General features: G+C 46.5%; 1 protein-coding gene across 1 annotated transcript; it reads left to right on the top strand.

Moving 5' to 3' along the window:
* The first annotated feature begins 40,205 nt into the window (after positions 1-40,205).
* On the top strand, positions 40,206-132,233 carry LOC135907868 (probable 4-coumarate--CoA ligase 1). The gene is made up of 11 exons (XM_065439629.1): positions 40,206-40,570; positions 85,935-86,142; positions 94,475-94,581; positions 95,170-95,363; positions 105,273-105,444; positions 108,422-108,593; positions 111,020-111,120; positions 114,172-114,316; positions 122,442-122,699; positions 124,174-124,333; positions 131,933-132,233. The coding sequence occupies exons 1-10, from the start codon at positions 40,448-40,450 to the stop codon at positions 124,305-124,307; spliced, it is 1,614 nt and encodes a 537-aa protein (XP_065295701.1). The 5' UTR covers positions 40,206-40,447; the 3' UTR covers positions 124,308-124,333; positions 131,933-132,233.
* Positions 132,234-144,179: the final 11,946 nt, after the last annotated feature.

Genomic DNA, 144,179 nt, shown 5'->3' with positions numbered 1-144,179 from the left:
AAGACATCGCATGTCACGACCTCAACGGCGGCAGAACTAACGGCCCTGCGTCGAGCACTGGAATTCATTGATTCTGAAAGACCTAGAAAATGGGCTGTGTTCTGCGATTCAAAACCGGCATTACAGTGCACGCAGTCAGTTCTCCGACACGGGTGTCATGACCAATTGACATACGAAGTCGTGAAACTTTACCATGATCTCCAACAAAAAGGTCACGAGGTCGTTTTTCAATGGGTATCTGGTCACTGTGGCATCAATGACAATGATTCTGCCGATAACGCTGTTCGCACAGCACATAAAGAAGAGCACAGCGCTCCAATTCCGCTTTCGAGGACTGACGCTGCAAGGCAGCTTAGACACCTGGCACGCAGTCTCACAGTGACCGAGTGGAACTCGCCAAACTTACGACTTACGCGACTGCATCGACTAAACCCCTCCCTGCAACTCCGACCTCCACTCGGACTTCCTCGACGTGAAGCTGCGCTTCTCTGCCGCCTTAGGTTAGGAGTGGCCTTCACAAAGACATACTCTACATTCATTGGAATGACTGACAGCGCAGCATGCGAGGTCTGTGGCACCGAAGAAAACATCGACCACCTACTGTGCCACTGTCCAAGATATGCCCCACAGAGACAAGAACTTGTCAAAGCTTTCCAAAAACTGGACAATCGGCCACTTTCTGTGCAGGTGCTGCTGGAACACCGCCCCCATCGCCCGTCGGCCCATAAAGCGATGAAGGCGCTTTTGTGTTTCTTAAGGACGACGGGTTTGTGCGACCATCTGTGACTTCTAATGCAATTTCTGTAAGACCACACGCGTCAGCGAACTCGCCGCAATTTCCTACTTTCCTTCCCTCCTCTCTTTCCCTGTTATCTTTGTTTTCCCCTTTCCCATTGCCCCGGTGCAGGGGAGCCAACCGGACGTTATTCTGGTTAACCTCCCTGCCTTCTACTTTTCTCTTCCCTCCCTCCTCCTATCTATTTCTCTCTCAAGGTGCCATGCCTGCGGCAACTTTCGTCTGTAGGTATTAGGCAAAAAATAATGTGCCTAACAACGACCATTCTAACTTTTTTTTGGCTGTACCGAATTAGGTCAACCGTCTCGAAAGGCAATTTGAAGTACTAATCTGAAAATCATCTGTACCCATCGGCAGCTTTTAAACAGCCCGTCAATTTTCGGCTGCCAGTTGAAGGGGCTGCCGGTTACATATAGCCTATGAATTGGCTGCCTTGTACGGCCGGGAGCCTACACGCCAGGAATTTCTTCACTGCCCTCTTCCGCATTATGAAACGTGCTAGTAAAAAAATAATCACGTACTATCTTGCTTCACGTCACCGTTATTGATGCTAAAGAGCAGTTCGCCGTTTGCAGTGAACGTTGTTTGCTACGCGTCTGTCGAAATCGCTGGCGCACTCTGCATAAAGAGGGGCGGCGAAAAAGGAAGCGGAATTCCTGGCACGTGCCATGGGTCGTTTGTATTTCTGTCCTTTCTAGCACGATTATCCGAGAGGGTTAGGTCATCGCAGTGGCGAATGGAGAATTGTTACGTCGTCCCGTGCAGAGTCGGTTACCGCTGCAGAGTCAAAACACAAAAGGGTTGAAACCATAAGGAAAAGCACGCTTTGGCGGGCAATTCTATCAGACTCGAACGAAGCAGAGGGAGCAGTGAAACCACAACACAGGAAGTGTAAAAGAAAGCATACCGAAAGCAAACGAAAATACAAAGGGCGAGGGAGGTAGCCGTCAGCGTGACTTCGTTAGATGCAGCCATTGACCTAGTTGGTAAACAACGGAGCGGAGAGACAACGCCCTGCGAAAGGCAGGACAGCCTTCCACCCGGAGACAGGACGGGAAAAACAGCAAGCGCAAACGATCTCGGCAACAAAGCGCGAGCCACACCAAGAGGAAGGCGATTACAGAATGCCAATAGCAAAAGAATATATAACTGCAACAACAACACAACAACTACAAAAAAAACTGAAAATAACACTATAGTGTGTGGCTGAGACGCTCTGCGAACGAGAATGGCGCCGCTGTTCTTGCACGCGCCCGGCCGAAGATGACAGGGGCGCATGGAACGAGTAAGAGCGGGCCACGCCAGCAAGCAGCCGCGCTGTGACTACGCGCATGATCGTATAACGCGTATTGTTCGAAGAGTGGTAAGAGTTTCACGAGGATTTCAGAGCGTCCGCCGCTACCGCTGCAACGTTGCAGTCCTGGCGGACAGGGCTGCCTTTTCTTTATTGGGTTTATGTTTCGCTGTCAGTCACGGCTTTGTGCAGAGCCGTCCTTTCTTGGCGTCTCCAAACACACACCCAAGGAAGACGAGTGCGAGATTAGGCTTATAGAGAGCGGACGCGGAAGTCATCTCGGCCGTCGCCTGCTTTACGGGACGGACGTGTTTATGACGCCGGATAAATATAAGTCGCGCCGCCGCCGCCGCCGCTATGCTGGCGTTTTCATTTTCTCCCGCCTATGGCAGTGGCCTATGGTTAAGGGTAAAGGCCTAATTTTAGGACCAACGCGCGAACGAGGGCGGCGTGCGCGGAAAGTGCGCCTCGTCCACCTTCCGCCGACTATGGCCGTGTCGGCCTTTGACGGAACATCAGGCGGGCTGGGTGGGCAGCCGAACAGCTCATGTCTCCATTGCACCGCTTTGGAAGGCCGCTCTAGCGCACTTCTTGATGACTCACAACTCGCGAAGGAACAAGTCGTCTCTGTCAATAAGAAATGTTTCCCCTGGCTTTCGTTCATTCTATTACAAACGTCAATTGCATTCAGCGTGTATGGTTTTTAAAGGAAACGAAACGGACAAGGAGGTACAGCCGCTAGAAGACCAAACCTATTTTGTGCTTTTCGAAGGCTTGCAATTTTCGTTGGTGACACATGGCTGCGGTTCATGCGCTATGATTGAGTTTTTTTTTTACTTTTAGAACATATAGGGGCCGACCATTTTACATCATCTGTCTTTCGCCATCATGTAGTATTGGGCGTCCTGCATTGCCGTGTCTGCGAACTACGCACACAGTGGTACATTTAGTATACGCTTATCTCATGTGTGGCGACCCAGAACGGAGACAAGAAAAGCGTTGTGGCAGATCAAAGACGTCTCTCATAATTTCTTGAAATAAATGATGTACTAGTAAAGCTTCCAACCCAAGCTTTACTTTGTAGGACGAATGTGTGAATACCAGCCACGCTGTGGGTGGACAAACTTCTCTTTGCACATCTGGCTGACAGAGCGACAGCAGTAACTCACACTTCCCTTATCGCCAAAATGGGTCACTCAGTCAATGGGGACATTAGTTCTTATCTGAGCATTGTCACGAGAAAACCATCGTCATTTTTCGCGAAAGTCTCTCTCTTGGTGCGGATTGCAAGTACGGCACACGCACCACCACATTAACAATTTTGACCGTATCTGCGTCTACCGTCCGCGTTAAATGCGGATTAGAACATTGGTGTGTACTAATTCCAATAATGCCGCGGGATGGAGCTAGCGTGTTAAGCCATAACCTACAGCCAAACGTGACCCTAACTTTACCTCTTACTCTCGCTGAACCAGAAGTACAAAGACTGAATTGAATTCTGGGGTTTTACGTTCCAAAACTGCAATCTGATCGTGAGGCACACTGTAGTGGAGGAGCTCTGGATTAACTTTGACCACCTGGAATTCCATAAAGTGCAACCAATGCACTTTGTACAAACGTTTTCGCATTTCGCCCCAATCGGAATGCGGCTTCCGCGACCGCTATCGAACCCGTGACCTCGAGCTCACGCGCGCAGTGCCATAACCAGTGAGTTCCAACTGCGGGTGCCAGAAGTGAACCCGAACCAAAGTTTGTGTTGTAATTTTGGAGTTGAACCTAAAGCGAAACGAAAGCATGCAACTGCCCCAAACCGGATCGGGCATCGTACCATGTGATGGACAAGAGGCCAGCGGTTATTGGTAGGTTTGTTGGGGGGAGGAATGCTGTCATATGAAAATGTAATAATTTAAAGTAAGGATGTGAAAAAAGTCGCAGTTTCTCCCAAAAGGCGAGGCATCGATTGCGTGAGCAAATTAGTAGACAGTTATGCGAAATAAGGATAGTAAGCTTTAAGTACGGATAGAAGTAAGGATAGTAAGTAGTAAGTAAGGATAGAAGTGGCTCTTGTGTGGAACCCCGTTTTCTACTGCCCTCATTTTGCGAGTATTTTTGCGTGTTTTCCGGAGGCGCCGCTTCCGAGACCTTCGGCGATGGAAGCGGAGTCAGCTAGACGTCCGGAGGAGACCGACGTCACAGCGTCGAGCGCTCCGAGGAAGCGTAATCACCTGATGAGTGACACAGGCAGCGAGGACACCTTGCTGTACTACTCTGCTTCAGAAGAAGATCTGTCAGATGACGGCGACTACTTGACAGTTGTGCGGCAAAAAGGAAAGAGGAGAATCTTCACTGCTTCCTCATCTTCAACAAGGACGACGGTGGCAGCAAAGGCCAATGACACGGCTCATACCATCCTCTTCTTGCCCGTGACGCCGACCGACAACCTGAATCGGCTAAACATGCAAGCCATATCTGTAACACTAGAGGCTCGTGTTCCAAATGAGATCACGGATATGAGAATTAACACCCGTAAGAACATTCTCGCGGTTGATGTCAAGAACAGAGTAATATTGGATATCTTGAGTACAGTGAAAATGCTGGGCAAGATAAATGTTCGCGCCATAATACCACTGGAGAGCAATACTATATCAGCTGTGATTTATGATGTCGATGAGTCAATCGACGTCAACGATCTGCCTATTTTGGTCGAACCCGCCACAGCAGATGTAAGTATTATTGAAATCCGTCGCCTAGGAGATTCACGCTGTGTCAGGATAACCTTCAAGGGAGGTAGCTTGCCGTCCCGCGTGAAAGTTTGATTTTTTCTTAATCTAGTGCGAACGTTCGTTCCAAGACCACTTCAGTGCCGTAATCGTTTGAAGGTCGGGCATGTCAGTGGCATATGCAAAAATTCGGCCGTGTGCGCAAGATGTTCTGATGCGGCACAGCACTGATGCTTGCCGTGCGACTCACTTATAGTGTGACAATTGCTCCGGTCCCCATGAAGCATCGTCGAAAGACTACCCGAGACACTAGACAAAGCGGAAAGTCCTAAAACAAATGATGAGAGACAACTCAACTCGCAGAGAGGCCGCCGCCACAGTGCGACGGCGTAGTGTCCGCCGTCACTGTAGACGATCCTCGTCTACTAGAAATACTGATACCGTCGCTAGACAGACGCTACTTCCTGAGGCTGGTGCTCCCAAGGCGCTCACCCATGCTAACAACACGGTGTCTGATGACGCAGTAAAAACCTCTACTGCAAATGACTGGCCTGCACTTCCGACATTAAGTCCTTCAGCCCAACAAAGGTCGACGGTGGACTACCGACGAACCAATGAGGGCACAGATCACGTGCGATGTCTCAGGACAAGCAAGTAATCGCCATAATAAAATCTCTAATGAAAGTCATTCGCGTGTTGATAAATGACATGCAAACGCCATCTGCTCGAGGTGCACTACAAGTGCTGGACGACCTGGATCCGGTTCTTGCGAGCCTCGAGTAGCAAGCACAATGGCTCTACCGCGTCAGCCGTTCTTCAGACAAGTCAATGAAGCATCTATTATGCAATGGAATGCCCGTGACCTGAAATCCCGCAGTGATTTTAGCCATTACGTTTTCACCAATCGATTCCCCATTGTTGTCGTCTGTGAACCGAAGCTACAGAAACCCGTCCGGGTCTCAGTCTATAAACCTCATGTGTCATTGACTTGTACTGACATTAGCAAAGTGATCATCTACATACGGTGTGAACTGACTTCCGTTTTTCATCCAGTGCGGCCACATGACACTAATCAGTGTGTGTGTTCGACCGTGAAAAAACAAAAACTTGCGTTTACTTTAGTGGGCGCTTACCTTTCTCCACCAAGTCGTTTCGATAGGTAGAGACTGAGTGACATAATAGATGCGACACCTGGTCCATGGATTGTAGTTGGGGACTTCAACGCGCATCATTCACTTTGGGGAAGCAACAATATAAATTCCTAAGGAAGAAACCTCGTGCCCTTTGCTTGCGACCATGAACTGTTTTGTTAAATGATGGCAGTTCCACGTTTCTGCACGGCCGGACGTACAGTAGTTGTTTAGACTGCGCATTTGTTTCACGATGCCTCACTCGCTGCGTCCATTGGTTCGCAGATATACAAACCCACGGAAGCGACCACATTCCTACCTACCTGAAGATAAATGGCCTCACCAAATCCGTTCCATCAAATTTTAAACAAACAATAGATTGGCCCGTGTTTAAATCACTTATGGAAGACGCATGCCACGAAGGCACTTCGTCCACACTAGAATTTGTGATCGCCAAGGCTATGCAGGATGCTATGCGCTCATTTCGGCCATTAGAGAAATACACAGATTTTAATTCGGAAATACAGAGCCTCCTCCGGCTAGCGGAGCGACGGTACAGACGGACTAAATTATTCTACGACCTTAGAGAAGCCAGACGCATTCAAAAGAAAGTTCAGCGTCGCTTTGCTGTACTGCAAAATCAACGCTGGAAATCGTTTTGTGAGTCTCTCGACCCGCGTAAACCTCTGTCGGCTGTCTGGAGAACAGTCCGTGGACTTCGAACAGCTCCTCAACAGCGTCGTCCATTTAAGTCTCTAGCCCTACATCAAGGACGCCGAGAAGTCGATATAGCCGAAGATTACTGCACAAGGATCGCAGGTCCGGCGCTCACGTATTCACCTTGCGCACCTATTCCCATTGTGCCCCCTTGCTCCCGAGATCCTCGTATGTGCGCTGCTTTCTCCATCGAAAAACTGGAGGCCGCACTTGCTGTGTGCAGGTGATATTCGTCCCCAGGACACGATGGCATCACTTACAACCTTGGTCAAGAGACCAGAGATGCCTTTCTTGGCCTATACAACGCATCATGGCGTGACGGCCTGGTCCCTACAACGTGGAAATCCAGTCGGCTTGTTCCACTCCTCAAGTCTGGCAAATCCCCGTTGGAATTGTCATCTTACCATCCAATAGCACTGGCCAGCTGTGTCGGCAAGGTAATGGAGAGAATGATCCTTACATGGTTAGGATGGTACTTGGAACCTTACAACGTCTGGTTTTTGACGCGGCCGCTCGTCAATAGATAGCGTTATCGACCTGGTAACGTACGTACAACACCAGAAACATCTGAAACGAATCACTGCGACCCTATTCCTTGATGTTAAAGGTGCGTGCGACAATGTAGATCATCATGCAATTCTGGACGCCTTAGAAGCTGTAGAGGTTGGTGGACGCGCCTTTCGCTGGATACGCAACTATTTGAATGGAAGAGCTTTCTTTATTTTGACTGAAGACGGACCAACGCCATCTAGCTGTACCAGTCATGGTGTACGACAAGGCGGAGTACTCAGCAATACCCCTTTTCAACCTGGTGCTCGTTGGTCTCGCTGATTCGTTACCGCAAACCGTTCAGCTCTCCATATATGCAGACGACATTTGCATATGAGCTTCAGGCGTGACACGTGTACAAGTCCGCGCATGACTTCAGAAAGCCTCAACGGCTGTGTCAACATGCCTAAGAAGAGAAGGCCTGGAGCTTTCCGCTGAGAAATGTGCCCTCGTTGCTTTTACTCGCAAAGCGATGGCCCAGTATGCTTTGCGGATTAATGACCAAATTATACGACATAGACGAACGCACCGATTTCTTGGCGTTATCATTGATAGAGACTTGTCTTGGAGCCCTCACATCTCGTACATGACCAAGCGTTTGGCGGCCATTGTGGACCTTCTTCCGTTTCTCGGCGGGAAGTCCTGGGGCGCAACAGTACCGTCAATGTTGCAACTATATAAAGCATTGTTTTGGGGCTTCCTGCGGTACAGCTTACCTGTACTAGGAAATACTTGCACTACGACTATTCGCAAACTCCAGAGCGTGCAAGCCCAAGCACTCAGAACTTGTCTCGGTCTTCCAAAAACTACGTCATCGATTGCGACAGTGGCCATAGCCAGAGACTCTCCTTTGACAGTCTACATTGATACAGATGACCTGAGAGCACACATCCGACATCTGGCTAGGATTCCCTCATCTTGCTTGCTTGCCAGCAAAAAGGCCACTTTCAACTTTTCCTAAAACTATTGTAAGACATCAGTCCTACTTGCCATCAGAATTTACGCCCGCTACACGATTGTCGGATCCATTTTGGTGTCTGCACGCAAGTGCAACTGAGAATTCCAGCAATCAGAAAGAAAGCTGGAGCGCCATTGCAAGCTTTGAAACAAGCAACTTTGGAGCCCATTCACAACGTGCACAGATTCCGGCAATATGTATACACAGATGCTTCAGTAAAACTCAACAGCTTTGCTGCTGCACTCATCATCCCGGCACAATCTGAGGAAATCAAATTAAGAACTACATGTGTGACCACACCGACGGGTGCAGAACTCGCGGCCCTCCATGCTGCACTTCATTTCATTAAGCGGAAGCCACCGCAACAATGGACAGTCTTTAGTGACTCCAAGGTAGACCTTCAGTGCATACGAAGCCCAATGCGCCACGGACCCAATGAAGAACTGGCCTCTGAAATTCGGCACATATATCATCAAAGCTATGACAAGGGACACAACCTAATCTTGCACTGGCTTACAGGACATTGTAACATCAGCGGGCATGACCACGCCGACGAAGCCGCCCGATCTGCACATGAAAGTGGTCAACGAGTCTTCATTCCGCTTTCGCGAACAGACGCTGCGGCTGAGCTGCGATTGATGTCCCGTGAGTGTACTTTGCCCCTGTGGGACTCAAATGTTTTCACCATGTGTCGGTTGCGTTCGTTGTCTCCGGACATACGGATGCACCTCCCACCTGGGTTACCCCGATGTGAACAGACCATGCTCTACCGTATGTGGCTAGGCGTTGCCTTGACAAACTCATATGCTCTCCTCATAGGAACGGCCAACAGCCCCCGTGCGACACATGTAACATCGATGAGACGCTTGCACATATCATCTGTGTCTGCCCGCGATACAGTGCTTAGAGACCAGTGATGTGCAGAGTACTGGACCAGTTGGACAATCCTCCACTTTCAGAACTAAAAGCTTTAGGCCAATGCTCCGAAAGAACATCCGCGTTGAAGGCCTTACTCCCGCTATTAAGGTTCTTGCAGTCTACGGGGCTTCACGACAGACTCTAATAATGCCGCCCCCTACGGCTCTGTAGTGTACGCGCTTTGTTCGTGCTTGTCTCCCTTTCTTTCTATCTCCCCCTTGCACTATGTTTCTCTTTTTATCCCCCTGCCCAGGGTAGCCAACCGGAACTACCTCTGGTTAACCTCCCTGCCTTTCTCTGCATTAGTTTCTCTCTCTCTCTATCTAAACCTGTAAACATCCGCTTACTAACTAAATTAAGCATGGTGTCACGAACGTACAAGCAGGTATGAACATCTCTCACTCAATGACCGCTGAAACTCGCTGTCAAGACGCTGGAGAGAGGAACCGTGGCAGCAGCAGCGAGTGAATCAATATTCGTGCGGCCTCTCTTTTCAACGCGAACTATGCGGCGAAAACACAGCGCACACTAACTATCAGCACTCGGCGCACTCTTTCAAGATCGCTTTCAAGATAGGGCCCACGCGGCCGCGCAATACGCAGCAGCCGCCGGAGTAGAATGCCCCCGGAACCTTGCGCATGACGGAAGACCGCGTTCTTCCTCCCCGCTTTCCCTCCTTGCGCGCGAGAGATTAAGCCGCCATGTTCGGCTCACCCTCTCAAGGTTTCACTAACACATACAGCATACGAAGTGCGGCGACGATGTTATCGCCTTTGAACTTTATACGGGACATCACGGCGACGGTGATGGCAACGACATAAATGCGGCTGTGGTTTCCATATAATTGCTATCGCAATAGAAGTTTACATTATGTTTATTATTTAACGCATAAATATAAATCCTGCGATATTACATAAGAAAAGTTGTGACTTTATCTTCCTTGTGCTGTGGGCTATTTGCTCTCTTTATGGCATAGCAGGCTACACATAGCATAGCATAGCAGCAGGCTTTTCATGTTGTGGAGTTCGAAATGCGTACATGAACACAGAGGGATGGATATTCAGATTTCTCATGTTTAAGGCAAAATTTTGTTATTTGGAACTCGTTAGTTAATTGCAGCTGTTTAGCCGAAGGCTTATGGTAATATTTTTTTCGGAAACAGGGCACAAGGTTATTTTCAATGGATTCCTGCTCACTGTGGTATCGTCGGCAAGAACTTTGCTGACAGGGCTGCCAGGTCTGCCCACGAAGACACCCAGACACGTCCAATACCTTTGGCGAGGTCGGATGCTTCCAGGGAACTTCGCCTGCTTGCACGCAAAAAGTCGCAAGATTTCTGGAGTTCAAGTGCCTTCATTTGCCGATTATATAAACTGCACCCCATGCTACGGCTATAACTGCCATCTAGCCTTTCCCGCGGCGAAACAACTTTGCTATGCCGCTTATGGCTGTGAGTGGCGCTCACGAACGCCTACTCCTATCGTATCGGAATGGCCGAGAGCACGATGTGCGGCTATTGTAGGTGCGAGGAAACCATCGAGCATCTATTGTGTACCTGCCCTCGCTACGACATACAACGCCTCTCTCTGAGGACAACTTTAAACAGATTTTACTCCAGACCGTTCTGCGAGTGGAAGATACTCGAACCATGGGCACACCCGTCACTGGCACGAAAAGCGATTCGTGCACTAATACACTACTTGAAGTGCACCGGCTTCAGAGACCGTTTATAGTGTCTCTGTGTATCGCCCCACACGCACTCAGTGCTCCGTCTCTCCTTCCTTTCCTCTTTCCATTCCCCTTCCCCCCTTGTATGGTAGCAAACCGGGTGCTCGCCTGGTTGACCTTCCTGCCTTCCCTGTCCTTGCTCTCTCTCTCTCTCTCTCTCTCTCTCTCTCTCTCTCTTTGTTCAAAGCGGTTCAGCATTTTACTGTTTCAATATATTTGATTGAGGCAGTTTTGTTACATCATGTTTCTGCTGGTTATTTTGAGTGTTATTATGGTGAAGTTGCGTTGTGGTCAGCGTAATGAGTTTCGCGAAGTTCTCTAAACACATCTTTTCTGTTCTATCATGCAGGAGGACAACGTCCAAGCGTCTAACAGCCCAACGTGTCTACAGTGTGACATCTGTGGAGACCTCTAAATTTGAAATTACACCATTCTTGAAATTCAGTATTTCTGTAAATGTATCTTTAACGCGAAAGTCATGATGCAGTTTCTGTATTAAAGGCTTCTTGTTTTCGAGTCTCGATGAGACATATTAAAGGCTCCGACTGGAGATTATTCAAGACTGAGGCCAAACCTTCCTGGACAGTGACATTCAGGGCGAAATGACGCAGTGGTGCCTACGAGATTTCAGCGTAGGTATATTTCTTTTTTTGGTACATTTGCCGTGCCGCTATATCGGGCGCTTGATGGTTGTCAATCCTGCGAGCTATGGGACGTAATCGCTGCGACATTGCTGTTGGCAGTAACGTCGTCTAGAGCTTCTTTTGTTGTTTTATACCCATCACCTGGTTCTGTGTTCATGCTCTATTCTGAGTATGTGCCATGTATATGCCATCGTCATCATTGCCACATACGCCTCTTTGTACCGTCTAGGCTGTATTCACAAGCATGAGAACGAAGAATTATACGCCATGAAACCACCATCTTGACAAGAACAATTTCTATGCGATACACAGATTGTCCTCCTCGTTCGGTACGGTACAGTATATATATTGTTTGTTTTGGCCTCCGAAACACGTGCACAGGCGCTACCGGTTTCAGTTTGTGTGGAACAGAAAACCTTACAGCAACTGCGCTGTTGCACGATAGCTCAGTGAATGGCGCACGCAGCTCCCTAATACACACTGCCGAAGTGACATGGGCTCGAAACCCAGTGGTTGGTGGGCAAAGAATTATATTTTCTCACTCTATGACGATAGCGAAGCTGGGGCTCACGAGGCTGCCTGATGTGCGACAGAAACGTCGTCAGGTATCGTCGAATACGACGACCATCGGCGTCAGCGTAGCGGGACGGACGGACAAGCGAAACCCAATTTCGAGCAATTAACTGGTGTTGAGCTAAAAATTTAAGAGACGTAAAATACCAAAAGGCTTACTCTGCCAAGCATACTACTATTCGTGAACGTGAGTTCAAGAACATTCCTCTAAAAACAACCTACAACCTTCTCGGAAGTTTGCGGAATATTTCTACAATATTGTTCTAAGCATGAGAAATTCAATAACCATGTTTTGCACTCGAATGTGAAGCTTACGTGCTAAAGAGCATCGTCGTTGTGGTTTTCAAATATTATGTAGCAAATATTAACAGGACCAAAGTTTCAATATGTGTTTTGTGTATTATCTAAAATTTTTATTCTGCCTAGTAGCTATTTTTTTAACTGCTTTCGTTATAGCTAATGTCTACGTTTATTTAATGGGACGGTGACACATATATCTAAAAGAATACGCTGACTGGGCCTGCGTCGGCCTGCATCGCACTATAATTGTGCTATCTGCCGCAGATGATCTTTAAAAATTACTGCAAGTCTTCGCAGAAACACCCGCTTTATTCGAGCCATTCCTGCCAGCGCCGGATGACGTCTGCGAAACACGACCGCTTTTCAGCTCTTTTGCGGCTAACTTTTAGTTCACCACAGAATGCGTGCTAAAGCTCAGGTACTTGTATTACACTTGACGTCATCTGTTGCACATACAGTCGGCGCCACACTTGTGTAGAGCGCGGGAACGAGGGCCTCCAGGGTGCTCTGGAGGCTGCCAGCGGCGTCTAACGCTAACTGCTGGGTCTATCGTCCAACGGTAGCAGCTGGGCAAGTTCGGGCCCAAAAACTACCGTTAGACGTCATTGGCTGTCGCCAGAGCGCCCTGGCAGCCGCCGTTCCCGCGCTCTACACAAGGATGACGTCGACTGTACATCTTCGAGATTAGTTCAATCGCATGATTGATCCTCGTGGAAAAGCTAAGCTGCTCATATGGTATCAAGGCGTCTGCATTTTGCTTCTGTCTATGTTTTCTACTTCCTGAAATAGCCAATGATGTCCTTTCCTTTATTGAGCTGGAAACCTTACGCCGGTCTGGGTACGTATGTAATCTTTACGATCGACACCGTAGCATCCAAAAGTAATATAATGCTGAAGGAGTCGTAGAGGACTTCCTGGGCTAGTGATTATGTATAAACAATCATGTATGTATAAACATGTATAACAATCGATTTAGCGGCAATTAATGACGTCAAGGAGAAAGTGGACATTGCAGTTTTACGGCAGATTTTTCCTTGCAGTAGAGTGTACTAGAATACGGTAGGGCAGAACGAGCGGCTGGGGCGGCGGAGGCGTGCGACGACGAAAAATACTGTGGCGGCGCTGCGATCGAACTGTATTGGCCCGTACCAAGGTCGCGCCGTTGGAAACTGCTGGCGATTCTGCTCGGCGGGGTCATTCGCACTGCTTCGCGCGCTACTTTGGGTGATCAGACCGCCCAAATGGTCTTTATAATTGGATATGACATGTATTTATGCCTTAGGAATAGATGCCTTTATTTCTCTTCTTTATTTCATTTTATTTATTTTGAATGCCGCTCGGTGACTGCGCGTGCATTGTGGCCGCAGTGTCGGCTTTCATTCTGCGATATTATTGTACAGTTCCCTTTGGAGAACAAATAGTTTTACCCGCCGGGGTTGCTAAGTGGCTATGGTGTCAGGATGCTGAGCACGAGGTCGCGGGGTCGAATCCCGGCCACGGCGGCCGCATTTCGATGGGGGCGAAATGCGAGAACACCCGTGTACATAGATTTAGGTGCACGTTAAAGAACCCCAGGTGGTCAAAATTTCCGTAGTCCTCCACTACGGCGTGCCTCATAATCAGAAAGTGGTTTTGGCACGTAAAACCCCATAATTTAATTTTTTTTAACATATAGTTTTCTTGTTCTTCAAGCAGTGTGTATCCCTGGTGTGTATTTTTGAGCATATAGTTTTTCATCAGTAGGCCTTGCGAAGTGCAGACAGAAAAAACATGTAAACGTTCTGCTGGCCACTTCAAACAAATAAAACATATCGACCCCATACGGCACCCTGTACTCAGATTTACGGGAAGTACTCCGATAGAAAAAAAAAAGCTGTAGTGTAATATGACATTCATGTTTCCGTCTTCCTCGCCTAACAGAACGCGGAATAACTGGCACTGGTTTTTTTTATAGCGGACGGCACTCGGGCGCCGAAAACAGTTTTAGGAAGCGATTATATATGCTAATCTTTGGCCCGTAAGCCGTGTGAAATTTGTTGTCCAGTCCATGCTTAACAACAACAACAAACTCAGTGCCCTTCCACTCTGTGAAGAAGGATGACCAGCGAAGCTGTGTATGTGGGCCCCTTAATGGCGAACTGCCCCTCTGCCGCGGGTCGGCCCACGTATGGGGAGTGCCTAACGCCTGCGTCACCTCCGCCACGGGTCGGCCTGACATTGCACTATCTTCGGGATTTTTGCTGCATGCGTACGCGATAGTCTGGAAAGTAGCCCTTAACACCTTCGCTGATAAGTGGATATAGCGTTGCGCTGCTAAACTCGAGCTCACGGGTCCAAACCAGGTCGCGGAATTCGATGGGAACGAAATAGAAAAACACTTGTGCAATTCTGCTTAGGTGCACGTTAAAGAACCTCAGGTAGTGAGAACTGAACAGGGTGCCTCATAAGCACATCAACAGATGTAAAACGCTAGAATTTGTTCAATTAAAAAAAAAGAGAAGGTAGCTGCGTTTCTTGGCTTTTTTCTAGGGCTGTACACGAAAGAAATTATTCCCGAGTCTGATTTCTGAGAAAAACCATGTTACGCTTATCTTATATTTCATGCCTTCAATGTGATGCCGTTCCCGACTGTACGTTGGCTCAACTAAGCAGCTTCTACAATAGAAACGGCTGTTTTCAGTTATCGGTGGCACTATCATAAGAACAATAAGAAAGCACTTAAAGAAACCGCATGCCTCACATACACGTAGAAATATTTGTAGATATGCCGTATTAGTTGAAGAAGATAAGTCTGGTACTACATTGGGCACCTAGTTTTAATGGGTTACAGTCTTACGGACATAGTGAGACTGTAAAAAAAAATGCTTTCCTTGCCTGAATCAAGTTAGCAGATATACAGGCTGCTCCAAAACGGTGCGTTTATATTGAATGACAGCTGCGAAATTGTTCAGCAGAACCGATAAGCACGCGTGCGTTAATTCTCTCAGGAACTGGTGTGCCTCTGCGCAACAGCCACGACTCTCCAGCAGCGCAATCATTCGGAATAAGAGTCCTCACTTGCACCGGCCCCTCAACTTCGAGGCTTCACAACTGCTGTTAGTCCTTACATTCGAACGCAAACGGCTATTCCATAATTTTTAATTGTGATTTCTGAAGTGGAATACGACCTGAATAGCAAATACCATTCGATTAGATGACATGTTTCTACTTCATTTCACCTGCTAGCACGTTGAAGGAGATCGCCAGACAAGCCACTGAGATTACTTTGGTAAAGACTTCCCGGTCTCCCCGATTGAGCCTGAGTACATAGACAATACGTTTTCCCTAACGCTGTTGTTCAAATTGTGTCCAATAATTGCCGTGATTCCTTTTCTCAGAAAGTCTACTGCTTCACCTGGGGCTGTTGCAGCTTTCATTAGAAACGTACACGTCTATTCCGGACGGGACTTCTCACTTTTTCAATCAGTGCATTCAGAATGTTTTATAATTTTTCTCTTGCATATATGTCGTGGAGATATACGTCTATGTGCCCTTAGATTTACCTAGAAGTAATTGGTCATCTGCCTTTCCTCGCGTCACGCAGTTAATGAATCTGGTTTATTTAACTATAATATTGTTTCCTTTGATCCCTGTCCCTGATCAATATTCCACCAACAAGAAACGTGCGTCAAATGACACAATATCATTTTCTTACGTAGCTTCATCTTTCAAATAGGCGACCCCCATGGCAAAATTTTCGTGTTACACTTAGAAAACAATGTTGAAAACAGCAGTTCACCTGGCCAAAACAACAGCTGGTACCGACCGACAAGAGTCGCGCGCGCGCCAATGCAAGTAAAACCATAAAAAAAATTTACTGTGCAGACTTTTTGCAAGAAAAGCTGGGCATCCGCCAGCGTCCGCGCAACGAACGCGCGCTCGCTAGCAGACGACGACAGCAAAATTGAAGACGTTGTGTTGCATAACACATGCCTGCAATATATTAACGTAGCAAAAACGTGTTAATAAAAATTTCCAGTGAAAACAAAGCACTATTATAATTAGAACTGAGGTGAAACAGCGCGAAAAAGACGAGGACACAAGGAAACAAATACCACAGACAAGCGCTGATCTCACTATTATAAGACCGTACGCGCGCCATCTGTCTCAGGGCCCCGCAGCGAAGTTACGATTAATATGCCGCGAAGCGCGACTCCACCCCAGTCCAGTTCGCTGGCAGCGCCCTCGCAAAATCTTTCCACACGCGGCGCCTCAGTGAGAGAGCGCCCTTCGGCCCACTCGACCATAGTCTGGTACAGTCTACATTGCAGCCTCCTTTCTTTGGGCCAGATGCAGCGATGAATTCTCACGTGATTCTACAGATACCGTCACCCCGACGGCAGCGCCACCACCTCTAGTGGAGCGAGCTCGAGTTCCATAACGCTTTACAAAACCCAGTAGCATTGAAGAACGACTTTCTTGAGTCACATTTATTGCACACGGTAACTGAAATGATGATTGATCAAATTTCGTCACGGAGGTGGAAAGCTGTAACTTTCTGTGAAATTTTTACGCTCGTCATTGTCTGAACAAGTATAATATGTACGCTCGGTGTGTTTGAGACAGGCAGCTAAAGATATGTTAGAAGTAAAAAGAGGTATAAGCTTTGCGCGAAGCTACTGTGAAATATAATCTGGGACAAAATGTTCTGATTTTTGCCGCATCTAACATTTATTTAGCACACTTTAACATAACAGCATTTACTGAACCATTATGAACCAAATGAACGACTTTACATCGTTTGAACGGTGTTCTTTTTCGTTCCGCATAGCTGAAACGAATCAAACCAAATTCTCTGAACCGCAAGCCAAAGAGAGTTCCGGTTCAGAACCGTGGATGGAGCGTTCACTACAGCTAGGCACGTCGACTAGCCTCCGAGAAGCGTCGTGGGAAAACAATCGCTATTATTTGCACAGGTTGGTGATCAACGAGGTTACTCTTCTTCGTCGTCTTTTCTTCTTTTTCTCCTTTTCTTCCATGTGGGAGCGTCAAAACACTTCCCTTGATATTTTCTTCCGTCTGCGTCTGTGATTATGCTCCACAAGGTCGCGCAGCCTTATTTCGGGTCTACTACGTAACATTTAGTGTAAGCTATACCTGACGGCGAGAAGGAAATGCCAGAGGCCTACAGGGACGACCAGACGTGGCAAAATTTGACCTATAGCATGCCAGAGATTCTGCATGCGTAATAATTTCATCCGAGAATAAAATTTCATTCTCGGATATGCAGTGCTTAGAAAAGACACTAGCAGGCTTGGAAGACTAAAACTTGACGGAACAACATCATGATGTTTTAAATAGGATGAGAACGGGAACGTAAAGTCACAAAATACTAAGGTTGTCCACAAGCTTTTGTAGAACACACTGGTCGTGAAGATCTGCTCTACAAGAAGACTGCATGGGATAGTGCAGGGTGTGTTCCGATGAGCTCGGCCGGGCATGTGCGGTGACCATTTTTAATTTTGAGAAAAGTTACATATTTCTTGTATTTTGCTTGAGCGTCAAGAACAACATCAATGTTCATTTGCTGAGAAAGAAATTTCCTCACGAAAACAATATGTAAACGCCCGGTCCGTCAGAAGCGCTTTCAGCGAATTTAGCCAAATCCGAATTTTGGTTAGCCCTCCACACCCCCCCCCCGGAAAAATGAAAGTATTGTGGCTACGGCTTTAAAAATATTTATTGGTTGACTGCAGGGCAATAACATTGATTCTAACATATTGTCATGGAGTATCACTGCTATAATGCGGAGAGAGAAAAAAGGGAAAACGGCATATTGCACAATATTACACAACGTCCAGATTGTTTTTCTCGGCATCTGCGAAGAGCACAAATTTCAAGCTGTGGTTAGGAATGTCGCTGAAATTTGAGGCACATATCTTTACTCTAGTCGGCACTAAATATTCACGAGAAGTGCTCAACTTTAGGCCCCCTTCATGTTAGTAAATTAGCAGTACTTAAAAACGTTTTCTTTTTTAAAGAACGAAAACCATTCGCGGTTTCCTTTAAAACTTCCCGAATTAGGACTTGGGACTCAAAGTCATTGCCAAAACATGTTACATCATTTCTTTTGTTTTGGAAATACAAAGCGAGAAATGTGACCAAATAAAAGGTATCGCCGCTGCGACATACGGTGTCCACCCGTGCTCGTGCTTGCATGCTCCTTTCTTTTACGACACCAAAACGCTGCACAATGGTTCGGAAAACGAGTACTGACGAAACACAGAAAGGCGACAACATTCGGCGCGTTCTCGGGCAGTAATTGAGAAATCTATACATGGTTGTAGCAGCGACCGAATGGTGGGGCATTGCCACGTGCTTCGGGGCGCTTGCTCTTGATATAGAGTCTTTGAGTGCATGTCCTGCGTGCAGTTAATTAGAAACAGAGTATAGAGGATGAAGGAACAGTTTTGTCAGCCGAACGCAGATTAGTAACTTGATCAATGAGGGAGCGCACTGCAGAACTTGCGCACCGCATTGAAGCGCGCATCGCGAGAGACCACTGGGAAGGGAGTCTCTATCTACTGTGTTGACGCAATCAAATTTGTAACATGCTGGTGCCTATTAACGCGATAGCGTTAAGGAGCTCGTGTCGCAGAAAAGCCGGTGTCGTCTACGTTGGTGTCGGTGTCGGCGTCCGCGGCGTTGGCCGTGAGCGATAAATCACGGCAGGTACTTCATAAATAAAAAGCAACTTCCAAGATGGGCTGGGTGGGAATCGAACCCGGGTCTCCGGAGTGTGAGACGCAGACGTTACCACTCAGCCACGAGTTCGATGCTTGAAAGTGGTACAAAAGCGCCTCTAGTGAATGCGGTGTTGTCTTAGAAACGAGCCGTAGAAAGTTGTACTGCGGTCTATATCGGTAATTATGAGCATGTAACTTACAGGAGTCGCAGTTACACGAGTAGCGAAGTACGTTTCCGCTACATTTCTTCTGCGCTTACCGCACACGCAGAGCCATCTTGCGGCAAACACAGAAGACCCCCTCCTCTCAATGTACGGCGCTGCCCCGACAGCAGGCGTGCCACGCGCGCATTGGGACCGGTGCCAGGCGCGTCGTGGCTCCGACTCCCTCTCCCCTGACGACGCTTCGCCGTGCTCCCACACAGGTTGCAGAATCAACCGCTGTTCCTTTCTTTAGATTACTATCTATATATCTCTCTGCCCGTGCGGATCACGACGTTTGGCTGGCGTAGATCATTTCCCCGTCCGAGACAGCGAGTTCTTTGGTTCGTTCCGTTTGCTCAGGCGCACGTTTCGTTGCCGCGCCGAACGCTGCGTTGCTCGACGCTCACCGCGTGATAGGTGGGCGCAAAGTCCGATGCGGGGCACCTCGTAAGTGATCGCTGCGCCGGAGCGCATAGCCTTATACCCCTGGGCGGGTCTACGGGAATGCTGTCGCGTTCCACTCTTGAAGGCGAAGCTTAAGCGTCCTCCAATTTTTATTATAGGCTCTGTCGTTCTCCACTCCAGAAGTTTTCCTCGCAGTGAGTACATTGTCAGAAATGCCAAGATTGTGCCCTGTAAAAAATGCGCTGTTGCCTTTGCTGGACTTTTGCCGGCAGCATCAGCTGTCAACGACGTATTTCCCGTAAAATGTACAGGCGTCCGTAATTTCATTCCACAGCACTGTAATAACGCGCCGTCATATTTAGACCAATTTTTCGTGTTAAAACTACGGACGTATGTATTGCATTCCACGATGTCGAAAGATCACCACGTCAGATTTACAGGAATTTCCCGTCAAAAATACAGACGTCTGTAGTTTCATTCCATGGCAACCCTATAAAAGGCCGTCATATTTATAGCAATTGTCCATAAAAAAAATACTGGCTTCTCTTTCATTGCATGGTACCACAATGACATGCCATCATATGAACAACAATTTTAACACTTCTTCTGTAAATTATAGAACTGTGCTTTAAAAAAACGAATCTGCTACATTTATTATTCATCATCATTAGAATATCCCATTTACTGTAAAAGTGCCCTTTATTACCCTAGCTGAACACTCTTCCTGCGTTACCAAGCACAAGTTACATAGTTGCTATAGATATACATCGCCTATAAGAAGTCAAATTCAAAATAAGACACTCTTAAAGAGGTGACTCGCAATTAAACTAAAGCAACAGCAGATGCCAGCATAAAAGTATGTTAGCTCTTATTTGAAGTACATTAGTAGTCCCGGTACTCAAGAAAGAAGATGAAGAGCAGTCTAAGCAAATAAAGAAGGCAAATTGATAGAAAAAGGTTAACGAACGAGTGTAATTGTCTGGTGTTAGGTCAAGTGCACTAACATACAGGGTGATCATTCTTAAGTTTCACGGAATCTTTAAAAATCGCGTGTTGCCGATAACATAAATCTAGTCCTTGAGCTGGATTATTCATACAGGCGAACATTAGGTGCTCGTGAAATCGAAACACATACCCAAATAATTAACAACAATTCGCTAATTATCTTACGAATTATTTACTTTATGGCACATATGGGAACTTACGAATTGTAGCCAGTAAGCTTACAAGGCCTACCTTCTTAGAATAAATTTACAGAAGGACACCAGTTTAGAGATAGGCGACATCAAAGTCTCCGTAAATATTCACCGTTGTTGCACTTACTTTTCTTAAGAAAACGCTCGTTTATGCATTTAACATCAAAAGTAACTTGAAGGCCCATGTATTTCGCCCCACTTTGGAAAATAATATCTAAAGACTGGTGTCATTCTCGAAATTCATTTCAATTGAATACGTCTTGCGAGCTCTGCGGATACATTCGTAAGTTATAATAGGTGCCGTAAAGTAATACTTAAGGAGTTAATTAGTGATTTAGCGTCAATTAGTTGAAGATGTCTTTCGATTTCTCGTGCTAGTAATTCCCACCTCTTCGAATAATTGCAGTTCAAGGACAAGAATTATGTTACCTGCAACAGGCGATTTTAAAAAAATTCTGGACAACTTAAATAATCCCTCTGTATACCATTATATCTGATTGGCAAACGATGTTCTGGTATGCATTTGGAACAATGTGTAATGTGTGTAGCAATAAACCCAAACCATGTACTACCAAAATGTCTTAGCTCATTGCTGTTTCTCGGTAGTAATGTTACATTTTTGGGAGTGTTACATATACGCAAGAGGAAAAGTGCACCGCAAGCGTTTTGTCTATACACCCTGCATACTAGCTGCAATGAAAGCATAAACAAGCGCCTTATTCTGAGATACTCACGAGGGACGTTTGCAGCAATAGAAATGCGGTTAACTTACATTAATGCGTTAAATAATTGAGAAGCTAAAACGTAACCTCTTTATTGCACGAAACATATTTGCTGGCCATAGTGAAAAAAGAAAAAGGCATTTAGGACCACAGGTTCAATACTGAATTCCACGCTTTAGAATGGCAGGATGCTTGAGCCGGTGGGGCAGACAATGAACTCAGTGTATAAGTTATGCGGCACGAAAATTTTTGCCCAGTGCACAGTCATTACGCCTCAATTCATTTTGATTCCTACACGTGAAGAAAGGTGCTCGCGGTAGCAAGAAACATATACCAAAATGGCCAGTCGGCTTCTATGATCGGATGCTCAAGGCTTAGCACCTTTTTGTGACCCAGTGGTTTTGCCGATATTTTGTGCTACGGCCTAGACTGATAAAAAAGAGTGTTCTGTAAGGAGGCGAAACAAATGGAACACAAACTTTAAGTCCAAGTTATTTAAATTTGGGGAGTAGGCTGCGGTACGGTAAAATTTCAGCTATTGCTAGAGTGGTGCTCAGGATTGTGAAGGCAGGCGGCCGAAAAACTGCCACTGTACGAGTCCTCATGCGCGTTGTACGAGTCTTCACAAGTGTTGCCACAGGCATTGCATGCTCTCCACTCTTGTGCTCGTCTTTTCTCTCTCCATCTTGCGACAGCGTGCATGCGTGTGGCTTGATAACGGGAATGTCGCCGTTTTCTCTCAGCACTGGCATAAGGCTGGAACTTTGATGCGAAAGCATCAAATGGGCCATTGAGCGAAAAATCCGGCGTCTGTAGCAGGGAAACGGCGCCTAAATTCCCATTTGCTGCGAAGCCACGTCCCGTGCGCGCCTTCACGGAGCAGAGTGGGAGAGTGGGGACAGTGCGGCTGGCGCGCCGGGGGTTTCGTGAGGGGAGAGGGCATCGCCGGGACCGCACGTCCCAAAACGAAAAAAAAAACTTGCTGGTAGTGGGCTTCCAGCTGAAAGAGGTGACTGAAAGACTCAACGAGTGTGCGCATAGGAGCTACTAAACAAGCCACTCGTGAACTTTTCCTACGCCGTGACGTGTGAACTGATCGTGGCTCGTGTCATCACCGAGGATGGCGCAACTGCACGTTTCTTTTGAAGTTGTGACTACCCACTTGTAATGATAATGGCATCTTAAAGGCATTCTTTATTAGCAAGTCACCCTCAATTTTCAGTAATGGGTATATTGGCTTGTAGCCTTTTTTTGTGTGTACGTGGGAGCCGATCCCGGAGGCAGTGAAATCTAAAAGTGTGGGGTTGATCACGAAGGCTGTGTAGTCCAAAAATCTGTACCGATCCCGAAGATAGCGAAGTAAAAAAATCTTGTGCAGTCTGACGCTCCTTCTACTTCCCTCACACGAATGGTAATGCGATAGAGTGCTGTGCGCAGTGACTACGCCCCATACTCGTCCCCAGCCTCTCAGGAAAAAAATTATCGTTTATTGACTTCAACTAGAGGTTGCATCGCCTTCCAACTTTTTTTTCTTTTTGTGCCAGTGATATTTCTCGTGGCAGGACAAAAGTGCACCTTTCCGTGAAATGGAAGTAGAGCACGACGCTACCTTTCTGCAGTAGTTACTTTCCCTCTTTTATTGCTTTGCACTGAGCTCACCTAATTTAATCGCATGCACCCCTCGTGCGGCACTCATAATCTCACAGCTAGCCGGCACTGGGAGGTTGCAAATTTGATTGCATTGTCAACAGCGCATAGACTATCCCTTCCTAGTTGTCGTTCGTTTCGCGATATACTGAGGCAAAGAATTTGAGACCGATATCACCAAGCCGACTGGCAGTAGGCCAGTGCCATCAGCGCCTTCATAGAGGGAGGGGCAGTATGGGAACGCCGGCATGATGAGCGGCATCGGAGCCAACTGCGGAAGAAGACGACGACAAATGCGCGAGCAATACCGCAAGCGCGTTCGCGCGGTTACGTCGAGGGATGCCGACGCTCAATCCCGGAACGGGCGCCTAAAAGCTGCGCTCTGAAGAGATCATTCTGCTTTTCCCTTGCAACTTCAGATACGTGCCGGCCTCATAAAGTTCGCCAGTCTTGACTTGGGAAATGTCCTAGTGCACGCTTTTCTGAATATGAAAGGACGTTAGCCTTTACTGCGAGATGCAATGAAACGTAGGGGTTCACGCTCTTGGAGTATCGCGTTCAATTAATTGGGTGCAGCGCACTGCTATTCAACATTTATGGTTCGTCGCGTCCCACACAGAGTACGGTTGCACTAACTAGACAGACATCGAATAAAGGCGACCTACAGGCCGTACCCTTCGTAAGCATGAGCCGTCAATGATGCAGCAGCGAGTGATGGAAAAGCATTACAAGCGATAGGATGGAGGAGAATTACGATGACGCGAACTCACCTGGCCTTGCAAGGACATGCCGGAAATAGCTTTGTCCGGGCGTCTTAAAGTGCGGGGATAAACTAACTAAGAGATAGAATGGTGTAATATTGGGCTACTGGAAGTTTTGGAAGAGCAGCTCGAAAAGCGTTTGCTTGCTATAGAGGGACAGCGCTCCGCGACTGAAACGCAATACTGCGACCGCGTGGTGAGCGCCTTTTTGCGCCACCGGCGATCACTAGGTGATCGCTAAGGGACAGAATGTGGTCACAATACCTCACAAAGGCTCTCGCTTTCATGTGATACATGAAATGCGTCAGCTCGGTGACCCCAGCTACCACCGGTGGCGAAAAAAGTGCCGGAAGCCACGCGCTCCTAGTAAAGCGTTTCAGTCGCTGAGCACTGCACATCACTAGTGATAATCCCTGAACATATCAATTGAATGCAACGAGAAGCATCGCAATAATGATGCTTCTGACATCGTTAGATATTGCTGTCAAAAAACAAACTGTAATGATAAGGCAGCACAAGAGAGTGAACCTGCGCGTGCCATATATTTCTTTTTTCTTTGCCCAGGTAATGGACATAAACTGCACACTTTTTAACGGCTTTTTATAGAGACAGAAGAATTTTGAGGAAACCGATAAGGGGAGAAGAGTGAGAGAACACACGTGTGGAAAGGCAGCAAAGGTAATAATAATAATAATAATATATGGGGTTTTACGTGCCAAAACCACTTTCTGATTATGAGGCACGCCGTAGTGGGGGACTCCGGAAATTTTGACCACCTGGGGTTTTTTAACGTGCACCTAAATCTATGTACACGGGTGTTTTCGCATTTCGCCCCCATCGAAATAGGCAGCAAAGGTAACGTTTAAGATATGCCCTGTGCAGGGGGAAGAAACTTAAGGACTGAAACCTTTCTTGCAACCTGGCATCCTTCCGCGGCCTCAGGGTGAGAAATTATCAATGAAGTTTTTAGCTGCGAGGCTTCTTCCATTGTGCTTTCACCTACGATAGGCCCCAATGATCCAAACGAGTTTTTGAAAGATACGGTCGTGAAACAAGGAAAACTACTGGCAGCTTGCATCGCCATGTTACGTCAGGTCGCCCCATGCCTGCAAGGCGAGCGCGCTCGCATCAGTGGCGGCTACGGGACTCGCCGAAGAAAAGCAGAGGGCGGGTAATTGTTCCGCCTGGCTTTCTGGAAGGGCCCCATCGGCGATTTCGTTTATGCGGCGTTACGGGGCACAGACCCGCCCGACCGATGCTGGCTTCCTCGTGGTGCCTTGCGTCCGCCCCGGTTCGCCTCCCGCGACACGTAGATGTGGGACGAGCGTGCATACATGCGGTGCGCGAATGAAACAGCAGGCTCATTGCATCCACTTAGTCTCGAAAGGACCCGCACAGCGTCGGCCCACTCAGTTCCGGGCGACACATTAACACGTAAACATGCTGGCCTCAGCCCTGCACGTTCATGCGCGAAGATGGGCGGTCGCGGTCATGAATGCCGCTGCTTGTTGTTAGTGTCGTCCTGTTTGCTTTACTCCTCGTTCTTGTTCTTGCTCCAAATTTCTGATCTCTAGCTCCATAAAGAGATGTGCGAGTGCGTGAAAGAATGTGAATGTAGCCTTTGCAACGAAACGAATGACAAAGAAAAGCAACCTGCCGCTGTTAGCGGAAAGTGTTTATCGCTTCTGCTTTCAACACGCCAAGTAACAGTGTGTCACCGGAGTACCTCGCTTCCGTGCAGGCAGTTTCGAGTCAGATAGTGCATATGGGATGCTTGCGTAACCTCCCGCAAAGATCACCCGAGGTCGCAGATTGCTCAAGCGCTTCCCATGGCAGGGCCCTCTAATCATGCACTACTGCTCGACCCAGCACGCGTACACGCTCACCCACCAGTGTGACGCAGTGAATACATCCCGTTATGCAGCTTAACACAGATTCAAGGGTTTCGTATCCAGCCGTGGTGGTCGCATTCCGATGAAACCGGAATGTAGTACCGCCTGTATGTCGGGCTTTGAGTTCACGTTAAAGAAACTCCAGCTGGTAAAAACTAATTTTGAACTTTACACTACACGGGGTCTTACTTTCGGACCTTAAACCCTATCACCCTCTTTCGAAGACACAACGTATGCTGCAACTGCAATCGGCCAACGCAACGCACCGATTTTGATGAAGTTACATATTGACCTGAATGGCGCATGTCGTGAGTCGGCAATTCTCAGTCCAAATGAGAAATAAGTCAGCGAACATGAGTTGAGGGAGTTTAAGCTCTGAAATTTGATGGAGTCTGATCGTCTGATTCCGTGAATCTGCGTGAATCTGCGATTATATGAGGGACATTGAATCTGAGCACATGATTCTGTGAGTCTGAGTGAGTCGGTCATTCTGTGAATCTGAGTGAGCCCACGTGACCCTGAGTTCGAGTTTGATGAGCGGGCTCTGATTTCTCGTGAACGTGAGGCCAAGTGAACCAGAATGAGTCTTACCTTGGCCAGTCTGATCCCCAGTGAACAATGATAAGTCTGATTTAGGCGAGTCGTAGTCTAAGTGAGGCCTAGGATAAATATATTGCATGCCCACTAAACATGGATCACTATTTTAAATGAAATCTCAAGCCTTCTTTGCGGATGAAACCAACTGAAGTTTGTTAGCAACCTCCTGAAGAAGCCTCCAGAATTTTTTCATTCCTAATATTAGGTCATTTGTACGGATGAATTAATTATTTAATTTTCACTTCATATCCACAAAGTTTATCAAGCAAACTTGAAACCATCATTTTCAGTTGACTGTAACGCACTACTTTTGCGTAGCTATGTGGTGTGGTTGTTGTTGTTGTTTTAGTTTTAAAAGAAAACCAAGGAACATTGAGAACCGACATGGTCTGCCACGCATTACTTAACAAGAACCCAAACTATACTAGAAGGTTGCTAAAATATAGGTGCTTTCGTCTGAAAAGAAAACTTCGCTTTCTTTTTAACTTGATCTGTGTCAGCAGGGAGACTTTGTACATTTTATGAATAAACATAAGCGACTTCTGTTTATTTTGCCCAAACAATAATCGCAACACCGCACAGACGTTACAGTCTGTATATAATGCCATACGTATAGCAGCCGCTCCTCTAGTATACCTTTCAATCTGCAGAGAGTTTTCAGAAACTTCGTTGCACAATGCTGAGGCGGGTGTTTCCGTCATACCAAAAGCAAATTGCTAGTGCAATATGATATAGCTCACAACGTCGCAAATACTACCCAGCTCTAGAGCTCAGATACCGTTCCATAACAAGCACACGAACACGTAGGACAAACTGTTACACTCATTTGTAAGTCAACTAATGGTGGACGAGGACATGAATTGAGTAGACTGGGTGTTTCAGCGAAAATATTCAAAAAATTTTTAAAGTTGCCTGTGGCAGATATCACAATTTTAGTTTATAAGCTGGTCTACTCGAAGCGGCGGACAATGCATGCACAAAAAACTCAGATGCAAAATCAACTAAATAATAAAAATTCACTAATTAAGTTTATAACTAATTACAGTATGGCCCATATTGCAATATACAAATTATAGCCGTGGAGTTCGCAAGGCGGATCCACTTGGAACGAATTTTCAAGATGACACCTGTTTCGAGATATAAAGTCCCGAACTTTGCAGAGAAATGCATTGGCGTTGCAGTTAATCTCCTAACAAAGCATCGTTTCATGCACTGAAACACACAAGTAACTGGAACGCCAATGCGTTTTTCCGCAAAGTTCGAGAGTTTTTATCTCGAAACTGGCGTCCTGAGAATTCGTTTCAAGTGGATCCGTCTGCGAAGTCCACTGCTAGAATTTGTAAATTAAATATGGGTCATAAGATAATTATCTAAAGGTTATTTAGTGAATTCTTGTTAATTAGTCGATTGTGCATTTCAATTTTTTGTGCTAGTAGTGTCCGCCGCTTCGAGTAGACTGGCTCATAAACTAGAACTGAGCTATCTGCCACAGGAAACCTTTAAAAAGTTTGGAAAGTGTTCGCTGAAACACCCTGTATACACGTAATATTGAAGCTGGCTGAGGCATTTGAAGAAGACAAGGCAGAAACCGCAGTAAGGGGTCTGGGAGCAACAACAGAATAAAGAAGATGATACAAATGACAACAATGGCCGCATAAAGAGCACTCTGTTTCTTTATTTTGCGCTGGCTTGCTACATAATTTGGCACCGCCCATGACATGAGACCAGATTTGCATGAGCAGCAACCTCTGTAAAAGAGGAAAAAAATTCGCATAATGAAGAAAGATCACATTCTTATAATATATATTGAATTATACTGCCGTGCAGGTTATCCTGCAGATACTATGAACTTTGAAGTTCTTCTTAAACTACATGATACAGCTGCAGTACGGAAGAAACCTTACAGCCGCACCAGAGAAAAGAAAGCCTGGCTGAAAGAAGAGTTTGCAAAGATATTGGATGCAGGTATTATCTGTCCATGCATATCACCATGCCCATTGCCAATAACCATAGCGGGCAAGGAAGATGAAATCATCCGTCTCTGCACGTGCTACAAATCAAATAACAACCAGACACAGCTAATTCCATTTTCTATGCCTAGAATACACGGAATTATTGACGGCACAGGCGAATGTACTTGGTTTTCTAGGATAGACCTTTGTAAAGACTTTTGGCAAGTGCCACTTCAAGAGGATACAAAGCAGTAGACTGCTTTTGTAGCTCTATTTGATATATACGAATATAACGTATATTCTTCGGATTGAAGAACTGACCCACCTGGTTTCAGAAAATAATTACTATGATTCTGGATGCTTCCATTGTCTGCTACAGCAATGTCTACGTAGAGAATATTATAGTATATTCCAAAAGGGGAGAGTCTCCATGAACAACACCTGACACATATCCTCGCGGCTTTGTTAGAATTTAATGTAAAGGTCAATTTTAAGAAGAGTCAACTCTTCAAGAACAGCGTAACTTTCTTTAACAGGCTACTGGATGCCACTACGACGAACATAAAAAAAAATCGATGGCACGCATTGCAAAATTCGTGAAACCTTTTGACGTCCACTTACTAGGTGTGTTGTTGGTGTTAGCAGGCCATTTTAGATAATTTATACAAGACTATGCTCTCAAAATTAGGTGTTTACCTAGACTAATACAGAAAGACGTACTATTATGTTGGACGGATCACTGCGATGTGGCCTACGAAGAACTGGTACGAGGCATCTCGTCTGATACAGTCCTCAGACTTCGGGACCTCGCTGCACCATTTGAGCTGAATACTGGTGCCTCACACCACAGAGCGGGAGCGAACGTCTCGCTGATATTTATACCAGCGATGCGCAAGCAAGTCAAATAATCGCCAACTCAACGTAATTCGATACCATAGCTACACGTTTAACAAAGAGGAGGTGAGCTGCACGACGACAGAGAAGAAAGCTCTAGCTGTTCTAAAGGCTATTACGTACTTTCATTCCTACCAGGACGATACCAAATTCAAGTTCTACATCGAGTTTTACATCAACTTGTACACGGTGGGCCAGCGAGCTTCAACAGTTCGACTTTGAGTGACTCACGACTCAGGAGGTTCTATGAGAGATGCCAACGCAAATTATAGATTGAGGGTCATACTTGTTTTGAAACACAAAACAATAGGTACCCCCGAACTTCGGGAAGGAACTGAACCTATATAACAGACACAGACAGGTAAGATTTCAGTGCCTCCTACACTGGTTCTAAAAATTTTGCACCTTTACGAGAAAAGTCTTCACTCAGGGGGTCACGATGGTTCTTGATGGACCTACAAGAAACGGACGAAACGCTTCGCATAGTCGCTCATGAAAGATACAAAAATTAAAAACAATTAAATTAATGAGTTTCACGTGCCAAAATCACAATCTGATTATAACGCACGCCGTAGTGGACTCCGGAAATTCGGACCACCTGTGCTTCTTTAACGTGCATCTACATCTAAGTACCACGGGTGTTTCCGCATTTCGCCCCCATCGATATGCGGACGCTGTGACCGGAATTCGATCCCGCGATCTCATGCTTAGCAGCCTAACACCATAACCACTGAGCAACCACGGTAGGTAAAATACGTAAATATATGTGAAGTTATGCACAAATGTCAGGTCAATAAATAAATAGGCGATGGCAGCGCATCATAACCGCTACTGTACAGCATCCCTGGGATCTCCTAGCGACAGATTTAACTTTTAAAAAACAGCTCTGTTATGCACCTTGCTCTTTACTGCTACTGGTAATCCAACCTATTTACTAGCCGACACGGTTTTAGCAGTTAAAGCAATGATCCACCTGGCAGAAGAGAAAAGAAACGAAGAGGGTGAAGATAAGTAACGTGAGAGGATGAAAAGGGATTCGATAAAAAAAGACAGCGATTCAATAGAGGCTGGAGGCTTGGTGCTAGTGAGAAAAGGATTTTTGAACTCAGGGTCACATTACAGAGGGTCATTCCCTGTTGTGAAAACAGCCTACCAGCAGGCACACTTAAACACTGTCTGGTATGTAGGCACCGTCAAATCAGCCTCTTTAGCATTGTATATACCATTCGAGGAGTGATGGAAGTAAGGTCGGGGGGAAGTTGAAGAAGAAGACAAGACAGAATCCGCAGTAAGAGGGCTGAGGGGAAGAGGAGAATAAAGAAGTTAGCAATGGCCACATATCTATTATGTGGGGGCTTGTGACAAAAAAGTATTCTATACACACCAGTCCTGCTATTGCAGAACTGCAGTTAATGTTCAAAAGCCAAATAAAACGCCATAGGACTGTTTGCATAAAGCACTTTACCCAAGGAATAAAGTTACGTGCACGTTAGAGAACTGCAGATGGTCCAAGTTAACCCGAAGCCTTTATATATATCGGCATACCTCATGAGCCAATGTGCTGTTTCCAGACGTTAAATCACACGTTTGAATTAAAGTTAGCCCAGGACGCGAAATTCACGCTAAAGGCAGTAGATTATCACCCAATAGGTTGTGACAAAGGTTAAAAAGGGGCGTGCAAACACCACGCCTGTGTCACTCGATAGTGAATAGCGCGGCAAACTTGTGTCGCTTTCGCGCAGTCTTTTGCCGATTTACACATTTACCAAATATTTGCACATTATTGGACGGACAGACTCCCCGGACTGTTCAGTGTGTGGCGCTGTAGAGACTATAGAACACGTGCTCGTGGTGCGCCCCAAGTATGTGCGCGAAAGACTGACAATGGCAGATGCATTGAGACATTTACACAATGGAACACTGTCGGAGGACCTCTTGGTAGGCGCATGGCCACAGAGTTGGCAGACGACGGAGACAATGCGTGCACTTTCACGTTTCCTAGGTGACACGGGCCTGGACTCACGCCTGTGATACCAGTTATGTAATGTGTCCTTCACCTCGTTCCTCCCATTATCATCCCCCATTGCGACCCTTTTCCTTCCCCTCTTCCCCTTCCCTTACGTAGAGTAGCAGGCCAGATGCTCCATTATCCGGCCGACCTCTCTACATTTTCCAATCATTAAAATACTTCTTCTTCACATTTACCCAAAGGGAAAACGCTTGATGCAATCTCCCCTCGCATCTTCTCGCGTTAACTTACGCGTGCTTGTGATAATACGCGTGCTCGCGTGCTTCTGATATCAAGGAAATGTTTATTCACTTATTCGTTATTTTTATTAGCTGTCTATGCTTGCCAAATCGCCAACTTCCTCAGGCGCCAATTACTGACATCGGTATAATGACCTTCGCATAATGCTCAAGAGAATGACTTCCATGTGAGGCTCGAACAATTCCAATGTCACACGACACGACAAATGATTAATGACAGGATGCGCACGCAGCGTCCGTGACGTGTAAGGAACTGCTTCGCGGCAACGTGGCATGGTAATGAATGCGCCAGCCAGCGAATTATTCCCTCGTCGTCAAAGCAACGCAGTCTTAACCGTGACGGAGCAAAAGGTGGCTTCACGTTGTCGCCACGTGCTCTAAGAATTCGTTCGCGCATGCGCTGTTCCACGCAGAATACATTTTGCCACCCTGCTGGATAACGTGGAAATAGTAAACTCGTGCCACTTGCTTATTGTTTCAAGTTCATTTACATTTGTTAGGCAACCTGCTAACCTTGCGAAAAAAACACGCAACTGTCGAGACTCCTAAAGCATCGCCGGCTGTGTACTCGACGTGCCACAACACGGCCATGTAACCGTTATGAGTGTGGAAGAAATTGCGCAGTAATTCCAAATCATCAAACTCATCTTGAATGTGGCACTAAGCTGATAACACCGAAAAAAACAAAGACATTCTCTTCATCGACAAGTTTCCACAATAGGTTTGCTTGAGAAACTCTGGAAGGTGCCTCTTCTGCATACCTGTTGTCATCGAAGGTTTAGCACGCACAACGCAGTGGTTATCTCTACCGAATAATTTTCTGCATCACTTCTACTAGCGGAACCTGAAAACTGTGCGATATTTACTAATAAACTTTCTAAATAATTCGACTTTACTCTCTAACATAGTAATCAAATATCTCAAGGTACATGTTGCAATTTCCGGAAAGAGGCCTGACAGTATCCTAAGGTGCGTCGACTTATAAATAATACCGAGGCTATACAGTTCAGAGACACTCTTCGCCTAAAACTCCTGTAAGACACATAGTCATTCCACATGGCTTCGTCGCGCAGAGTGCAAAGGAAATTTTCTGACAAAATAATAAAATTGAAGGCATTCGTTTTGGACGCTTCTTTGAACGTGTAAGAAATGGTAAGTCTCCGGATTTCTGCTATAGTGTTACCCTGAGCCTTCCCCGGCTGCACTTGCCTAACCACAACTTCTTGCCTCTTGTAATGACATTTATTGGCCATTTTCAGTCAATTAAAGACATAATCAGAGTAACTTCTTCGGTGAGTTGGTGTTTGCTTAGCATGATCTTTGTAGCGCATATATATATATATATATACATATATTGTAGTATGTACGCATATACTGTAAAGGAGAGAGAACAGACACAACATCCGTTCACTGGGGACCGGCTGTTCTATTGCAAGCGCCCGATACCAAGTTGACTTCGCCTTCACACTCGGCCGCGCTGCAAGTTTCCGGCGAGGCAAAACTGAGCCAACTCAGCGCTTGCTACCTTCCTGTCGAGAATGCTGTGTTAAACTGATAAAGCGCAAGCCGTTCGTGATTAGGATGTACCGGACTCGCAGCGTTAAAGAAAGGAAATGCGGGCAAGACAGATGACGATTAACGTTTGGGGACAAAATACAACCCAGAAGAGTTTAAACTTCTTTAGAGTGTGCACTCTACAACAGTTGCACCCTTGGGGGTGTATATTTGCCACACAATTATAGTCGTCATCAGTCTTGCCCGCATTTCTTTACTTTAACGCTGCGAGGCCGGTACTGCCAAGTCACGAACGGCATGCGCGTTATCAGCATGACAGGGCATTCTTGACAGGAAAGTAACTAGCGCAGCGTTTTCAAGAAACGAAATGCGGGCAAGACAGATGACGATTATTGTTGTGTGACAAATGTACACCCCAAACAGTATAAACATTTCTTACACTCATACACTCTTAAAACGGTTGCACCCTTTGGGGTGTGTATTTGTCCCACAACAATTATCGTCATCTTCCTTGCTGGCATTTCCTTTCTTGAAAACTCGGCTCTGGCTACTTTCCTGTCCAGAATGCTGCGTCACACTGATAACGCGCATGCTGTTCGTGACTGGGAAGTACCGGGATCGCAGCGTTAAAGAAAGGAAACGCGGGCAAGACATATGACGATTATTGTTGTGGGACAAGATACGCCCCAAAGGGTGTAAATTTTTCGAAGAGTGCACTCTTAGAAAAATTGCCTACACTTAGAAAATTTGCCTACACTCTTAGGCAAAGTTACACCCTTTGGAGGGCCCCTTCTACCACACAACAATAATCGTCATCTGCCTTGATGCATTTCCTTTCTTGAAAACGCCGCGCCCGCTACTTTCCTGTCGGGAACGCTATCAGCTGATAACGCGCATGCCGTTCGTTACTGGAAAGTACCGGGCTCGCAGTGATAAAGAAAGGAAATACATCAAGGCCGATGACGATTATCGTTGCGTGGCAGAAGGGGGCACTCCAAAGGGTGTAACTTTGCTTAAGAGTGTATTTCATAGCTCGCGTATCTCGCGGGCTTTCTTTTTTTTTTCGAAAGAACAACCATGCACACTTCAGCACGAAATAAATGCTTGATTCAGAAGTTATTTAAGGTGCCCTAAAACTTTGTTATTGCTATATTTGTGATTCATGCAATGATTAAAAAAACTTCGCTTATTAAAATAAAATTAATTCATCATTCGCAATGAAAAGAATACAGGCTGTAAGTACACAGGACTGCCGCTACTATGCAATCGGTTTGAGTTTTCTAGCGGGGCTTTTTCAAAATGTTGGTCCGACTGGGACACCCGGTACATCTGATACAGCACCATTTGGTCGGCAACGACCATGAACATATCTCTTTTATTATTCCTTTTGCCATACAATTCCATATTTGGAAACCCAGAGTCTCACTAGTTGCTTCTTTGGTTAGAAGGACTGTAAAACCCATTTATCTACAAGCGCAACACATGGGGGCGCATGGTCGTCTGAGCACGCACTGAGGTAACGGTCAATTCAGTAGTTAAGTCTGTTTGTGTATTGATGGCAGAAAGTCGGGTATTAGGCCGTCTTTACGGATCGAACCGAGATGACTAGTGATCAAAAATGAATTCAGCAATTTAACTGTCCTTGATTTACACCTTATAGGGTTTACTTATTTTCATTCATTTATTTCCCCTTTTCTATACTTTTTTTTAACAATACGTGGTGCTGGCATCGTAAGTGAGAAAGTAACCCATCTAACAGGTTATTCCTCCCCGGCATCATCGAAGCCTATAACAAGCTCCCGGAACAAACTATTGTTCAAGATGATGCTAGAAAATGGGGATAATCGTAACAGCATGCTTTTTACTAACTATAGCTAACATTCGTTCTTTGTTTCGCTTTAGGATGTTCTTTTTTACTCTATTTTTTTATTGTATTGCGGCGTAAGACAGCCGTCGAATAACTGATGTGCATTATTATTCCCTTCTTTATTGCACTACGTTTTGCGTTTCGTTACCGAGCTCGACATGACGCGGTCGACTACGACCACGACAGCTTCCTTTCGATGGAGGCGAAATGCAAAAGCGCTGTTGTCGTTAGATTTAGATGGACGGATCCGCAATCCCCCACTACGGTGCCTCATAATCAGATCGCGGTTTTGGCACGCAATACCACAGAACTTTTTCAATTGCACGACTTTATTAGCATTTTTATTATTTCCTTTTGTCAGATATTTCGCTTTTCCTTCCTCTGCATCATCATCATCATCATCATCATCATCATAATTGGCCTATTTTTTTATCTGCACTTCGGGAAGAATGCTTCCCCCATGGGAGATCCTTGACCGGCGAACAAGGGATACTAAGGCACTAATTGGACTTGATGTGGAAAAAGCTTTCGATAAAATCCGACATTCTTTCATTCTATGGGTGCTATCGGACTTGAACTTGGGGCAGCGGCTTTTCAATTTTGTCAAGGCTTTCCTTACGGATAGAAAGACATGTCTCAGGTTTGGGGAGATAAAATCGGAAGTCGTTAAATTGGGTTGCTGTGGTACTCCGCAGGGATCCGTACTCTCGCCTATGTTATTCAATCTGGCGATGTCGAAGTTGGCTAATAGACTGGACACTGTCCAGGATATTGGCTATTCTATCTACGCGGATGACATTACTATATGGAGTGTCGGTGGTAGTGATGGAGAGCTTGAGGCTAGGCTGCAGCAGGTGGTAACGCTTACGGAGGAGTATCTGGGTCTCATGGGGCTCAAGTGCTCCTCTAAAAAGTCGGAGTTGTTGATCTTCAAATCTAAGAAGCTAGGTCGTAGGCCGAGGGGTTGGGTACCGGAAGTTGAGCCTTGCATTACAATTCATACTAGGGAAGGGTCGGTGATACCCAAAGTTGAAGCAATCAGGGTCCTGGGTTTTGTACTTGAAGCGAACGGATCGAACATTAGAACCATTCAGCGTATTACCAAGAAAACGGAGGAGGCCATAAGACTTATAAGAAGGATCTCTAATAGGCATAGGGGTTTAGGAGAAGAAGGTGCGATGCGCTTAGTTCACGCATTTATTATGTGTCATTTCTCGTATGTGGCAGCTATGCTAAATTGGAATAGGGGGAGAAAAATAAATTGGAAGCATTAATCAGAAAAGCCATCAAGGCTGCGCTTGGTCTGCCTATGACTACGTCAAACGATATGTTGTTACGACTGGGTTTGCATAACACTTTAGATGAAATTGCTGAGGCTCAACGTACCGCACAGAGGGAGCGGTTGCTAGGTACACCACCGGGTAGGTATATATTAGAGTCAATTGAAGAATCGGTGGCTGTGTCGCACGATAGGGCGCCCCTACACGAGTTGGACGTGAACCTTAGGGCAAATATCATGGTTCGTCCATTTCCGCGGAATGTTCACCCCGTGCACAATGTAGGGAGGCGGGTCGCGAGAGCTAGGGCTTTGTTGCGAGAGGCAAAGGATCAGGAGGAGGAGTCTGCGTTTGTTGACGCCGCGTGGATTAATGGTGAAAATGCTTATTCGGTGGTGGTAGTAGATGGCAAAGGGAGCGTTAGAAATGCTGCTTCCATTTATACCAAAGATCCGGGGGTTGCTGAACAGGTGGATATTGCTCTAGCACTAATTGATTCTAGAAGAGTTTTGGTGTTCGCGATCGCGATCTCGATCTGCGATTACAGCCTTCTCGAGTGGACTTGTTGCGGAACCGGCTAACATACTGCTGCAGGGTAGGGATATCACTTCGCATACCGTTACTTGGTTCCCGGCGCACATGGGGACAGTGGAGGGAGCCCCGCGTAACCTCAACGAGGTGGCGCACAGGGAGGCACGAGGATTAGTGTGCCGTGTACTCCCTGAAGGGGCTGGATCTCCCGCTCCTGAGTACAGGGACCAACTGTTAACCTACAACGAAATCACCAAGCACTATTACTTAGGGCGCAGGGCATTCCCGTTGCCACATCCTAAATTAAATAGGCCGCAGGCGGTTACATTAAGGCTTCTGCAGACACGGACGTACCCTAACCCTGTCATCATGAATAAAATTAATCCGGACTGCGGGGTTTCAGTCTATTGTAGTAAGTGTGGGGGTTTGCTCGATTTACAACACATGCTGTGGCGCTGCTTGGCGTTGGCCGGTGATGGTTCTCGAGGTGAACAGTGGTGGCAGCGAATGCTGCACAGTGAAGTGCTGGCGGACCAACTCAGGGCTGTCCAGAGGGCCCGTGTGATAGCAGAGGGGCTCGGCCTCTCTGTACCGACATGGGAGTGGCCCGCATCAGTCCCAGACTGATCCCTCAGGACCTAAATAAAGTTCTTCATACCATACCATACCATCACGCCACCTAGTTTTCTGCCGTCCTCGACTGCGCATCCCTTCCCTTGGCACCCATCCTGTAACTCCAATGGCCCGCCCGTTATCTGCCCTACGCATTGAATGGCATAATCATGAATTCTTGTTCCCTTTCCAGGATATGGAACATTACCTTTGTCTTCTGCATATTAATCTTCAACCCTGCTCTTACATTTTCTTGGTTAAGGTCCTCAATCACTTGTTCTAATTCAACCCCAGTGTTGCTGAACCAGACGTTGACATCTGCAGGTCGAAGCATTAGAAGCAGTGATGAGCAGGATACAGAAGCTCATTCTATAACTATCGGTTATGTTAGAACGACAATGCATGTGCTGGAGAAAATCAGCAGGAGGAGATGGTATAACAGTCCATTTAGTCAGAGATGGAGGAAATATCACGCTTGAAAAGCTTGCAGCCCTTTTCCTTTATACGCAATGCTTCACGACCTCAAGTCTACCAGACAGCTAGAAGATTGCCAACATTATCTTAATACATAAGAAGGGAGACGTTAAAGAATTGAAGAATTATAGGTTCATTAGCTTGCTTTCAGTATTGTATAAAATATTCATTTGATTAGTCCCCCTTTAATTGTTACCGCAGTTGGAGCTCTTAAAGGCGAATTTATTTGTTGTTTGTAGTTCGCTGCAGAATTAGACGTAATTTCAGTGTCCCTCACCCATGCTCCCTCGGGCACTATTCCATCGGTCCCGATTTTATTCAACGACTGTACCGCCATTTGCCGGTGCCTTATCTGTACATCATTTCCACACGTCATCGCACAAGAAAATAGCGCGACCTAAACTCACTTGTAGAAATCGCCTGAATCACGCCAGATCACGAGGACACACAGAGCAATTTAAGGGAAAGCCCGCATGCTCGCACGAGTGCGGCTCCAAGTAGCCCGAATCTCCCGGATCTAACCGGACTACCACCATGACCAAACCTTAACTCGAGCCACTGCGACATTTCTGCTCTGCAACCACACGTCGCACGCCACGGAGTTACTATCATCCGTTGTGGTCATAATTATCATCATTGCCACCATCCTAAACGCATCAAAACGAAATACTGCTTCAGTCCCACCCTTATTTCTTTATAAGCACTTTGTTGGGGATTTAGCTTCTCGAATCTGTTGCACTGGCTGCTTTGTATACACGCGATAAATGGCGAAGGTGACCCCCTTCGTCGAAAGTGTGTTTCAGCTTCCTACATCAAAACAATGTAATCAGCGTCTCTTATTCGCTGCAACTTGGGTATAACGGATCATTGGGTGTAACACCACGCAGTGCCTAACTACAGCAGCGACAACCGCGATTACCCGCCGTGGTTGCTCAGTGGCTATGGTGTTGGGCTGCTGAGCGCGAGGTCGCGGTATCGAATCCCGGCCACGGTGGCCGCATTTCGATGGGGGCGAGAACATCTCATGTACTTAGATTTAGGTGTACGTTAAAGAACCCCAGCTGGTCGAACTTTCCGGAGTCCTCCACTGCGCCTTGCCTCATAATCAGAAAGTGGCTTTGGCACGTAAAACCCCATAATTAAATTTAATTTTTTTAACAACCGCGGTTGACCTTCTAAGGCCACCCTATGCATGCCATTATGCAGTCCCTATCAGCGAACAAGCACACCTATTTGCTTGAAGAATAGTTCGGTGACAATAGGTGCAGTGATGCCGTTCGCGATTTTGCAGGTATGGCGCCAATCACGAAACATACGAAGTCAATTGAAGACACGTTTGACGACCGCTTACAGCAGCATAATTGTGGTCCGCAGCTCTCCATACAGAACAGAATGCGATATGTCTTTCATCACATGATAACATATTAATTCTGTCATTTCTGCTCTCATCCTTATTTTCGCGAGGAAATAGCTCTCCCTCCGTATTAAAAAAAAATTAAACAAAAGCCTCAATTTGCCACTAGAGATAAGGCTAATGAAGAACGGTCTTTGTCTCTGCTTATGCGAAGATAAGGGGAGCTAGCACAGCATTATTGCGACCGTACTAAGTACGTGGGAACAAATCCGTCCGCTTGAGGATAATGACTAGGAAAAAAAATTACATGTACGTGTTCTCTTTTTTTTTGTTCTTTTTTTCGCTGCGTTGTTGCTTTTCCCAGTCGCAATACTATAATCGCTAGATTAGGACACAAGACTATTGCACAAAAGAGAATCCACAGAAACTTGTTTCAGCTAGTGAAACTTTGCTGCGATGGGTGGAATGAGCGCTTGCAAGGGACAGCGCAGTGCTTGCGTCTCCTTTGTATATTCGTGTATGCAGCATGTAGGCGCCTCCACATTTTCGTAATGACGCAAAAAAAGAGGAAACATACCACAACCGGAGACGCTTCGAGGGTCGAAGCAATCAATCTGTACGCATATAGTCCTGGGCGCCATACAGGGATAGAAATTGCGAGATTCACTAAGCGTGGATTATTATATGCACCGCACAATGAATTCGAAATAGATGACACGAAGTTTTGACAAGTATCTCAACGCCCCCCCCCCCCCCCCCCCAACACACACATGCCCTTCAATTTTTCTTTTGCTTTGGTTGCTTTTATTAGCCGACGTCCTCGCTTAAACGCAATAAAGTCGTCAGGAAAGCTGTAAGTAATAAAGATAATAATATATCTATGATATCAGAGTCCTGCGTTCTTATAGTTGTGACGTCTGCTTTATTTTATTTTTTCTTTGCTTTCGCGCCGCAAGATATGGTCAGTCCTTGACTGCTCGCATGCGCACTCCTGTATTTGTGTTCTGCCGCCTGCTTACACAATGGTTCTTGCGTGACGGAACTCACTTAGCCGCCGACCGTGGCTGCTTAATCGAGGCGCTGTGGCCGCTGCTTCCGCCCTAATCCAGGTTTCCTCAATGATGATTCTGCGTCACTCGTAGGAACGAAAGCCCGAGACGTGCCTGTCCCACGCGGAGACGCAAGTCAGGTCCTCCGAGCAGAAGGTGCTACCACCACTGCGAACACAATGGCAGCAGTCATCGAAGACGGCGTTGTCAGGTCGTCCGTTCAGGACATGCACATTCCAGACGTAGACCTCGGCACTTTCTTCAGAGGATGCTGCAGGAAGTACAAGGATCGCATTGCCATGGTATGTGAAAATCGAACGTAAGTAATGCGTGCTTAAGTGTGATACCCGAATGCACATGTGCATTAGAGCACCATAAGAGTGCGCGTTCTCAGAACTATATGGCGTAGCACAGAGCCGGAGGAATGGGCAAGACGCGTCCAGAGTAATTCTCCAACCCTGTGTAACGTCTGTTCTGCGCTGAGTTTACACACCGCACGCCAATCAACTCGCCTGACTCACCATATTGCTCTAGAACATGGGGCTGCTTCGAGCTTTGTCACTCGTGAAGGGCACCACTGTGGTCTGAAGCATGACCGTTCGCGAGCTAAATGTACTTTCTTGGGGTTTTATAGGGGCCTACTGCCTCGCCGAAATGAAACATCAACCTATTCCGCGTACCTGCCTCGAAATTCCATATCTGATCACAGCACAAGCCGACTCTAAATGCAGCTATTTTCTAGAATTCAAGCTCCGGTGGATGAACCGAACCGGTGTCACAGCAAGTGACGAATGCGGGAAGACCATTATTTGGTAGATTTTTTTTCTTGCTTTTTGTTCCGCCTGGATATTTCATAGAACTTTTCGGAGCACATGCCCAGCGAAAATGCTGATATTACTTACGGTCTGCTAATGAAGCCCAGAATTAGGATGCTGCAGCGAGCGTCATTGCTTCAGCCAAGTTCTGCCTGTTTGTGCGCGGCGTGGAGTAACTAAGCTTTAGCAGCAGCCAGCACCTGCCAGCGCTGGCAGCATAGTAAGCGTCAACACTATGTTAAATAATTCTTGCCCAGCGCACACTTTGATTTCTAGCTGCCACACTCACAGCGCGAGTAACCGAGAACTGCCCAAGTACCGCCGTCTGCCATTCAGCATGGTGTCATGACGTGCAGGATTTCTCTTAATCAATTCCTGCGTCACAGTAGAGCGCGTGTTTCGATATAAGTGCTCCTTCCTTCGCATTGCATTCTTTTCTCTTGCTGCCGTGACAAGTTCATTAATTGAATATATTTGTATTCTTACTCGCGGGCGCACGTTAAATTTCACTCGCACGAACCAGCTGCTTCAATGGAAGCCAAAAATGGCTCTAACGAAAGGCGCGTTTCGAAGGTTCCATACGTGTGCAAGTATATACACAACTAAATTCCAGAAGGCAAACCTGCGCGACTTACTTTTTATTTTATGTATTTCATCAGGCTGAGAAGTGGCGCCGCCGCGATTCGTTTTCTTGTTGCGGAAGTGCGATCGTCTTCCTCGTTGCGCGCTCCAGCAAGCAGTGCTGCTTCGTCTGCGAGCGCTCGTGTAATGAAGTCGCCCTTACACAACACACAACGCGAAAGGTGCGCCAGGCCGGAAGCAAAACGCTCTCTTCCACGCTGCGCCACGATTCTTCGCAAGCTGGGCTCGGCCCGCGCATTTATCACCGTTTCGCGGGGTGCATGGCGCGCCGGGGGGAAATTGCTAATGCGCGCGCGGCACAATCGGGCGGCCCGACAGGCTGCGATCGACCCGCAAATGTGTCCGCCATTCAATTTCTAAGGTTTCACGCACGTGCGCTGAATCTAAGCGGGGCGGTGGGACCCTATTCTCGTCTCGTGTGTGTACTGGATTCTTGGGCAAACCTGGCCTTGTTAACTAAGCAACTGATCCAGATGCCGGCAGATCCAATTAACTGCATGAAAAAAACAAGACGAGAAGGAAAACTCGCTTTGTCTCTTCCGCCGTCCACGCTGCTTGTCTGCCGAGGGTCGGTGGCGGTGTATCGAAGGGCCGGCATCAAGGGTTGCGAGCGCGCTATTCGGAGGCATTTGGTTCACCTATAGCGTCTGACAGTGGCACATTTCTGTCATACGTAGCTTATAGAACACGTGTCCTTCGGTGCGTTGCGATCACTTGCAGAAGGTCCTTGTCGCCCCTGGTGCATTCTAACGCACGCTCATGAGTCCATTTTGCACGGCGGTGTGTGTGGTGACCTTTTCTGGAAAGACTTACGGGAAGCTATTGTACCATATTTCGTGGTAGAGTTCAGTTTCGTGGTATTGTACCATATTTCGTTCAGTCGCGCTTATACAGCGCGACTGAACGAGGACGTAGAAAAAAAACAGATACAGGCACAGAGATTAATTTTCAACTATAGAATTCATTTTCGCACGCATCGATAAATATATGCCGTGCGAGTGGAAACAAAGGTGACAGCGGAAAAAGAACATTGAGCGGTGCATTTCGATGAACCGTACACGTGTGCAAGGCATGGTGAAAACATGTACTGCAATGGTGTCACAAAGATAAACCGAGGAATCCTATCTCCTTTTCGGATAGCGACACCGCAGGCTTGCTTACGCACTTTCTCTAATTTTGCAATCTCACAGGCCTCCACAATCTCCCTCGTCACCCTGATATGAGCCCTGCACAGAATGGAAGTGCTTTCTTCTAGTGAAAGTACTTCCATTCTGTACAGGGTTCATAGCAGGATGACGAGAGAGATTGTTGAGGCCTATGAGATTACAAAATTAGAGGAAAAGTGCGTAAGCAAGCCTTCGATGTAGCTACCTGAAAATGATATGATTCCTGGATTTCTTTGTGACCCTTGCAGCACGTGTTTTCACCGTGCCTCGCACACGTGTACGGTTCATCGAAATGCACCGCTCAATGTTTCTGCTTCGCTGTGACGTTGGTTTGCACTCGTACGGTATATATTTATCGATGCGTGCGAAAATAAATTCTATAGTTGAAAGTGAAGCGCTGTGTCTGTGTATCAGTTTCTTTCTACGTCCCCGTTCAATCGCGCTTATACACTCTACCATGGATTCTAACCAACAAGCCCACCAACGTGTTTTAACCGTATTTCGATTATTTGTCAATCTTTGCGGCCTGTATTTCAAAGAACTTTTGCAAATGCAACGTTCGCGTTCGCAGCTGTCAAAACTTGCCGGACGCGATCAGCCCCGTTTGTGGCATGGTATAACTCCCTCAACATTTTTTTTTTCTTCATGTCGAAGGTCACCATATTTAGAATCAAGAAATACTATTGTATGTGTTATACCCATATCAAGCGGGCAAGTTAAGTGCACTTACGGAGAGTGCACTCGGTTTTAAGTGCCCATTCCCAAATCGAAACGTCGCAAGCAGAGTGTACTCGCAGAAGTGTGCACTCCGGTTGGAGTGCGTTCACGGAACGCACTTTGCTGCCCGAGTGCGTGGCCTCGCTGACAGCGGTTTCAATGGTACAAAATGTAATGCATAAAACAAGGACACAGAAGTTCATTTTGGTTGTTGAACAGCTTTTAACAAAGTAATCCGCACAGAACTCGCTCATATTCTGTTCTAGCAGGATCGAATGCCGCCTCGTCGCACGCCGCCATGTTTATTTTTGCATTGGCTGGGCATTCTTCTTGGCCGGCATCGACTTGCAACACTCTCAAAATGCAAAATCTTTTCGTTTTTTGTTGACAAAAATAGATTAGGTTTCTTTTCATTTATGATACAGATTAAAACAATCCTTTTATAGATAATTTTAGTCTACATCGTCAAAAAACGCGCTCTAAGTCTGTCAGCATTTTTTTAACTACGAGCGCACTCTGTTTTCCAATTTATCACCGCGTAGCCTGAAGTGCCATTCAAAGTCCCGAAGTGTGCTACCCGTAAATGCATTTAACTTCCCGCTTGCCAGCGGTATTATTCCATTTTTATGGTTAGCCCACTTACGTGCGGTGCAAATAAAACGGAAGGAATTTATCAGCTTCATGAACCATATTGTTCAGGAGAAGGTGGGTACCTTGGGGTGCTTATGCATACCGCATATGTATAACCGAAAGTAGTCGGCCAGAACGTAACCACCTGTCAGTTTGACGGCGAATCAAGGTGTTCACCGTGTTTTGCCCGTAGCTGTCATATAGCACGCGCGGTTTCGCTCTAACAATCGCAGAGGGGGCCAGCATTCTGTTTCCGCCAATCCTGTTCGGCATCGGCGTAGCTTATGCACACTTCTTTCTTTTATTCTTCAAGAAGTAGACAAAGAAGTATTCAACTATTCATAAGAAGTGTTCACAAGAATCTAGATCTCCTAGTTAGTTTGCTTACGGGACAATAAAAATTATTTTAATGTAGTGACCGTTACAAAGACTTGGTTAAGAAACAATCAAACAGTTCCTATTCAAGAATTTCGCTTTACAAGGGTAGATAGAGGCTTGTGCTTGGAATGTTGAAGTCGGCACCGTGTGTGTCTTTTTATCTGGTCCCCGTCTCATGCGCTTCGCTTGTATTGCGATTTACAGCAGTGAATAAAAATGACCATCCTACTCTGTGAAGATGGAATGGCAGGGAAAGCTGACGACAGCCAAAGCTCTCAAGCGAAAAGCAAAGTGCTTTCGCTGCCATTCTATCTTCACAGAGTGGAATGGTTGACATTTTTTTATCCAGAAAGTCTCTTCGGGACTTGGCATGCACACCTTTGAAGTCGTTCGCTCGGTCCATGCGGTACCTCTGGCACCGCATTGCGTTGCGAGTCTGGCGTCGTTGCTCGTTCGGAGGTGCCCGGGCTTGCGATTGTCGTTTTGTCGTTTTGCTTCAGCATCGCGGGAACGTTCTTCGTCGGTGGTCGTTTCGTGCCGGCGCCGTTTGCATCCTCGTTGCTGTTACTTCCGGCGCTCCTTGTACGCATGTTGTTTTTCGGGTGTACGAGCTATACGTGTCCACCTCATCGATAAAGCAGCTGTTTTTAGCGCCGATACCTCTCCTGCTTATATACTGCTATAACCTTGCCATCACGCTATTTTTCCCGGCGAGCGTTCTAATCTGTTCTGCATTTTGACATCTGCGCCGCCGCACTGCACCCATATGGAAACACACATAAAGCAAACAATGAAACCCATTGTGTATAAGTTTGTTAGAAATCGCCAACTCCATTTCTGTTGCCGGACGCCGAAAAAACTACGGAAGGTTAGTCATATACAGCTTTCGCTGCAAAAGATAAGATTTTTTATTTGGGTACTATGTGCTCAACTGTTCATAATGTTGGATCTGCGTTATGCCAGACCGCCAGCCTAAGGCAATAGTTTCTTGAACACGCACTGCCGTCGTACTTCCTTCGCACCGCATAGCCCACCAACTGTGTACATAATTAGCGTATTTCAAGAATGTATCGCAAGAAAACCGTAATATCAACCAGTAATGAAAATACGTGCAGCTCATGAGAGAAATTTTATTGATGGGTCGGAAGCTTAGTTGAGCAGAAGGCTTGGCATGCTACTACAGGTTTATTATATAAAAAGCGATCAAAGGAGAAACAAGAAAGAGAGCAGACCCATATACTGGCACAAACACTCGGAGACGGGGAGTAGTCAGCACACGGAAATAAAGTCGAGCTCTATATCACCGTCAATAACCAAAACGTTCTCCGTCTCTCTCTTTTTGGCTGCACCACAGAGATTGATAACATTTTGTTTATTGACGATGCCATAAATTCCACGTTGCTCATTTCATAATAATAATAATATTTGGGGTTTTACGTGCCAAAACCACTTTCTGATTATGAGGCACGCCGTAGTGGAGGACTCCGGAAATTTTGACCACCTGGGGTTCTTTAACGTGCACCTAAATCTAAGTACACGGGTGTTTTCGCATTTCGCCCCCATCGAAATGCGGCCGCCGTGGCCGGGATTCGATCCCGCGACCTCGTGCTCAGCAGCCCAACACCATAGCCACTGAGCAACCACGGCGGGTATTGCTCATTTCATGGTGCTCACTGCTGCCCGCCTCCGATTTTTTCCGCGAGTAGCTGAGTCTGTGTTCTTTCTGTCGTCCTTTGATCTATTGTTAAATATTAAACCTGTAGTAGCATGTCAATTTAAACCTTTTGCTCGGCTGAGCTGTCCAACAATCATTAAAATTTATCTCACCAGCGCACACGTACTTTCTGTATTTGCTGATATTACGGTTTCCTTATGATACAGTTATAGAATACGCAAATTATGCACGTGGTGGGTGGGCTATGCGCCACGAATAAAGTAATATGTGAGTGCGTGTTCAAGAATCTATTGTCCTAGGTTAGGGGTCTGGCATAGCACAGCGCTAACCTTCTGAGCATTTGAGTTCGCAGGACCTAATTGCAGAATATCATCTTTTTGTTCACTACTGCAACTTGGGTTCGCGGCCATGGCAATCATCCACGCGAGATGGTGGCGTTGGTCATTTCGGGGAAAAAATGGCATCAAATTTCAGATTTTGTTGCAGGCATGCTTATGTGATCATGTAGAAATGCGAAAACACCCGTGTACTTAGATTTAGGTGCACGTTAAAGAACCCCAGTGGTCGAAATTTCCGGAGTCCTCCACTACGGCGTGCCTCATAATCAGAAAGTGGTTTTGGCACGTTAAATCCCATAATTTAATGTGATTATGTAGTGGAAGCTCTTTTTGTGAAAATTAAAGAGACCAACTGTGGGGGGCGTGCACCTCCTGCCTAACTCAATGACGTATATCATATTATCTTTAAAAAATTTCAACTGATGCTGATGAACATACAACATGCGCACCGCGGAAGCATGGCACTTGGTGACTTTAATATAGATTTGAAAGGTAATATACCATAAAGTGATTACCACGCAGGGATGTATGTGTAAGTACGCGTTTGGTGTGTAGCGACACCACGGAACCCAGCACATGGGGGCTGGACCCTTCCGCTTGTAGCTGCGCGTGGCGTAGCCGTGTCCGGGGAAAAGGGAATCCTGGGATTTGAGCCACTGCTGAGTGTTTGAACTGTTATGGCCCCTCGGCGAAGGCACCACATCCCTTTGGCGTCGCCTTCGCGTAGACGGCACCCCCGCCCTGACCCACCCGGGGAAAACGTGTAGTTGCCTTTTTCTATAATCTGCAATCTTCATCTTTCTCTCTCGCTTCAAATGTTTCCTGTATTCTCCTCTCTTCCTTTTATTTCTGATTTTCCAATCAGAGAGGGCTAATCTTGTGTGGATAGCCAACCTTGGGCATACCATATTTGTTTATAGCAGTAACGTACAGCTGGCGTTTGCAGGACCTGTTTACAAATTCTACGGCGTCCCCTTGTTGGTCTCCATCTTGAGGGGGGGGGGGGGGGCGTTGCTGCCGAAAACTGTAGATCCCTGATGGATAGTTCTTTTCGGAAACTCCCTGATCATCCTCAGAAATGGGGCGTAGCAAGGCATTTTAGTTTGTTTTTTTTTTTTACCACCAACGAGAAAGCTTTCCAAGGTGTCATGGGATACATCCTGAAAAACCTCCCTTGTTGCGAAATGTCTAGGTGATGCTAGAGGCCCAGGTTAGAAAGCTACGAAGCTAGCTAATGGTGACCTTCTCTTGGAACTGCATGATAAGCAGTATGAAAAGCTACAGAAACTTGTCTTTTTGGGGGAATATTCATTTACCCTAACCCCACAAAGTACTATGAATACCATCCGCGGTGTTATTTCCGATAGCGATCAGATGGAGTTTACCGAGGCCGAACGTTTGGAAGGTTGGAAACAGCAAAATGTAATCAATATGAAATGAATTAAGATGACGCGCGATGGGAAATAAATCCAGACAAAGCACCTTATTCTCACCTTCGGCTCAAGTGTGCTGCCCGAGACAATAGAGGCCGGGTATGCCAAGATCCAGGTCGCACCATACGTCCCAAATGTTCTGCGATGTTTTAAGTGCCAGCGATTCGGCCAGTTCACAGAACTGCCGAGGCCGCCAAACTTGTACAAAATGCTGTGCTGACGAACATTCCTCTGAAAGTTGTGATAACGCTCTCCGCTGTGTGAACCGTGATGGGGAGCATGACGCATACTCGCGTTCGTGCACATCATGGAAAATTTTTTTTAAAAATGTAACAATCAAAGTGAATGAAAAAAGAGATCGGCAGAGAGAAATAGAAGAGAGGAAAGGCCGGGAGGTTAACCAGACGCACGTCCGGTTTGCTACCCTGCACTGGGGGAAGGGGCTATGGGGATGAAGAGAGAAAGGAGAGCCTACAAACGTTCACGTTCTTGTTGTCGCTCTCTGCTCATTCGTTTTTATTTGTGTGCTTGAACGATGTTTCATAATGCTATTCACAACCAACTAAACCAGCCCAGCTGTCCATGCTTAGCGCCAATACCTGTCGACTTGAGGTACTGCAATAACGCTTTCGTGGCTTTCTGTGCCATCGTTGCGTACGGCCATTGTGCAAGGATCCTCTTCTGAAATTGGTTTAGTATCCAGCCGGTTCAATCCAGTCTGGAGAGCTTCACGCTCGACGTTGTACTGGGGACAGAGACATAAGATGTCTTCAACCGTTTCTGTAGTTCCACAAGAGTCGCAGCTGGGCGTATCTTCCATTCAAAGGTGGAACGAGTAGACCTTTGTAAATGCCACCACGGGCCAAAGGCTGCACAATAATGTTGCCTCAGAGAGGGAAACTTTTCTTTATTTACTGACACAGTACCTGTATCGCCATAAAGGCATTACGTAGGGGGGAGCAAAACATAATCAGTAAAACAGAAAAGCTTTTCCACAGATATACTCGCAAAGAGAAGCACTACAATAGCATTTAGAGAAAGACATACAAGTAAGGTGAAACAAACAGGTTTTCAGACGTTATAACACATAGTTGTTTTACAAGAGCGTCGTCAAAGCTTAAAATAGATTAGTTCGTTATTTGACACATTTACTCTATCATTTGGTAAACTGTTCCATTGTCTAATTGATTTGGGGGAAAAGAGTAGTAAAAATTGCTTGTTCTGCAGTTACAGGCTGAGATCTTTGTTATCACAGCGAGTCCATATGTAATTTGGTTCCAGAAGATAGTGATAGCGATCGACACCTGTCTGACTGTTATATATTTGGTGCAATAGTTTGAGCCTTAGCTTCTGCCTGCATATATGTCACCGATCCCATCCTATAGTGACCTTCATTTCTCAAAAGCTATAGTACGGGCTGTAATTATTACAAACACACCTTACTGCTTATTTGTGTAATTTTCCAGTCTATTATTGAGGTAATCTTGATAGGGATCCCATATTACACAGGCATAATCAAGTATTGTTCTGACATGTAAGAAGTTTAAAGTCTCTTGAACTTCGCTTGTTGCCGCTTTGAAATTTCTGCGAATAAAATGTAGCATGCTACTAGCTTTCGCTATGACAGTGTAAATATGTTTATGCCAAGTGAGTGATTCGGTGAAATAGACTCCTAGATACTTGTATTCCGACTATATGTCGATAAGCGTGCCATTGATGTTATATCGATGCTGAGATTTGGATAATCTTCTGAAAAAACTTACGCTGCTACACTTTTGAATATATTAAATTCCATATTTTACACCAATTCGCTACCTTATATAAATATCTTTGCAAAGTATCTATGTCATATTCATTAGTAATTTCTCTCTAAATCACACAGTCATCAACAAATAGTTTCATGGGGGATGCAATTAGTTCGACAATGTCGTTTATGTAGATTAAAGAGAGGGAGATATTTATTTACAGAAAGGCAGAGAGGCCGGCCTGAGCTATAACTTGATCTGGCCTGCTACTCTACACTGGGGAAAGGGGGCGGGGAGAGAAAGGGCTGATTGATGATGATGGTATTAGGAAGAGGTGCGTATATACAAATTCAGAGTTGTAGCCTCTCTAAAGCCGTGCGTCCAGCCCAGTGGCTTGGAGAAAAGCTATAGTGGCACTTGTTTGTTATCAGGGCTGCGCTATTTGCATTAGGCCAAGGACCTAAAAGAAACTCGTCTGATAGCGGCCTCTTATGGATCTTTGCAATGGAAGAGATTAGTTGCTGTCGTTATTGCGCGTACGCGGGACACACACAAAATATTGTTCAAATGTTTCTGGCACCTCACCGCATTCAGTTTAGGCTAGTGTCACTGCCACCTATCATATGTATATAACGATTGGTGAATACGACACCAAGGCGAATCCGGTGCACCATGCTTGCTTGGCTTCTTTTTAGCTTGTGAGGCATATGAAATTTGATTTCTTGGTCCCATTTGGCACTCGCTGGTGTCGTCGATCAGGTTGGGTCCAGTGTTCCAACGTACGGTTGCGTATTACGCGATGAAGTAGGGCATTTGTGTCTATTCGTGAGAACGGGATGCGTACTTTAGAAGCATTATCTAAAGCCATTTTCACTTCAGCGTCTGCCTGTTCGTTTCCTATCATGCCACAGTGTAAAGGTATCCACTGAAAGGTGACATTGTAGCCATTTGTAGTTGCGTGGTCGAGATGTTCTGTAATTTTTATAGTCATGGAATAATATGGGCTCCGCCTGAGGACACAGTCAATCGTTTGAAGAGCTGGCTTGCAGTCGCAGAATATCGCCCATGCATGACGAGGCTCCTCGGAGAGAAGTCGAAGTGCCTCCCGGATAGCAACAAGTTCTGCGGCAGTTGATGTTGATCCATGATCCAGTTTAAACCGCCGAGCGATGAACATATGTGGAATGACGACGGCTGCAGTGGAAGCATCTGGTGTGACAGAGCCATAGGTATACACATGTACAGTATCTCCGTAGTCTGAAGAAATGTGCAACAGGCCAATAGATGTAACGGATGACCTTTTAGTAATTCCAGGGATCTGCAGTGTAACGAAATGTTTAGGCAGAACCCGCGGGGGTATTCTCGGAATACAGGATGGAGAAAATCTTGACGGTAGAAAACTCTGATGACGCGATATAGTCCTTGAAAAGCTGGAACCTGGGTGAGTAGCAGGGAGCGATGACAGAGAATGGTGCCTGTGTCGGGTCAACACGCGAAGGTACATTCGAAGAGGATCGCAGAGCAAATATACCCCAATAGGACAAGCACGAGCTTCTGCTATTGTTCCATTGGTTGACGTGCATTGTGGGAGTCCCAAACATGTGCGCAATGCTTGAGCTTGAATGCTCTCCAGCACACGCACACAGCTAAGATCCATTCTTGAACACCGGCATGATGTACCTTATATACCCTACAAATTGCGCTTGGTACAATTGGAGTAATGACGACTCCGAGGGGCGCCATCTTGTTCCTGCAACGACGCGAAGGACGTGAAAAAAACTCTTCAGCTTTGACTTTAGTGCGGCGACGTGTCTTGACCAAGATAATCCCCGGTCTATGACTAAGCCAAGGAATCTGTGGTGTGTAACCATAGGTATCGCTACTCCGTTAACGATCATCGGATGCCTGGTCATTCGTTTTCGCGTGAATGCAATCACAGAACATTTTTCTGCTGAGAGCTGGAGGCCTTGACACCGCAGATACTTAGCTGTGATTGTCACTGCACGTTGAAGCCTAGCACGCACTGGGGGATGGGTGGCGCCAGATGCCCATGTGCATATGTCGTCCGCATATGTGCTAATCTTCACCGTGTTAGGAAGTTCAGATGCAAGGCCAATCAATGCAACATTGAAAAGAGCTGGACTGAGAACTTTCCCTTGTGGAACACCTCGATAAATATTGTACTGTCCGGTGTCGCCATCACTTGTCGACATGTAGATTAAAAATAACAAGGGGCCCAGTACACTTCCCTGAGGAATGCCCGAAAAAACAGTTATTGGTGAAGCTGCGGCGTTGTTTAGGACAGCTGACTGTGTTCTTCCGTTTAGGTAGGCTCGTATCCAATTTTGACCGTTTTCGTTTACATTTCATGCAGCAAACTTTACATCTAAGAGCTTATGGGACGCAGTATCAAACGCTTTTTTTGAAGATCAATAAAAACCACGACTACCTGACTATTGTTATCGATGGCTTTGGATAAAAATGGTGAAATTCTATTGTGTGTTGTTGGAATAACCTTTTCGGAATCCGTGCTGGTAAGGTGTAAAGAAAGCGTTTGAGTCAAGGAATGCAGATACGTTACTACGTTACCGAACTGTTACCCAACTTGTATCTTTAGGGATGGATGAAGTCTATGAATATAACACTTTAGGAGGTTGGGTGAAGACCACTATTTGTGTCATAGCTTTAGCCACGAAATGGAGCTTTCTTACAGCGTCGGTTCTGGATAACGGCATTAGAACTAGTCGGGCTTCTACATGGGCAAACCGGCCAGCTTCATCGGCGAGGTCATTGCAGCCGTGCTGGTATGTCCAGGTAGCCACTGAAATTTCATGCCCTTTAGCGACAGCTTGATGGTGGTCCTTTCTTATCTCATATACCAGACTCTTATGAGTCCTGTTATAAAGCAAAACGCACTCATTTGCATGCATAAATGCAGAAGTCCTGCCTTAGAGTTGCAAAAGATGACCCATTTGCGGGGTGTCTTGCAGGAGGTATTTTACAGCAGCATGCAGGGCAGCAAGTTCTGCTGTCATTGATATTGTCATGAGGGACAGTTTGAATTTGATTGTAGTTTTCATAGCCGGAATGAAAACAGCACCTGAAGAGCTGGTAGATGAGACCGAACCATCCGTATAGATGCGTATACGGTTCCAGTACACCTCATTCATTAATACCAGTGTCATCGGTTGCAGTGCTATATTATGGTGGTTGGCCTTCTTCCTTACACCTGGAATATTTAGGCACACCTGAAGCTGTCGGAGACGACACTAGGGAAATGAAGGCCTTGTTGCTGGTGTCTATCCTGATGGAAGACACTTTTGACGAGGGGTGATAGTTTCAGAAAACGTGGCAAGAAATCTCTGCGAGGAGAAGAACGCCAAGTGGTGATCGGGGACGTGGGTAAGATTATGAATGTGTGCCCTGAAACAATCCAGAGCAACATTTGTTTGGCTGGGAAGGTCTTTGGCAAGCACTATTGTTGCAGCTGTTGACGCGCAGCGAGGAATCACTGGCTTACTGGGCCAGTGATGCCTACAGTGAGGCTTACTGGGCCAAGCTTTGCTTGCCCCAGTAAGGTCTCAAATGACCGAACATGTGGCTTGCCCGTACTGGACAACACTGGAAGGCTGTAGCGTAGCGTAGAAATCCTTGAATTAGAGCTCTGTACAGTTGAATGGTGGAGCGTATAGATGTGCCCCTTCTTTTTCCGCACATGAATCTCAGTACATGGACAATCGATGAGTTTTTTCTTCAGGTATGCGCAATGAGTGCTCCAGGAAATATTTAGTTCGATTATTACACCAAAAAATTGATGGGTCTTTCCATAAGTGATAGTAGGTCCATTAATGGAGACTGGGTATGGCGCCATAGGGTTTACGTGCAAATTATTAAGAACGGCCAGCTGCAGTGCAAGTTTTGCCGGCCAGTTGCGACAGTGGCCGCAACTTTCCTGGAGCGCCACCGCCAACCTCTAGCCACGGCGTGACTAGGTCGACTTTGTGTCGGGAACAATACGCGCGTCCTCCACTCTCCGTCGCTTCAGCTAGAATGCGTTTGACGAAGCAGGCTTTATGCTGAAACCGCCACCGTTACGCTCTAGCCTCGTCGCCGTTGTGACTGAATAAGTTCGGCGGGCCAACTATTGTTACCGAACCCACCACTCCGCGTCGAGTTCTACAAAATTCGTGTGATGTCGGTTTCGGACCGAGAGAGAGAGAGAGAGTGCGTGTGCTTGTGCGTGTGCCTGTGCGCGTGCACGTGTCCCGCGGAGAGGCGGCGTGTTTGTTGACTGGACGGATGTTTCCGCCACCTTGGAATCGGGGGAGGACCGCGTTTTAAAAACGGCTGTTGTGCAGATGCTCGAGACACTTTCTCTCGCAGTCGTGTTAGACTGATGAACTGCATGTAAATACTGTAAATAAACCCATATTCCTCGTTCTCGATAAGAAGCAGTCCTTCCCTTCATCAACGTCCTCAGCGTGGATAAGTTGGACGACGGCACGGCCCAGCTACCTTCTAATTCATGCCCGACTCCAATCTTGACAACGGATCACGAGCGATGGGATTGAGCCCCTAATCCTAACAGAATGCAATCAATGCTAATTTCTCGGTCGATACAGTCTATCCTTGTGTTTGAAGGTATGCTGATGTCAAGGTTCTGCCCGCTGAAATATCGCGCGACCTAAATGCGAGTAACCACAGAAGTCCAAAGGCAAATGTGGCCTGCGTATATCGAGAGGTAGAGTGTTTTAGGTGAATCTTCAGGTAGTCCAACGAGTGTCGCAATGAAGCATGCAGCCGCCGATTCCAATAGTCTCCAGGGAGGCAATGTTGTCGTCAAGTGCAACGTTGTTATACGCGTCTTTCACGTCGAGAAAGGGCATAACTGATATGGGCTCACGTCTTTCCTCCTTTTGCACAAACGTTGTCAGGTCAATGACGCTATTAATGAGGAACGGCCCCGACGAAAGACTGCCGTTGCGTCACTGTTGGTGTGGACAGGCTCGTCAGTGACTCTCGCTCAGAATTCCTCCACCACATCAAGCTCAGTTCGGCCAAGATGGAGGGCCAAAGCTGCAAATTACTGTCGCTGTTGGGATGACCGAAGACCACGCACTGACTTCCAGATAAGTAACAGCGGCTTTCAGGGGTCCAGCGATTCACAGAATGTCTCCCATCGCTCACGCTCTAGTTTGTCTATGCAGCGCTGAACTTCCTTCTCAATGCGTCGTGCGTCTCTGAGATCATAAATTGACTTAGTGCGTCTGTGTCGTCTTTCTGCGCCCCGTCGAATCGTACGAAGTCTCATGTTCAGTGTCGAAATCTATTCGGCAATAATGAACACTTGGTAGTTTTCATTGCTTTTGCGAAAGTATCTTCTGCGTTGCCGGCAAAATCTCCCCGACATGCGTCTTCCATAATCGACGTAAACACGCCCCAGTCAATTCCCTTCAAGAAACCGCGAGAGAGATCGCTCAAGGAGGCGCGCAGGTGGTTATTATACCTTGCCAAATAACAGCTTTTCCGAAGTGGCGCGTCAGGGTGCAGCGCCACAACGGCCCATAGCGGCTGCCCGGCCCACACACAGTGAGCCGGTAGTGACGCCATCCGCCCCCTTGGCGGATGCAGCCAGCGCTTCTCCGCCATCCCAGAAGGGATCATCGACTCCCGGGCTGGTGGCCTCAAGGGTCTCGTCGTCCGAGACGAGGCCTTCTCGTCAAACACACTGCGCGCAATAGCGCGTGTCCAGCGCCACGCAAGAGGCGATGGACATTACACCCAGTCAGATGCCGCAGCCCGCGCCTAAGGAGTGGCGTGATTCTGTCGAATGCTGCAAAAATGCCAAAGTTCATGTCATAGCACCTGGAAAGGGTCCCGTAAGCTAATTTTCATTTCTTCAACACACAGTATTAACACTTCTTACTATGCTAACACAAATACCACAATGGAATGTTGGGGGACTCTCCATAACCTAGACGATATAAGAGAACTCCTCCATAAATACAATCGAAAGGTGCTGTGTGTTCAAGAGACGCATTTGAAGCCTACACATACAAACTTTCTCCGACAATACAAAATCTTTCGAAAAGCTTGTGATGATGCTAATGCCTCGTCTGGTGGTGTAGCCCTCATAGTTATCAAGTGTATCGCATATCACTCTTTTGAACTTCACACACCTCTTGAAGTAGTCGCAGTACAAGCAATCTTATTCAACCAGTTAGTTACCATCAGCCCATTGTATTTACCACCTAATCAACAGCTTAAAAAAACTATTTATATTGCCTGGTGGGTCAGCCTCCTGAACCTTACTTGATCGTACGTGACTTCAATGCCCACAAGTCTCTGGGGAGATGCTCGGTGTGACACTTGAGGGCAACTAGTTCACACTTTCATTTTAAGCTCCGGTGCATGCGTTTTTCATAAAAAGAACTTACATATGTTAACTTCACGCATAACTCGTACTTATAAATTGATCTAGCCGTTGGCTATGCCCCACTAATTCGTGACCTGGGATGGGATTAATCAAAAATCCACTAAGAACTGATGATTTCCGCATAATACTTAAACTAGAAGAGCAACAGGACTGTTCACGACATATGCCTCGATGGAAGCTAGGAATGGCTTACTGGAAGCAGTTTAACGAATCAACTTATTTAACATGAGATTTTGCCTATGATTTTAGTATAGAAGACGCAGTATGGTATTTTACAGCTATTATTATCGACGCAGCAGAAAAGTGCATTCCTCAAATAAGTGGTCGTTCATGTAAACGACGCGTTCCATGGTAAAATGAAGAGTGCAGACAAGCACGAAAGAAGCAAAATAAAGCATGGACATACTGCCTTGATCGCCAACTGCAGAAAATCGCCTAGAACATAAACATACCAAATCACAGGGAAGGCGGACGAGACGACAGGCAAGGAGAATGAGGTGGGAGAGATTTCTCTCGAACATAAATTCCTAAACGCAGGAGGCGAAAGTTTGAAACGGCCTTAGAAGAATTATCGGGCAGCAAACCCAGCCATTACCTCTGGTCAGTGCGCAAGAAAATACCTTGAAAAAACAGGCGGACGTCCTTGGGGACAACTTTGAGCCGCGTCTCTAGCTCAATTTATTATTCTAAGTCGTTCCTTAAATATAAAGAAATAGCAGAACGTAATACACTGGATCGGAAATGCAGATCGGATGAACCTTATAGCCATCCTTTCTTTGCGGTGCCGAGCTGAGAGATTCATTAAACGCCTGCCAGAGGTCTGCACCCAAAGCTGACAGGATCGCATATACATGATCAGGAGCATGCACAAGGACACACAAATAACACCACTTGCACTTTTTAACACCGTTTGGGCTTCCGGATACCTGCCCTCAATATGGAGAGAGGCTATTGTAGTTCCAATATTCAAACAAGGTAAAGATCTATCTTCAGTTAATAGTGACCGTCCGATAGTGCTTACATGTTGTCTTTGGAAGCTATGCGAGAATATGATAAATTATCGCGTATTACATTTCCTCAAATCTAACAAAATGCTTGACCCTTATCAGTGTGGCTTCAAGAAGGATGTTCTGCAACCGACCATCTCTTATGCATAGTCATACATTCGTGACGCTTTCATTCACAAGCAGTACTTCACCGTACCACGCGATGTTGCGCTACGGGGTATTACGAGATTTGTTGAAGATGGGTATTCGGGAAAACATGCTTAACGTTATTGAAAGCTAATTGCCAAACTGCATATTCCGAGTCAGAATGATAAATTCTCTGCACGCCAGTTCTACAGAAAAGTGTAGTGCACAGGGTGGCGTACTAATTTCTAGTTTTGTTGTAAAAATGAATTCTTTACGCTCATCAATTCCCCGCATCATATTTTGTTCAGTTACGTTGACGATGTGAAAATAAGCTTCAAATCGTCATATCTCGCAATTTGCGAGCGACAGGTTCAGCTTGGCCTGAAAGAAGGGTCAAAATGGGCAAATGAAAATGGGTTTAAGATAAATCCCCAGAAAAGCGCCTGCATCCTTTCTACAAGGAGAGGCCTGGTCCCAGATGCTGATATTAAAATCGATGGACAACCCATAACTCTGCACACAGAGCACAAATTTTTGGGTCCCATATTTGACCCCATACTATCCTTCACACCCCACATCAAATTAAGAATGAATGCTTAAATACAATGACTATTCTTAAAGTTCTGTCGCACACAATATCGGGTAGTGATAGGAAGTGTCTAATAACCATGTATAAGGGCCTCATTCCATCCCGTTTGGATGATGGCACCGTGGTCTATCACTCTGCCACACCGAGCGCGTTAACGATTCTGGATGCTATTCATCATTTAGGCGTCCGCCTGCCCACAGGCGCCTTCAGGACAAGTCCTGTACAAAGTCTCTACGTGGAATCGAATTAGTGGTCCCTTAACCTGCAAAGGTCATACTCTAGTTTTACGTATTCCCTGAAAGTGCATTCGAACCCTGAACATCCATGTTACGCAACTGGAAATGACATGACGTGTGCTACACTCTTTAATAATCGCCCAACATTTAGAGAAACCTTTTCGCTGTGTGTGAGGCGGCTAAATGAAGAAATGGGTGTCTGGCTTCTATAACACTGTCTAAAGAACCAACCAAGGCCGTTACCGCCATGGCACTGGGAGATCGTAGAATGTGGCTCGTCCTTTGTAGAAGACACGAAGCACGCACTACAAGCACGCATTCTAATCCACTTTTTAGAACTGCAAGTGAAATACTTGTGCAGGGAATTTCGCACGCGCGCATTAAATCCGCATGCTGGCGTGCCCTATGCTTGCGTGTCCTAGGCCGCCGTTGGATCATCGTTTTCGAAATCCAAAGTTCTGCACCCACTAACAAGCATCTTTACGGCTGAGGCCGTAAAGGCATTATTGTCCGCTGTAAAACATATTATGCAAATAAATTTAGAGAAGGCAATTATATTGACAGACTCAATAAGCGTAATTAAGGCTTCAATGTTGTTAGAAAAGCATAAAAATCTTGTAATTATTGAACTATATTTGATTCTGCGCATACTTATGCAGCTGAACAGCGTATACTAATATACCGGATTACTGCCCACAGAGGCATCGAGGGTAATATGCTTGCCGATGATGTCGCCACGCCCATAGAAACGAACACTCGCAACACTCCCATGGCTGTCACAGATGTAGACTTGAAACCTTTCCTACAAAGAAAACTAAAATCTATTGACAACGCCTTTGCGATGCTGAACCGTTTAATAAGCTTCACCTTATTAAGCCGCATTTAGGCATTTGGCCGTCAACAATGAAATCATGGGAAGCCGATGGCCTCTTAACTCTGTTGAGAATAGGACACACGTACGGCATACGCTACTTGTTGACTGGTGATAACCCTCCGATCTGTGGAAATGTAGTGAGAGGTTGACCGTCATTCACGTCTTACTGGAGCGCCCAGAAGCAGGCGCTGAAAGGAAAAAAAAACTTTCCTCTAGCTTGCAAACATTTAATTCCCTCTTCATGCAGCACTGTTTCTCGTTAAGGAACTGTTATTCAACACGAAATCAGATTTAAATATTTTTAAATTAAATTCGCCTACTACGTGTTCTCAGCCTCAAGAATTCATTGCGCGACCTCTATTGAGAAGCTGCTGTTGCGATGGTAGCATTTTGTTTAGCACAAGCCTCCAGGCCCTTACTCTCGAAGGACCCTGATGAAGCCCTAGTGCTACTGACAGTGACACATTGTAATATATCAACCTCTTCGTAGCACATATTTAATTTCCGTCCAACCTATCACTGTACACTCTATATATGACTGTCGGAATTTTTACGCACTTTGCAGCCAATGCTTAGGCCACTATACAACCACGTCATATATATATATATATATATATATATATATATATATATATATACCCTTTGACATCGACTGCACCATCCACTAAATAATACCATTTTTGGCACTCTTTGGCCTTTCCTGGCTTTTGCGCAATAAAACCTCCACTAATCGTCATATGAAATCATTATGCATTTCTTCTGAAATAGTTTGGCATTCGCAACACGATAAATCAGCGCAAGCGAATCGCTCACTCGCCGAGTGTCATGATGGACCACGCATAAACGTTAATGTTTGTGCTGGTGTATATTCCGATGCGGTAGGGAACCACTCGCCTCTTCTTATCTTTATTCCACATGTAACTATTGCTACTAATCTTACCCAAAGCGGGGCAATTACGCGGATAAATTATGTTCCACTACGTAGGGGCATAAGAGAAACATCGGTACGTACGATGATGCCGTTAACGGAGAGTATAACAAATTTACACACCAGCTTAAAGACATTGTGAATATAAGCTCCGAAGCAAAAAAATTTAGTAAATATCATAGGCCAACCGTCTTAGATATTGTGAAAGAGCAATATAGCTGGCATCAGAAGTGGATGCATAAGAAAAACAATGAGTACTATCTCAGTCAATTCGAGTGCTTAAAGAACAAATCTGATGCTTTGATGAGGAAAAACAAAAAGGAATATTATGATTTAGTCATCCAACAAGCTGAAGGAAATACTAAAGAAATATGGGGTATTGGTAAAACGGCTCTCGGAGGGAAGGGGGGATCTTAATCCGGATGATCTTATGTTGTCCAACGCAACAGATGTAAATAGGGTACATACTTCTAATAACCGCTTCAAAGGCATAGGGAATCTGCTGATGGCGCAGATCTCTCAAGCACATCAATCCTGATACACACTGAAACCCCCTTCAAACAGTTTCGCATTGTTTGAAATTCAAATTACAGAAGTTATGCAAAAGGTTAAAAACTTGAAAACTTTAAAAGTAGCTGGTTTGGATATATGTGCAGTGAAAATAATTAACGATAATATAAATATCCTAGTTCCTCATGTTATGCACTTATTTAATCACTGATTGAAAGGTGGCGACTGGTCTGAAGCGTCAAGTTACAGACAGTTGTCAGTTCTGAGCGTTATGAAAATAATTTTTTTAAAGATAGCCAGCGTTAAAGTAGTTTTGGAACCAAGTAAAACATTATTTGTGAAAATCAACTTGGCATCCGTGCCTCCAGACTGACAGTTGTCAGTTCTGAGCGTTATGAAAAGACTTTCTTTAAAGATAGCTAGCGTTAAAGTAGTTTTTGAACCAAGTAAAACATTATTTGGGAAAATCAACATGGCATCCGTGCCTCCAGAGTTTTTTTTTTTTTTTCAGCCACCTTAAACTCCTGTGTCGATGAACGGGAAGGGCTTCAATTTTCAACAACAACGCGTTTGGTTAGAATTGGGGTAGTCGAATTTTTTCTTTTTTTTTAACATAGCTCCAGGGAACGACTTTCAGACGATTTCTTAACGCTTTCGTCATCGTTTAAAGCGAATGAGCGCAATGTTTTGAAATGATGCAACTGCTTTCGCAGCACGTCTGCTAGCCGCCAAAGCTATTTTGAGGAAGCTTCGCCTCTCCTCGCCAAAAGTATGGCGCCGAGCTCTGCACGCTCCTGAGCACAAACCAGTTTTCATGATTGAGGAAGTTGCGCGTTTCTGGCAAATGTAAGTAAAATGTCGGAAGACATTGCCCAGCTCGGGTGGCTCTGAGCTTCAGTTTTCTTCGCTGTAGAAAAAAAAGTGTGTTTAAATGTATTACATCCGGCTAAACCTCCTATGAAGTACGTATACAAATAGAGCGTGTTATTTTTTATATTGCGCAGAACAAGCATCAGAATTTGCTTTAAAATATAAATGCAAATCTACATGGTCGCAGTGCAAAAACTCCAAATGCCAGCAAACAAGTGTTGAAGAGTAAATGGTAGTGACTTTTTTAATATTCATCGAGGATGTATCTGGAAAATAGTATGAAAAAAGAACATTAACCAGCAAGCTCGTGCTAATGTAAAATTATTTTTGACATACTGTGTTGCCTACGTTAAGCTACAGGCAAATTTTTTTACGCGAAGCTTTTTTCGCCTCTTCGTGTGGTTTCGGGCTGTCTAGTTAATCTCTATCGACTGCGCAGGTGCCCATTGACGTCAAAGCTCCGTGCTCCCGGGACTAATGGAAATCGTGGCACAATATGTGCACTCGTAATATTATCTTTGTCATTTATTTTTATATAATTTGCATGCCCGATGGTTGCTTTCAAACCAGAACAGAAGCTCGATGCTCTAGCTATTAGGCTACAGACGTATGCCCAAAAATCAATAATAAAACATCCTTGCGAATGTCCCTCATCAGTGGCGTAGCCAGAAATTTGCCAAGGTATCAAATACATGAATAACAACTACATTGTCATTGCCAAAGATGCTGCAAATTCCTAAATGCTATGCACTGTAAAGACAAGCAAAATTTATATTTTTTTCATACAATAATATACTCGTATATCCACAAAATTCTGCCCGAAATAACTGATATCAATGCTGCCATGTTTTTGTCTATTTAATAAGTAAAGAAAATATCACACGAACGTTACAACTATATCAGTTAGAAACCACCAAAGCAGTGCATGCCGCTTATAATTAAAAATGCAAAAGGCCATGAAGTTAACAAGTTGAGGGCAAATATTTTCATGAAACTGTCATTCAAGAACCTTGTTTACATTTTTGTACGTGTGCAATGGCCAGGGAAAAATGTCAATGACGCTGTCCTTTGTTCCAATATGTTGCCCAAGAGCAGCTGTCACCGCTCGTGTATTGTGAGCAATCGCACCAAAATTATAGTCGCCACAGAGATCACATATAAAAAGTAGGAGTTCTCCAAAATGTACGAGTGCGAGACAAATGAAAGTGAGCAAATGCGAATACAGGGCAAACGGAGTATTTTATTTAAAAGTAGTCTCCATGCGCATTTAGAAATTTGTCCCACTGACGTTTAACGAGTCGCGCGATTCTCGTTTCATAGAAATCCTTGGGTTGCTGCTTCAAAGAGGCTGTAACTGACTCTTTCATTCAGCGTCCGACACGAATCTGGATCCCTTGAGCTGTTCTTTCAGTTGCCCCAAAATGTGGAAGTCGCAAGGTGACAGCTTGTAGATGCATGACGGGTGTTGCAGCGTTTCCCACTTGAACTTTGCCAGTTTTCTGTTAACCACATCAGCGACGTGGGCACGGGCATTGTCATGGAGCAAGATGACCCCATTCGTCAATTTCCCATGACGCTTGTTATTCGTCCGGCGTTTCACAGTATCGGAAATGATTGATAGTCTCTCGAAGTTCAGTAAATTCGATCAGTAATGGCCCTTGACGAAAGAAAAAAAAAGTCAACAACACCTTTCCGGCGGGAATGACGGCCTTTGCTTTCTTTGGGGGTGATGAATTCGAACGTTTCCACGGCAAGCCTTGCCATCGTGTTTCAGGCTCGTAGTAGTGGCACCATGATTTGTCGCCGGTCACAATTGCAGACGAAGTTGTCACCCTCATTGTGATACCGGATCAGATGAGTAAAGGCAGCGCCGAACTTCTCCGTCTTCTCGTGATGGCCCAAAATCTTGGGCATCTATTGCGGACACAAGAGCCAATGGCCAACCGACCGTGTTTGCTCAGTGGCTATGACGTTGGACTGCTGAGCACGAGATGGTGGGATTGAATCCCGGCCACGTCGGCCCCATTTCGATGAGGGCAAAATGAGAAAACACCCGTGTACTTAGATTTATGTGCACGTTACAGAACCCCAGGTGGTCAAAATTTCCGGAGTCCTCCACTACGGCGTGCCTCATAATCAGAAAGTGGTCTTGCACGTAATACCCCATAATCTAATTTTTTTAAGTGCCCGTAGCCAAGATATTGATGAATTATGATGTGAACCAAACCGTGACTGATCACACGCTATGCCAGTTCATCGATGCTTATCCCACATTCTTGTCTAATCAGCTCATCAGCCTTTGTAATTCTGTTGGAGGTGATTGCACGACGGCTTTGTCCCGGTCTTGGATTGTCCTTGCAACGTTGATGTCCTTCATTGACCAGTTTGCTCGAACTATTCACAGTGGCCAATGAAATGCCATGTTCAACGTGCCCGGCAGCCATACGGCGACTAATTTCTTTTTGGGAAATACCTTCAGCTGTGAGAAAACTCATGACACTACGCTGTTCCACTTTTGGAGCGTCTATTATGTCACGCAACCATAAGAGCATTTGTCCTCACACCTGCGTGCTACTTTTCTAAATGAGAGGTGCCTGCGTGCTACGCGTATGCCTAGCACATAACCGAACAATTATTGCACGGGATGGGATGGCTCACCTTCATTTTACTCGCTCTCGTGCATTAGAAATGCGAAGATACAATGAAATATATAAATGCGAAGGTACAGCTTGATGAAGGGCAAAAAAGTGGTGGTGGTAACAACTTTATTGACAATCCGGCAAATTCGTGGCCTGGGCCTAGGCCGCCCCCGAGGAGCTCCGTAGAACCTGTCTCCTAGCCGCCTCACGGGCTTGCTGGATGGCCCATAGTTGATTTTGGAGGTTTGAGCTGCGTAACGCGGCCGTCCATAGCACCGCAGATTCATCTGGGGAAACTGCATTTTCTCTGCATATAACCTCAAATTCCCAGAGAATTTGTCTAAGAGATACATGAGCCCTGCCACATAGCTTGCAGTTATCGTCTGAATAGATGTTTGGGTATATCCTCTCGAGATGGACGGGGTTGGGGAAGGTCTTGGTTTGTAACTGCCTCCAGTCTACCGCTTGGGCGCAGTCGAGTTTGGGGTTAGGGGGCAATAAATACGCCATGAGTTTTGATAAAATTTTGTAATATCATAGTACCTGGTAATTCTGTCCCTGTCTGTCCATGCCACCATTGGATTTCCAACCCCAAAGAGAGGATCCTCCTACGAGGGCACGGAATGTGAGACTTCGCGCGACGCGGTGGACCACCTCGCTGAGGTTGGGTACGGGGGACGTGTGAGCCGGGAACCATATAATGTGTCATTCCTCCGTCTCCATGGAGGGGACATAGTTCGCATTGGCTTTAAGTGTAGCCTCAGCCTTCGGGAAATTCTCCCTTGTACATAGCTTCTGATCACCGTCTGCGAGTCATTGAGTACGTATCTGCCACTGGGGTTAACGATGGCTAGAACTGTCGCCACCCCTTCCGCTACCTCGGGGTTTTCGCCACGTACACTACAAGAACTGACCAATTGTTTATCGGTATTGAGGACTGCCACTGCGAAAGCACGTCGATCCTCGTATCATGCGGCGTCTGCGAACAGCGCTTCCTTGTCCCTGCCGAAGGCTTCTAGTAAAGCCTTGGCTGTAATCTCTCTTTGACCCTGATTGAATTCGTGGTTCATGTTCTCGGGTGGATTAGCCACCTGCAGCTTTTCCCTGATCGCGCTTCGAATGGATGTCTTGTCGCCGTACTGCTTGTGATAACTTATCCTGAGTTTGTCCAGGATGCTCCTGCCCGTTCATGCCTTGGCTAGTCTCTCGAGTTGCGAGATTTGGTGTACCTCAATTAACTCTTCTAGCGTGTTGTGGCCACCCAGCTGTAGCAGAAGTTCCGTGCTTGTGCTGTCTGGAAGGCCCAGTTCCATCCTGTATGTTCTTCTAATGATGGTGTTCAGTCTGGCATATTCAGCCGCGTAACGGTTGTGGTAGGTGGCCACATAGGTAATGTGGCTAATAACGAAGGAGTGTGTGAGTCTGACGACGCTGGCCTCCCTCATACCCTGGTGTCTGTTGGTGATTCTTCTGATGAGCCTCATTGTGTTCGTGATCTTAGCCTCCAAATGCCTGACCGTTTCTCCTTTGGAGCCGTTCGATTCTATTGAGTCCGAGGGCCCTAATCTGCTTTACCCTGGGCATTTCTTGTCCGTCTTTGGTGCGTATGCAAATTTCTTCGTACGCAGCATGCTGGATGTAAGCCTTGAGGGTCTTCCCCTAAGCGTCGGGTGGTAGAGGAGGTGTTTCGATTTTTCTGCCGAGCAGACGAGACTGGTTCCGACGAGGTACTCTTCCGCCACCTCGACCGCGGTCTGTTACCGCTGTTCGATTTCTCCATCGCTTCCCTCACAAACCCAGATCGTAATGTCATCTGCGTATATTGTGTGATGCACTTCCTCGATGGCGTTGAGGCGCTAGGTGAGGCCGGTCATAATGAGATTACAGAGCATCGGCGAGGTGACCGATCCTTGCGGGGTTCCGACACTGCCCATGTTCTTGTCTTCGGATGCGAGTTTGCCCAGCGTAAGAGAGACTTTCCTGTTTGTGAAGAAATCCTGAACATAGTTGTACGCTCGGTTTCCTAGATTGAGTGTGGCAATGCTGCGTAGTATGGCTGCGTGAGCTGCGTTGTCGAAGGCTTTCTTGAGGTCTAATCCTAGAATGGCCCTGGTACCTCTTGTCTTGTTGACGAGTACCCGGTGTTTAATTTGCAACATTGCACCCTGCGTGGAGAGATCAGCTCCAAACCCGAGCATGGTCTCCGGATAGGCTTCGACGTCGTCCAAATGTGTGTTGATCCGGGTGAGGAAGGCGCGCTCCATCAACTTGCCGACGAACGACGTAAGAGATATTGGTCGAAGATTGGCGAGATCTGGGGGTTTTCCTGGTTTGGGGATGAGCACCATTTTTGCACTTTTCCACTGGTCGGGGATGCATCTTCGGGTCCAGCAATCGTTAATGCACTTGGTCAGTTCGGAGATTCGCTCGTTGTCCAAGTTACGAAGGGTCTTATTAGTTACGCCATCCGGTCCCGGGGCCGACAGGCAGTTGAGCTTTTGCAAAGCGGCCCAGATTTCTGCCTCGCCAAAGTCTGTCCAGAGACAAGTTGGGTCTTCCCGTGTATTCCCTGTGTTTAATATCCGGTTCTGCGGGGCTTATCTGTCGCAGACTTCGGAAAGGATTTCTTCCTCGTCCTTGACGTGTGTGTGTATTAGCTTCAGCATGGTTTCCCTATGTGTTGCCTTGCTCTTGGTCGGGTCTAGCAGGTGTCGGAGCAGGCGCCATGTCTGACAGTGCCAATCCGTCGGTCCGTCGCGTTGCAGATCTCATCCCATTGCTCTTTACTAAGAGTTCTGCAGTGTTCTTCTATTTGTTTGTTGAGTAACGCTATGCGTTTTTTCAATTTCCTATTGTGCCTTTGTTTCTGCCACCTGGCTTGAAGCGATCGTTTGGCCTCCCACATGTGCATCACGCGGCCCTTTATTGATGTCAGCCATCACGTTTTCGGCTCATTGTTGAATGTCTGTGATAGGCGCGTGCGTCATTCCGACTCCATTCTTGCGGGACTGGTCCCACTCCGTCCATCTGAAGATTTTGTTGGGTTCGATCTTTAAAGTCTCCGATAATTTCGTTTCGATAATTCTGTGGTCACTAGCAAGGTCTTCCAACGTGTTATTCCAACTGGCTCCTCTCGTGTTCTTCACTAATGTTAGATCGGGTGTGGTGTCTCTTGTGAGCCCGGTTCCCATTCTGGTGGGAGTGCTGGGGTCGGTGATGATGGTCAGGCCTGTCTCCATTATGTCCTGCCATAAAGCCTTGCTCTTGGCTCTCGTATAGGCGCAGCCCCACGCTCCGTGGGTTGCGTTAAAATCTCCCCCGATTAGTAGGGAATAGGTACCCGCAAGTCGGTGGCCCTCCTAAACAGGGTTAGGAAGCGCTGTCGTATGTGCACAGTGTTGCTGTATAGATTGAGGAAAAACGTGCTGGACTGGCTCTTGCTTTTGGGTATCATTTCTACGAATCCTTGTTCAATCTGCGCTACCTTAATGTCGTGACGAACGACCAGTAAGCCTTTCCTGACGAAAGAAGTTACCATGCGGTTCTCCCCGGATGAGGGACGGATGGCTTGGTAAGCAAGTAGTTTTGTTAATTTTTGCTATTTCGTGTGTCTCTTGTAGCATTACTACATCGGGTTTCTATTTGCCGTTAAGGTGTTGCAGAACCACTTCTTTTTTTTTTTTTTTTGCGGCGTAACTCCTGCAATTCCACTGTCATATCGTCAGCGCGCCTCTTTTACCGTGTTTGCCTATTTTGGTCTGGTCGTGGGGTGGCGGTCTGAACTATCCCAGATGTTGCTGCGGTGTTTGCAGCGACGTCGTCGAATTGATTAGATGCGAACCCTGTTATGGCGGCCACCAACAAGGTGAGCTGGCCAGACGCGGTCAAAGGCTGCTCGCGCCACGGTGCATCTGAGACTGCGGCTGCTTGGGAAATAGCAGAAGTGAGACGGGAAAATGCACAATTGAGAGAATGAATCTCACACCTCACGAGAGAAATGCAGAATCTTAATATTAGTCGAAGGGTGGAGATATGCCCCCCCCCCCCCCGCCGTCTGAGTACTTGTAGTGCCGGCGCAGCTGCGGTAACCCCTGATAATTGCATGGAGGGGACAGCCCTCCGCCACCTAAGAGAAATGCTCCGGCCTTAAGCAGCCCAACCCGATCACAACTGGTAGACCTAGGGCAGAAATTAACGGAGATGCAAAATCTACTCAAAGAACAAGCAGAAGCCATCGGCAACCTCACGCTGGCGGTCTCGACTACAATGTCGACACTTGACAAATTCTACAACAACGTGGCCAACCTAAATCTTAGGGTAGCCAAACTGCAGTCGGAACAATGTCTTTTTTTGTGTGTGTGGGGCGGGGGCACCGAAAGGAAAGAAAAAGGCAAAGGAAAGCATGTTGGCCAAAATCGAACGCATACTTTGCGCACCTATAATGTGGCTACCGAAGGAATATCGAAGGAAACGTGAGACGCTTGGTCCACAGAGAACCATGCGCATACTGCTCGGTATCCTATACACCGGCGAGACAAGACTTTCCGGAGAGGTTGCGCTCAAGCGAACGCGTTGCAGTACGTCGAGTCCCCACAGTGATACCGGCGAACGATCATTGTTTCTTTTTCTCGTCTGCTAGCCGGGAGGCGTCCAAAACTGTGCCAGGCGAAAATCCACTCGGCCAAAGAAAAACGAATGCGCACCGAAGCGCGCCGCGTGGTGGTCGGGGCAACACGAGAAAAACGCGTGCGCTCTGGCTGGTTCCGGTAGCCCGCGGGTAGCGAGAATAAGAAAATTGAAGAGGCTCAATGTGTCCTCGCGAATAAAAGTCAAAGTAGAGAAATAAATAAGAACGTAGTTACCTTTGCTGGCTTTAGTGTCTTGACATGGATGCTTTGGTGCAGGTAAAAAACATTTTGATATTCTTTTCTGTGACATGACTGCACAAATAAGCCACCACAACGCTTCGTCTCCTCAGACCTCGTTGTGTGCTTTGTCAACTCTTCTGATAGTGTGTTGATTTGGCTTTTCTCGTTGTATTGTCGGGTACACGACTTTAGAGAAGTCAATGCAACTTTAACGTCCAATGTTTATAACAACATTAAACCCATGAAGTTCCGGAATTGAAAATCTAAAGCACGACATTGGAAATGGCACTGCACCTTACGCATCAAAAGTTTGAGAACGTTATACCCACAAAGTTTCGGAATTTAAATCCAAGCGCTCCGTAGATTCTGTGGCCTCCACGAGATACCACGACATGCACGCTTGCCATCAAAACACCCTTGAAACTTTGTGCTCGCATGGGGCTCCTTGCGTCATGCGACTCCCGGTGTATGGGCGTTGCCGCGAAATCCGGCCCGAGTTCGCAATATTCGCTCTGAAATGTCTTTTCGAGCGTGAAGTAGACATTCTAGGCAAACTCCAAAACGATTTCCGGCGCCGGGTGTTGTTTTAGTCGGCAGTACATGACAGCCCGAAAACATTTCGCGGGTGGGGGAGGTTAGGGGGGCAGATGCCCTATCATCTCCGTTCCCCCCTGGCTGTCCCTCGCGCCTGTCCCTCGTGAAAATCAGCGCTTTGAAATGCATGACGCGTTAGCCGCATGCAAAGCAACAATTTTACTTATAAAAAGGGAACGCGCGCATCTTCTAGCTGAACATGTTGGAAGTACAATCGTGTCCGACGAACACTGAGACAATTGCTTTAGATTGTCAGTTGTCAGTTTATTTCGGTTTCTGCAGCTCAAGTATACGCCCAGTTTATAGGCCTAGGAAAAAGTAGTAACGAAGGATTCTTTGGAGGGACTATTGTGTACACGGAATCCCCGCACAAAATCAGAGTGCGAAACTCTCTCCTCGGCGACATTTCATATTTCGCGCGAAGCTTAAAATCATGGTAGGACCCTAATTCATCTCTGTTGGGTTCCGAACCACGTGGATCTCCCGGGAAAAGAAAAATCGGGTAATTCTGTATCAATGGCGGCCCGTAAAAGTCTAGGAGTAAGGCTTCACTCAAGGACTGTGTATGCTGGTGGCTCGCACTGCGATCACCTCAATGTAGCAAAAGCAAACTGGAACTCTATAGCGAATAACAAACTTCAAATCGTCAAACCTATACTCACGGAATGGAAGACATCTCATCGCCAGGAATGTTGTAGGGAAGTTGTTTTCTGTCGCGTTCACGTTGGGCACACACACACCTTACTCACAATTTCTTTATTGATAAATGTGTGCAATCGATGCCTGAAACCTCTTACCGTGAACCGCATTTTAATAACATATCCGGCATTGGAGGAGAAAAGACAAATAGTGTCATGAGCTTTAGAAGGGACTAACGCCGGTTTAGCCCTGCGCGATCTTATCAGAAAACGCATTTGGATTTCCTGACAATGTCTTTTTTGTTTGTTTGTTTTTAAAAGCAACAGGTTTTTTAATAGACTGTGAAGCAAAGCTTTTTTATTGCTTCAAACTCTTCATGCTACTACGTCGCCCTGTGGCTAGCGCATCACAGCCTAAGTCGCTTTTGCGCCATAAAGCTCGATATAATTTGCTATCTTCTAGCTGAGGATGAAGATAAAGGTACGTGACACCTTCGTCGTTAAAATTCGCTGCGCATCTCTCAACGTCCTGTGGCGCTATGGCCCATTTCTGCAAGGTCCAGCGCGTTGTCTTGTGAATCAGCACGTTTTAATGGTGAATAAATTTCCGTTTGCTCTGCCAGATCCACCATGGCGGCCGAGGGAATTCGCTGCGCGCCTCTCATCGTAATGTGAGGTCACAGTGTGTTTCTGTAAATCAAGAGACTTTCACATTGTGCATACCATGTGTGGCGTTTCAATTCAGCGTTCTCCAAAACTATGCAAGGGAACTTACGTCGACATACATCAGATACGTGTTCTGCATAAGGTTTCTCTTCTATTTCCTTCTCTTTTTTTTCTCGTGCCTCCACTCGGTTCAGAAATGTCAACTAATCGTCGTAAATTTTATCATCGGTAATGCCGCAAGGCCTGTTGTTACATACGCATGCAATAAACGTGACAGAGAGAGAGAGAGAGAGATACAGGGTGTACCAGCTAATTTTAGCCACAGTTTAAAAATATTCGAATGCCACGCAGCTGGACAGAACCAAGGTAATGTTGTTTCCCGTTGCTTGTAAACACTCAGATATTTTTTTTCATGTTACCTAATTAAATCATTAATCCGAATTTATTATTTGACTTCTCAAATATTATAATTTAAAAGTATCTATGAGAAAATTATAGAGCAACAACAAACTCCCGATACAGCTCTCTGTTCATCAATAAGTGCTACATAAGTGTTTTTCTGAGCATGAAAGAAATATGCGAATACACGCAAAGTGCGTCGAGTGGCCAGTCGCGCGGGTATTTTGCGTACGTTTTCGGGCTCCTTTCACGCTCGGGAAAACACTTTTATGTAGCACGTATTGAGCAACAGAAAGCTGTATTGGGAGTTTTTCTTGTGCCTTTGCAATTCTCATTGACACTTTTCATCGAACTATAATATTTGAGCTGATTAATTAAAACTATCTAATTAGGTGGAGTGAAAAAAAATGTATCTCCGAGCGACGGCAAGGAACATCACCTTGGTTCTGTCCAGCTACGTGGCATTCGCACATTTTTAAACTCTGGCTAAAGTTAGCTGGGACACCCTGTATGTATATCTATGTATAAACGGGGCAGTAATTAAGGCAGGGAGGTTAACCGGAGAACATTCTGGTTTGCTACCCTGCACTGGGGGAAGGGTAAGGGGAAATGAAAGCCGGGAAGATTATGGCGGAGAGAAAAAGCAAAGTCACGAGAAGTAAAGAGGGCGGGCTTGGGAATGTCCGTGAGAACTAGTCTCTCTAATAGGCCACTCGAACGCAAAATATTCAAGAGCGCCTTGACTGACTTGTGGTGTGACGACTGTAATGGTCTAATAAACGTGTTAGTTTATTGCGTTCATAACAACAAACGTGATAATGCTATGAACGCCATGAACTTTCATTTGCACTGGTTGAGTCAGTCTTTTCATGCTACAAGCACCGCAAGGCATAACAGACATATGATTAACTCATTACGACTATCAACGGTGTTTATCAGATAGCGCGGCTCACTAATGTATTCCGTGAAACGTTTATTTAGATACCCTTTGGTAAAGCAAATACGTTTTGGTGTTATTCCATTCAACCACGTGGAACATCCTTTTGGTCGCTTATATTTGTACATGTGGCGAATAAGAAGCTCTGAATTTTGTCCTTAAGATGTATCGAGCCCGAGCGCGGACAAACGAAGCAAAATACCCCTTAACCGGGTCGCGTTGCCCTTGGTAGTTCTTCTCGTAGAAAGGGCCACGTGGCTCGCGCTGCCCAATGCGCAGCCCGTCTATAGGGGGTTTGGCCGGCGGAAAAAGAATGCGGTGCTCAGGAAAATTTTCCCGGTGATTCTAATTGCACCAAAGAAGTTGATATCGCTGGCAATTGGTTTGAGACCACAATTCGGCATAACTTTGGCAGTCTGCCTGAATGGACCTTGCTTGTACACCATCAGGCGGGAAAGCAAGGCGCCTCTACAGCGTTTTTCACCTCTTCGATGCCAGCGACAGTGACATGCAACAGCAGTCGTATCCAAATCTCGGCAAGCTTGGCCAGATGTGCAAACAACTTGTATGTCGCAAAAATAGCCACATAAGATTCAAACTTGTAATGGCTCATCGAGAAATCGCCCATCCAATTCATGTCAACAGCCACCGTCTTCACCTCTTCTTCGGTTCACTAAAAAACCAACATCGCAAAGCACGAACCGTGACCGCAGCAGACCTACTATACGGAGCACTGCGAGTTCTTTCTTTAATGCGAAAGCATTATGTGCCCATTACTCGAAAATCCGTTAGCGTGACCGAAAGATTGTACCAAAAATGGCCGACGCCGCAAAGAGTAAAAAGTCGTCGCAAAAATTTGGAGGACACTTAAGCTTCGCCTTTAAGAGTGGAACACGATAGCATTCAAAGATCCCCGATTGCTTCTTATGCTTCCTGGCAAGTGTAGCCTATGTAACCGTAATGTTTACTGGGAAACGCTGGCGGTGAACGCTATGCATGAAGGCGAGCTTTCTGGTAGAAACACGTCATCTTGTGTGGGTTACGGCTGCGTGGAGGCGAGCTCCATCTGGATGGTATTGCAAGGAACCGGGTGCGCGGCTCCATGAATGGTACAAATGCTCGAAAAGGGGTTTGAGTTTGAGTTTCCGCGTAGCAAAATTATGTTTTCTCGTATATTCAAATTACAATCCGACGTTATTATGTCTTTAGGTTGTGTGTAAGTTCTACTTCACGATTTTTCTTACGCATTTTACTTTGAGAAATTCAATTAGTTCCGTAACGTCTTTGTGCTACATGGAGGGCCTGCGTGGTTGCAAATAATTTTTCGCTCACAATACGGTCGACGCGGGACGCCGACGCCCAAATTTGTGCGACACGGCGCCGTTAACGCTTTCGCGTTGAAATGCTCGGATTAGCGTCCCATTTCTCAGAGAGGTTCCTGTGAACAAAGTTAATATCTTTGAAAAGAAAATTTCGATCTGGGTAGAAATTCAACTCGGACCTCCGCGGTGAGAGACGAGCACGCTTCCCCTACGCCGCGGCAGCTCCACAGTTGTGGTTGGCTAAAGGCGTGCCTAGAGTGTGCGCCATTGCATACATCACGTACGTTGCACGAGGGCAAGCGAGCACGTTGAGACGCGATTTGCTCTTACCGAGGCGTAGACGGAACGCAAGCGAGAGCTGTCGCGGACAGGGAACACTCGAAAACAAACGATTCACCAAAGGGACTATAATGATTTCCCATTCCCACACGTAAGCAACCTTAAGTGTGTCTGACAAATTTTGTTTTCCTCGTTTTAATTACCGTTCTTTCTTCATCATAGCCATAACACCGAAACTTTCCCGTTTTATTGTTCCGACTGGGCGTAGGTGACGTGTGCTTGTTACTTATGGCATTTCTAATTAATTGCTTTCCTACTTTACCAAAATATCAGCCGCGACTACCAAGCCTCCGACTCACTTGTGAAACATCCGTCGTGAATATCTGGCAGAATTGACGTTGTAGATCTGAATAATTTCGAGGCACTCGCCGTGGTTCCTTATGGCTATGGTCGCGGCATAGAATCCTGGCCATGGCGGCCGCACTTCGATGGGGGCGAAATGCGAAAACGCCTGGGTGCTTGCATTCAGATGCACCCCAACTAGTCCAAATTTCCGGAGTCCCCACTATGGCGTGCCTCATAATCTTATCGTAGTTTTGGCACGTAGAACCCCGTAAAAAATTAAAAATAATAATTTGGAGGCGCGAGTCGCGATGGAAGATTTGTCATGACAGAGGCGCGCGTTATTGTGATATCACGATGACTTCATTATGACATTATCAGGAATTTTTATTGAAAGGCTGCGAAGTCCGATGGCGGGGAGACAGTTTGACAATGGTGGATAATGACACTTGTACTCGTTGTTCTGGCAAGCAAGCACGATGGTTCAATTGCATCCGTGAAATACGAGGATTATGAGCCCTGAACAGGGTTGATATTTTAGCTCGGTTTAATTACTTTCTTACCTGTTTAGCGACACCTTTTTCTATTTAGCGAGCAGCGACTTTTTAGCTAATTTTAAGTTTGAAAAGCACTTCGAAAAGTTCCTTCCAGAACGTACCTTATCATTCGAGAGCTATAAATAAATGACTGAATTTGGCTGCACGGCGCATGGTTCTCTGACGATGATGAAGAAATAATTGCCATCACGTGGGTGGTCTTCACAAGGTTCTGCTCAAAATGCATGTTTCTTTGATGATTGAAAACTATTTGAATTGGTCCTAGCGCTGCCGGTCATGCAGCTTCCCTAATTACATTGAATTACGTTCGAAGTCTAGCAATACAAGGAATTGAATGAGGTTACCAAATCTCATCGGAACCAATTTCGCGGTAAAATTTAGAACGCAGGAGCTGAATGATAGGTCAGACCAACTGAAGAAAGGCGTACACATACCGGAGCGACTTGGCTCGTTCATGCGAATTCGAACGCACCGCTTCTCTTTCTCGCTGCTTTCGGATAAATCAATACTGCAGGGAGCTTTCGGGTAGATCAAAGGGCTGAGGGGTACTATTTCCCCTGTATAAATATCATGTAGTGTCGCTGCCGTATTACCATGTGACTGAGCGCGTGCCGCAAAATTTTGTTCGCCTTTCGCCGAGAACTCCAAAATTTGCAAAGATAACGTTGATGGAGTACTTTTTCGCTCTATGATATGTTTTTTCTCGTATTTTTGGAATTGTACTAGTTTTGCAAGATTGCAATCTGAACATAATCGCAAAACTTGAGTTGCGTCAATCGTTCTTTTGTAAATATATTAAAAAAGCAAAAGCCCTCTACACCCTGCTTTAAATTTAACGTTTATTGCTCATGCACCTGCACGGAACAAGGGTGAAACGTTTCGGTAAATGATTCACGCCATCTTAGCTCCTGTTATAACGTTCCAATACACCTAGGTTATTTAAAATTCATTCGATGGTTTAGCGACAATTTTAGCAACTTTGAAACAAGGTTTAGCCGAAATTTAGCGAGTTTTTTTTTAGTTCATGAGCGACATACTTCGGAAAAGATGGGAACACTGGCCTCTTAGCGGATGGGCAATAAAATACATTGCGAACGTTGTAATACGTTCGTCGTCAGCTTCGCGGGGTCTACGACAGCCTGAAGTGCTTCTCCCCGTCCCGGATAAGCGAAAGAAGGCTGGCATGCCTACCTTTGCCTTGAATTAGGCAACTCTCAATTCTTTACATGGTTTCTACTGTGACCGAGTCCACATATACACTAATGGTTCTTCCACTGAGACCAACTCCACCAGCGCAGTGTCAATCAGCATCAAATACAGGATTACCCCGTCATGGCATCGATGTCTTCGGAGCTTTCATCCCTCCAAAGCGCCGTTGATTATATTCACCAACAACCGGCCAATCAGTGGGACTCAAAGGCAGCCCTACAGTGTGGCTCGCCGTGGCTCATCGGAACAACTTGAAATGGAAGTGCAAGAAAGGCACTATCACGTGATCACAAAAGAACACATCGTGTTTCAGTGATTGGTGGGTCATCGCGGTACCTCAGGTAACGACCTTGCCGGCGAAGCTGTTCTAAAAGGTAGAAAAGGAATAAATTTTGTTTTCTGTGCCTTTATGCAGAACTGACACAGCCGAGCCCCTAAGCAAGTTACCATATTATTTGAGGCTACAGAAGTTGCGCACCTCACTTAACTCCCCATCGATTGCATTCACTCGACCATTTCGTGCAACTGCACCTGTTGCGTGTTTTTTTTTTTTCCGAAGTGACGAAATAGTACTTTTTCGCTTAGATATCAGCATTGTATTCACCAATGTATACTCATTCTTGATCGGAATTATTAATATCGCCGAATGCATTACTTGTGGTCGCGAAGAGACATGCGGTACAGCTTCAGGGATATTGCCCATCCTTTCAAAATAAAAGGGTTGCCCTCTGCACCGCGCTAAACCAGCTAGACAAAAGACTTTCTCTTTGGGCAAGATCTTGGAACCATGGTCGCACATATCACAGCCTCAGAAAGCCACAAAAGCGCTACTGCAATTGTTGAAATCCACCGGACCGAATGACAGCCTGTGATAAAGTGCTCAGAATTTTCACTGCGTCTGTGACATCAAAACTTGGTTTCCTCTCCTTCTCTTAATCTTTTTCCTTACCCTAGTGCAGGGTAGGCAAGCGGGCTCAGTTTTTGTTAACCTCCCTGCCTTTTATTAATGTACTCTGTCTCTCTCTCTCTCTCTCTCTCTCTCTCTCTCTCTCTCTCTCTCTCTTTCTCTATCTTAACTGAAGCTTAATTTGGCCATTCAGAGTGAGAATCTGAGGACGACATGTTGGGTACACGTACTATCGAAATGGTCCGGCCATTGCCTCTACTTTCACATGAGTCGCCCAGTTCAGAGATAAAAAGGCACGAATTCAAGTGATCCGGGGTGGAAAGCACGCGACAATAAATTTATTGCCTCATTTCTTTCCTTCTTTCTTTCTTTCTTTCTTTACTGGCGACAACGAAGTAATAATACCAGCAGGCAACAAATCGAAAGCTCTTAGAATCGGTTGCGTGTTCCTTCCGCTAATGTGCGCGGCATCTTTTTAGTCGACGGTCGATATTGATTGTGCAACTTCGGCAAGCTCGTATGCAAATGAAAAGCGAAAGTGCTCGTTTCGGAATGCTTTCTCAAGGAAATTATATATGCTCTAGGGAGAAAACGGAAAAGAGGATAAAATGCTCTATGGTGGAAATGAGCTTCCGAAATGAGCTGCCTCGGCGTAGCTGAGCATTTTCTCTCGCTTTTTATTCTTCAACTTAGTGCGACATTTCTCAATCCAGGCCAATAAGAACGTCGAACAAGCTGTCTACGTTCACGTTACAACATTTGCTCTTATTGCTACAACACAATAACATATGGTTCTTTCAGCAGTTATTTGCAATTTTCAGTTTTAAACTTTACAGCACAATAATAGAAGACCACAACGCCTGACTTTCGATACGTGCCATGTAGCCCTTATGGCAGGCACCGTTCTGGCCTTAAGACAGCGGTGCGTTGCTGTTGGTTGCTTTACAGCGGGAGCCGCATTTTGTAAGGATCTTTTTTTTTCACTCTTTTTAGCCATTACTCATTAGCTCGCGAGAAGCCGCAGCTCCGCTATCGCTAGGATGCTCCACGCGGTCGGAAGGGACACAACATGATAGTTAAAGAAAGGGCGGGTGCCTACATGGCAAAATAGTCTCTGCAGTGATTATTTAACAGCAAAAGAGACGGGAAAATAGGCTTATGTGACTCCATAAACGACGAGCAAATGTTTCGCTATTGTTATGTCCGTATATAGTCAGTTATCTTGAGAACCTCACGCGGCATTGAGCATCTGCTGTATCGTTCATACACCCTTAAGTTCTGGTTATCTTTCCCATGTGCCGATATGATTCAACACGATTGATGCGGCAGTACCCGCTCCTGATCAAGGGCGATGTTCCAAAACGTCATCGCTATTAAATGCTGTTTGCCATTGACCTCGCCCAGCCGCCTTCGCTAATAAAATGTGCAACAAGAATTATGCGGTTTTACGTGCTGAAACCAATATCTGATTATGAGGCACACCGTAGTGGGGGACTCCGGAAATTTGGACTACTTGGGGTTCTTTAACCTGCACCTGAATCTAAGTACACGGGTGTTTTCACAATTCGCCCCGATCGAAATGCGGCCGCCGTGGCCGGGATTCGATTCCGCGACCTAATGTTTAGCAGCCCAACACCATAGCCACTAAGCAACCATGGCGGATTACAACATGACGATTTACTGCAATCTGCTCTTAGGAACAGTTCCAGCGTAAAAACCGTGTGCGCCCCTATGTGTGCGTGTTGGTGTGTGGGGGGGGAAGGGGGGTGCCACGCACGCACACACACACACGCACACAATTTCTTGCACTAGAGAAACACGCAGGTTCAACTGGTAGCGCTCTGAATAGCCAGCTTTCTGCAAAGTGCTTCGCGGAACGTAGATTCTAGGACTGTATGGAATCTGCATAATTTTTTTCTTTAAATGCGATGGCATTGTAGTCACTAGAATAGCGCGTGACCCCGTACGTTTTTCTTCAGCGCATCTTTCTTTGCTGCCGTGCTTTCTTCGTTGGTGAGTCTTTCCGATGAGGTTGCGTACATAGCACGGAATAGTTACTGGCAAAGTGGTTGGCGTCAGTGAGTCCGCTTCTGTTCTACCTAATAAAGCATCAAATCATGACATAAAACTTGTGCGCATAATGCCGGCTAACTGGTACTTCTAAAGCACCCAGACCTCTTAATGGAATAGCGGCAGATATTTAACGGCTCCTTTGGTTTTTCCTAAATTTCTCATATTTCGGCTACCGCATATCAATTGGATATGTGCCACTGTTGCTGCAGCTTACATCGCATGGAATTTTGACCGACAAAACAGTGCCGCTGAGTTCAGCTACGTTCTGCGTAATCAAGCACTAAATTAGGAATAAGACCTGCATACGTAATGTCGAGTCATAGGTAATTTGTCCCCGCAGGGGCGTCTGTGTCAGGATGCGTTTGGTGTGTGGCGACACCACGTAACCGAGCACATGAGGGTCGGAACCTCCCGCGTGTAGCCGTGCGTGGCTTAGCCGTGTCTGGGGAAAGGGGATCCTGGGGGTTGAGCCGATGCCGGGTGTTCGGACCTTGCGGAGGCAACACACCTCTTTCGCCTCCGCTTCACATAGACTGCACCTCCAGACTGACCCACCTGCTGCAAATCGGCAGTCACCTTTTCCTGTCCTCCTAGCCGATCTTCATCTTCTTATCTTTCCTATCTTTTCACTTCTCTTCACTTTCGAATTTCGCGGCGGCAAGGGTTAACCTTGTGTGGCTAGCCAGCCTTGGTTATGCTGTATTTGGTTATAGCAGTGATGTACGGCTGGCGTTGGCAGGGTTTTTCTTGCAGGAACTTCTGTCAGATCCCTTGTTCGGCTCCATGGTAGGTGGTCGGCATTGCGGGCGAAAACCACATGTATACTTATGGAGAACGCTTTTCCTAAACTCCCTGATAATCCTCAGAAATGACAGCGCACCGAAGATCTCTTTAAGCTTTCTGGACGCCAAGTCCACAACTTCCCTCGTTTTCATGTAATTCACTCAGACAAACCAGTGCGAACCATTTCACCATTCCTTGTTTCAGTCTTTGACTGAATTTTTTGGTCCAGGATATAAGGCTTCGAGGATGCCAAGCGGTGAGCTCCTCTTGGAGCTCCGCGATCACAAACAATATGACAAACTGCCGAAACTAGTATCATTTGGGGAGACCCAAGTAATAGTAACCCGCACCGTACGATGAATACACCCCGCATCGTTGTCTCGGACAATGACTTACTGGAGCTCACTGAGGCTGAACTCTTGGAGGGCTTCAGGCAACAGAATGTTATCAATGTCAAAAAATTAAGATGTGGCGGGATGGCAAACCAAGCATCTAATAATCGCCTTCGGTTCAAGTGAAGGGCCGGGGTGGAATCCCGAATATGTTTCTCCTTCGGTATGCCTAATGGACGTCACGCTACCTTACTCTTATCTTGAATAAACCGGTAAATTCCGGGATAGCACCTTCATCATTGAAGATGGCTAAGGTGCTTCCGTTACATAAGTCAGGTAGTAAGCAACTACTCCCTAACTATCGGCCAATATCTTTAACACCATATTCATGCAAAATACTAGAGCCTATAATATAGACACACATTATGGGATTTCTTGAATTTAGCCCAATAACACAACTTGTCGAGTTCACGCATAACATAGCTTCTAACCTGGATAAGGGATTTGAAATTGACGCCATGTTCACATTTTTCCAAAACTTTCGATACCGTACTTCACTTAAAACTACTGTCCAAACTAAATGACATTCTTAACAACCCTCAGTTAGTGAACTGGATAGAGAGTTTTTTTGTCTCACCGCTCTCTAATCGTAAGCTTTAACTCGATCAATTTCTCGGTGACCCGCGTGGTTGCTCAGTGGCTATGGTGTTGGGCTGCTGAGCACGAGGTCGCGGGATCGAATCCCGGCCACGGCGGCTGCATTTCGATGGGGGCGAAATGCGAAAACACCCGTGTACTTAGATTTAGGTGCACGTTAAAGAACCCCAGGTGGTCGAAATTTCCGGAGTCCTCCACTACGGCGTGCCTCATAATCAGAAAGTGGTTTTGGCACGTAAAACCCCACAATTTAATTTAATTTTTAATTTCTCGGTGGTGGATGTGTCATCAGGCGTCCCTCAAGGATCGGTCCTCGGTCCTCTTCTTTTCTTACTATATATTATTGATTTACCACGTGATATATCATCTAAAATCCGAATGTATGCAGACGACTGCGTGTTATGACATTTCATCATCATTTACTGAATCATTCGTCAGATTTTCCAAATGGTGTGAAACATGGCAAATGAATATTAACTTCCGCATGACTATCGTTATGTCCTTCTCTAATAAAGCTAGCCCGTTCTTTCTTAGCTACGAATTTAATGATAATTTAATTGAACGCGTTTCTGAATATAAATATCTTGGTCTCACTTTCACCGCTAACCTGTCTATGGTCAAACCACATTTATTCCATTACGACTGAAACTCTACAAAGACTCGATTATTTACGTCGCCCGCTGTCTAATTCTTTGCGCGGCACTAAATCACTGTTATATAAAACTATTGTTTGCCCTATACTTGAGTATGGTAGTGTCGTTAGGAATACCTACAAGCAGTACGAAATAGACAGAGTTGAGGCCTTCCAAAGGAAAGCCATTAGATTTATCTACCGACATTATGACCACCAGTTCTCACCATCGTCGGTCATGCCCTCACTCAACCTAACATCTCTCGCCGAACAGCGAAACGTTAATTCTTTAACATTTTTTCGGGGCATTATTCATTCGTCTTGTCGCCTCGCCAGTAATGAATATATCACCTTTGCAAAAATATCTTCTAGTAGACGACATCACGCGCTTAACATTACACCGTTTTTTGCGCGCACTAGTACATTTAAGTATAGCTTTTTCCCTCACACAATTTAAACTTGGAATTCGCTACCAGAAACCAACCGTTCTTTCCCAGTAAACGAATTCTTGTCTGTGCTCCCTCAACATTGCGCTTAGCTTTCCTTATTTGTTGCCTGTTGTATTTCTTTTTTGTATTGTATTATCCACTCCTGCTATGGCCCCACCAGGGGCTGCAGTATGTGAAAATAAATTATTATTATTATTATTATTATTATTATTATTATTATTATTATTATTATTATTATTATTATTATTATTATTATTATTATTATTATTATTATTATTATTATTATTTGTACGCACCCCATTTAACTGTATAACATTCAATTCACACTTCACAAAATTTTCAACATGTGCGTTGGATGTGAATATTTTTTTCATCTTGTTCTCCCTCAAGTTTTCGGTATGCTTCACAATCTTCAAGAGCGTCATTTAATACGCGGTCATATGATGTGACTTAGTCTATTGATCTTTCGTAATTTGTTGATCAACCGTAAGCATGTAACCAATGTGGCTCTTCTGAAAACACTACGTTCGTTTATTTCATTTATCGCTTTGCCATCGCTATATTTAAACATATACAAGCTGTGCGCGTTCCCGTTTAACCAAACACACAGCTGTATTGTGGTGCTTGCACAACTGCAAAGAAAAATGTCAAGTCGATATTGTGTTTATGACGAAGTTGCGACCCTCAAGTAAAAATAAGTGGCAATAAATCGTCATACACGGTTTAGTCATCGATATCGTTTTATTTCCACATCGATAACCATCCCCTTTCAGAGCAGAGCCCTTTACGTAATCGCTCTGCCCGAACTAAGTCGCCGGCGAAGGCTTAAAGGAGCCTTATGCGCGCGCAAGAGTTTCGCTATTTGCTATATGCCATATATACAGTGACTCTATGCGCGCGCAGTCGATAACGCTATCTTTAACAATCTGAGAAAACGTTGAACGTGGGTTATGTGGCGCCATCTGTGCGGAGGGGAGAAACCTTCAGCGCTGTTGCAGTTTGTTCGAGATGGCTAGAGGTGTCGCATAGGTCCGCTTTACGTTCCAGCTCTGCAGTGTAGCCGCACCTCGCGCGCGGAGGAGGCAAATGCCGCATGGTGTTCCATTTGCTTTTTTGTCGGCTGGTCGCGAGCTACATGCGGCAATTGTTCGCAAGCGCTGAACAAGATTACTCTTTTTAATGCAGGCTACACTCGAACCATTGGCGTAGCCGTCGGGGGGTATGGTACCACCCGAAATAATTACTCGGTAATTATATATATATATATATATATATATATATATATATATATATATATATATATATATATATATGTATGTATGTATGTATGTATGTATGTATGTATGTATGTATATATACGAACAAACACACTCACGAACGTGCGTATAGGGGGTAGGACCTCCCTCGATCCCCCGAAATGAAATCCTGTCTACGCCCATGGTTTGAACAGCTCAAAAGTTCGCGAGCAAACGCGCATTACCTTGCAACAAAAAGCGGTGCAATTTTTTCCAGCCTGCACATGAAGTTTTCTCACCGAGGCCGGAAGGCATGAAATGTTTTAAAGGGTATTTAAAGAAAGCTTCACACACGTAAGGTGGATAATTATGTGAGCGCATTTTGGCTGCCGAAACATGCCGATTAATGATCGTGGCCAAGCGAACTACCATGCGTGCAGTTATGTCACTGACGGTTAACCGTGACCGTCATTCATCACTTACCGTCGTTCACAGCAGCGGCACGTTTTCGATATATGCGGTGCAGACGCGTAGATTTAAACGCATTTCAAATGTTCACATGCGCACATTTTATGCAAAGCTTATTTTTACGATTCAGTCATACCGCAAACTGAACAGCTGCTTCGTAGCACTAAATCTGCAAGTGGAAAAAGATTCAAGATGCACGAACTTCAAATCAAATTTATTTCGTACAAGGGAATAGATCCGCAATGGCTGGTGATAGCAGGGAAGAGTGCTGGTTCTTGCAGCCTAGGGGCGCCACTGGAAAGGCAACAAGCTATTAAGAGTAACAGATTATTTTTATGGTACTAATCACGTAGGATGGCAAACTTGCAAAGTAATTATTCACACATTGCAGACTGTAGTATGACAACACATTTTCTTTATCTCTTCATACTACTCAGTTTAATTTACTATAACACAGCGCTTATTAAACCTACAAAAATAATTTTACAATACTCGCGTCCACTAAGGCCGATCGAACAAGCAAGTTATTGGCGGCGGTAAATGCTGAAGCCATGACACCTGTCTCATAAGCGGGAGCGCACGGTGTTTTCGCTTACTGCAAAACAAAGAACACTAGCACATCAATCAACCTTACATAAAAAATCGGAACGCCGACAAGAAATTAAAAAAGAAACAAAGGAGAGAAAAACCCGGGTGCAGCCGGCGAATTGCATCTGCTATAGTATTTGCTCTGCTTTGAGCACACTGTTGTAGACCCGCATAGTCAGAACAATCGAATTGGGTGAGTTGGTAAGTCAACATTCTTGGCGTATATGTGCTGCGCGACAAAGACGTGTCGTTCATTCTTTGTCCCGCGTCTGTGTCGTGCTGCACATATACACCAAAAATCGTACAAGTGAACAACCTTTCATGCCAGGCGCACGCATGACATCATTAACAGGGGTGTTACTCGAGATAAATGCTGCTTTACCTCCGTATTCAGAAATGTATCTTAACTTGACGCCCGTGCTTGACTTGATCTAACTGACGCCTCGCGTGAACGTGCCCAAGACGCTCATTGCGTTTGCTTTCGGGCGTTCACGACAGGCGTCATTTAAATCAAGTCAAGCGTGGGTTTCAAGTTAAGATGCATTTCTGAATACGGGGGTTAGTGTGAACAAGCCGAACTCACTTCTGTAAACAAGGCAAATGCACCGCGCATTTATTTATTTATTTATTTATTTATTTATTTATTTATTTATTTATTTATTTATTTATTTATTTACAAATACTGCCATCTTGCATAAGCAAGACATAGCAGAAGTGGGTACATAATTGTTGAAAACAAAGAAAGATTAACATACATAATTGGGACGTTGAATAACAAGTCGATCAAGAGGCAATTCACGCAAGGACGCTTCAAGGTTATTCCAAGATGCAATGGCGTGGAGGATGAAGGAAAACCATAAACAATCCAGTTTCAAGGGGTGGGTCCGCTTGGTACGGGTTGCTGTACAACTTGTGAAAACAGTGGGGGATATAATGTGATCCTGGTCGCTTTCGGAGCCGGCCGGTCTGGGCCCACATGCAGTAGCCATCGTCTCCGGCGCACGTCTCTCCGTCCGCACGCCACCGCGTAAGAACCTTTGACACCTTCCGTGCGGTTTGTGCAGTTTGGTGCGCTGCACCCGCGTCATACTGCAATACAAGTGTCAGTATCATGTGTTTCGTATAACTTCACCAAATTCCTTCAGTTAATGTCGTCGAATATCGTACCTGCAACACGGAGCCGATTAACGGTCCGCTGATTGCAGGGTTGACGGAAACGAGTCAGCGTCGCGCCCGTAAAGTTCCCTTTGCAGTGGCGCAGTCGAACATTTGACGTCATTTTGCACAATGTGGTAGCGCTCGGCCAATAGCGGTGCGAGTGGCGCCGGGAAAGCTATGCGCAACTCTGCTCCCTGCGGGAGCATATACAGGAACACTAGTGTTCGCTAGTGTTCCTGTATATAGCATTTGCTACGCGCACAGGCCTACGCGCGAAATAATAAAATCTCCCGCGAAGATATGTCGTTCTTAAACCTGTTGCTCGACATAAGGACATGACATAAGGACATGACATAAGGACATGACATAAGGACATGGCATATTGACATGACATAACGAATGCGGTGCGAAGTGAATCGAGTGCGCAAACTGCGCTCGCAAGAGAGGTGTTGGACGTTTTGTTACGGGCAACAGTCGCGAGGCTGTCGGACCTTGGAGAATCACGTCTGCTGCGAGGTCTTACCAAGGTTGCACAATTTTCCCATACATAGGACCTCTTTCGTGCTTTAGGATTTTTCTGTTCGAGCTTTTATTGCGTCATTATCTGACGTGTGCTCTCGCAAAACAATGAGAAGGGGCAGCTAATACGCAGGATTTTACCAAGTGGCAAAATTAATATGACGGATTGATTGATTTCAGTAAAAGCACACTAATGAGGGCGAAAGGAGGGCGGGCATCATAGCCACCTTGCAGCGCCGAGGGGAGGACGTCGTTGTTCGACCGGAACAGCTCCATGGTCCAGCCTTCTAAACATGCGCAGGTGGACGACGCCACGGGAGAGACGTACTCGTACCGGCAGCTGGAGGACATGTGTCGGCGCGTTGCGGCTGGTCTGCGAAAGCTGGGCTTCCAGGCGGGAGAATTGGCGGGCATCCACAGTGGCGTCAACGTCGACCTGGTCGCCGCCTTTTACGGCACTGTTCTCGCCGGTGGCCGCGTGGTCTTCGCCAAGGGCAACTTGACAAAGCGTCAGTGCGGCCTTCTCTATCTTTTATTTTTTTCACCTGTGTGCCAACGATATAACTAAGGCATTATCCGCCTTTGTCACGCAGCCAGAACTGTATTCCTGCGATAAGAAGGGGTGGGGAACTGAGCTTTTACAGCGTACTCTTAACCCTTTTTATTTGCTCAAATTATCTTATCACTCTGATCATCAGACATTCCACGTGGGGCTTGGACAATAAAGAAGGAATATTTGTATTTCTTTTTCTTATCTAATTCATACCTTTTTTTACGTATAGTTTGGCTTAACTAGAACATCTTCACGCCAAATTAGAGCTTCTCTATGTTGTTGAGTATTTGAATAGAAAAATCAGTTTCCTTCTAGCTATAATGTTCGTTCAAGTTCAGAGCGTACTTGTCAGTGTAGTTTCCGTTTCCCATATACTCGCCCTTTATTGCAGTAGCATATAGAATGCAGCAATCATTCCCCTCACTGGCAGTGATATCCAGGAATGTAACCAATGAAAACGCTAGCCTGAAAATCTGTCTAGACAGGTACGCCACTGTTGTGCAAATGACACTTTCTCCACTTTTTTCCAGAGGTGACAGCAAACAAGACTGAACTCCGTAAAAATGAATGTTTGGTTTTCGACTCAAGCAATTAAAGGCTGGTAAATAATGGGTTCAATGATCATAATCGACGCCCGTGCCTAACTTCGTGTGTCTTGACCATACAGAGTTGACTAAATAAATATGGCGTGGTTATTATTCAGGCACCTTGGGAATAACGAATACAGATGCGTGGATTTTCCTATGCTTTGGTAATACATTGTTCAGAACGTATCGACCGTCTTGGTTTGTTAGGACCCGAGCAGTTAAATGTTGTCGTTCACAACAGTTAGCACATAATGTTCGGCGCATGAATAAATTATGGTACTTTGGATCGAGTGTATCGATAATTCTAAATGTACTTTTGTCAACGGAAACCTACTCCGAGTGCAAACACGCGAAATTCTAACGTATTTTTCTGTACGTTTCGAAAAAGATTAAACGTTGCTGCAATAGATATACCATTGCTATATAACGAACAGGTCATGACAAAGTTCCATTCCATTACGTTATTATAGAGTCCATATATCCCACGCTCGCTGAATGGTCGTGCTCACGGCGAACGCTTGTACTAGGCGACAGATTTCCTGCAGTAATCTTAGTATGTAACTCAGTGGACTTCAGGAGTGCTTTATATTCAACAAAACACACTGGCTGAGAGTAGCAGACGTAGATCATTTATTGTATATGACCTTCAACAGAATCGCAACTGACGACTGTGTAGTGCAGTGTAATCTTTCCAGAGCGCCAAATATAATTGTACTCGTTAAACACGCGCTGTCGAAATGAGTAATCTATATTCCTTGCCTATTAATACCTTATATACTCTGTATCTTGGACGCTGCGGTGCCGAGACGGGTAGCGTGCGTGTTGCAGTACAGAAGGCCTAAGTCCCTTCATCTCATGTTTCACATCGGGTGAATTCAGCTGCCAGATCCCTTGAATTGGCAAGGACGTGCGCCGAGCTCTTCGTACCCTACTTGTAGATACTGCAGTAAAATGCTTCACCACTTGCTTTTACAATGATCGTTTTTCACCGCTCGCCGCTCTGTGTTGACGCGCACGTTCCAACAGCTTTAAAGGGCCCCTCACCAGGTCTGGCCATATTGAGCTGACACGCGCAGAGCCTACGTTGCACGATAACGATCGTGTCTGCAAAATATTACATCGCTACAAGCCCCGGAAAGACCTGAAATTTAAAACCTAACGCCGTTTTCCCTTCTCCTCACGGCCGCCACGCTCCAAGCCGGAGGATGACATAGACGTGCTAGCCACCTACGTACACGTGTTTGCACTTTGACTTCACTCGTGGTGACGCAATATTTCGAGAATTATTCAAGGCAACATCTGTTATTTGTGTAATATGTTGCTTGAATAGACAAATTAAAGCTTAGAGAAATAATAAAACACACAAAGCGAATGTCTGCATATTTTTGTTTTACCTCGCACCACAGCAAGAGAGAAGTACTTCCGTTTCGTCTGCTTGTTCCCATGTCGTGCAGTCGCGCGCGCAGACACCAAAACTGTCATTTTCTACCGTGTTCCTGCGCGGGATCATGCTCTGGGATCCACTTGTGTCTGCCTCAGTATTCCCGTAGCACTGATTTATACAGCTAGTCCGGTGTCCCCGTGCACTGCGCGCAAGATCGTGCGCTGCGTGAAAGGAGACAGTCACAACAGCTCGCCCGTGACGCCGTCAGCGAAAGAGCGCCGAGCCGCCATTCCACTCTGTGAAGATGGAATGGCAGGGAAAGCTGACGACAGTCAAAGCTCTCAAAGGAAAAGCAAAGTGCCTTCGCTGCCATTCCATCTTCACAGAGTGGAATGGTTTCCCGTGCTCGCGATTGTAGTTTTCGTTCAGCATCGCGGGCACGTTCTTCGTCGGTGGTCGTTTCGCGCCGGCGTCGTTTACACTCTCTTTGTTGTTCCCTCCGGTGCTCCTCGTACCCATTTTCTTCTTCGGGTGTGCGAACTATACGTGTCCGTCCCATCAATAATGCAGCTGTTTTTAGCGCCGATACCTCTCCTGCTTATATACTTTGTTAACCTTGACGTCACTCTATTTTTCACGGCGAGCGTTCTAATGTGTTCCGCTTTTGGACATCTGCGCAGCCGCACTGCACCCGTGTGTAATCACACACAAAGCAAGCAATGAAACCCATTGTGTATGGGTTTGCTAGAAATCGCTAAGTCCGTTTTTGTTGCCGGACGCCGAAAAAACTACGGAAGGTTAGTCATATACATTTTTCGCTGTAAAAAAAAAAAATGAAGGCGGGACCTGTGCCGTATGCGTCACGCGACTCTCGAGGTCCAGTATGGGAGAACGCAGGGAAGGAATTTAGCTTGCGGGGCCTAGACGTGGCAAGTGGAGAGAGTGTCGCTTGACTGTGGAGCTCGCCTCTGGAAATCATGGGTTCACGGCACTGAAACATTTCTATCTCGGCTATCATTGAGCCGATTTGAAAAATTTTTGCGGCAGAGCGCTCCCTAGAAAACCCGTAACAACTTCCAGCGTATAAACAAACTTTGCTATAGGGCCTGGTGAGGGGGGCTTTAAGCTGGAACTGCATGGCGCGTTTTTCGCTCGCGAGAACGCGATGCTCGGCGAACGCCCGCGCCACCGCTGACGCGTCGGCACGCGCATGAGCACGGCGGGAGCATGCCGACTGCGCCGCGTTTGCCGGGTGTTCGGCTGAGCTGCTCCGCCAAGGATGGATGGACAATAACAATAATAATACTTTATTGATGACTTGACTATAATACAATGCAAGAATCGGGTCTGCCAAAGGCGCAGTGGGCTTGAATGGCAGTGCCCGGCAGACAGCGACAGAGCCATCAGTAACAAGGGTGGTTGCTTGGGCTAGTTGGTAATTCATGATCAAAAATAACGTACAGCGCGAAGGACAAGGACAGCGATAGACGACATACACAGCGCTGATTGACAATCAGCGCTGTCTATGTCGTCTATCGCTGTCCTTGTCCTTCGCGCTGTACGTTATTTTTGATGATCAGTAACACATTAGTTTGTAGAGAGCAGTGAAAAAAAACAAAGAAAAAAAAACACACACACACACATTACAGGCTTCCGGTCGCGCATCAATGTGTCTAAAAGCCTCTCTGAGACCATATTTCGTCTTCACGTCTTGTATCCATGGTGTTTGGCTCGACCCGCAGTGCACCTCACCGTACCAGGAATCTGGAAAAAATCTGAGCTGTCATCACCTGCTCTTAAACAACTAACTCTGCTCCTTTTGCACGAGAGGTACGCCGAACACGTACATATTTATACTGATGGATCGGCAACTCTCCAGTGTTCCGCTGGAGCCGTGGTCTTCCCAGCGAAAGCCACCACCATCAGTTTCAAGACATGTCACCCAACGACACCGATGGCCACGGAACTTGCAGCCCTTCGCGCTGCACTTCATCTCGTCAGCCAAGAACAACCTCGAAGATGGTCAATATTCAGTGACTCGAAGGCTGCACTGCAATCTTTGCTATCGGCCCTGCGGCGCGGACCACACGAACAACTGGTATTTGAGATTAGAGAACTCATTCATACCTTAACTGAGAAAGGACACCACGGGACATTTCAGTGGCTTCCAAGTCACTGCTGAGTCATAGGGAACGAACACGCTGATAACGCTGCTCGGTCTGCTCTTCAAGGGACGAAGAGGAGCCGATACCGTTATCAAGGACAGATGCCGCTAGAAAACTTCGAATGATCAGCCGTGACATCACGTTCTCCTTGTGGAACGCTGGAAGTTTTCACGACTACCGACTCCACAATCTTGACTCCGCTCTACGCCTTTGTATTCCAGCTGGACTCTGCCGTCGCGAAGCTACCCTGCTTTGTCGACTATGGCTAGGGGTGGCTTTCACCAAGTCTTTCGCTTACCGAATTGGAAGGGCCGACGACGCCTCGTGTGAGGACTGTGGTAACGAGGAGACTTTTCAACACCTTCTTTGTGACTGTCCTCGATATAATTTACAGAGACAATCACTCGCAACCGCGATAGCGCGCTTTGACCAAAGACCTCTCACAGAGGAACTTATTTTAAAGTACCGCCATCATAAGCCATCGCAGCAGAGGGCGACGAGGGCACTGTTGCGGTTTTTGAGGGTGACAGAATTGGACAGGCGGCTGTAGCCTAAACAGATGTTGATAGTGCGGCAAGTGTGACTGTGCTGTGCGATGACAGTATTCGGTGACAATGACCGATTGTGATTGTGTGTCTACGCTCCTTCCTTTCCTTATCTCTACTTTGCTACCACTTTACGTCCCCCTCCCCTCTCTCCCCAGCGTAGGGTAGCCAACCGGATCTTTTTCTCTGCTTAACCTCCCTGCCTTTCCCTTTCCTCTCTCTCTCTCTCTCTCTCTCTCTCTCTCTCTCTCTCTCGTCTTGTATGCTTTGGGGAAGTAAATTAAGAATTGCGGGGACATAATAGTTACGGAGTCTTCGACCGTATCTCGTCTTACAGCGGGGTGTAACGTAAAGATTCTTTGGTCTTGGGGGATGCCAATTGAACCTTGGGGGACGCCAGCTTTAATTTCGGTCAGGTTGCTACGAAATTTTCCAATAGACATAAGTTTGTGCCCGTGAGATAAGTTTTTCAGAAGCCGCAAAAACGCACCCCGAAAGCCTAGCAAAGAAAGTTTGGTTAGTAGTATACTATGACAGACGCTGTCAAATGCCTTGTGGACGTCGAGAAACAGTGCACAAGCAATCTGATCGTGTTCAAACGCAGAGTTTAGTGTATCGGAAAAATCTTCAAGCAGCAACTGCGTGTCCCGATTCGGCACAAAGCCATACTGGCTGGGAGATAACACACCATGATTATTTAAAAAGCTGATCATTGTCTTGAGGAGATGTTTTTCCAATATCTGCCCATTGCATGAAAGGATTGAAATTAGCCGATAGTTTTCGATATTGTTGCGTGTGCCACTTTTAAAAAGAGAAATGACCAGCGCATTTTTCAGATTACCGGGAAGGTTACCAGTGGTAATAATATTGTTTAAAATAAATGGTAGCACATACATCTTTTATTGCTTCGAAAGTTCTGTACAGCTCTAATATTGAGATATCATCAATTCATAGGGACTTATTTGGTTTTAGACTGAAAAGGATTGACTTAAATAATAATAAATTGACCCATAAATAGCCGCGCGCTCATGCTTACATCTTCGTTGTGATCAAGGGACCCGTACGGGGCCCGAAACGTCAGTTCTTTATTTTTATTTTTATTTTATTCTTTGCGAGTGCACGTTTTTTGGCACCATTATGTTTCCCCGCCAGACGAATTTTCGTCGAACACTTGACTACCTTTCCTTTCTTCTGCCGCCCTGCATGTTTATGCAGCCTATTGCATGGCGAGCTCTTTGTTGTTTTCCTCCTTTTTCCGCTATTGACGGCGATGCTATTCTGGGGTTCTTTTAAGGGACCTTCTTCATTCCTACCTACATTGGCCTCCTGACCGCCCGTGGGCCTCCCACAAAAGTGACCGCGTGACCAGCAAGTCACCAGCCCACTTCTTCTCCAAGACTGCGATTGAAGTGGATGCCGTCTCGTTGAAAACCACCACACCTTCTCACTTCCCTGTTTACTTCTACAACTTCGAAATTTTATTTTCTGTACAGGCACCCCCAGCACCGAGCACGCAATGATCTGCACCTGAGGGGACAGCTCGCACAAGTCGCCTACCCCTTTCGCCAAGCGGTGGGCTAATCCTATCTGTTTTCTGCTTAGGACGTCATTTAGCCCACCTGCTACTACGACAAGGTTGCGTCCGTGGGCATTTTCCGCGAGCTTTGCTTTTGCTCTCTACATGACAGCGCCCAATGTCCACCCTGAAAATGTCACTACTGCCAGTCTTTTGTCAATTTTCACCCTCCCCACAATTGCTTCTGAGCACATACACCGGTTTGAGTCGCGCACCGATAATCACCCTTTCACTTTCTCCTACTGCGAGGCCTCTCCCTGCTTCCCTTTGTCATCTTTTTCCGCGTTATTCGAACATGACAAGGGGCATTGACCCTTGCGTTCCTGCTTTTCCTTCGTGGCCGCCTCAAGGTAGGCGCTGCTCTTTCCAGCTACCCCCTTCCCACGTTGCACGCATTCCACATGCTTTACTGACACTCCCGGCCTTGTCATGTCGGGAGCCTGCGTTCCATTGTCACGACCATACTCGTTCACGATGTCGGCCCTGTTCAGCTTTTCCTCGGTTGCTTGAAGTCTTTTTTACTCCGTAATCCATGCATCACACTCCATATTTAGGTCATCCTTTAGCTCTTCGAATTGTTTCACAAGCTCATCCTGGAAATCCTCCATTTTTTTAGCCTAGCATCGGCATCAGTCTCTGCCGATTGACTCAATTTCCTCTCCATTCTCATCCGTCTCCTCGTCAACCTTGAGGGACCCCCCGTACACTGCACGCTTTATCGTCTTTCTTGCCATGTGTTGCCCTTAGTTTTCTTTAAGGCAAACACCGAAGCTTGCAGAGCCCGTGCCTTCTAGGAAAGGCCGATACGCACAGAATCTAAATCCTTAAAATCCCGCAAAATAATCATCACCAGTGTTTTAGAAGAAATAAATGTCGCACATACTTGAAATGTGATACGTGTTCGTAGGTGTTCAAACACGCAGCCACGCTCTCATGGTCCTACCAAAACAAGATTCCATACCAATGCAAACGCGCACGCGCACGCACACGCTAAAACCACTAATATCTAATAGTCTTGACACTTCCAAACTTCTAGTTAAAGGCTATAAAGACTAAACGTTTGACACTGTTGCACGTGTTCAAGCACGTGGCGCGAAAGGACGCTCTGACTATCCTGCAAAACCAAATATACCCGCGCACACGAAAAAAGGAAAAAAAGAAAAGGAAACGAAAACTAGCCAATTACCATTTAGAGGCTGAAAAATCAGCAAATAAACAGAATCAAGCTCAAAAGAGGAAGAAAAAAACGTATGTTTTCGTCGCCGCAACCGAGCCCTGGCAAAACACGTCCGTGCGCCACAAACATCACAACATGCGAGGAGGGCAGTTACTCATAGCAGGTTTATTTTCTGTTCGCACCACCCATGAGATTGTCTCCACCTTTCTGACTTTGCAATTGACGTTCTTTGTTGCCATGTTACTTACTATACTAGTCACGTGCTTTCTGTTAAGCTTCCTGGTTCTTCTCCTCCGCTGTGAATCAATGTTTTTCCTGTACAAATACCCGAATATTCTGCCAGCCCATTGTCATGGAGTCACCATCAAATATCAGCGTTCTGGAGGCGCGGCCAATGTATACTAAATAATTACACGTTGTGTACACTTAGTGTACGTGTGCAGATTCTCACTTTCCTCGAAACCTGGCAAAGGCGTCTCTGTGACCTGCACTGACTGCTCGATTTCTGTGTGAACGAGTGCTTCCGGATTATGGGTACTCCAACCAGTCTAAGACCGAAGCATTCGCTTTTGTAGTTGGACATTCTGTTTCGTTAGACATTCAGTCGTGATTGGACATTTCGTATCGCCGGTCACGTGACACGATGGACATCCCATTCTTCTTGGACATTCAGCATTCTAATATTTGGGGTTCCTTTCAGGAGAAACATGCTATCCTGCTTTTCTTTCTCTTTTATGTGACCGTCTACATGTTTCCTTGTAGTAGTATTGATACTATTTCAATACGTCAGCACGGTACTGTGCGGCACAGTTTTGCCATTACCTTTTTTCGTATTTTTTTTCTTCTCTATACAGGCGAAGTGCAGTACCAGTTCGCGGACTCGGGCCCCACACTCGTCTTTTGTGATGACGCAAATGCGGAAAAGACAAAGGCTGCTTGTGAAGATGTGCCAACAGTCAAGGTTTTTCTTTTTTTCTTCCTTTTCTTAATATGAAAGGCTGTTTAGTCTATACTTTCTGTAATCTGCTAGCCGCAGTATATTCGTTGGTTTTACTTCAGCGCTGCACAGCTTTGTGAGCTGAACAAGCGACGTAAGAAACTGTAAATAGATCGAAACCATTTTACAGTTTAAAGGGAACGCCCTTTAAAACATAACGTTTCATTCCGAAATTTTAAAAAAAGAAAGCTCTTGGTGTCAATTTTGTGGATGTGAAGCCCAACTGACCATGAAAATTTTTTTTACCAATTTCCCTCTGTATTCTACTATAGTCAATCATTGAAAATTTGAAGGGGTGGATGTCTTACTGAAGTTCTCAGTTTAAAACAAAGTAGCTGTCAGGAACGGGAAAGGTTCTTTGCAAAAAAGTTGTAGTCACTTGTCAACGTACATTTTTTGGCGCCAGAATCAACCATACGCAGATTTATCAACTAATTTGGCTAATTAAGCTTCATGGTCTTGCGTGCTTGCTCTTACAGAAATTGGCCGGCGAGCACACTTCCCTTCAACAATTTCCCAACACTTTGCCGTCGTGTCTTAACCATTGTGCAGACGCTGGTAACATTAGGTCAGTACGAAGGCATGATCCGCTTCTCGGAGCTCAAGGGATCACCTAGCGGCTATTCGGCTGCTGGCATTGACCCCCGAGGTGTGCTGGCGATCATGTATTCGAGCGGCACGACGGGACTGCCAAAAGGTGTCATGGTGTCGCACCGAAATTTCATCGCTCAGCTCCTTGCGTCTGGGTAAGCGTGCCTTTTCGCTTGCGGATGTGATGCGGCTTGCTTATTTTTGGTTGCAACCTGTGCCTGGGAAAGAAAGATAATTAAATCTTTTCGTGACGGTGACGGGAAGAACACTGTATTCAATGTGCGGCCGCAGAGTGGGGAAGAAACCAAACAGAATAAATGCCCGCGTTAGAAAATTTGCTTATCGCGTATTCTAATCATAGGAGAGCTATCGATAGTACAGCATACCACAAAGTAAAAACTGAAAAAATGGAAGGCATTAATCTGGCTGCGGCGCCCTTGTGTAAGAGTGCAGACAAGGGCGCTGCACGGCTCTAAATACGAAAAAAATGCGAAGACGAGTGAAAGTTCATTGCCGCAGAGCAGGTTTAAATTGAAGAGGATGGTCAAACCTATCAGCAATGCGAAAACACCCGTGTACTTAAATTTAGGTGCACGTTAAAGAACCCCAGGTGGTCCAAATTTCCGGAGTCCTCCACTACTGCGTGCCTCATAATCAGAAAGTGGTTTTGGCACGTAAAACCCCATAATTTAATTTTTTTAAACCTGTCAGCAGGGCACTTTAATAATTTTTGATATTTAGATAGAATAGCGTGGTCTGAAATTTTTGAGCTCATTTTTCTCAGTTTGCAGTTTTTGGACGAATGAAAGCTGCTTTCAAAGTAGTTTCTGTGCTAAAATTTTGTCAGGAACAAGAGTAGGTACTTCTTATATTTATATAAATTTATATTTATATTATATATATATATATATATATATATATATATATATATATATATATATTTCTAACTTTTATTAACATCAAAAATTATTACATATCTGACATATATTGGCTACGAAATAAAATTTAGCTTAGCCTCAATATGATGATATTGTTACGGAAAGGTAACAAAAAAACACGCGACTGGCCTTATCCTGAACTAGAACCCAGTTGTTTTTGTGTCTTCATTAGTTCTGAAATGAGCTTTGCTAAGGTGACATGCCTAATTGGTCCTTATGAAAGCCATTAATTATATTCTATTTGATCTGTATTGATGGAATTTAGAATGTTTACTTAAGATACATAAACCTATAAATATTTATACATATATCCGTGCAATGGTTCGAAAGTAAATTTTCAGACCCGCAACCCCCTTAAGAAGCCTTGTCAGAGTGAAATGATGCATTTGAAATCCATAGTTTCTTCTCGATAATGATACATTCCACCGCCCGGAGATGGCAGACACATCTTCTTTAAAGTAAGCTATGCCCTCGTGTGCAGTTACAAGTCTGTTTATTCTCTAAGCAGAATTAACAGAAAAGTCTGGTTTTGTATTTCTCATTTAATTTAGGAATATTTAACTTAACAAATAAGCGTTCCGTGTGTAAGTTGTACTGGAGACTAGCAATAGCACGTAGCATTATTTTCTGCGTTAATAACAATTTGCTTAGGACGGACTCATTTTTTGTACCCAGTGCTAAATAGGAGTAATTTACGTGAGACAGCTATATTTAAGTAAACTCCCGGTTGTGTGGAGAATGTATATTTCTGTCTAAAAAAAATCACCGATGATTACGATACTCCCTAATGGGACATTTGAGCCCAGCTCTATACGTGTTTTCATCTCGCTTTATATTGCTTTGCGCTGACAATCTGTCTCGTGCGGTACGTTGCAAACGGAGCGATGTGTGACGTGACTGCCTCGCTAATCAGGAGATCGCGGAAGGCAGCGCGCGGGTGACACGTGGTGCGATTCACAGCAGCCGCCGCGCCCAGACCTCCCAGACGACTCGCGCTACTCTGGCCCGATCTCGTAGCCATCGTCGCCGCGCTACGCTTTTCTTCTCACGCTTTCGCCACACCCTGGTCCTCTACTTCCGCCTCATAGTTCTGCTGCACCCTCCTCCTCCGATTTCCTCCTCACGTCTTTCATCCGCCGCGGCGCTCTGCGTTTGCTCTTCCTTCCTTCGCTGCTGCTCATTCGCTCGGTTACGCCGACGCCCAGCGCAGGAACGGGCGCCTAAGAACTGCGCTCTAAAACGGCGCATGTTAACCTGGCTCCAGAGAAACTAAGGTATGCCACAAAAGCCGAATTGAACTATCGCTAACACATGGTCACAAGTTTACCAGCCGCAGTGGTCTGTAGAGTTCAAGACAGTGTGCTGTTGATCGTACGGTTGTGGCACTGGACCCAGCCGTAGCGTTCGCATACCAATTGGGCTGAAAAAAACTCTATTTTTATTTTACTGTAAGTTTTAAAGAAACATCAGGGTTAAAGTTTACGTAGATCCATTCACTATACGGCATCCTTCATGGCCCAGGTGTAGGAGGATCAGTTCGGGAGTCAAGTGGAAAACTATCATTAAATACTTGCTTCCTGCTGCTGCACTGCATGTCTAAATGCACTGAGGCGCTATTTACTGATTGAAATTGTGTGGTAAAAAAGAATGTAGGCCTATTAAAGGACAGATAAAAAAGATTAAACAAGTAGTGGATGACTCTTAAAAAAGTATTTAACATGAGGCCAATATAATAAAAAGGCACAACCAACTTCAAACTCGTGCATGGTGTCAGTAAATTGAAGCTAGGTCGCTTGTAAAAAAATTCTTCACAACATATATTACCATTTTTCAAACGTCTGGATAAGGTCGCGATTTGTGAATACAGTCAAACAGCTTTATAACGAAGTGCGCTATACAGGTCACGTCGTCGTAAGAAGGCCCCACCTTCGCGTGCTGTACTGCTCAAAATAAAGCAGTCTATAGACGCCTTCAACAGCAGAAAACCTTTATTTAAGATGAATTCAGTAAAGGCTAAGTGAGGCAAGCCGCAGTTTTTTTTTATCGCACTTTTGACAGAATGTGCGACTCCAGCTAACCTTATGGCACCGAGGTTCACAGTATGATACTCCATGGTGATACTCAGGAGCTACGCAAACTAAAAAGCTGAAATCATCGATTGTCGCTATCACCTCCCTTGCCATAAACATTCTTTGGTTGTGTACAGGATCTTCTCCACTGTAACCATCATTGACATTCACGTCCTTTGCACCCTAGATGACTTTCAAGACGTCGTTGGTCGTCAGTTGCGATTACATCATGCCGTCATTAACAGTGAGGTATTCGTCAGGCATCGCATCCATTAATGCGTTAGAATAGGCATTGTACGAATTGAGTGATTTCCGGAACAGTGTGGAGGACAGTTGCGGCATCGCTACCCGGTGTTCATTGCTAATAATAATTCGACCGGGACCTAAGTAATTCTTCGTTACACAGGTCATCTTGCTGTAGAGGCGTTCGACTGTAGTCCCTAATGGAGTACTTCCGCAGCGTTTCAAATGAGTGCTGACGTGACATTTTCGACTGTTGATCTTTTTCGCGTTAAAGGAAAGTCCTCGACCTCAAAACCCTTGCAGCGAAGAAGAGGAACGCTATTGTGGGTCATGCTCTCCAGCGCCTTTCTAGTGGGTCAATCTCTCCAGCGCTGCTCGCGCTGAGAAACCGTGCCCTGCTATGACGGCCCGCCCAAACGCTGCTCACTAATAAGCACCTTTACAAGTGGTGGAGAGTGCTTCGGCCCACAACGTCAATCCTGGAAATTTGATCCCGTACCCTGCGCCCAACCATGCCTGAAGACGCATCCCAGCAGACGCCTCCTACTCTATCCCGCTGAAGTCGTTGCGCCGCTCCAACAGATCCCTGCGGTTGCACCACTCAGCTACACTGAACTCGTCGCGAGGACCTGACCACTCTCTCCAAGTATGCCTCTCCATTATGCCGACGTCGTGGCTAGGCCCCGATTGCAGCCCGCCATGCAGTCATATCAGCAGCAGCTCATGTGACATGGGTGGCACCTGCCCTAGCAAACCGGTGGCGTACCCCCGACAACCGGCCAAAATACACCTGCTTCACATGTTACAACTGCTTTACATGTGGCTACGCCGGTCGCGTCGCAAGTTGTTTGAATCGTGTGCCGCCGCCTAGCGCCGCACCACCCTTGACAAGCCAGTGCAGCCGTCCATATTACGACCCCCCTTCGGCTATGTCATCGATATTGCGCCTGGCGCCAGCTACCCGCCGTTCATGGTCTCCACGCCGTCGCTCGCTGTAGCCGATGCGACCTCGCCCCGTACCTAGAGAGGAAGAAAACTAATCGTCGCAGCCCAAGAGGCAAGGGCTGCGACTCCATCGAAATGTGAAAGTCCTGAACGCACTCCCTCGAACGTAATCGAAGTGTTTGTTGACGGTGCTCACGCATAAGCACTCGTGGATAGAGGAGCCGCCGTATGTGTTATGGACGCTAAGTTTGGCACTTACTTCGGAAAGTCACGACGCCCCTTTCTGCGCTGTCTCTCCGCACAGCCAGTGCTCAGCATATTCAACCCTTAGCGGCTTGCACGGCTTGCGTTGTAATTGACGACGTTCTGTACACCATAGAATTCATCATCCTTTCCTCGTGCTCTCGTGACGTTATCCTCAGCTGGGATTTTCTCTCGCGCCATAACGCCGTTATCAATTACGCTCAGGCCGAAATACAAATCTCGCCGATGTTAGATTTGCCGCTCACTGACGATTTTTCACTTTCGAGGAAACTACTTGTCCAAGCCGACACCCACTTCCTCCGAACGCGTGAACGGCTGTGCCCATCTACTGCAGCTGAATCTCTGACGCTGTTGGACTAGTGTCTCCATCTGACTGCTTTCTCACTTGGAAAAGTCTGCTGCTACCTTTTGCGACAGTGGACATCACACAGGGCTCCCGCACCATTTTCGTTTGCAACCCGTTCCCATACGCTGTGATGCTTATCCGAGGGGAATGTCCTGAACATGTAGAAGCGATCAAAGACGTGCAAGTTATGTACGTTGTTGTTTTTGCTTCTGATTTCACCACGCATCTTCAACGGCTCCGGTGTGTTTTGACGTCTTTAACAACCGCTGGACCACAACTAAACCTAAAGAACCGTCGATTTGCAGCTCGGCAGCTGACAATTCCAGGTTACGTCGTACCCAAGGATGGAATTCTCCTCGATCGAGCGAAACTTCGGGCCGTCACCGAATTCCTTAAGCCAACGTCCTTCAAAGTGCGCACTTCCATAGGTCTGTGATCCTACTTCATGTGCTTCATTCGCAATTTCGCTGCCATCATATCGCCCCTGATGATGCTATTTAGGAGCAACGGGCCCTCACTTCGTGGTCGTCCGAGTGTGATGAGGCCTTCACAAAACTACGTCATTTGCTAACGTGTCCGCCAATTTTGCGGCATTACAACCCGACAGCCGCTACCGAAGTGTGCAGAGATGCCGGTGGTGCTGGCATCGGCATCTCTGTTCTGGCATCGGCATCTCGACTGTTCTTGCCCAGCGCAAACAAGGGTTTCCTGAATACGTCATGGCTTATAGAAGTAGCACGCTTACAAAAGCTCAGACTAATTAGACAAAAAGTATGCCTGGCTGTCATCTGGGCTCTTACTAAGTTCCGGTCTTATTTGAATGGCCGTCCATTTTGATGTCATGGACCACCGTGTCCTATGTTGGCAGTCGTCCTTGAAAGATGGGCATTTCGCCTGCAGGACTACAATATCCGCTTGCTCTACCGCAGGTGACGCCAGCATTCTGACGCCAAATCCCTCTCGCGCTCCCTCTTGCCTGACGACAATGCCTGCTGCTCACTATGCCACTTTGCCGTTTCTTCGCTCGATCTTACCGCCATCACTTCTGAGCGGCGCAAGGGCCATTGGATTGCCTCCCTTATATGTTAGGCTTGCTTTCTGGTTCAACAGCACAACCAACCACTCGCACGTTGCGTCGTCAAACTCACCATTTCGCCATTCGCCACAAACTGCTTCACCGACGCAATTATAACCCCGACAGGCGCCAGTGGTTGTTAGTAGTACCTCGCAGTCTGCGTTCCAAAATATGCGCAGCTTTCCACGCCGATCCACAGTGCGCACACTCGGGAATTTTCAAAACTTACCAGTGCCTTCGACAGCGGTACTAATGGCGAGGAATGTACAGCTGCGTTCAGAAGTTCGTTCGCTCTTGCCCTGATTGTCAGCACAAGAAATATTCATCCCACCTCTCTCCAGCCGTTCTGCAACCTGTACCTTGCGCTACTTGGCCGTTTGGGCCAAGTAGGGCAAGGTTGAGGTTGTATGTCATAGAGTTGTATGGGCCCCTTCCCCCTGAGATCGTCTGGAAACCGCTGGGCCATTGAGACAGTTGACCACCTCACACGATATGCCGAAACTGCCGCCCTCCCGGCAGCTACAGCGCGCAATATTGCCTCCTTCGTGTTTGTCGATTCAGCCTGCGTCACGGGCCACCTCAGTAACTTCTCAGTGATCGCTGACGTGTCTTCCTGTCCGAAGTAGTTGAATCAATTCTTGAAGAGTGCCACATTGTTCATCGCACAACTGTGGCATACCATCCTCAAACCAGTGGCCTTACAGAACGCTTCAGCCGTACGCTCGGCGACATGCATGCAATGTACGTCAGCTCCGACCACACACGTTGGGACGTCATTCTGCCCTTCGTAGCCGACTCGTACAACACCGCTACTCAGAACACCACCGGCTTTTCACCTTTTTTCTTGCTGTACGGTCGGCACCCGTCGCACACCATCTACCCAAGTCTACCATACCGGCCGGATGCATCTGAACGTGCGCCCATTTCTGTCACAGCCAGACATGCTCAAGAATGCCGCGATCTCTTGCGGGCCTTTACCTCCAGTGACCAAAAGCGTCAGAAGAGCACTCGCGGTGGCACCACTTCAGCGCCCACCTTCCTTCTTGCAGCGCTTGTGTGGCTCTAGGTTCCTTCCGCTGCCCCTGGTCTCTCTTCAAAACTACTGCCCAAATATGAAGGACCCTACCGTATCATCGAACGCGCATCCCCATCAACTACGTGATCGAACACGTTGAACGGTCAGCATTCGGTTAACCTTGGGCGTCCCGAAGTACGCGATCTTAATAGTCGGTAACTGGCCGAAAAACCCTCGTGTGCCACCTGATGGCCTCAAAGCTGCCGGGATGGCGACCTGCACTATGCTATGACCTAGAAGAGAATTGAAAGGCACAAGGGGAAATCTAGGCGCTCCTTGTGTTCTGTTTTTTCTAGTTTCTTCGACTAAGTATCGAATCTCAGTTGGAACACAGCATGCGACCACTGTCTCAACAAGAATAATTTTATTTGGCTGGATGTACCTCTCTTCTCTATTTTTCCCCGTGTGTGCGTGTGAGAGCGAGAGAAATTATACCATTTTCCAAAAGCGCATAAGTTATTTAATCTAATGCTGCATTAAAAGCAGTGCAACACACTTTATAGCACGCGCGAAACACCGTACAGACGCTGTAAACATACAGGCGTATACAATCTGTAAAAACGGGGGAAAATGAGGAATGGATCAAATTTCTTGAACGTGGAATCAGCGCGTCCTTGGCATTCAAGTGGCCGTAGTTTAAATCCTTGTCGAGTGTTCTGAAGCTTGCGTTATAAGCCACTGAAACTTTCGACTTACACATATTGTTTCTTAACGACAAAACTCTTTACATGCCATTGTGATGCATGAGTCATACTTGCGTAGTTTGCATGTCCTTTGTAAGCTTTATTATCACGCCGTTTTTTTTCGTTTTTTTTGTTTGTTTTTCCTTTTCAGCTATGTCAAGCAATCAGTCCAAGCTCTAGCATTTGGGTGGAAATGGGAGCAAACTAGAACAGCAGTTTGGGCTTGTTGGCTCGATATTAGGAACGGAATTAGGGAACTACCATCCTTTTATGGAGATGGCCAACAGAGAGATAGAGAGGAGGATTTTTAATGAAAACTATAGCGACTTGCCTGGTGGTGAGTTTAACATGCTACTCTTCAACTCTAGGCGAATGCAATAATAAATGAAATGATAGACCGGACATACGACACTTAACACACACACACACACCACGGCCGGTCTGGAGCGCACGTCTGGCGTCTAGTCACGCGCTTCAGACCGGCTGTGCACATGCAGTATTAAAGTACCTCGTTGAGAACAACGTCCCGCAGAAAAGTTAAAAAGGTCTTTCGAAGTGCGGCTCCCACAGGTAGGACTAGTCCATGGTCTGTCATTTCGTAGCTGAAGGTGTGAGCTAGGAGGTGATTAGGACGGTCCTTCGTTTAGCGAAGCGGTTACCGTTGGTAATTAAGAGGGCTATGTCCCCTCATATATTGCACGCAGTCTACAGTGACGATCCCGTCCGCTTAATTTCACCCAATCAGTGTTTCAGACAACATTCGTACGAATACAGTGCTATATACGATCACACCTGTCCGGTAGACGCGGCATGTGAAGATCGCGCTAGTCGTAAGTGCGCGTAGGTGTATCCTGCTGCTGCGGGTTGGTCCAGATGGCACGCTGAGAATGCTACGGAAAAGAATACACTATACCTGAACCATCTCTCCGACAAAATGAAATGAGAATTTCTCTCCAAGGAGCTCGGCGCGTGCTCAACTAGCAGCGCAGTCCGTGTGTGCACTGTCCACATAAGCTTTAGCAATTAGAAGCTAAAGTTATTTCAGTCCAAATTATGACGAAGTAATGATCATGGTGGTAATTTTATTGATTCAGGCAGTGTTCGTCTTCCTTTTGCTGCCAGTGATTTTTCTGGCTGAGAGCCTCCTTTCGTGTAACAAAATGTGTCGCCACGAGCTAATCTACTGAGAGTAACGTATAAATGCAAGCAGAATGCTCGAAGCCTATTTTCTTATTATCCTTGGTACTGTCAAAGATTGATGGTGGGGTAGTTCGCACTCTCCGGTCCGGAGGGGATGGGGCGACAACAAACCCACCCCGCGTGCGTTTAGTGATGGTTCGGCTGCTGACCGGCGATAAGGTCCACGCCTGATCGACTGTGAACCAGAGGCATGAGACGGGAGGCGACGTCGTACAACACACACACTCAATTTAATACAATAAAATCATGCCCGAGACATAATGGAAAGAAAACATGCAAACTTCCAGTAGTGAGTCCTAGCACGCGGAAGGCGTGCGGGTCACACAACACACGCCCTGACGCCACTCGCGCGACACTAAGCCCACCACGTGGGAACCATTAACACTCGTGAAATACAAATAAAATACGCGACACAAACGAAAAATACACGCGACAATAAATACGGCAAGCACTACACTAACAGAAGATAAACGAATTAACACGCGATGGATAGACAAATGAAAGATTAAACGCGATTAGAAACGCGAGTCCGGCGGAAAGTTCTGAGAGCGGCCCGGAAGACGAGGCTTATCTGGGGCGTGCTTGCCGAGATCCCGATCTGAAGAGCGTCGGGCTGCTGGTACCTCGCTGCCGAAGATCCTGACGGACTTGCACCGTCTGTCGGTCGAACGGCGAAGACTTCGGCCTGGAGGTTTCAGCCTGCCGACCACATCTTCAGCTGTCTCCCGGTGCACGACCCCACTCCTTCGTCCTCCAAGCTGCTCTGCCGCTCACCGAGCCACGTCGTCCCTCCGTCGCGCTCAGGCGACCCACGTGATCAACCCGTCGGGCGGGTTCGGGGACAATGGGGAGCGCTCTCCCTCATCGCCGTTCAAGCGGCGTTGCTGCTGCTGCGGCAATGGCGGCCATCTTGAGAGGAGCGCGGGCATGCAACTCTGTGACAGGTACTTAGGCGGACAATAGATATTCCACACATGTATGTGGCAGTCCTCAGGTACGCGAGTTGTCATGTAGTCTCCTTCTTTCATTGCTGATGCACCGACATGCAGGGACGAACTGCTTCGCGTCACCCACATATTTGCAGTCTGTGCATGGCGGAGAATGTGCGCGCTGTCACTGTCATCAACAGCGCCATCGAAAGAAACTGTAGTACAGACTGACAATTCAAAACAGTAATGCAGTATGAAAGAGCATTGTGCCATATGGTGTTTCAATTTCTTTTTTAGAGACGAAGGAGTGCGCCTTCTCACGGCCAATGATAGGATGCTTGGCACTGCCCCTTTCACTCACGTATCCGGCCTCTGGCTCTACGGCACTTGTTTCGAGGTTGGCGCCACTGTAATCGTCATGGTGCCCTCTGGCCCTGTGTCTGTCCTCAAGGCCATCGAAAAGCACAAGGTTGGTGGCCGAAATAGTAGACTAATAAATACCTTACACTAATCGAACGCGTATGTTAGAATCAGTGTGAAGCTGTATGTATTAAATCCTACACAACTAACGGTGACGCTTACGATGAAGTGCGCAAGCTCGTGCAAAGTTCTATGCAGTGCACCATTAAAAAGCTCTGCCTAAACGCAAACACTGTACCTGGCACACGCACAGTGTGAGATGTATTCGCAGCAATGTCACGAAGGCGATATATGGTGCTTGTCGAAGGAAGAATGGCGATAAGATAGATATGCACAGAGAAGTATGACACCTATCTAGCGAGAGACATAAAGACGTTTATTATTTAAAAAAAAGTGCATGTAATGAAAGGTGACCCGAGTGGCTTTTCCGGAGAGGTTCCTAGATTAGGTTAAAAGTTTCTCTTCTTAATAGGCTTCTTCTTGGAAGTATGCAGTCGTTTGGTGTAAGACTGAGTGCTGTAGCCCAGCAAGGCCGATCCTTTGCAGTGAGGATAAGCTGGGACATGTCTATAGCGATGGTACACTGTGGCGGGCTCTTCCGTCTCCTAAGTTTCACGTCTAGGTGCATTTAAGAATTCTATGCGTTTCATGTCACAGTGCCACAAACCCATTCTGGAGGACTAACCAAGAATATACCTGCACCCACTGGCACATGCCGAATGGCTACTCTAAAGAAAATCGAGTAAACCGAAGAATACGGGCCCGTATTCATTGATTTACTCGATTTTCTTTAGAGTAGCCATTCGGCATGTGCCAGTGGGTGCACACGTGGCCCGTATTCACAGAAAGTTCGAGCGGTAAAGCTGTAAGAGCGGATGTCAGCCAACCGTGATGTCGGACATATCATTAACGAAGGTGGCGAGCCAATGGGAATTAAGCATCACTTACGAGGGAAGATCTTTGTCAATTCAGCCCCCGGTGAATACAATGCACTATTTCGTTAAGATGTCCGCGTGATCTAGAGGTATGCCAGTGAGCCGACATTATATGTTCAGATTTTATGTAGGTTTTCTTTAATTCAATCAAATAACTTTATTCAGTGCCCTGCGATTTGGTGGGGTGGGCCTGGACTCCGCCTAGGTTTTGGCCAATGGTTGTTAGCCCTTGGCGGCTTCCTTGGCTCGCTGGACGGCCCAGAGTTGGTGCTGCAGGTCCGACCTGAGCAACGCAGACTCCCAGCGCGCGCGGAGGCTGTCGCTGTTTGAGGCTGCATCACCGTTATCCTATATTACAGCCATATATACATTCCCATGGGATATGCTCCAGGGTGGCTCTAGAGTTGCAATGTCTGCACTTGTCCGTCGTGTATAAATCTGGATCTATTAGGTGCATAATAGCTGGACTCCGATCGGATCTCGTCTGTAACTGCCGCCCCTCTACGGACTGGTTTTTGCTTAATTTTGGGTGTGGTGGTGGGAATGCAGGCCTCTGCAATCTATGGTGTTGTGTAATTTCGTGAAATCTGGTCATTCGATCTTCTCACTCCCACTCATCGGCAGAATGGAGTTGGCGCTTATTGGCGCTGCTTTGTCGACCAGCATACAGGCGTTCTACAGTGTGTTTTAACGCGTTCAGCTTTCTTTGTGAACTAACCGCGATTCTCTTGTGAGCGTCTAATTGTTTCCAGGGCTCTTTCCGGGGATAGGGCAGTCTAAGAGCGATAAAAACCGTACAGTGGTACCGGTGGTAAGGGAAGCGTTCTCGCATTCTTTGTTTGTGACAGCTGTAGCGTTTTGAGACGCTATCGGTCGCAGACGCTGCACGGAGTTCCCAACTGGTTGATTCTTGAGGAAGTGGGGCTCGTAGTACCGGGTGACTCCCGCGTACAATTAAGGCACGATATTAAAGGGAGAGCCACCCATAACAGATAGCGCTACATAGTGCCACAAATGACCATCTCCTAAGACATGCTAAATGCATTCTTGTACAGCAAACATAGTTGGTTCTTCATAATTTATAGACCATGCATAATTTCTAAAAATCGCCTGTGGCAGACAGCACAGTTCTAATCCTTGAACTGGATTACTCGAAGAGGCGGACATCAATTGCATGAGAAATCAAAATGCGTAATCGACTAATGAAAATTGTGCTAAATAACTTTAACTAATTATTTTATGGCGCATGTTCCACTTTACGAATTGTAGCAGAGAAAGTTCGCAAGGCGTATCCACTAGGAACGAATTATCAGGGCGACACCAGTTTAATATCAATTCCCGATGTATACGAAGAAATACGTTGGCGCTCCATTAAATTTTGTACTTCGATGCACAAGAAGGCGTTTCCTTACAGAAAGTAAGTGGTACCACCGCACTTTTTTATTGCAACATTGACGGCAGAGATCTCGAAACCGCTGCCATCCGCAGAATTCGTTCCAAATTGATATGTCTTGCTAAATTTAAACGCTTTAAACATTCTGGAATGGAAGAGGGACAACTAGCACTCCGCTTTTTCACGTGGCCTCCCACCCAGCGACTCTGTTTAGTTTCAGTTTCGAGTACCGGCATGTTAAGCACGGCACGGCCTATGACCAAATTGGGAGTCCTCAAGATAGAAGGGGGGGGGGGGGGGGGCACTGCACGAGACTGCCACGTATCGGGAACTTTAATGGTAGAAAGATGGAGAGGTCCGACTGAGTGAAGCGTCTCTAGCATGCTCCTCTACGCGGCGGAAGGGGTGGGGGAGCAACAGAGGAAGGCTGCGCAGCGACAGCTGATCACGCATGTCCGTCAACGGATCCATTGGACGTTAGCAGTGTGTTCAAAAGGGCTGGTTGGTTCATTATTAGAATAAAACAAACAGACCACAGGACAGGGCTCTGTCCTGTGCCCTTTGCTCGCTCGTCCTTTGTCCCGCTGTTTGTTTTCTTCCGAATCCATTGGAATTAAGTAGCCTTTCGGAAATGGTGCATGGGAATTCTTCAGCTGTGTATTTAAGAGCCTTTCTTTCTCTTTTTTGTTCACTTGCAGGCCACAGTGATGCTCCAGTTCCCGACATTTGCGCAGAAGTTAGTGCAGTGCGAGTGCATCGACAACTACGACGTGAGCAGCATGAGCAAGTTGCTAATTGGCGGCTCGACCACTCCGGCCATAGTGGCGCAAGGCATTATTGACAAGTTCAAGTTGAAAGCTTTCCGCCATCGTAGGTTCAATTAGGTTACTTGCCACTCATTTGCTAGTTCGCTGTTATACTGTCGCTTCTGAAGTGCGCTGTGTCTATGTTAAAAACAGTTTGCATTACTGTGAAAGGCTTTAAACAGCACGCAATTATTAATAGTTCGTTCCACGAATGGCGGCCTTTGTATGCAGCTTGTTTCCTTATTTTTCTTGCTGTCTAGTGATCAATGGCCAGTACTCTTGAAAATCAAGTCGGTTTAACGTATCACCGTAATTCAGTTTGGATTGGCTTCAGTTTCCAAGATAGATGAATAACGTTTTTTTTTTTGTCCTAAAATATGTTTATATCAAAAACAGAACGCGCACCTGTGTCGCAATACTTTCTTCTTCTTATTCATTTGCTTGCTATAGACATGCAATGTCCTGTAAACGAGCGAAACTTCTTACATAAACAGGATTTCTTTCGACACTGATCGAGTTTGCAGCTAGACTCATGGTACGTTTCCACGGTCAATTTTATTTTTCTCCTTTTGGCTCGTAAAAAATGCAGTAGTGTTTCCTTTGCCTAAAAAGCATGAAATGTTGCCATGCTACACAGAGAGGCAATGGAATGGAAAATGAGACATCCACCCAACCGTAGCAATTGCTACAAAGAAAACCCCTACGGGTTTCATTTTTCCTTAATTACTTCTCTCCACCTTGCGAGCTTCCGCAGAGCTATTAAGTCATACACACAGAGGCTATTCAATGAAAAGTGGTAGGCATTAGTGTCAAAGCCATCCCCAAGCTGGTACTGAACTAGTTTAGTAATTCAAAATAAATCATCTTTGCTTCTCTGGTGATAATTTACCGTAACATCGCACGCAGCGTAGCTTGTACTCACCTGTTGGAATCATTAACTTCACTCGAGAACTACTTTACATTGGCTTACGAGAACAACAGCGAACTCGATATCAAAGTCGGACGTTCTCTGGAGGATAAGACGAGTGCAGTTCTAATAGTCACATCAAGCTCTACAGCATCTGGACTTGCGGTGCACACCATTGGATGAAAGTTCTACCACAACTGGCTTACTTCTTTAGTACTGAATCAGTATGAACAATAAAATATCCATAAACACACAAAATGACCACCTGATGCAAATGATTAATGACCGCGTGAACGATAGCCGGCTCTTTGATTTACTTGCTTTACCCTCAGGACCCAAAGCGAGTGTTACAAATGAGAGTGGTACCAACATTAATCACAAGCAGCAAATGAACACATGAATGGCAGAATATAATACCGTCAATATCATGTCAGAACTTTTTGTAAGGTGGCAAGAGAAAAAAATAACGGAAAAATACCAACATTCATGGCACAAAAGCGCAAGTATTAAGGCTAGTTTATCCTCCGCCGCTAAAGTTAGAAGTTAAACGTAATATAAACAACTTGTTATCAATAATGTAAACCAGTGACTCAGTAAGGCCGTTTCCTTCGTTAAGTGTTAGTGGAAGAAGAATGGCCCAATGGATTTGTGCCGTAAGAAATTGGTCTGTTCATAAAACTATTGTCCGGACGTTCAACATGGCTATTGGCGTTCATATGTCCTTACTAACACTTCTTGCGTGAGAATATTTTTGGGAATACCAACCTACGATTTTAATCCTTGGCTAAACAGAAGCAAGTCGCGGAGTACATCATGATATAAATTTTTATAAAGTAGGCATAAGTGAGGTACAGCATCCGTAGGTGATATTCGGCTGGAACCAATCTTCGTATTCGCGCAGCTCATGGGGCGACCTAACTGTGCGTGGCTTGTATTGGGCAGGAACCACTGCGTGCTTGCTAGCCTGAGTACGACGCCGTTTTGCATATTGGCGTTGCTGTTCCTTTCGTCGCTCATCGTATTCGCGCTGCTCTTGAGGCGACCTAAATGTGTGTGGCCTTCTTCGGGCAGGAACCACTGCGTCGTAGGTAGCCTGAGCTCGAGGGTGTTGTGCATATTGACGTTGCTGTTCCTTTCGTCGTTCATCGTATTCGCGCGATGATATCATGTGGTACATTGTGTAGGAATTTGAAAAAAAAATGAAGAAATATGCAGTCTACTGCGGATCTACAGTCAACTATCCTGAGGATGAATGAAATGTACTTAGCAGGCAAGTTGAGATTCACGTATTAGTTTCTGTGAAACGCATGTTCCCTTTGTTACCTTAGCATCGCACATTTATTATCACTTAATTTCTGGGTAAAATAATGTGTACAATATCGCGAAACCATTGGGAACTCATCTTTATTGAGATTACGTTATTAATTTTTTTAATAAGACTTTTCAATGCAGGTGACTGTCTCATAAGCCTTTCTTTTTAATCAGAACTAATGTTACGTTTCCTTCAAGTTTAATGTGAGTGGAGCATAGTGGTTCTTCATTGGTATGATAATTTGTCTGCTATTTTTTTTTTCTCTGTAAAGTTTTCGGCATGAGCGAAACGTGTGGCGGAGTCACGGTTACACCAGCCGGCATAGATGACTACGAGAGCGTTGGAAAGCCCTTTCCAATGGCGCACATAAAGGTAAGTTCGAAATTATTTCAGCCTTGGTTCTCGCCTCTGCAGAATTTCACTGACGCTCTGCGCATCTTTCTTGTAGCATCTGTCGAGCTGTACATGTGAATCTGCGTGAACGCTACCCGCGAAGGCCTTTCCTATCGCGCATTGCGCGCTCGTCGTTAGGTCGTTGGCCACAGCTCAGTTTTTTTTTTCTTTGGCGCTGCTGCACCCGAGAGTACTGACAGTGTTGTGTAACAGTTCAGGACCTCGGTCAATGGCAAGGAGTAGATTTTACGGTGCCGGAAAGCTAACCTTGAGTTGCATAATAAATGATTATAGGCAGTTCCTGTTACATAATGAGCTTGCAGCTGCTGCGTTCTAGTGCGGGTGCAGACTTTGGGTGCCTGTTCAAGAGCCCCGGGGGGTCGAAATTAAAAGTGCACACACACACGCACTCACACGCACACGCACTCACACGCACTCGCACTCGCACACGCACTCGCACACGCACTCTCACTCTGACTCACACTCTCTCACTCTCACTCTCTCACACACGCACTCTCACTCACCCTCTCTCACCCTCACTCACCCTCTCTCACCCTCACTCACCCTCTCTCACCCTCTCTCACCCTCACTCACACTCACTCACCCTCACTCACACTCACTCACCCTCTCTCACACTCACTCACACTCTCTCACCCTCTCTCACACTCACTCACACTCACTCACCCTCTCTCACACTCACTCACCCTCTCTCACACTCACTCACACTCACTCACACTCACTCACACTCACTCACACTCACTCACACACACTCACACACACTCACACACACTCACACACACTCACACTCTCACACACTCTCACACACTCTCACACACTCTCACACACTCTCACACACTCACACACACACTCACACTCACACTCTCACACACACTGGCTGCTTTCTATTTAATGCTCACGTCTGGCTCACGTGGTTGCTTAGTGGCTATGGTGTTGGGCTGCTAAGCATGGAGGTCGCGAGATCGAATCCCGGGGCGTGGCGTTTCTCGCAGCGCTCGACGTTTCTGTGCAGGCGCGAGTAAGAGCGTCTGCGAGAGAGAAAATCTGGGTGGCCTTTGCACCTTGAATATGCGACTTTGCCTAGGCACTACGGAAGAGGTTTCTTAGCGCGTGTTGTTTGCGTTTGTCCCCTAGACATGCCGGCATTGCGGAGCGTGGTCGCTCCGCCGCTGGCGGCCCGCGCGGTGAGGCAGTGGGCACGGACGCCCCACTGGGTGATCGCTGTGTCTGAAGGGGCAAGGTATAGCGGACAGCCGATCTTATACACCCCTGGCACGCGCAGGCCTCGGCGAGCCCCATCCCACGGACCAGACCGGGGGCGCTACAACGTAAAACTATTCCAAACTTTTCTATTCCAATTCTGCTATCAGCCCTCCACGATTGGTCAAAAACTTTTTCGACCACACCCATTTCACCTATCTGTCACGCGAAGTCACGAAAACCGCAATATCTCCCCATCTGATATGATGTGTACACACTGATTGTGCATGACTTGACAGAAAAAAGAAAGAACAGTTATTTCTGATTCGACCCCTTTTCGCCATTAGCCCTCGGCTATTGGTAAAAAGTTTTCCGGCTGCACCCACTTCACCTGCCTGTCACGCGACGTCACAAAACCGCACAAACTCACCGCGTCAAAGTGACGTGTACGCCATAAAGATGCATTAATATGCCGAACAAAACTGAATTTTCTTCGGAATAGCCGCAGGCTGCCCCGTTCATAAAGGAATAAAAGATGGCTGCCGCCGATCGCTGAGACGCTTGCTACTCGCACCTGCCGGAGAGCATGGGTGTATTTGCGTATAATAAAACTTCTTGCGTGGCCGTGTAACGTTTTCGAGCCCTTTCGGCATGTTTACCACCTCATTCTGCCAACTCTTCTTTGCTGAGGTTCAGTTTTAGCGTCATTCTTAAGCTTCCGTTCCATGCCCCCGTGATTTTCGACCAGCCACCACAAGCTAAGAAGGGAAAGCCGACCAATCGCAGACGCCGGCACCACCCTCTTCATCCGGTTATCGATTTTCAGTGCACTGGCTCTGCCCCAGTGAATCCCTCTCCACTTGAGCCTAATCCTCGCATCTTGTCAGCCAATTAGATACGACAAGCCGCTCAGTGTAGGCAATGTTATTCGTTTTTCAAGCCAACAAAACTCACCTCCTATGAACGAGGAGAGCGTTTGATTGGTCTGTTAAGACAACCCTGCGGGTGACCGCCCGGTGCTTGCGTCGGTGGTTACGCAAATTTGATGTCAGGAGATTGGAATATTTTTACGTTATAGGGCCCCGGGTTCTAGCTTTGGCGTTCCCGTCGCCGCTTTGGTGTCCTGGAGGCGCAGCCAATAATGCGAAATAATGACACGCTCTTTCAATTAGTAAAAAACGCGATTTAATAAATGCAATTACGTCCAGCCGCCAACTTGCGCCGCTAAGTTCAGCACTACCACGCCCCGCGACTTCTACCGGCACGCCTATAGGGACAGATGCATACAACACGCGCTAAGAAACTCCTCCGTAGTGCCTTTGCAGAGACATATATTCAAGGAGCAAAGGTCCCCACATTTCCTCTCTCCACGCGCTTTTACTCGCGCATGCACGCAAACGTCCGGCGTCTCAGCAAGTGCCACGCCCCGCTGTACCTACTAGCAATTGTAAATACGCATCAAGGCCACGGCGGCTGCATTTCGAAGGGGGCCCAAACACTCGTGTAATTAGATTTAGGTGCACGTCAAAGAATCTCAGGTGGTACAAATTTTCAGAGACCCGCCCCATTACGGCGTGCCCCACAATCAGATCGTGGTTTTGGCATAATGTAATTTTTTATTTTGTTTAGCTTTAACTTCCTTCCGTGAATCTGTGCTTTCTTGTTGTCGGTGTTTGTTTGTTTGTTTGTTTGTTTGTTTGTTTGTTTGTTTGTTTGTTTGTTTGTTTGTTTGTTTGTTTGTTTGTTTGTTTGTTTGTTTGTTATCACGTCACCTGCTGTGCAATTCAGCTCATACTGGTCATTCGATCTTAGGTCGTCGACGTGGAAACTCGCGATAAGCTTGGACCTCGCGAGCACGGCGAAATCTGTGTGAAAGGCCCATATTGTTGTCTTGGCTACCTCAACAAGCCAGAGGCGACAAGGAACCTGTACGACGAAGATGGCTTCATTAAAACAGGTTCTGTTTCATTATATTGTTTTTTTGAACGCGTGAATTTTTCCCAATTCGGTGCAATTTAATGTGATTAGCGGCTTTACATAAACCCGAAAAGAGCGGGTAGAGTCAGCTTGTGGACTCGGATTCCGGTCGTCGTGGTTACGCGCGCGTTAGTATTGTTCAGTAGAATTGCATGTAGAAAATACAACTAAACTGAGTGCCGTAATAAATAGTATAATATTGGTGAACCTGAGCCCGAGTGAGCTTCAAGCAAAAAAAGAAAGATTTTTTTTGTGAGTCTGTCTATTTTGCTGACCTGTATATGTGCGAAAGCTAGAGGGTCTGTCCAAGAGGGCGTTGGTACTAGTGGGTCAATGCACTCGAAAAATATCGACTGACTTGCTTGATTTCATTTTTTCTCGCGGTTCTTCTGCGACTGAGCGCAGACTTGCAGACCAATTGCTCACGCAGTGGTATATTATTCAGCAATGTTTCTAGGCTGTTTGGTGGCATGAGGCAGAAAGCGCGGGAGAGATAAAAAGAAAGCAGGGAGGTTAACCATGCTGAGCCTGGTTGGCTACTCCGCACTGGTAAGGGGGACAAAAAAGATGGATGTTCCTGAGATATCGCCGGAACCATGATAATCAATTGAAAAATGCGGATAAAAAAATATTGTTAATGCGGCATCCACTTCTGCTCGCGGAGAGACAGAGCATGAAGGCGTTCTGGAGGCGTAAAGACGCACAGAGCGTGTGAGTAGAGCATCCGCTGTACCTCATAGTTGGTTGCGCACCTACGAAAATCGCTCAAGAGCGCATTACAAATGACATGCGCATTACATCGTAGTCCCCCGCAGGCGCGTTATCGTCAGCAGGCGTTTGGTGTCTTGCGACAGATGGACCCAAGCACACGACAGTGGGAGCCTCCCGCACTTAACCATGCGCGGCTTAGCCGTGTCTGGGAAGAAAGGGGTCCTGAGTGCTGAGCCGATGATGAGAGTTTGGACCTTTGCTCCCCCTCCCCCGCGTCCCGGCAGAGGCAACACACTTCTGTGGCCTCCGCTTCACGTAGACCCCCGGACTGACCCACCCGGGGGAAATCGGTAATTGCCTTTTCCTGTCCTCCTCTACAATCTTAGTCTTTCTCTCTTATTTTAAATCTTTCCTGACTTCTCTTCTGCTTCTTTTACTTCCGTTTTTCCAGGCAGCAAGGGTTAACCTTGGTTGTACAATACTTTTATAGCAGAAAAGTACAGTTGGCGTTCACTGGGTCTGTTTACTACAAGTCCTGCGGCGTCCACTTTTTGGGCTCCACTGTGGATGGCTGGCGGTACTGCCGAATTTGTAATTACTCATATGGACAGTTCTTTCCCAAAACTTCCTGATCGCCCTAAGAAACGAGGGCACACCGAAGAAGTTTTTTCCGTTTTCAGCAACTAAATGCGAAACTTTTAGCTGTTTCATGTAATCCATTCCGATCAACCAGAAAAGACTGTGACGATGATCTCACCATTCCTCGTTTCAAAATGTCTGACTGAAGCTCTTGGTGCAGTCTATAAAGTAACGAAAATGACAAGCGGTGACCTCCTTTTGGAATTCCGAGATAGGAAACATGACAAGCTTCCTAACAGGGGACATTCCAGTGACACTATCACCACACCGTACCATGAGTACCGCCCGTGGAGCTGTCTCCGATGAGGACTTGACGGAACTGACTGAAACTGAATTAGTAGAATGCTGGAGCGAACAGAATTTCATTAATGTTAAAACAATTAGGATTAGGCGGTAGGGGAAAGAGATCAAAACCAAGCACCTACTCCTTACTTTTGGCTCAAGTGTACTGCCAGAAAATATTGAGGCAGGTACGTCAAGATCCGGGTCACGTCATATTTCCCAAATCATTTGCGATGCTTCCAGTTCCAGCGATTCTGCCACAGTTCACAGAACTGCCGAGGCCAACATACAGGTGCTAAATGTAGCTCCCGTGAACATTAATCCAAAACGTATGAAAACACTCCACACTGTTAATTGGGATGGCGAACATGCCGCATACTCACGGTCCTGCCCGTCCTGGAAGAAAGAAGAGATCGTAACGATCAAAATGAAAGAAAAAAGTTATTTTAAGGAAGCACGAAGGCGGGTTTCATACCTACCAAAGAGCAGCTTTGCCGGCGCGTCAGGAGGCAGCCCTAGAACGGCGCCCGGCGGCTGTCAGGCGCATGCGCAGTGAGCCTGCGGTGACGCTATCCATCCCCTCGGTGGCTGCAGCCAGCGCTGCTCCGCCTCTTCAGGAAAAGGAACCATCAACCTCTGAGCTGGTGACATCCAGGCTTTCCTCTCTTGAGACGAGGCCTTCAAGATGACCCCACCGCTCTAATGAGCGGGTGTCCAGCGCTCCGCCAGGGGCGATGGACACCACTCCTATTTAGACGGCGCAGCTAGCGCCGAAGGAACGGCGTGAGTCTCAGTACGGCGCCAAAAGAAAGAAACCCCGCATCGCAGAGCCCATGAAAGGGCTCTAGAGATAATTTTCATTCTTATTTCTTGAACACACAACATAAAGCTTTCTCAAAATGGACTCACCATTTCTACAGGGGAATGTGAGGGGTCTTATCCGCAATCGTGATGACCTTAAAGAACTGTTACACGACAATAGTCCAAACTGTTGTGTGTTGAACCAACACATTTAAAACCTGTACACAAAAACTTTATCCAGCAACATGCCATACTTCGCAAAGACAATGACTAGGCTGATGCCTCATCCGGCGATTTAGCAATAAGTATGGACACGTCTGTAGCTTGCCATCATTTACCCCTACAGACGTCTCTACAGGCAGTATCAGTGCGGGCAATTCTTTTTAATAGGCTAGTTACTGTCTGCTCTTTATATATTAGTCCTAAGTACAAACTCAGTAGAGCAAATTTCTATGGCCTCATTTACCAGCTTCCAGAGCCCTACGTACAAGTCGGAGATTTCAACGCTCTGAACATTCTTTGGGGAGTTTCCCGGTGTGACGCGAGAGGTCGCCTTATAGAAAATTTTCTTACTAAAACCGGCTCATGTCTCTTTAATAAGAAAAAGCCAACCTATTACAATCTCTATAATAATACGTACTCATCTATCGATTTATCTCTTTTATCTTCTACAAGTTTTCCCTACAAAGTATGGAATGTTATCGTAATCCTTTTAGGATCGACCATTTTCCTATAATACTGAGCCTGATAAAGCAGCATGACTCTCCTCCACATGCCATTCGATGAAAGCTGGCCTCTGTCGATTGGAAAAATTTTAAAGAATTTACATGTTTATCACGGGATTTTATACGTGATTTATCATAGATGACGCCTGGCCATAGTTTACCGCTCTTATTACTGATGCTGCAGAAATGTTCCTTCTGCACACAAATAGCCATTCATGTAAGACAGTTCCTTGCTGGAATGAAGACTGCAGATATGCGCGAAAGAGACAGAATAAGGCATGGGTCAGACTGCGTCCTGATAACCTAATCCGGAAAATCTCATCAAATTCAAATAGATTAAGTCCCAGGGGGCAAGGACTTGAAGACAAGCGAAGAGGCCAGCTGAGAGAAGTTTCTCTCAAGAATTGCTTTCTATACACAGAAAACGTAAGTGTGTAATGGGCTCAGAAGGTCAAACGGATAATCAACCCACTCTTTGACTCTGGTAAATGACGAAGGAAATAGCTTGGAAGACGAGGCTTACGCTCTTGGGGAGCACTTCGAGCACGTCTCTAGCTCTATGAATTAGTCAGTCATTCCTTAAACACAAAGAACAAATATAACTCATGTCCTTAGATCGTAAGTGCAGACAGGTCGAACCCTACAATCGCTCTTTTACCATTGCCGACTTAAGAGCCTGCATTGCCATAAGAGCCTACCATTGCCGAGTCCGAGCTCAGCACCGGGACCTAATATACTAATGTATAATATGACCAAAAACCTTCACGCAGACGCTCGCAGAAATCTGCTCACATTTTAATAGAATATGGGCTGCTGGGTCCATTCCACCAACCTGGAAAGAGCTATCGCCGTTTCGGTTCTGAAGCAGGGGCAGGACCGTTCTTTAGTGACAAGTTATCGCCAAATAGCTCTCACAAGTTGCCGGCACAAGCTATCTGAAAAAAATAATGAACTGCCGTCGCTTACATTTTCTCGAACCCGCCGTGGTTGCTCAGTGGCTATGGTGTTGGGCTGCTGAGCACGAGGTCGCGGGATCGAATCCCGGCCACGGCGGCCGCATTTCGATGGGGGCGAAATGCGAAAACACCCGTGTACTTAGATTTAGGTGCACGTTAAAGAACCCCAGGTGGTCAAAATTTCCGGAGTCCTCCACTACGGCGTGCCTCATAATCAGAAAGTGGTTTTGGCACGTAAAACCCCAAATATTATTATTACATTTTCTCGAATCAAACTGCTCGATCCTATAGAGAAGGCCAGTCAACAAACAGCCATGTACTAGGCATTGAGGAAAATATTCGTAACGCTTTTGTCCATAAGCAGTTTTTCTTGTCCGTATTCCTCGACATATAAAAGGCCTACGACACGACGTGGCGCTTTGGAATATTGCGGGACCTGTCAGAGATGGGCATTCAGAGAAGCATGTTTAGTGTTATGGAAAGCTACGTCTCTAATTGTACTTTCCGAGTTAGAATTGGCATTGCTCTGCTTAGACCGTTCATAGAGGAAACCGGGGTACCGCAGGTGGAGTACTTAGCTGTACGTTTTTCATTGTAAAGATGAATTCCTTGCATCCATCCATTCCACGTATTATCTTTTATTCGGTATACGTAGACGACGTACAGGTAGGATTTAGGTCGTGTAACCTGGCATCAATCTCAACCTGGCAACCTGATAGGTTTAGCTTGGTCTGAGCAAAGTCTCTAAATGGGATGATGAAAATGGCTTTAAGCTGAACCCGAATAAAGACTCTTGTATTCTTTTTATACGAAATAGAGGATTGATCGCTGATCCTAATTTAGAACTGCATGGACAGCGCATACCTGTAAGTACCGAATATCATTTTTAGGCATAACACTAGACACAAAGCTTACTTTCATCCCACTCTTGAAGCATCTTAAGAACAAATACTTAATATCAATGAACATTCTTAAATTTTTGTCATACACAACGTGGGGTAGTAATAGGAAATGCCCCATGAGCCTCTATAAGAGCCTTACACGTACACGATTAGACTACGGTGCAGCAGTGTACCAGTGTGCTGCGTTCAGAGCCCTAAAGCTGATGGATCCCGTCCACCCCCTAGGCATCTGTTGGGCCACAGGCGCTTTTAGGGCAAGTCCTGTGGCAAGCCTCTACGGAGAGGCAAACGAGTGGTCACTCCATCTACAAAGGACTCCAGCTTCACATATTTTCTGAGAGTAAACGCTAACTCTGAACATACGTCCTATTCAACCATGCACTTCTTGACTAGTTCCACACTCTTTCAGAATCGACCTGCAGCGTGAGAGCCTTTCTCGTTACATGTACGGAGCCTCAGCAAAGTGGTGGGCGTACCACTCTTTGAACAACGTCGCATGCCTCCAGTAAAGTTGTTACCACCATGGCAGTGGCAGCTCATAGAATGTGACACATCGTTTATTGAGGTAACTAAGCACGCCCCAGAAGCACATATTAAGATGCACTTTCTAAGCCTTCAGCCGAAGTACTCATGCCCGGAGTACTGTACTAACGCATCAAGATTACAAGCTGGTGTGTCTTATGCAGCACTCGGACCATCTTTCTCCTAATTCGATGTTTTGCACCTTGAAACGAGCATCTTTACGTCTGAGGCATACGCACTACAGTTGGCTGTTCAACATATTAGGAAAACAAAGATACAAAAAGTCATTATATAAACTGACTCTTTAAGTGTTTTAAGATGCCTAAGTTCATTTCATAAAATAAAAAATCTGGCACTAAATGACCTTTACTCACTCCTGTGTTCAACATGTCTAATCAACATGTCGCATTGAGCTGTGCCCCTCGACGCAGAGGCATCGAGGGCAATATGCTCGCTGATGAAACCACCACAATAGCAACAAACGGCAGTAACTCCTCTATAGCTGTCTCTGCCATAGACTTAAAACATTCCTACGAAAACCTTTAGGAACTATTGGCAACGCTCATGGGACAATGAAATATTTAATAAGTTGCATGCATGTTATTAAACCACACTTCGGAAACTGGCAACCGTATCCAAAATACGGCGAACTAAGGTAATCATCTGTAGACAATGGATGTGTTCCAATACTTGCCGTAGACAGCAAAGTAGACGGCTAAGCAAACAGCCCCCATCTTAAGTCTCGTTCCAATTCTCACGATGACGTCGAAGTCGACAGCTTCGCGAATACGGCATCAAAGTGAAGAACGATGCAGGCTACTTTCCTGTCCAAACAAGAGAGCGGCTGAACAGGACGCTTGTAAAGACGACAGTAAGGTTGTCTGCGCACAAGAAAACGTAGACACGCTATCCTATGCCCTTAATGTAAGCTACCAGTGTTTTTCATAGGTTTACATGCGCAAAGACGAAGTACAGAAATAATGTATATTTGTTCTCAACTTTTTCTTATTGCCGCGAGGTGGCGTCACGTCGCAGAAGCGTCTCCCATATTCACGAAGTGTAATTCCTTTCGCACACATACCTCCCGTACGCCTTCGGGACGGCTAGAAACGCGTTCCATTACATGGCCTCGAAGCTGTCTCCGGCTGTCTCCGGCTGTCTTCTTACTGTCTACGTAGACTGTCTCCGATGCTGACCAGAATTTGAACACACCCTTAGAGTAAGCCACACGTATGGCACAGACACATGTCTGTTGACTGGTGATGAGCCACCTATCTGTGATAAATGCGGAGCGACATTAACTATCCTTCACGTGTTGCTGGAATGTCGTGCATTTGAGGTTCACAGAAAAAAACTTTCGTTTATCATGCCGTCATTAAGTCCCACTACACGCAGCAATGTTCTTACGTAATCACCCACTCTTTGACTGTAAATCAGTCTCAGCTTTTATAAATGATGTTGGTGTACTCCTTATTGTACACCGACGAATTTCGTGGCACATTTTCTCACTGGAGGGTGCTGCTACGATGATACACTTTTGTAGAGCACGTGCTTCTATGCCCTATAGTTCAAGGGTCCCGCTGAGGCATTAGTGCTGCTGAAACCCATATCTTTTGTATATCATCCCCTTATTGCATACCTTTTATGACCATAGCACGTCTCATAACTCGCACCTCGTTCTCATAGTTTCAATGCACATATATTCTACGCAATTCACATCTTTGAGTTCTCTATACAGCCGTGTTAAACCTACGCTTAAAAGTTGCGCCATTGACAGATGCACCATTGACAGATAATTATCATTGCCTTGGTGCTCTTTGGCTACACCTCGCCCTTGCACCAATAACATCCAATAATCATCCTTACATCGTAACCAACCTACAGGCGCATTCTTCACACCGGCTTTAGTCGCAGAGGATTTGCGACCGTCTTAGTCTCAAATCGACAGTCGCTGTCGAAGAAAAACTCGACTTTTACGTTCTGCAACCGAAGTGGCAATGAAGCTACCGAACCGTTCAGCGGCGCGTCGGAGCCGGACATCGGAATTCCAGGAGGCTGATTTTACATGCGGCTTCCCGCGAATGTCGGCCTCTGCCAGCTTCTTATTTTTCACCTTCCTTTCTTTTCCTTTTCTTTTCTTCTTTTTCAATATACTCGCTGCTAGAGCTGACGTCCCCGTGGCATATATGAGGATGCTGGCAACAAGAGCGTCCTCAAAATACGTGACGACAGCACACTAATGACAAAAATAAGACGCAGCGACTGACAAGAATGCGTTCGACAGCGGGCAGAATCTCATTTGTTGCTTGTCGGTCTTTCCACTACCTGATATGGCAAGGAGGCGCAAGCATACGCGCATTTGGTCGTGTCATGTCATTTGTACTCTTCAGCAACATAGGCGCAAATACGTTCGATGATAAAGCAGGCGCGAGGGCGGAAATGACATCAGTTCCCAGAGTTTTTCTTATGAATAAAACACTTCATGCGGTGGAGAACCGTCTCGTTCGAAAAGCATGTTCCGGCGTGCCAAATATTTAGCATGTGATAAATGATCACCCTGCGTGCAGGTGATATTGGCTACTACACCGAAGGCGGCAAACTATTCGTCGTGGACCGCATAAAGGAGCTGATCAAGTGCATGGACCAGCAGGTGGCACCAGCAGAACTTGAGGACTTACTCGTGCAGCATGAGGCCGTCAAGGAGGCGGCCGTGACCGGTGTTCCTCACCGCGACTATGGAGAAGCCGCACGGGCATTTGTCGTGCTCTTCCAGGACGACGCGGCTACCGAAACACTCAAGAATGAGCTCGCAAAGCTGGTTGCTGGTAGGCTCAGTGGCTCTTTGCCTATTCAGAAACAAATAGTGCAGTATGGCAAAGTCGTACTCGCTTTTTCTGTTTGTGTAGCGTGAGATTTTGCTGCCTTTAATGTCAATAAATATCGTTGAATGATTGTCACTAATGAAGTTAATTGAAAAGAGCTTCTTTTGATGATGCAGGAAATTAAGTTAATTTTTGGGCACCAAATGTTGCCAAGGAAGCCAATTCGGCTGCGCTAAACTTAAGCTTCGTATGTGGGGCAAAAGTCGTCCTGGACCGGGAACCACCTAGGAACCACTTCCAGGATGAAGTATAGTTGCTCTGCTAACTCAGCCTGAAATGTCAGCGCGAACCCAAATTAAGTACGTTGAATGGCATGAAAGGCTTCACAAAGATAACGGATTCTGTTAATGCCTGTCACTCCACTATGATCGAAGATGAGTTGCGGCAGCTTTAAGATTTGGCGCTGAAGTCGTCATTTCAATAATATGCCTTGACGTGCCCTCTTGCATCGAAGAGCGAACCGGAGTAGTATCTCATGTCTCGGGCAGGCGAGGCGCTAGAAGCGAGCTGCTGGTGTTGAGAGTCGCAGAGCGTAGAAATCAAAAAGAGAGCGTCGCTTTATAAACTAAAGATGGTGGACCTGCTACTTTCAAGGTATCTGAGGTAACATATAACCAAAAATGCGCAATGTTGTACACTTTCTTTTTTAATCGCATATGCACTTTATCACTTGGTCTAACACGTACTTCCCGTATAAGGGTGAAACAGAAACAACGTTATAAACCAAGCAGGCGTGGCCCAACTAGTCGGCTGCAGGCTGAGCGGAAAGGGATTTCTGCCCCGCTCGCTGCCTCCTTCGGGGGAAGCGAATTGGGTTGTAAACCTTACCTTCCATGCACCTCACTTTGGCAGCACACGTCATCTCTGCAGCCTTCTTGAGATTAGTTCTCAATGTTAGTAGCATGGACTCGTGTGGCTTCAGGCAGCGTAAGCCAGCATACGCTCTCCTTCACTCGGGGCCGCTCGCACCTGCATGGAAACGGTTGAAAGAATCAGACGCGCACAAATTCACGAACTCGTCAAAACGTATCCAGATACCTTTGTGACCTTTAACACACTCTCAGCTGCTCGCAACTCAGGCACCTTAATGTTTAAGCTTCAAATTCGTATTTCAAAGTCGCAGGGTGGCACTTGGTTTACCGGTGTTTCACGACAACCTGACGTGAATCCGGCGTGCGAAAATGCTACATAGGCGGCAATGCGATCAACGGTCAAGTTAGGCTGCACCGCCAGAGGAAGCTAGGAAAGACATCTCCGTGCTAGTTGCGCACACTGGGGACATCGTTGACCAAGTGCTTCTTGCACGCCAATTTGGGACTGCTTTTATAGTTCCTGTAGCACTCAATAGCCTCAGTGTCTGCGGTCACCTGGTTTGGTTCAGAAATTAAATAGCCCTAATTTTTTTTCTGCTTTCCAGACCAAACGGCTTTTCACAAACATCTTCATGGAGGCGTCGAGTTTGTGAAGAGCATTCCGAAATCTGATACTGGAAAGAATCTTCGAAGATTACTGAGGGATTCCAACAAGAACCACAAAGTCAGCGCAATTTAACTGAACAGTTTTCTGCATGTGTTTTTGTAAGTATTAATTTATCCTAGTAATGTTTGTTTTTATTTGTTAAGACGTTAACAATTAACGTCAGTTAGTTTTAACTGCAGTAGATCTCGTGCAAGGAGGCAGTGCTCCCGCCATGATGTCACTTGAGAGATTGGTTCGCGTAAACTCATCAGTATCGGTAAAGCTCTAGCAATGTTGGTTGGTATTAACGTCCGATCAGAGCTGTGCAAACTGGTTCAGTTCTGGTTAGATTGGTTTAGATTCTCGAATCTGAATCGAATACGAATAAGTATCCACTATCGAATAGTCAAACGCAGGTGCATATATTTACAGCAGGACTACTTATTTCGGTGTAACTAGGTACCATGTCTGCACTGGCCAGTGCAGAAAAGACAGATATCATGGACAAAACATCATTTTTAAACAGCATAACTAACTATCATTAAAAAAAACTGCACGAATAGCGTCTCAACATCTTTAGAGCTTGGTTGCAAACAGGCTTTCAAGCTGAACTTTCTAAAGTAGCTTTGTAAGAACGCCAAATAAATGGTTGTTCAAAAAAATTGGAGGACGCTTAAGCTTCGCCTTCAAGAGTGGGACGCGACAGCGTTCCCGTCGACCCGCCAAGGGGTATAAGACAATGCGCTACGGCACAGCAATCACTTACGATGCGCCCCGCATCGGACTTAGCGCCCACCTATCACGCGGTGAACGTCGAGCAACGCAGCGTTCGGCGCGACAACGAAACGTGCGCCTGAGCGAACGAAACGAACCAAAGAACTCGGTGTCTCGGAGGGAAAACGATCTGCGCCAGCCAAACGTCGTGATCGGCACGCGCAGAGAGATAGATAGTAATCTAAACCGGAAGCACGGCGAAGCGTCGTCAGGGGAGAGGGAGTCCCGCGACGCGCCTGGCAGCGGTCCCAATGCGCGCGCGGCGCGCCTCCTGTCGGGGCAGCGCCGTACATTGAGAGGAGGGGGTCTTCTGTGTTTGCCGCAAGATGGCTCTGCATGTGCGGAAAGCGCAAAAGAAATGCAGCGGAAACGCACTTCGCAACTCGTGTAATTGTGACTTCTGTACGTTACATGGTCATAATTACCGATATACACCGCAGTATAACTTTCCACGGCTGGTTTCGAAGGCAACACCGCATTCACTAGAGGCGCGTTTGCACCGCTTGGAAGCATCGAACTCGTGGCTGAGTGGTAGCGTCTCTGTCTCACACTCCGGAGACCTGGGTTCGATTCCCACCGGGCCAATGTTGGAAGTTGCTTTTTATTTATGAAGAGCCTGCCGTGATTTATCGCTCACGGTCAACGCCGCCGACGCCGACACCCGACGCCGACGACACCGGCTTTTCTGCGACACGAGCTCCTTAACGCTATCGCGTTAAAAAAGAAAGTCGCAATCTCGCCCGAAGAAGAGGTGACCGAAGAAAGCAGATGCACATCACGTCGGCACCATCTTCGTTCAATGATTTCGCAAGGAAATCGCCGAAAATAACCGAGTTTTTGCTACCATCTCACGCAACAAGTTACCAGGATTCTTCTCATACCAATTTTAAGGTGGGAATCCAATTTTTCGAACTTCTACGCCAAATTTTCGTCTGTGCCCCACCGGCAACCGCGGCGGCGGCTACCGCGAGCCTAGTCCTATAGGCGCACCTGCGAAAAAAAGAGTACACGTAGCGCGCGCCCACGCTCGCTCGCAGACGGAAGAAATGGAGGTTCTCGTGCAAGGGCAGAACACATCCCAAGAATAATTCGAGGCTGGCACGGGTTGGAGTACCGTCGGATCGAAAAAGCAAACCGTGGAGAGATCCGATGCGGTAAGTTTCGGCGTCCACCTCGCCACCAGCGGAAGGCAGCAGAAATGCGAGCAGAAGCTGAAACAGCAGTTAATCAAGACCAGCCGCATGCCATATCTACCGAAGGGTGATTTCAAGATCATCATCCGCCCAAGGGGGACCCCTATAACGGGGGTCGCTTCTAATCAATTTCACGACGCCGCTGCAAACACGGTAGCAGCATCTGAGGTCTGTCAGACCGCCACCCCACGACCAGACCAAAATAGGCAAATACGGTAAAAGAGGCGCGCTGACGATATGGCAGTGGAATTGCAGGAGTTACGCCGCAAAAAAAAAGCGGTCCTGCAACAACACCTTAAAAGCAAATCGAAACCCGGTGTAATAATGCTTCAAGAGACACACGAATTAGCGAAACTACCCGGTTACCAAGCCATCGGTCCCCCTTCCGGGGAGAACCGCGCGGTGACTACTTAAGGCAGGAAAGGCTTAGTGGTCGTTCGTCACGACATTAAGGCAGGGAAGATTGAACAACTATTCATAAAAATTATTACCAAAAGCAAGAGCCAATCCAGCACGTTATCCTCAACCTATACAGGAACCCCGCGCACATACGACAGCGCTTCCTAACGCTTTTTAGGAGGGTCACCGACATTGCGGGCACCTATTCCCTACTAATCGGGGGAGATTTTAACGCGCCGCACTGAGCGTGGGGCTACGCCTATATGAAACCCAAAGGCAAGGCTTTAAGGCAGGGCATATAGGAGACAGCCCTGAAACTTATCACCGACCTCAGCTCCCCCACCAGAATGGGAACCGGGTTGACAAGAGACACCACGCCCGATTTACCATTAGTGAAGAACACGAGAGGAGCCAGTTGGAATAACACGTTCGAAGACCGTGGTAGTGACCACAGAATTCTCTAAACGATATTATTGTAGAATTTAAAGGTCGAACCCAATAAAACTTCCAAATGGGTGGCCTGGGACCAGTTCCGTAAGAATCTAGCCGAAACGACGCACGCGGCCATCACAGACATTCAACAATAAGCCGAAAAAGTGATGGCTTACGTCAATGAAGTAACAAAGACCGTGACGCCAGAACTTCCCGTTAAGATCGACAGCCGCCTGGTGCACATGTGGAAGGCCAAACGATCGCTTCAAGCCAGGTGGCAGAAACAGACACAATAGGAACTGGAGGAAACGCATAGCGTTACTCAACAAAGAAATAGAAGAGCACTGCAGAACTCTTAGTAAACAGCAATGGGAAAAGATCTGCAGCGCGATGAACGGAAGGATCGGCACCGGTCACATATGGCGCCTGCTCCAACACCTACTAGACCCGATCAAGACCAATGCAATACGTAGGGAAACCTTGCGCAAGATAATACACACACACACGTCAAGTAAGAGGAAGAAATGCTTTGCGAACTCTGCGACAGATACGCCCCGCAGAACCCGACTATTCAACACGGGGAATAGACGGGAAAACCCAACGTCACTCTGGACAGACTTTGGCGAGGCGGAAATGTGGGCCGCTTTGCAAAAGCTCAACAGCATGTCGGCCCCGGGACCGGATGGCGTAACTAATAAGACCCTTCGTAAATTGGACAATGAGACTATCTCCGAACTGACGGAGTACATTAACGATTGCTGGACTCGAGGATCCATCCCCCACCAGTGGAAAAGAGCAAAAATTGTGCTCATCCCCAAACTAGGGAAACCCCCAAATCTCAGCCAACCTTCGACCAATATCTCTTACGTCGTGCGTCAGCAGGTTGACGGAGCACGCCTTCCTCACCCAGATCAACGCACACTTGGACGACTTCGAAGCGTATCTTGACGTCATGCTCGGGTTTCGAGCACATCTCTGCACGCAGGATGCAATGTTGCAAATCAAGTACCAGATACTCGACAACAAGCGAAGAGGTACCAGGGCCATTCTAGGAATAGACCTCAAGAAAGCCTTCGACAACGCAGCTCACGCAGCCATACTACGCAGAATTGCCGCACTCAATCTAGGAAACGAGCGTACAGCTATGTTCAGGATTTCCTCACAAACAGGAAAGTCTCCTTAACGCTGGGCAAACTCGCATCCGAAGACAGGAACATAGGCAGTGTCGGCACCACGCAAGGCTCGGTGATCTCGCCGATGCTCTTTAACATCATTATGATCGGCCTCCCCGAGTGGCTCAACACCATTGAGGAAGTGCATCACACAATATACGCGGATGACATTACGATCTGGGTGTGTGAGGGAAGCGACGGAGAAATCGAACAGCGGTTACAGACCACGGTCGAGGTGGCGGAAGAGTACCTCGTCGAAACCAGTCTCGTCAGCTCGGCAGAAAAATCGAAACACTTCCTCTACCACCCGACGCTTAGGGGAAGACCCCCAAAGCTTACATCCAGCATGCTGCGTACGAAGAAATTTGTATGCGCACCAAAGACGGACAAGAAATGCCCAGGGTGTAGCGGATTAAGGTGCTCGAACTCATCGTAGAATCCAACGGCAACAACGGAGAAACGGTCAGGCATTTGTAGGCTAAGATCATGAACACGATGAGGCTCATCAGAAGAATCACCAACAGACACCAGGATATGAGGGAGGCTAGCGCCGTCAGACTCACACTCCTTCGTTATTAGCCACATTACCTACGTGGCCGCCTACCACAAATGTGGCCGCCTACCACCACCACCACCACCAATTTCACCCGAAAGCGAAGCATCGATTCCGATATCAAATTAGTACACAGCTATAGGAAGTAAGGACAGCAGTTTAATAGGCCGTATAAACTTGTAAACGTAGGCATATTATACTCGTGGACAACTTTCTGTTGCTATGAAGGGGAAGCTATGGGCGCGTGGCTGTGCACGTGTGTTCTTCATTCATACCTTGCTGGTGAAGCAGCGCAGTGACACGGACATGGTGAAGACACACAAGAAAAGACTACACTCGCTGCGTGTCTTACAAGAGCCAAGTAGTCCGGCGCCGTTTGACAGTGCGTTTGGTTGCTCGGAACAGACGGTGAATCGACGCAGCTTCCACGTGCAACGGTTGCGCGTTTCCCCAGACGCGGAAGGGAAAAGCCTCAAAATAAGTAAACTTTTACATTCAGAGGTGTGTTCTGTCTAATTTAGCTCTTGCTAATAAGCTGTTAATGTTTTGTCTTCCCCAGCCTAAGCGAACGTGGATTAAGTCGCGGGACTCTCTTCAGAAGTGCTCTTACTTGTGCGCGCTTTGCCTCCGTAGCTTTCCCTTCATAGTAACAGAAAGTTGTCCGCGAGTATACCTAAATTAACAAGCATGGTGTCACGCCGTACAAGCCAACATGAACACATCACTCGATGACCACGGAAACTCGCTGCTGCAGCAGCGAGCGAATTTACCTTCGTGGAGCCCCTCTCATCAAGGCGAACCATGCCTTGAAAACAGCGCAGCGTGGACTCTCTACCCGTCACAGATGGCTTTCAAGATACAGCGGCCAGACCGGGCAAGCATGGCGGCCTGGGCCGCCTGGAGTAGAACCCTCCGGCCCTACCTCCTCTCCTCCCGAAGCTTTGCGCGCGACAGAAAGCGGCATGCTTCCTCACCGCTTTCCGCCGTTGTGTGCGCGAGATTGAGCCGCGATCGCCCGCTCACCCTCGCAAGCTTTCACTCGAACATGCAGCATAACGGCGCGCGGCGACGATTTTATCGCCCACGGACTTGATACGAAACTTCGCGGCGACGCCGACGGTATAAATGCGCCTGGACTGTCCAATAATTGTTATCCCAATAAAAATATCAGCAGTTCTAGAAAAATAAAAACAAAGCTGGGGAAGGGCTTGTGTGCCGTAGACACATGTAAAACGGCCCGTTGCAAGAAAAATATCAGTTTGTAGCATGAAAGATAACACTGCCACATGACTTGACTGCCGGAAACACTAAATGACAAACTATTAGCCTAAATCACAGGTTGTCATGTGGGCTGCCGCCGTGAAATCAACTACAAAGCTTGCATTACCCATATTGTTACCGCACATTACTTCGGCAACTTCCATCGTCGTCTCACTTCAGATAATTTTCGATACTTTGTTTAGCAGGCTGAGAACCGTTACCGGACTTTTACATTCGTTTGTTGCGAAATATTAGTTTCGAAAATAGTTTCGAATCCGAATAGTTCTTTTTCGAATACTAATACGAATAGTTAGCGTGCAGTATTCGCTTAGTATTGAAAAGCTAAAAAAAGAAAAATTGGCACATAGTGTCAGGCTTTGTTTGGACATTGTTTGAAACCAAGATTTTGTATAAATTGATATTGATTGATTTTGATAATTTGTTGTTTTGATTGATTGAAATTTATTTTGATAAATTGTATCTTCCCTGAAGTACTGGCTGATGACGGCCTTCAAGCTCGCTTCAAGCTCTTGTCGAATAAATCATCTTCGTAGTCTGTTCGGGGTTTTCCAGCACCGGTATTTTATATTATTTATTTTGTTTAGTACATACTGTAATCCGATGGCCAAGCGGGGGGGGGGGGGGGAAGGGTGAGAAAAGCAACATTGTGAATGAAACTGAAAAAGTATAAAAAGTATATAGCAAGTATCATCACTGAGACACGCAAACAGTATTAAAATACGTAGGGGACAAGTATTGCACAGCTCTGTAAAAACATTTTATGCACACAAACAGAAAATCAATCAAGTTAGTTCAAGAAAGTATTGCTTTGTCAACAACGAAGTTTACCCATATTTATGCATGTGATTTTCGAAGTCAGGAAGGCCACTTTCTGAAACATTTGGAAGCAGTGCGTTGGAGGCAGTTGGAGGCAGTCGGAGGCAGTCGCGGGAGAAATGAGTCTTCGAAAGGGTTAGTACGCGCGAAGTATGGTGTCAGGTCGTGATTGTGACTATGTCTGGTCTGCAGGGAAAAACTGAGAGAAAGGTATTTACCAGGATTGATATTAAAGTGCCCAGTGTGGAGCAAGGAAAGAAACTTGAGCCTGGCGATAGCTCTGCGCTGTGCCAGAACTGGGATGTCGTTACTAGCCATAAGTGATGAAGGCGAATCAAGCTTGTGATCGGCGTTGGAGATGAATCTTACTACTCTCCTCGGAACCGTTTCTAGTTTATAAATATCTTTTTTTAAAATGCGGGTCCCAGGCCACGCATGCGTACTCTATACGTGGTCGAATAAAGTATTATATGCAAGATGTTTGATCTGGGATGGCGTGTTCTTTAGTTTGTGTCTAAGAAATACCAGATTTCTAGAAGCATATGAATAAATGTCGTCAATGTGGCTACCCCGTGATAGTCGATTTGTAATCTTGATTTCCAAGTATTTAAGATTGCCGACTTCGATCAAGGATTATTATTTAACGTATAACTATATATGAATGGACTAATTTTATTTAACATTCGCATAAAGACTGATTTTCTAGTGTTTAATTTAATTGACCAGGTGTTGCACCAATAGAGAGAATTTAGGTTCTTCTGCAAATACTCTTGATCCTTTCCACTTTTAACTGGCTTGTAAAGGATGCAGTCATGGGCAAAAAGTTTTATGTTTATGGCGGAGTTGTCTACACGGTGGTGTCAAGCATCGCCGTCGAGGCAATCTCTCTGACCATGAGTACTCACGGAGTTTCTCCTGGATTTCATTGCAGCACTTAGGGATATTGAGAAGAGCACAGTGCTTTGTCTTTGAGTAGTAGGAGAACTCATGCTACCTGCTTGATGGTTTGACGAGCGTAGTGCCAGCTGCTCCACGTTGCTTATGCAAATAACACATGGGCCATATTAATACTTGATCATGTTTCCTTCTCGCATGCAGTTGCTACGGAGCTTTCAAAAGGTTTCACGATTTCTTCATGGGTGAACGTACAACCTCATCTACTCCCGCACGAAGCTGCTTCGAAGGCATCTTTTAAAGCAAGCTGCTAAAAGTCAACTGAAAGTTGATTTTAACGTAACCCTTTACAGCTTATACTTATGCTGCTATCAAACATACTATATGCTTCAGGGACAATGATGATGCCGCGAAATAAATTTTATGATTTCATGTTAGCATTATTGGTTGTCGTGTAGTACATATTTGTACGGTATTCTTCTTAATAAACAATTCCTACACCGTCTTACTATTATACTTGTTACTGTGTGTGAAATTGGTATGGTTCTGCGTTTTCGGATAAATCATACACCTCCGAAAAACACTCGCCGGTAAAATTTTTCCGAATTCAGATTTATCTGAAAAATTCCGATTTTGAGGGCACGTAGGCTTAAATCACTCGAAGGTGGATTTTGTTCCTCGGACTTGCCAGTACCCAAATAACCTCGAATCCGAAATAAGACGTTGTAAACAAATTACTGATAGCAACAGTTATGCCGTGTACGCAATGCCCGTTTCTTTCAGAAAGTAGTATGTTGTACAACTCTTGAAGCTGCCTGAACGTGCGGCTAAGAGAGCATCAGGGCAGCTTTTAGCGACAGGCTGGAAAGGGAAAGCTAGCCATACATATAAAGAAGGGCGTGTCTTCTGCACACTTTTATGGCACAAGGATTATTTCTCGCTCCAAGAACTTGATGATTATACAAGGTACGGAGGCTTTCCAGATTATACCCGACCCACTGCGGCGTATCAGTGGCTATAGTGCTCCGCTATTGTGCACGTAGTAGCGGGTTCGTGTCGCGACCCCGGCAACCGCATTCCGATGAGTGCGGAATGCAAAAACGCTCGTGTACTGTGCTTCGTGGGCACGTTAAAGAATCCCAAGTGATCTAGATTAATCCGGAGCCTCCCACTGCGGCATCCCTCCTAACCCATGGTGCAGTTTCAAGACGTTAAATGCCGAAATTACTGAAAAAACTTGCATCAAACGTAAACAAGGGCAGCAGCACCCAACATTGGTATAGGGTGCATAGCACAAGTGTATTAGTGCCTCATGGTTAAAACATGGAAATATGCCGTCTTAAAAAAAATTGGAGGACGCTTAAGCTTCGCCTTCAAGAGTGGAACGCGACAGCGTTCCCGTCGACCCGCCAAGGGGTGTAAGACAATGGGCTACAGGGCAGCCATCACTTACGAGGTGCCCCGCATCGGACGCGGTGAGCGTCGAGCCATATGGTCGAGCAACGCGGCGTTCGGCCTAGCAACGAAACGTGCGCCTGGGCAAGCGGAACGAACCGAAGAACTCGGTATCTCGGAGGGGGAAATGATGCACGCCAGCCAAACGTCGTGATCGGCACGGGCAGAGAGATAGACAGATAGGGATCTAAAGAAAGGAAGGGCGCTTGATTCTCCAGAGGGAGCAAGGCGAAGCGTTGTCAGGGGAGAGAGAGTCCGGGCCGCGAACCGCCTCGCACCGGTCCTCGCAGCTCCAATGCGCGCGTGGCGCGCCATCTGTCCGGGCAGCGCCGTACATGGAGAGGAGGGAGTCTTCTGTGTTTGCCGCAAAATGGCTCTGCGTGTGCGGAAAGCGCAGAAGAAATGCAGCGGAAACGCACTTCGCTACTCGTGTAATTGTGACTTCTGTAAGTTACATGTTCATAATTACCGATATAAACCGCAGTATAACTTTCCACGGCTAGTTTCGAAGGCAACACCGCATTCACTAGAGGCGCGTTTGTACCGCTTGGAAGCATCGAACTCGTGGCTGAGTGGTAGTGTCTCCGTCTCACACTCCGGAGACCCTGGTTCGATTCCCACCCAGCACATCTTGGAAGTTGCTTTTTATTTATGAAGTGCCTGCCGTGATTTATCGCTCACGGTCAACGCCGCGGACGCCGACACCGACGCCGACGACACCGGCTTTTCTGCGACACGAGCTCCTTAACGCTATCGCGCTAAAAATGTACGACTGCGCATAGAACGAAAAGTTCTGCTCATGCGAATAGAGAGAGAGAGGAAAATTTATTTACAGAAATACAGAGAAGGTCGGCCTGAGCTATAGCTTGCTCTGGCCTGCTACTCTATACTGGCGAAAAGGGACGGGGAGGAAAACAACTGGTGAATGATGATGATGAGGAGGAGGAGGAGGAGGAGGTGCGTGTATAGGAACGTAGCCTCGAACCAGCAAGCCGCGCCCCTCTCCTCCTCGCACTGGTTTGCGCGGATCGCCGTTTCTCCCATCGGCGGCTTGGAACAGAAGCGGTTTCATTGCCAATTAGTGCGATTCTAACGTGTTCTTTCTGGGCTTGCTGCGATGGTAGATGACTTAACGTCAACGGGCTACCACTGCGCTGTATTCAGCCGTAAAAATTACTTTCGGAAGTGAACTTGAAGTGCTTCTTCAGCCGCGGTGACTTCGTAGACTCCGCCGCTGCGGTTGCAAGTCCAGCGTCCGTCCGTGTCTAACGCCTTTCCCTTGTGTGCGCGTCCTTTTGTGTTTCGCTGGTACCCCTTTTTTCATGGTGCAAACAAGCGTCCGCTTTGGATTGCCAACATAAACAGAAATGACTTGGCGCCATCAGCTTCGTCGCATGTATGTTCAGAAGAGTTTGTTTTCAGTGAGCGCACGGCGACAAACTCGGCACGCATGATCAAACTGGGTTATGAACCAAAGGTGGGTATTCGAGTCGGTCACCTATTGCGAATTCTCCAAATCAACTATTTCTTCAGCACGCACATTAAAGTTGTTCTGTTCCAATGTCTTCTAACGTTATCATGCTTGGTAACTAAAGTGCTGGTGGAAGTTGGCCTAGTACGTATCACGAGAACAGTACGTGCCGACTCAGAAAATGAAGGTGTGTTCTTTTTTTTGTTCTCTAACGTGTACCGGCTACCCTTAATTCACATGAGTTCTCCCGTGAATCCGATTCTCGCTGGTAAGTTGTCAGGCCGATGCCGCGCATCGTGTGCTGCATTACTTTAGAAAATAACGTTCCTGCTGCAAAGAGTAGTGAGTGAGTGAAGTAACCTTATTTCAGTCCAGAGAAGACGCAGGGGAGACCCCGCGCCACCCGGCTAGTCCCACGTAGGGACCGCCAAGCCGAGCTTGACGGCCCGATCGCGGGCACTTGTTGATTTTTCGTCTGTCTTGAATCGGTGAGCTGCCCTTGCACAGGCACCACTTGAGACAGGAGAGTGCGCATATTCTTTCAACGCATCACGTGCGTCTGGTTGATTCTGGCATATTCGCGGCCACTATCATTAGGCTCTTTTATCTATGTTGACGGCCCTTCCGGTCGGGTTAGTTTACAAAGCCACTCCAGGTTGCCAGGTAAACAATGCTTACAAAATCGTACCACGAAAATTTTAGGAGCGCGAAGGCCAGCAAATCGTGTTTCCTGGGAGCTTCGCAGTTACCGGTATTGGGATGTAGTACGCTGGTGTGGCACGCGGCATGGTACAGAAGACACCTCTGATTGTTGTCCCATGAGTGATACCTTAGAGTTGAAGGCTACACATAGAATAATAACACGTTGCACGTATGTTACGTATCGACAATGTTATGACTTGGCTAGCCTCCTATATCGATCGCGGGCAGAGCAGTGGCAGCGTCGCTAGGCCAGTCGCCATTTGGTGATGCGGCTATTTCTAAGCTAAACGCTTAGTAATGACACGCTAAGAAGTTTCCCAAACCCAGAAACTTGTTGACACCTTTCAGGAAAACGCGAAAACTTGCCACTCGTCAACAGCGCGTTCGCGGTGCACCTTCAAGCATGATCCCAGCGTGTTTCAATATACTTAAACACGTTGGCGCGATCCTACATACCAGCATGGCGCCGGACGATAGACTGCGCTGTGATCTCAATATGGCGGCGCCCTCATTCAAACGGTTTATACAAGTGCACAACATTGTGGCATTTCTACAGCTGTGTATATAGCCCAGTGGCTTGTAGAAATGCTATAGCTTCACCCCTTGTAATCAAGGCTGCCCGGTTTGCGTTAGGCCAAGGACTCAGTAGAATCTCGTCTGACAGCGGCCTGTTGCCGTAGTTTGTGATAGAAAAGACCATTTTCTGTCGTTCTTGGGCGTACGCAGGACAAACACAGAATATGTGATCGAGTGTTTCTGACAACTCAGTGTTCACAATTCGGGTTTGTATTGCTTCGACCTATGAGGCATCTATAACGCTTGGTGAATGCGACAGCAAGGCGAAGCCGATGCTTCATGCTTGTTTGGCTCTTTTGAGCTTTTGAGGAATACGGAATTTCATTTCTGCTGCTCATGCGAAGCATTTTTTATTGCCTAGGCATGGCTGGCGTTATATACTTCTGTTCACTTTTTCCTTTCTTTTTTTTTCTCATGTTGCTTGTTCCCCCTCTCCTACTTTTTATCAACCTTGATGAATGTCCTTGGTGAATAAACTGGCTGCTCTGGTATTGTTCGTGTGCTCCTTCGGCTTAGCGCTCCTCAAGTCCTACTTGACGCATTTCTTGCGATATCGCATCAAGTGATGTCGTTCCTTGCTCGGTAAATTTTAATGGAAATTGTACAATAGTCTACATACACAGCCTCTGGCGATAATCGACATTGCTAATGTCGCTAGAGGTGAGCACGGCCCCTGCCATAGCCTCGGGCCCTTGCCCTTCCCCCATTGAAAAAGTGGGAGGGGGCAAAGTATGTCATTTGACCCCCCCACCCATTTTTCAAAGCGGGCACTGGCAGTTTCGGCTGCACGCTGGAAAGTGCATTAAAACTGCAGTTGGAGCTAAACTTTCTTAGTTGAGTGACCACATGAATAATGCTTTTCTTTACTACGCATATTCCTGCTTGCACAACAACGATTGTCTTCGGGATGTCCTGTAGCGGACGACACGCTGGCCTCGCCGTACACGCTTGCTTTGCGGATAACACCTGGCGCTAGGCAGTTCCCGCCCTAACAAACAGTGAGGTTGCGCAACGTGCAACATGCCCATTTTTAAGGCGTAAGCTTTTAGTGGCTCATGAGTGTCCGGGCGCCGTCCGTGGTGGACGCAGGAAAGCGGTGATCACCGGCGAGGAGACCAAGGAGAGCAGGCGCCATGCCAGTAGCGCAGTGCGAGTGGGAGCGAGGGGGTGCGCGCACATCGGCGACAAACCTTGCAGCCATATGGCTGTGATTTCATCCCGTGCTGGTGGGCACGACGGCGTTCGTTCGCAAAACAGTTCAGATAACAGCAACATAGGCAGTCATAGATACGCTCTCGCGTATCGCAGTTTAGCTCAGCAAAGTGCCGATAGATATTTGCAGCGAAGCTGTTAAGGGCTAGTTCCCCCAGGATCGTGTCCGTGTGTGGACACAAAACTATCATCATCAGGATTAGCTCCAGCGTCGTCGTCGTCTTCTACAACTGGCTCGTTGGCGCCCCTCGGCGTTACCGCGCGAACGCGCTTGTCCCACTGCTCCCGCGTTCATCGTCGTATGGTATGGTATGGCAAAACTTTATTGAAGTCCTGCAGATCATGAGTGTTCACGAAGCGGGCCGCTCCCGCGTTGGAACCGGGAGGCCGAACCTCTCGGCCTCATTGTGGGCCTGCTGGACAGCCCAGAGTTGGTCAGCCAGAAGAGGGCTGCGGAGAACCGCCTCCCATCTGGGCGAGCTGTTATGGATGATAGAGTGTGACCGGGCACACCGCCAGAGCATGTATTCTAACGTGGCTATTTCTCTACAATCGCGGGAAGTACCATTGGTGTAAGTATCCGGATATATTTTATATAAGAGCGACGGATTGGGATACGTATTCGTTTGTAGTAGACGGAGCGTTAATGCTTGAGCTCTATTGAGCCGCGGATGAGGAACAAAGTAGGTTCTACGGCTGAGATAGCAGTATTTAGTAATCTCATTGTAGGTGGCGGGCGTGTTCCTGTTCTCTGGAGAGTCGGCTTCCGATTGGTCGAGGGTAGTGCAGTGGGAAAGTTCACGCGCAGCCTCATGAGCCGACTCGTTGAGGATGGGAGGGGCACCCTTTATTAGACCCTGACGTGCGGGAAACCAATAAATGAAGTGATGCGTCACTACCTTGCCCCCAAGAAGTCTTAGGGCCTGTTTGGAAACAGTGCCTTTTTTCAAATGCTCTAACTGCAGACCTTGAATCACTATAGATGACATCCCGTGAGCTATCCAGCAGGGCTAGTGCAATAGCCATTTTATTTCGGAGTCCCTCGTCCGAACCGAGGCAGCATTGGTGATTCTTTGTCGACCATCGACAGTGACGATGGTGAACACCCGACGTCCCTTACAAGAAGCGACATCTACAAAGCTGACCTGTCGCTGATCACTGTGTATTTGCCTAAGGACGTTGGCCACCCTTGTCCTCCTTCTACCGCGATTACGATCAGGGTGCATGTTCCTATGTATGGGCGCGACCGTAATGTTCCCACGAATCGACGGAGGAACGTCAGAGAACTCCACTACTCTATCGGCGTGATATCCCAGTTCTAACAACATGGATCTCCCTGCCTTCGTTGTAGTGAGGCAAATTAGCTGTGCGCGCTCCTGGACCTCTGCAATCTCTTCCAGAGTATTATTAGTGCCAAGCGGCATTAAGCGCTCTGTACAGGTGTATACAGGTAACCCGAGATAAGCTTAGTAATCTTCCTAAGCTGTGCATTCAATTTATCCCGCTCTGCCCGTTTCCATCGATGCATGGCTGCCACGTATGTAAAGTTGAACAGAACGAAGCATTCATTAGTCGAATGAGGTTATCCTTCTTGAGTCCATGATGCCGATTTGATACTCTCCAAACTAAACGAACGGCACTTTTAGTTTTAGCAATTAGCTTGCCTATAGTCTTGCCATTTGTACCCCCTTACTCAACGATCCTGCCCAAGACCTTGATTGAATCGACTCTGGGTATGCAGCAACCGTTTCTTGTATATAGGCTAATGTCTCTGTCTTCTAACGATGTCCACCCCTTGGACCACGTTTCTTGGGACTACTTCGAAGTACCGACTTAGTACCGACTTCGAAGGGGGAGCATCTGAGACCGGTGGGTTTGAGATAGGTTTCGATAGGGTCTATGGCCTCCTGTAAGCTCCCTCAAACTGATCACCATTGCCTCATGTGCCCCATATAGTTATATCGTCAGCATACATAGTGTATTTGATGCCTTCAATCTCGAGAAGCTTTCTGCTAAGGTCGACCATGGCTATATTGAACAAAGAGGGGGAAATGACTAACCCCTGTGCGGTGCCCTTCTCGCCAAGTTCCAGCAGTTGTGATTCGAGATCGGCTACCTGGAGGGTAGCCTTCCTATCCGAGAGGAACGATCTAACATAGTTGTAAAATCACTAACCCAGATTGAGCCGACATATCGAGGCTAGGATATGCGAATATAGAACGTTGTCGAAGGCCTTCTCAAGATCAAGTCCCAAAACGGCCCGAGTGTCACTACAGTCGTTGTCTATGATTTTATGCTTAATGAGTTTCATGGTATCCTGTGGGGATAGGCCTGCTCTGAATCCTATCATACTATGTGGGTAAATGTCGTTATTCACCAAGAACCGGGAGAGTGGATTCAGGACCGCGTGCTCCGCTACCTTACCCACACAGGATGTAAGCGAGATGGGCCTCAAGTTGTCAACGCTTGGTGTCTTGCCAGGTTTGGGGATGAGTACTGCGAGAGCAGCCTTCCAAGGCAATGACATTCCTGCAAATTTCTATAATTTCTTCTCTGAGGTATGCGATTGATTTATCATCCAGATTTCGCAACGTCTTGTTGGAGATGCCATCCGGCCCTGGTTCGGATCTACCATTGAGTCCATGTAGAGCCCTACGAATCTCCTCAACGCCAAACTCCGCATCCAGGTAGGAATTGGCCTTACCCTGGTAATCGATATGTACAGGAGACCACCCTGAGCCGACTGGGAGATATTTGTCAGCAAGCGTGCGGATTAATTCATCCTCAGAGGTCATTCGTGTGGCCTCATGTATGGTTCTAGCAATGACATGCCTCTGATTTGACTTAGTATTGCTCTCGTTAAGCAGATGCTTAAGCAAGCTCCAAGTTTTGCCACTGCGCATTTGGCCGTCTATCGAATTGCAAACCTCGTTCCACTGCTGTTTAGAGAGGGTTATACAATGCTCCTCAATGCGTTTGTTAATCTCAGATATCTTTTTGCGTAGCCTACGATTAAGTCGTTGACACTTCCATCTGTTGAGAATGGACTGTTTGGCCTCTAACAGATGGACAAACCTGCTGTCCATTTTCTCAACACGAAGATCACGAAGATAGTGCAATACCGGGCCGACCCGCCGCGGAGGTGACGCAGGTGTTAAGCACTCCCCATCCGTGAGCCGATCATGGAGATAGTGGAATGCTTGGCCGATCCGCGGCAGAGGTGAAGCAGGCGTTAAGCACTCCCCATACGTCTGCCGACCCGGAAGCTTGTGCAATACCGCGCCGACCCGCAGCGGAGGTGACGCAGGCGTTAAGCACTCCCCATACTTGGGCCGATTCCGAAGATAGTGGAATGTCTGTGCGACCCACGGCGGAGGTGACGCAGGTGTTAAGCACTCCCCATACGTGGGCCGATCCCGAAGATAGTGTAATGCCTGTCCGACCCGCGGCGGAGGTGACTCGGGTGTTAAGCACTCCCCATAATTGAGCCGATCCCGAAGCTAGCGCGATGCCTGTCCGACCCGCGCCGCAGGTGACGCTGGCGTTAAGCACTCCCTATTCGTGGGCCGATCCCGAAGATAGTGCAATGCCTGGCTGACACGCGGCAGAGGTGAAGCAGGCGTTAAGTACTACGCCTACGTGGACCGATCCTGAAGCTAGTGCAATAGCGGGCCGACCCGCGGCGGAGGTGACGCAGGCGTTAAACACTCCCTATACGTGGACCGATGCCGAAGCTAGTGAAATGCCTGTCGGACCCGCGGCAAAGGGGACGCAAGCGTTAACCACTCCCCATACGTGGGCCGATCCCAAAGATGGTGCAATACCGGGCCGACCCGCGGCGGAGGTGCAGTTCGCCATTAAGGGGGACACATACACAGCTTCGTTGGTCATCCTTCTTCACAGAGTCTAAGGGCACTGATGGTTTTGGGACTGCTATATCCGTATTCTAAAACACAATCAGCTTGTTACATTTAATCTACGGGTGAGGGAGATGTCCGGATAAAGTATTGTTCTCAGCCGCGCCCAACGACAGGTAGACCTTGCGGTCTGACAACGTTGGATTATAGAATGCTGGAACTATTTAATCTCTGCCCGTTGCAGCATTGCAGTCTCATCATCTGTCAACGCTAGGTGTCTTGCACAGGTATTATATTTCTGAAGGTGATAACCTTCAGAAATATAATCAAACCTCTTACATGTATGACTGTAGAATTTCATTGTGTAATCACGACTTATCGTAGATGTGCTCGTGAAAATGACCTTGGTCCTCCTCGCAGAGCCATTTCAATACCAATAAAACACCGACTTGATTTTTTTTCTAAAAACATGGGTCAGTTCTGACTGACGATTTCATTTTCAGGCTGTTTCTAAATAAGAGCTAGACTATTACTTGCTTCCCGGCTGGAGCAAACACAACAGATATATTTTGAAAAAAAAATGAGGGCCACGTTTTGGAGATGTGTATCGAAAATTTGCGCTGTGTAGGTTGCTTATGTACTCCTAAAACAGTAACTGACTGGTCGTTATAACCCAATTTCTATTCATTATACACGTCATTTGGTTGTTTTCCCCCGGTATCCTCGGTAAAATAAGGGGAGCATAGTGTTTATATTTATTCGACGTACGAAACAACATTGTTCTGAGTGGCGAGTGATGTATTCTTATTCTGTGCAAATTCAATATAGCCTTTGTAGAAAGGTTTTCATTGAAGCGTTCCAGGATATACTTCCACTAATCGAAATGTTTCCCAGACTCCGAAAACAACGGCACGAAATACGGACTTGACATTCCGTGAATATAGGAAATTTTAAAGCGCCATGCGTTGCGAAACTTTCACTTTCCTGCTTTAAATGCAAGTGTCGCAGATGATTACTAAACCCTCGCTTTTTCGTGTATTTTTGAGAAATAACTTCAGTCACAAATTACGATCGAATGTCTATAAATGCGTGAAATTTACACGATTTTATCCCAAGGTGCTGGAGACTCCATATAGAAAACAAGTCGAGGTGGGAGAACGAGTCTTAGCATTTTATAGGGACCCATCATGATTACATAGTAATTAAATGTTCATATATTGTACAGTCGATCATGCTACGTTTCTTCGTTAAATATAATGAATCAGCCGCTCTAACTACATGCACAGGTTATTTATTGGGCACGAGTATTACAACAAGGGAAGAAATAATCTTTCACGATTACTACCGAAACGCCGCACTTCAAACGTCCCAGTAAAGACGGTAGTGCCTTCGTGAAAGCGGTGGTCTGAAGCGATACGTTTTACTCTGGATAGAAATGGGTCTGCCTTAAAAAAACCGAATGTCCAAGTTACTCAAAGCTTATTGTTCGTTGTGTATTCCTTGCAGCCATTGCACAGTAATGGCAAAAATAGTTCGCGTTCAAGAACGTGTATACACTTACTCCGAAGGAGCTATTAGATAGTCGTAGTTTGTTTCCCTGGTGTCCTCGGTGAGCTAAACAAGGCATCTTGTTTATATCTAGGGAAAATTCGGGGCATGGTATGGATAAGATATAGGAAATGTTCCAAATGGTGGGAAAATGCGAATTTTCCAGTAGAATACGTATGCAAGTGGTTCATGGCGTTATTAGTCTGTTTTACGAGCGGTGTAAGACTTAGACGGCTGCGCTGGTATATTTACAACTGAGGTCAAATTTCGTGAACATAAGGGGAATAATACTCTAAGCTTATGTGCGATGGTAAATACGTGTTAATCAAATACAGCGTTAAAACAATTGTAAGCAATTGTTCGAAAGCATCACGCTACTGCTATTAGCTAAGTTTCCCAAAGTCCCCAGAGAAATCTGCGTTTCAGATATTTTATACTTTGAAAGAATGTGCAGCATGTTAAGTGCAATGTGTCGCGTAGTTTTAACCTTTATGGCGCATTTAGAAGTGTTACGAAGGATTATTGAACCCGCATCTTTTTTCTTCTTACTTTATCATACGTGGTATAATAGTTTAGCCTGACATCCTCACTGAACTAAAGGAGGCAGCTTTGTTATGTTTGGGGACTGTAAGTACAAGTTAATGGGTGATGTGCAGGTGGAGTTAATGGGGAATGGAAGCCCGCGAATACAGGCAAAATTTCCGTGCGACTGGCCGCTCGAGGCACTTTGCGTGTATTCACGGGCTTCTTTCACGCTCGGAAAAACACTTTTATGTAGCACGTACTGAGGAACAGAAAGCTGGATCGGGAGTTTTTCATGTCGCTCTGCAATTTTCTTATTGGCACTTTTCCTCTGATTATTATATTGCATAAGTTAATTAATTCAGCATTACTAATTATCTAATTAGGCGAAATGAAAAAAAAATTGCATCTCCGAGCAACGGCAAACATTATTACCTTGCTTCAGTCCAGCTACGTGGCATTCGCATATATTTTAACTCTGCTTAAGGTTAGCTGGGACAGCCTGTATAAGATCTTAACTGCCTGGAATAAAAAAAAATTCGCAATGCACATTATAGTGGAGCCGTCGACGAATAGGGAGCGCCGAGGCCAGCTACGTCTGTTTGGACGTTTCGTTTGCGGTTCTTAGAAGCAGGCGAATTGTTATAAAAAGCTTTGTAATGGTTTTGAAGACTAGGGTTATTTTAAATGCTCTTAGCCTATCTCCGGACAATACTTAAACACAGTCGAAGTGTCGCTTTCTTGCCTCAGCGAGCGGAGAGCTTGCGGCAGGAGGGTCCGCACCGAAAGATAGGACAAGACAAACGATCCGTTATTCTCAGAGCGACTGGCCGCGTTTCAGTCCAACGATAAGAACGACAGTGAGAGAAATTCACAAACACGACCGATAGAACAACAAATTTGTACGACGTGTACGCCTGGCACGGTGTCACGTGCGCGGCTGGCTCGAGCGCTGTCTCGGGTGCCGCCAGTCGGGGAGACAGGGGGAAGACGGGAGATGGACATTCAAGGCACACGCTATGTCGCCTTGAAAAAGACAAGTCCGCTTGTCGAAACGTCGGCTCGCGCTTTCACTTTGTTCCCGTTCTGCTCATCGCCAGTAGGGAAG

This window comes from Dermacentor albipictus, chromosome 1 (assembly GCF_038994185.2).
Source record: "Dermacentor albipictus isolate Rhodes 1998 colony chromosome 1, USDA_Dalb.pri_finalv2, whole genome shotgun sequence".
In the NCBI taxonomy this organism is placed as follows: Eukaryota; Metazoa; Arthropoda; class Arachnida; order Ixodida; family Ixodidae; genus Dermacentor; species Dermacentor albipictus.
The sequence above is the reverse complement of the archived record's forward strand: the minus strand, read 5'-3'. Positions and strand labels throughout refer to the sequence as shown.

Coding starts and splice junctions, on each gene's coding strand:
- LOC135907868 (XM_065439629.1), top strand. CDS start 40,448: ATGGCAGCAGTCATCGAAGACGGCGTTGTCAGGTCGTCCGTTCAGGAC. Junction 95,364..105,272: donor GCTCAGCTCCTTGCGTCTGG/GTAAGCGTGCCT, acceptor TTTCTTTTTTAG/AGACGAAGGAGTGCGCCTTC. Junction 114,317..122,441: donor AGATGGCTTCATTAAAACAG/GTTCTGTTTCAT, acceptor CCCTGCGTGCAG/GTGATATTGGCTACTACACC.